The sequence below is a fragment of the Thalassophryne amazonica genome, chromosome 3 (genome assembly GCF_902500255.1).
Source record: "Thalassophryne amazonica chromosome 3, fThaAma1.1, whole genome shotgun sequence".
Classification (NCBI taxonomy): domain Eukaryota; kingdom Metazoa; phylum Chordata; class Actinopteri; order Batrachoidiformes; family Batrachoididae; genus Thalassophryne; species Thalassophryne amazonica.
In genome coordinates this window covers 31,220,741-31,364,919 of record NC_047105.1, presented here as the reverse complement: position 1 = coordinate 31,364,919, position 144,179 = coordinate 31,220,741, and the positions used below count along the sequence as shown (strand labels likewise).

The 144,179-nt window shown below is 43.2% G+C and overlaps 4 protein-coding genes across 5 annotated transcripts; 2 read left to right on the top strand and 2 right to left on the bottom strand.

Moving 5' to 3' along the window:
- Positions 1-49,287: 49,287 nt before the first annotated feature.
- ergic3 (ERGIC and golgi 3) lies at positions 49,288-91,327 on the bottom strand. Of its 2 annotated transcripts, XM_034165986.1 has the most exons (14): positions 91,112-91,325; positions 85,900-85,970; positions 82,423-82,510; positions 79,959-80,078; positions 79,777-79,873; positions 78,026-78,191; positions 77,868-77,925; positions 70,720-70,734; positions 70,143-70,174; positions 69,866-69,962; positions 52,810-52,874; positions 52,487-52,623; positions 52,356-52,411; positions 49,288-52,273 (listed from the first exon to the last, which is right to left on the bottom strand). In XM_034165986.1, exons 1-14 carry the CDS (start codon positions 91,197-91,199, stop codon positions 52,197-52,199), a joined length of 1,167 nt encoding a protein of 388 aa, XP_034021877.1. In that variant the 5' UTR covers positions 91,200-91,325; the 3' UTR covers positions 49,288-52,196. The 2 variants fall into 2 exon arrangements, with proteins under 2 accessions (XP_034021877.1, XP_034021878.1); XM_034165987.1 differs by lacking the exon at positions 70,720-70,734 and having other exon boundaries at positions 91,112-91,327.
- romo1 (reactive oxygen species modulator 1) lies at positions 57,914-63,131 on the top strand. The gene is made up of 3 exons (XM_034165988.1): positions 57,914-58,042; positions 62,361-62,491; positions 62,917-63,131. Exons 2-3 carry the CDS (start codon positions 62,361-62,363, stop codon positions 63,023-63,025), a joined length of 240 nt encoding a protein of 79 aa, XP_034021879.1. The 5' UTR covers positions 57,914-58,042; the 3' UTR covers positions 63,026-63,131.
- A 1,992-nt stretch (positions 91,328-93,319) lies between the features above and the next one.
- LOC117507891 (homeobox expressed in ES cells 1-like) lies at positions 93,320-119,613 on the bottom strand. Its single transcript, XM_034167657.1, has 4 exons — positions 119,421-119,613; positions 106,459-106,598; positions 97,807-97,908; positions 93,320-93,535 (listed from the first exon to the last, which is right to left on the bottom strand). Exons 1-4 carry the CDS (start codon positions 119,539-119,541, stop codon positions 93,344-93,346), a joined length of 555 nt encoding a protein of 184 aa, XP_034023548.1. The 5' UTR covers positions 119,542-119,613; the 3' UTR covers positions 93,320-93,343.
- An 11,728-nt stretch (positions 119,614-131,341) lies between these two features.
- On the top strand, positions 131,342-133,105 carry LOC117507889 (tripartite motif-containing protein 35-like). The gene has a single exon (XM_034167656.1). The coding sequence runs from the start codon at positions 131,550-131,552 to the stop codon at positions 133,005-133,007; it is 1,458 nt and encodes a 485-aa protein (XP_034023547.1). The 5' UTR covers positions 131,342-131,549; the 3' UTR covers positions 133,008-133,105.
- The last annotated feature ends 11,074 nt before the right edge of the window (positions 133,106-144,179 follow it).

Here is a 144,179-nt window from a genome sequence, read left to right as displayed (position 1 = left end):
TTGTCTCAGAGTGATGCTGAAAAACTAATTCATGCATTTATTTCCTCTAGGCTGGACTATTGTAATTCATTATTATCAGGTTGTCCTAAAAGTTCCCTGAAAAGCCTTCAGTTAATTCAAAATGCTGCAGCTAGAGTACTGACAGGGACTAGAAGGAGAGAGCATATCTCACATATGGCCTCTCTTCATTGGCTTCCTGTTAATTCTAGAATAGAATTTAAAATTCTTCTTCTTACTTATAAGGTTTTGAATAATCAGGTCCCATCTTATCTTAGGGACCTCATAGTACCATATCACCCCAATAGAGCGCTTCGCTCTCAGACTGCAGGCTTACTTGTAGTTCCTAGGGTTTGTAAGAGTAGAATGGGAGGCAGAGCCTTCAGCTTTCAGGCTCCTCTCCTGTGGAACCAGCTCCCAATTCAGATCAGGGAGACAGACACCCTCTCTACTTTTAAGATTAGGCTTAAAACTTTTCTTTTTGCTAAAGCTTATAGTTAGGGCTGGATCAGGTGACCCTGAACCATCCCTTAGTTATGCTGCTATAGACTTAGACTGCTGGGGGGTTCCCATGATGCACTGAGTGTTTCTTTCTCTTTTTGCTCTGTATGCACCACTCTGCATTTAATCATTAGTGATTGATCTCTGCTCCCCTCCACAGCATGTCTTTTTCTTGGTTCTCTCCCTCAGCCCCAACCAGTCCCAGCAGAAGACTGCCCCTCCTGAGCCTGGTTCTGCTGGAGGTTTTCTTCCTGTTAAAAGGGAGTTTTTCCTTCCCACTGTCGCCAAGTGCTTGCTCACAGGGGGTCGTTTTGACCGTTGGGGTTTTTCCGTAATTATTGTATGGCCTTGCCTTACAATATAAAGTGCCTTGGGGCAACTGTTTGTTGTGATTTGGCGCTATATAATAATAAATTGATTTGATTTGATTTGATTTGGTTCAATGCCCCCAACTTCTATAGGGATGTTAGAAAGCTCCACCGGAGGTGTGAGTTGAAGATCTGTCGGACAGTGGGCTCCTCCAGACGTTCCCAGTTCACCTGCACTATCTGTTTGGGTTTCCCAGGTCTGTCCAAAGTCCTCCCCCACCCTCTGATCCAACTCACCACCAGATGGTGATCAGTTGACAGCTCTGCTCCTCTCTTCACCCGAGTGTCCAGAACATGCGGCCTCAGATCAGATGATACGATCACAAAATCGATCATCAATATTCGGCTTAGGGTGCTCTGGTACCATATATACTTATGAGTATCCTTATGTTCGAACGTGGTGTTCATTATGGACAGTCCATGACTAGTACAGAAGTCCAACAACAAAGGACCGTTCGGCTTTAAATCGGAGAGGCCGTTCCTCCCAATCACGCCAGTCTAGGTGTCTCTGTCATTGCCCACATGTGTGTTGAAGTCTCCCAGCAGAACAATGGAGTCCCCCCACTCGAGCCCATACAGGACTCCATTCAGGGACTCCAAGAAGGTCGAATACTCCAAACTGCTGTTTGGTGCATACGCACAAACAACAGTCAGAGTTTCAGTGAGTGCTGGAATGTGTGATGCATTCAGGTGTTGTCTGATATCAGTGACATGAACATGTTTGTTGAAATCTTAATGAAACGTTAATTCAGTAAAAACAAACAAGCAAATAATAAATAACGTTAAAGGCTCACGATTCATTTCATATTTTTTGCTTCAACCTCATCAGTAGACATTGTTAAACTTACTAATCAGTACATACAATACGGTCAAGTAGGCCCCATCAGAACTTCTAATATTCTTAGTGCTATTTGTAATATAACCAGTCACAAGCAAGGATGCTGAAAAATGACTACTAAGTACTCGACTCATAAACTTAATAAAACTGACACAAATCTCAAAAACCTTACTGTAGAATCGGACCAGGCGTCATCAACTCGGGTCCAAATTTAATCAATATGATCAAAAGAAGAAAAACTGAAGACAACTGAACTGGTGAAAATTACACCAAATTTCAGCTTGAATAAGTTATAATGGTTCAAAAAATTGTATATAAAAATATTCTCCTGGGCTTCACTTGGACCCCATGTGAACTGATTTCTGTTAAAGGGGTCAATTTATGATCTTTCAAAAAGCTGAAATACATCAGCAGGTTTCTTAAAAAATACAACATCTAAATGGACGGCAGCGCTACAGCGTGTTCATGCGCAACACACTTTACAGTGACTCCTCACATTCACCCATTCATGCACACATGAATGTGAGCATGCTGCTGTGTGCACCGTGCGGCACTCATTTGCACACTGGGAGCAATTTGGGTATTAAGGACCTTGCCCAAGGACCCTCAAGCTACGGCCAAGTTAGCTACAACCGACAGCAAGCGGCAGAGACAAAACAGCATTTTCAATCAGAGCAGGTGTTTTGTAGTGACAAGAGATAACGGTTGCTCTGCCACCAGCTAGGCGGGGCCAAAATAGATCAGAAGTCTATTTTATGCAAATACAGAGTCACGCAACTCGGCGACGGTGAGTAGTCAGTGTGACGTCAACTGGCTTTTCGCCCAAACAAAATAATCCAAGATGACGGAATACGCTCCAAAGCAGTTTATTTCTGTATAAATCGAATATGTTTCTCATATGTTTTGTAACAATTAGCAAGAAATAACACTTGTAAACCTGAAAATGCTGTTTTTGTAACCAGATTAAACCTCTGAAGTGATTTACAGATGTCTTAGAGAAATGTTAGCGTGCACGCACTGGGACTGCCCATCAAGCAACAAATCTAACTGCTTGTCGCCGTCGTTTGTAGCGAATGTGACCGTAGCATTAGTTACACTGCTCAACTCGATTTTCTTTGCATGGAGTTGTTCAGTGGATTTTGGGTAATTTGGGGGTGCTGAATCTGAATCTGGTGTTAGTTTTTGCCAATAACATCATGTTTTTGAGATATGAAAGCATATTTCTCGTATCAAGCACTAAAGTAAAAGCTGCAGTCTCACACACCTCTTCAGCACCATACGAGGTGTATCAGAAAAGTATCCTACCTTTTTATTTTTTTTAAAAACTATATGGATTTGAATGACGTGCGATTACACCAATCATGCTTGAACCCTCGTGCGCATGCGTGAGTTTTTTCACACTTGTCGGTGACGTCATTTCCCTGTGGGCAGGCCTTGAGTGAGATGTGGTCCCGCCCTCTCGGCTGAATTCCTTTGTTTCACACGCTGCTCGAGACGGCGCGTGTTGCTTATCAAAATTTTTTCTGGACCTGTGAGGAATATCCGAGTGGACACTATTGGAGAAATTCAGCTGGTTTTCGGTGAAAAGTTTAACAGCTGATGAGAGATTATGGGATGTTTCTGTCGCTGTAAGGACTTCCCACGGAGCGGGACGTCGCGCCGCGCTTCCAGGCGCCGTCGTCGGCCTGTTTCGAGCTGAAAACATCCTAATTTAAGGCTTAATTCACCCAGGACGTCGTGAGAGAACAGAGAAGATTCAGAAGAGGCCGGCATGAGGACTTTATGTGGACATTCCACTGTTTAAGGGACATTTTGTAATGAAAGATGTGCGCGCAAATTCGCCAATTCGTTTCTGTGACAACTCAGCGATGGAATGGAAGAGCAGGGCGCACAGGCGTCTGCAGGAGGAATGATCGGTGAAGTTGCAGCGAATCCTCACCGCTTTTACGGCTCGGCTGGATCTGATGACCGAGCAGAACGTCCTCCTTAACCGCAGGTGGGACGCTCTCGCCGCGCAGGTGGAAGCGCGCCCTCAGGGCGCTGCTGCGGCTCCCCCTCCTGTCGATCCTGTGCGCAATAGTGATGTTCCACAGGTCGTCCAACGACCCCTCCCACCTTCCCCTGAAGCATAACATAGCCCTCCAGACCGTACGGGGTTGTGTGGAGACATGCGCGACTTTCTTATGCAGTGTTTCGCTCGTCTTCGCACAACGTCCCGTCATGTACGCGACTGATGCTAGTAAGATAGCTTATGTGATTAATCTGCTTCGCGGCAAGGCACGCAACTTGGGCTACAGCGCTCTGGGAGCAAAAATTCACGGATCCTTCTGACATATGATGGGTTTGTGAGGGAGTCAGAACAGTGTTCGATCACCCAAATAGAGGAGAGACCGCTTCAGCCGTGCTGCTGTCAATGAGACAGGGGCGCCGGAGCGCAGCTGCTTATGCAGTCGACTTCACATCGCGGCTGCGAGGTCCGGCTGGAATAGCACTGCCCTCCGCGCCGCCCTTCGTAAACGGACTATCGTTGGTCCTGAAGGAGCACCTGGTGGCTAAGGACGAACCGCGGGATTTTGGACGGGCTTATTGATCTCGTATACGATTAGACAATCGGTTAGAGGAATGCCGTCGGGAGCGAGGCGAAGGACGTGACCGGATACGCGCCGCCCCTCTCCCTTCCGGGTTCGAAAAGGGGCCGCCCTCCCCACGCTCCACAGCCGCAGCGCTTTGTGGGACACAGCTCCCCATGTTGACGTTGTTAGGGAAACGCACAGGGCCAAAATGGGGAGGCTGATCCGTGGAGAGTGTTTTCTCTGCAGCTCACAGAGCACACACAGAGAGACTGCCCCAAACGGCCAAAACGTCAACACTCGCCCTTAGAGACTGGGCTAAGGGGGGTCAAGACATGCAAGTGACGACACACCAAATTGCCACACGACTCCCAGTCACAATCCTGAGCGGGGATTTAACCCTTCAAAGCCCGAGCACTGGTGGACACGGGGTCAGAAGGGAATCTGCTAGACAGCAGATGGGCAAAGGAGGTAGGGCTCCCTCTGGTGCGCTTCCTTCGCATTGCAGGTGCGGGCACTAGATGGCACCCTCCTCCCTTTACTCACAACAAGACACACCAGTAACTCTGGTGGTGTCTGGAAACCACCGGAGGAGACTGAGTTTTCTGCAACTCCTTCTACCTCCCGCATGATTTTGGGCATCCCATGGATGTTAAAGCACAATCCCCGGATCGATTGGCCGTCTGGGGTGGTGGTTCAGTGGAGCGAAACCTGCCATCGGGTGTGTTTAGGATCCTCGGTTCCTCCCGGTTCCCAGGCTAAGGAGGAGGTCAAAGTCCCTCCCAATCTGACGGCAGTGCCGGTGAGTACCACGATCTTGCTGACGTCTTCAGCAAGGATCTGGCACTCACCCTTCCCCCGCACCGTCCGTACGATTGTGCCATTGATTTGTGTTCCAGGCACTGAGTTCCCGTCCAGCAGGCGCACAACCTCTCACGACCTGAGCGCTGAATCAATGGAGACCTACATCCGGGACTCATTAGCTGCCGGGCTGATCCGGAACTCCACCTCCCCGATGGGGGCAGGTTTCTTTTCTGTGGGCAAGAAAGATGGCGGACTTCGTCCATGTATTGATTACAGGGGGCTGAATGAGATTACGGTTCGCAACCGATACCCGTTGCCATTATTAGATTCCGTGTTCACCCCCCTGCATGGAGCCAAAATCTTTACTAAGCTGGATCTTAGAAATGCGTATCACCTGGTTCGGATCCGGAAGGGAGACGAATGGAAGACGGCATTCACACCCCATTAGGTCACTTGAGTACCTGGTCATGCCGTTCGGCCTCACAAACGCCCACCGCGACGTTCCAAGCATTAGTTAATGATTGTCTTGCGAGATTTCCTGCACCGATTCGTCTTCGTATATCTAGACGATATACTCATCTTTTCTCCGGATCCTGAGACTCATGTCCGGCATGTACGTCAGGTCCTGCAGCGGTTGTTGGAGAACCGGCTGTTTGTGAAGGGCGAGAAGTGTGAGTTTCACCGCACATCTTTGTCCTTCCTGGGGTTTATCATCTCCCCCAACTCCGTCACTCCTGATCCGGCCAAGGTTGCCGGCCCCAACCCACTAGCCGTAGGAAGCTGCAACAGTTCCTCGGCTTTGCAAATTTCTACAGAGGTTCATCAAGGCTACAGTCAGGTAGTTAGCCCCCTGACAGCCCTGACCTCACCAAAGTCCCCTTCACCTGGTCGGATGGATCGTTGCGATGCCGCGTTCAAGGAGTTGAAACGGCGCTTCTCGTCTGCACCCGTTCTGGTGCAGCCCGATCCTAGTCGCCAGTTAGTGGTTGAAGTGGACGCCTCGGACTCAGGGATAGGAGCTGTGCTTTCCCAGAGCGGAAGACCGATAAGGTCCTTCACCCGTGTGCCTATTTTTCCCGCAGGTTGACCCCGGCCGAACGGAACTATGACGTCGGCAATCGAGAACTCCTTGCGGTGAAAGAGGCTCTTGAAGAGTGGAGACGTCTGTTGGAGGGAACGTTCCGTGCCATTCACGGTTTTCCACTGACCACCGGAACCTGGAGTATATCAGGACCGCCAAGCGGCTGAACCCCAGGCAAGCCCGCTGGTCACTGTTCTTCGGCCGTTTTGACTTCCGGATCACCTACCGTCCCGGGACCAAAAACCAGAGATCGGATGCCTTGTCCCGGGTACATGAAGATGAAGTCAAAGCGGAGTTGTCGGATCCACCGGAACCCATCATCCCGGAGTCCACTATCGTGGCCACCCTCACCTGGGACGTAGAGAGATTCGTCCGGGAGGCCCTGGCACGAAGCCCGGACCCCGGAACTGGGCCGAAGAACAAACTATACGTCCCACCAGAAGCTAGGGCTGCAGTCCTGGACTTCTGTCACGGCTCCAAGCTCTCCTGTCATCCAGGGGTGCGAAGAACCGTGGCAGTTGTCCGGCAGTGCTTCTGGTGGGCGTCCCTAGAGGCCGACGTCCGGGATTATATCCAGGCCTGCACCACCTGCGCCAGGGGCAAGGCTGACCATCGCAGGGCATCAGGACTACTCCAGCCGCTGCCTGTGCCTCATCGCCCCTGGTCCCACATCGGCCTGGATTTTGTCACGGGCCTCCCGCCGTCCCAGGGTAACACCACCATCCTCACGATAGTGGACCGATTCTCCAAGGCGGCCCACTTCGTGGCCCTCCCAAAGCTCCCAACAGCCCAGGAGACAGCGGACCTCCTGGTCCACCATGTCGTCCGGCTGCATGGGATTCCAACAGACATCGTCTCCGATCGCGGTCCCCAGTTCTCCTCGCAAGTCTGGAGGAGCTTCTGCCGGGAACGGGGGGCCACGGTGAGTCTCTCGTCCGGGGTACCACCCTCAGACCAACGGGCAAGCAAAACGGGTAAACCAGGAGGTGGAGCAGGCCTTGCGCTGCGTGACTGCCGCACACCCGGCGGCCTGGAGTACCCATTTGGCCTGGATCGAGTATGCCCATAACAGCCAGGTGTCTTCAGCCACCGGCCTCTCCCCTTTGAGGTGTGTCTGGGGTATCAGCCCCCGTTGTTTCCGGTGGTTGAGGGAGCAGGTCGGTGTGCCCTCGGTCCAGGCCCACCTACGGAAGTGCAGTCGGGTGTTGGCGTGCCGCCCGTTCTGCTTTGCTAAAGGCCCAGACGAGGGCAAAAGCCCATGCAGACCGTCGGCGGACCCCGGCCCCTGCGTACGGCCAGGGCAGGAGTGGTGGTTATCCACAAAGGACATTCCCCTCAAAAGTGGACTCCCCCAAGCTACAGGACCGTTATATCGGCCCATTCAAATCCTTAAGGTCATCAGTCCAGCCACAGTGAGGCTTCAGCTTCCGGCCTCACTGCGGATCCATCCTGTGTTCATGTATCCCGTGTTAAACCGCATCACACCTCACCCCTCTGTACTCCGGGTCCGGCACCGCCTCCTGCCCGGATCATCGATGGCGAGCCGGCTTGGACTGTACGCCGGCTCTTGGATGTCCGTAGGATGGGCCGGGGCTTCCAGTATTTGGTGGACTGGGAGGGGTACGGTCCCGAAGAACGCTCCTGGGTGAAGAGGAGCTTCATCCTGGACCCGGCCCTCCTGGCCGATTTCTACCGCCGCCACCCGGACAAGCCTGGTCGGGCGCCAGGAGGCGCCCGTTGAGGGGGGGGTCCTGTTGTGTGGGCTGCCAGAAGAGGAGGTACTGCTGGCCCACCACCAGAGGGCGCCCTGTCTGGAGTGCGGGCTCCAGGCACCAGAGGGCGCAGCCGCCTCACAGGAGCAGCCAGGGTGACAGCTGTCACGCATCACCTGCAACAGCTGTTACCAATCACCTGATCAGCAGGGGTACATCAGCAGGACGACGTCTCCACCTCTTTGCCGAGATATCGTTCTACCTGGAAGGTAACGTTCTCAGCTGACCGTGAGATCTTTTCGACAGTAACCTTTTGTGACTTTTGTGCATTATATAGCAGACTCTTTCCAACGAGAGGTGGAGGTAGTTTCCTGCCGTGTGGATTGCTGGGTGTAAACGCGCCCACATTTAATTGTTTTTTTGTTCCTCGCCAGCAGTACCAGGTCCGACACGCGGAGGCAGTGGCCACCTGGGAGTTCGGGACTTGGCGGCTCCAGTATTCCCGGGGTCTGGTGGCGGAGGAAATCGTGTGGTTCCGGTTCTGCTTTGGACAGACGTCTTCTATCTTCGAGCCTGCCCACACGACACCTTCTGTGATTTGACTTGTTGTCTATTGTTTTAATCTGTTGTGTTTGTTGTGCCCATTCACAACAGTAAAGTGTTGTTATTTGACTTCCTCCATTGTCCGTTCATTTGCGCCCCCTGTTGTGGGTCCGTGTACCTACACTTTCCCAACACTTCCCCCACGTTCTTTCATTACAAAATGTCTGTTAACAATGGAATGTCCGAATAAACTCCTCATGCCGACTTCTTCTGAAAGTTCTCTGTTCTCTGACGACTTACTGGGTCAACAGAGCCTGAAATGTGGAAGTTTTCAACTTGAAACGGTGAGACGCTGCCGCCTCGAAGTGCAGATCGCCGTCAGGCGCCGTGGGCCGTGCTTACAGCGACACTACCAGACCAAAATCTCTCATCAGCCGTTAAAATTTTTACCGAAAACCAACTGAATTTATCGAATGGTGTCCACTCAGTTGTGCCTTACAGTTTTGAAAAAATTTTGATCAAACAAAGCAGCAGTCTCTGAGCCATTCCTAAACAATGAAAAAATCGACGAGAGGGTGGGCGACTCCTCACTCAATGACTGCCCACAGGCGAATGACGTAACCGACAGGCATGAAAAAAACTCTCGCATGCCCACGAGGGTTCAAGCATATCTGATGTGATCACACGTGATTCAAATCCATATGGTTTTTGAAAAAAATAATAAGGTCGGATACTTTTCTAATAGACCTCGTATATGATATTACTGCTCTTGTTCACATTTCATGAACCCGGTTTAAAAACTATGCTTTTGAAGCTGCTTTTGCACGATTAGTGGTGACAAACCCGTGAGTAAATGAGCAACCTTTGTGTAATCCATCAATATGCAACATGCAGATTGCAAAAATGTGATGTGATAGAAGAAATCTGAGCTCAGACTCAGCACCCCAGAATTACCCTAAATCAGCTTTCAAAGTCCATGCAAGAAATTCTTTTTTTTTTTTTTTTTTTTTGATCAGTGTTATTTCCGTCATCTGACAGGGATTTGAACTGAGGATCCTCTGGGTGTGTCTCACAGATCTCCGAGACGTGAATGTTTTTACCCGCATCTCTTTGTTGCTGCTCAGACTTTGTGTAATACAAAGTCAAAAGAACCAAGTGTAATAAAAGCTGGTGGAGCGGTGCAGCACGTACCGGTGAAGGATATGTTACATTTTGTTCTGGATCTTCCTCAAGGAGGAGATCTCAGGATATATTGTATTTATTTACTTACTTTAAAATATTGCATTTTGTTTTTCACATTTTGATTAATTTTTCCAAAATGAATACTTCAGTCTTCATGAGAAAAGCATATACCATACTTTCTAGAGCATAAATCGCACCTGTTAAAAAAATGCCTATTGGAAGAGGAAAAAACATATCCAAGTTACACTGGAGTATAAGTCACACCATTTCTCTGTATTACTGGCTCTTTATTTTGGGAATTTTGTGCACAGCTGTCGTGTATTTTATATTATCAGCATGTATTCTTTTATTACTAGAGTATATTTTGTTGTGTGTTGATTCCTGGGAAAGTTCAATATAACTAGTCATAATAATAATAATAATAGTATAATAATAATTATTATTATTAATTGTAAACATATGATTTTTTGTTTTGGTTGTAAGTCACACCGGAGAATAAGTCGCAGGGCCTCCCAAACTAGTAAAAAAAAAAAGCAAAGCAAAATGCGACTTATACTCCAGAAAATACAACATACGAGGTCTATTAGAAAAGTATCCAACCTTATTATTTTTTTTAAAAACCATATGGATTTGAATCACGTGTGATTGCGTCAGACAAGCTTGAACCCTCGTGGGCATGCATGAGTTTTTCCATGGCTGTCATTCGCCTGTGGGCAGGCTTTGATTGAGGAGTGGTCCACCCCCTCGTCGTTGTTTCATTGCCAGGAAATGGAGGAATGATTTGGGCTTTTTTTCCATCAGAATTTTTTCAGAAACTGTTAGAGACTGGCAGCTGGAAACCATTCGAAAAATTTATGTGGCTTTCGGTGAAAATTTTACGGGCTTCACAGAGAATAAGGACTGTTACTACAGCTTTAAGGACGGCTTTAAGGACGCTCGGCGCGCTGCGCTCTGTGCCGCCATCGAGAGCCACAAACCACCGGATAATTTCTAAACGGATGGCTCTGTGGAGCTGGACCGTCATGTTCACTTTCTCTGGTTATCACAAGAGCTGGACATCAACCATTTTCCCACAGATTTCACTTTTAACAAGAGATTTTGTCATGGAAAGCCGAGCGGAGGCTTCGCGCGTCACGATCAGAATCAGAATCAGAAGAAGTTATTGCCATTGCTAGTGGACAGGATTCACAGACTAGGAATTTGCTTCGGTACAATGGTGCAGCATCAAGAAGAGATAAAATACTAGGATAAAATATAACATATGTGTCAAAATAAGATAAAATATAAGATAAAAAAAAGAAATATGAAATATGAAAGGCTGTGTGCAACAGAAAAACAGAGAAACAGAAAAAAACAGTGCAGTGGGAGGAGCAATTAAAAACCAAAGTACATTGTCTAAAGTGACCCGTGATAAAATGATAAAGTGACAGAGTTAAGCTTGAGGTGACTGAGTTATGAGGAGTTCATGAGTCTAACGGCAGAGGGGAATAAACGGTTCTTATGGCGGGAGGTTCTGGTCCGGATGGACCGTAGCCTCCTGCCCGAGGGTAGTGGTTTGAACAGACCGTGAGCAGGGTGAGAAGGGTCAGCTGTGATCCGATCTGGTTGGCCCAGCGTCCTGGAGACGTGCAGGTCATGGAGAGATGGAAGGCTATAGCCGATCACCTTCTCAGCAGAGGCCACAATGCGCTGCAGTCTGTGTCTGTCCCTGGCTGTGGCCCCGGCGTACCACACCGTGATGGAGGAGCAGATGGATGGATGGATTCGCTACTGGAGCGAGACAAAACCACCTCCGTTTTGGTCTCACAGGACGGCTTTGCGATGGCATTCAGACAGCTGTCGGTGGTTTTTCCATCGAGTGATTATCCGAGAAATTGTGGATGTGCCTGGACATGCCAGAACATGTCCCGTGAGGCTTCATCATGGCGTTGCTATGTGCCATGCAGCACTGCTGCGACGCGCGGAATTCCTCCGCACGTCTGTCTCAATGTGCCGGAAAAGTGCTGATGTCCACGTCTTTTCACAATTCCTGTGCTAGTCAGACGACGTCCCGGATAAAACACAGCGTCCAGTTTGGAAATGAATGGCACATTCCACTGTTACAGGAGTTTTTGTCATGGAAAGAGGAGCGGAGGCTTCTAACACCTGCATCAAATCAGATCTGCTCGTTAGTCTGCATCTAAAAAGGAGTGATCACACCTTGGAGAGCTGTTGCACCAAGTGGACTGACATGAATCATGGCGCCAACACTAGCGATGTCAATGGAAACAAAGGAGAGGATTATCAAACTCTTAAAAGAGGGTAAATCATCACGCAATGTTGCAAAAGATGTTGGTTGTTCACAGTCAGCTGTGTCTAAACTCTGGACCAAATACAAACAACATGGGAAGGTTGTTAAAGGCAAACATACTGGTATAGACCAAGGAAGACATCAAAGCGTCAAGACAGAACACTTAAAGCAATATGTCTCAAAAATCGAAAATGCACAACAAAACAAATGAGGAACGAATGGGAGGAAACTAGAGTCAACGTCTGTGACCGAACTGTAAGAAACCGCCTAAAGGAAATGGGATTTACATACAGAAAACCTAAACGAAAGCCATCATTAACACCTAAACAGAAAAAACAAGGTTACAATGGGCTAAGGAAAAGCAATTGTGGACTGTGGATGACTGGATGAAAGTCATATTCAGTGATGAATCTCGAATCTGCATTGGGCAAGGTGATGAACGTTTGTTTGGTGCCGTTCCAATGAGATTTATAAAGATGACTGCCTGAAAAGAACATGTAAATTTCGCGCGTCGCGGTGGTGCCACATGGCACACAGCAACGCCGTGATGAAGCCTCATGGGACATGTTCTGGCATGTCCAGGCACATCCACAATTTCTCGGATAATCACTCGATGGAAAAACCACCGACAGCTGTCTGAACGCCATCTCAAAGCCATCCTGTGAGACCAAAACGGAGGTGTTCCTTTGTCTCGCTCCAGTAGCGAATCCATCGTGACGTGCGAAGCCTCTGCTCGGCTTTCCATGACAAAATCTCTTGTTAAAAGTGAAATCTGCCGGAAAATGGTTGATGTCCAGCTCTTGTGATAACCAGAGAAAGTGCACACGACGGTCTCGGATCCACAGAGCCATCCGTTTAGAAATGATCCGGAGGTTTGTGGCTCTCGATGGCGGCATAGAGCGCGGCGCGCCGAGTGTCCTTAAAGCTGTCCTTAAAGCTGTAGTAACAGTCCTTATTCTCTGTGAAGCCCGTAAAATTTTCACCGAAAGCCAGATAAATTTTCGAATGGTTTACAGCTGCCAGTCTCTAACAGCTTCTGAAAAAATTGTGATGGAAAAAAAGCCCAAATCATTCCACCATTTCCTGACAATGAAAATCCGCCGAGGGGGTGGACCACTCCTCACTCAAAGCCTGCTCACAGGCGAATGACGCAACCGACAGGCGTGGAAAAACTCACGCATGCGCACGAGGGTTCAAGCTTGGCTGACGCAATCACACGTGATTCAAATCCATATGGTTTTTGAAAAAAATAATAAGGTCGGATACTTTTCTAATAGACCTCGTATATGTTCCACGATTGTCTGTGCACAGGTGGAGCTGGGGTGGTCCACTATTGTTGGAATTTGATCTGTGGCTGGTTACATGTCTCCACGTTGCTGAGTGCTTCTTTAGCTGAGGTGTAGAGTTCTGTGACGTATGTTACAAAAGAGTAAAACAAGCCATTTTATGTCTAATTTTTTGCCTGTTTGGGGAGTATCTACATTCAAAGTTATAAAACTGTTGGACTTTAAATGTTTATTCACAGATTTAACCCTTTAATATTATTTATTTTTTTGATTCTTATTCTGATTATTGTTCAGCTGATTGTAAGTCTGATGTCCGTTTCTACCTGCAGCACTTGAATGCAGCACGTTGCTGGGCTGGCTTGTGTTTTTGTGCAGACCCTCTCTAAGTTCCCTCAGCGATCCGGCAGCTGAGTCTGAGTCACCGCACGGTCTGAAGCCGTTTCATTTCCTCCTCAACAAAATGGAAACTATCAAAATAAACCCAGCGAAATGAGTTGGCTGAGATTTGATTCACCGTGAATCACAGACGAGGTGAGTTTGGAACCCATCACTCTGTGTTCTAATAATGTAAAAACATCTCTTTACAACAACCAGAAAAGTACTTCAATAATGCACACAGAACTAAACGAAGGCTGAAGCTTTATGAGCACATGAAAATCATGTCTTATTTCCAGGGTTCATCATGAACCCTGGAAATAAAACGTGATTTTCATATTTTTAAATTTTGTTTTTTACTTATTTGTTTTTGTCACCAGGAAATAAAAGATGCAAATGAGCGATGCTCATCAATATTATATGATTCTATGATATGATGGAAAAGTATATATTATGATACAGTACTGTGATACGATACTCACACACTCACACTCATCTTCAACCGCTTAGTTCAATCAAGGGTTGTGGGGTGCTGGAGCCTATCCCAGCAGTCATAGAGCGTGAGGCGGGGTACACCCAGGACAGGACGCCAGTCTGTCGCAGGTCCACAAACAAACAGACACAGTCACACCCACTCGCACACCTATGGGCAATTTAAAGTTTCCAATCCACCTAACCCGCATGTCTTTGGACGTAGGAGAAAACCGGCACACCCGGAGGAAACCCAAGCAAACACGGGAAGAACATGCAAACTCCACACAGAAAGGCCACAGGTGGGAATTGAACCAAAAACCTCTCACTGTGAGGCAACAGTGCTATCCGCTAAGCCACCGTGCTGCCCTGATACGATACTATAATGTGATATTGTGATACAATACTGTAATATGATAATATGATGTGATATTATGATACAATTCTATGATACAATACTATGATATCATGATATGATATTATGTGATGCAATGATATATTATGCTATGATACTAAGATGTGATTTATGGTACAATATTATGATGTGATATTATGGTACAAAACTATGATCACACACACACACTCATCTTCAACCGCTTAGTCCAATTAAGGGTCGTGGTGGGCTGGAGCCTATCTCAGGAGTCATGTAGTGCAAGGCGTGGGTACAGCCTAGACAGGACACCAGTCTGACACAGTACTATGATCCGATACTATGATGTGATATTATGATACAATACTATGATATCATGACACGATATTATGATGTTGTAAGTCCCTTTGCCTGGTCCCTTGTTTTTTCACTTGGAGTTGTCACAGCAGATCCATTGAGGATCTGCATGTTGATTTGGCACAAATTTTACACTGGATGTCCTTCCTGACACAACTCTACATTACATGGAGAAATGTGGCAGGGGTGGGGTTTGAACCAGGAACCTTCCGCACTACAACCAATTGCACTAACCACTTGGCCACCACCCCTGCCCACTATATTTTAATGCGATACTATTACATGATGCAACACTGATATATTATGATACGATTGTATGATATGAAGCATACACACATCTTCAACCGCTTATCCGAGATCAGGTGGCGGAGCGATGTGAAGCCTCAGGGTGTATGGTTTCCTGAAGGGTGTAAAAAGCCATATTCATTGGTGAACAACTTGATAACGATTTTATCGTATACCTATAAATGATAAATGTTGTATGATTTTCTGAAGGGTGTAAAAAGCTATATTCATTGGTAAAACAACTTGATAACGATTTTATTGTATACCTATAAATAATAAATGTTGTATGGTTTTCTGAAGGGTGTAAAAAGCATGCAGCTCTGCCACAACGCGCGGAATTCCTCCGCCTTTGTTCCTCTTTCCATGACAAAATCTCCTGTAACAGTGAAATGTGCCGTTCATTTCTAAACTGGACGCTGTCTTGATCCGGTATGTCCTCTGACTAGCACAGGAATTGTGAAAAGACGTGGACATCAGCACTTTTTCGGCACAATAAGACAGATGTGCTGAGGAGATCGGCGCGTTGTGGTGCAGCCGCTCGGCGCAAAGAAACGCTGTGATGAAGCCTCACTTTTTGTGAAAGTCAGATGAGGTCCCGGATGAACAAAGCTTTCACGTTGGAAATGATCTGGTTGTTTGTGAGGGGTGTCAGCCTGTACATCGGCGCTGGGAGCGCGCAGTTGTGGGCCGTCCTTAAAGGGGCAGTAACACTCCTTAATCTGTTTAATCCCCATAAAATCGTCCCTGAAAGCCATATTAATTTTTCGAACGGTGTCCACCTGGAGGTCTCTTACAGTTTCTGGAAAAAAACTGATGCAGCAAAGATCCAAATCGTTCAGACATTTATTCGCAATAAAAAATAGATGAGAGGGGTGGACCACACCTCACTCAAAGCCTGCTCACAGGCGAATGAAGCAACCGACAGGCATGAAAAAACTCACGCATGCGCACGAGGGTTCAAGCTTGGCTGACGCAATCACACGTGATTCAAATCCATATGGTTTTTGAAAAAAATAATAAGGTCGGATACCTTTCTAACAGACCTCGTACATATATATATATATATATATATAGAGAGAGAGAGAGAGAGAGAGAGAGAGAGAGAGAGAGAGAGATATGGAGCAGCATGGTGGCTTAGTGTTTAGCACTGTTGCCTCACAGCGAGAAGGTCATGGGTTCAATTCCCGCCTGTGGCTTTTCTGTGTGGAGTTTGCATGTTCTCCGTGTGCTTGCGTGGGTTTCCTCTGGGTGCTCCAGTTTCCTCCCACATCCAAAGACATGCGGCTTAGGTGGATTGGAATCTTTAAATTGTCCATAGGTGTGCGAGTGGGTGCGACTATGTTTGTTTGTCTGTTTGTGGCCCTGTGACAGACTGGCGTCCTGTCGTGGGTGCACCCCTCCTCGTGCTCTGTGACTGCTGGGATAGGTTCCAGCCCCCCGCAACCCTTAATGTATATATATATATATATATATATATACAACCCCTGGCAATAATTATGGAATCACCGGCCTCGGAGGATGTTCATTCAGGTGTTTAATTTTGTAGAAAAAAAGCAGATCACAGACATGACACAAAACTAAAGTCATTTTAAATGGCAACTTCGTGGCTTTAAGAAACACTATAAGAAATCAGGAAAAAAAAAAAATTGTGGCAGTCAGTAACGGTTACTTTTTAGACCAAGCAGAGGGAAAAAAATATGGAATCACTCAATTCTGAGGAAAAAATTATGGAATCATGAAAAACAAAAGAACGCTCCAACACATCACTAGTATTTTGTTGCACCACCTCTGGCTTTTATAACAGCTTGCAGTCTCTGAGGCATGGACTTAATGAGTGACAAACAGTACTCTTCATCAATCTGGCTCCAACTTTCTCTGATTGCTGTTGCCAGATCAGCTTTGCAGGTTAGAGCCTTGTCATGGACCATTTTCTTCAACTTCCACCAAAGATTTTCAATTGGATTAAGATCCGGACTATTTGCAGGCCATGACATTGACCCTATGTGTCTTTTTGCAAGGAATGTTTTCAGTTTTTGCTCTATGGCAAGATGCATTATCATCTTGAAAAATGATTTCATCATACCCAAACATCCTTTCAATTGATGGGATAAGAAAAGTGTCCAAAATATCAACGTAAACTTGTGCATTTATTGATGATGTAATGACAGCCATCTCCCCAGTGCCTTTACCTGACATGCAGCCCCATATCATCAATGACTGTGGAAATTTACATGTTCTCTTCAGGCAGTCATCTTTATAAATCTCATTGGAATGGCACCAAACAAAGGTTCCAGCATCATCACCTTGACCAATGCAGATTCGAGATTCATCACTGAATATGACTTTCATCCAGTCATCCACAGTCCACAATTGCTTTTCCTTAGCCCATTGTAACCTTGTTTTTTTCTGTTTAGGTGTTAATGATGGCTTTTGTTTAGCTTTTCTGTATGTAAATCCCATTTCCTTTAGGCGGTTTCTTACAGTTCGGTCACAGACGTTGACTCCAGTTTCCTCCCATTCGTTCCTCATTTGTTTTGTTGTGCATTTTCGATTTTTGAGACATATTGCTTTAAGTTTTCTGTCTTGATGCTTTGATGTCTTCCTTGGTCTACCAGTATGTTTGCCTTTAACAACCTTCCCATGTTGTTTGTATTTGGTCCAGAGTTTAGACACAGCTGACTGTGAACAATCAACATCTTTTGCAACATTGCGTGATGATTTACCCTCTTTTAAGAGTTTGATAATCCTCTCCTTTGTTTCAATTGATATCTCTCGTGTTGGAGCCATGATTCATGTCAGTCCACTTGGTGCAACAGCTCTCCAAGGTGTGATCACTCCTTTTTAGACGCAGACTAATGAGCAGATCTGATTTGATGCAAGTGTTAGTTTTGGGGATGAAAATTTACAGGGTGATTCCATAATTTATTCCTCAGAATTGAGTGAGTCCATATTTTTTTTTCCCTTTGCTTGGTCTAAAAAAGTAACCATTACTGACTGCCACATTTTTTTTCCTGATTTCTTATAGTGTTTCTTCAAGCCAGAAAGTTGCCATTTGAAATGACTTTAGTTTTGTGTCACGTCTGTGATCTGCTTTTTTTTTCTACAAAATTAAACAACTGAATGAACATCCTCCGAGGCCGGTGATTCCCTAATTATTGCCAGGGGTTGTAAAATGTCAAAGTAGAAACTGCAATCTGGTAGAATTGGAGATTCCGTTGAATACAAGTTCTTACTTTCTTCCTGTTATCACTTCAGCATGGTGTGCCTCTAATGTGAAGTTGATATGTCACAGTGGTGGTTGAAATTTGACAGAGGAAAGGAAAACCTACATAAACATAGAAAAAATTGTCATTACATTAAAAAAATTGAAATAAGCATTTACTTTTACCATAAAATGACAGCCTGTCAGCACTTGTCATCATTTAATAAAAAGGGGTTTCACAATGTATGGATTAATAACTTTAATGTTTTGAACATGTCATTTATTAACTGAGGGGTGCCGGTCTAATGGCCCGGTCACATGGCATATGATGATTCCTGAACAAAGGGAAAAAGTAGAAAAGTCATAAATCATCAAGAAAAGGTAGACAAATGAGCTTTTTACTTTTCCCATCACCAAATAGCCAGTGAATCAAGAGCGTAAAAGGAACAAAAGAGGAACAAAACAAAACCGAAGCTAATGTTGATCTTGACGAGCCACTGCTGGAGCAGTGTGTGTCTGCGTCCTGCTCTGCATTCCAGGACTCGGTGCTGGGATGGAGCTCTGTAGCACGCAATCTGACCCACTGTGGAGATCTGTGCACACGCCAGTGGATCCACCTGCTCTGGTGGCCCGTCCAGAACAAAAGAGGGATCATCTCCTCATCATCAGAATGCTCACTGTCTGGTTCAAAACTCTGACGACGTGCTGCACACTCCGTCTTGCTCCAACTTAAAAAAAAACTGAAGCGCTTGCTCAACATTCATAAGACGCCTCATTTATACAAAAAACCCCACCACCACACTAATCACACACGCTAAATACGCCACCAAAATAATATACACTCCAAACACACCAAATATTTCTCAAATCTCTCAAATACCAAAACTCTAATCGCTGTCTGTACACCCGAAATGCGCACGTATTCAGTGTTGTATTCGTAGATTTGCTTGCAGCTGTGTATGTTTGCTTTTAATGTATGCGTACTGTCGCATGTAGCCCTTGCCGAACTCCTGCCTTTGTTTTTTTTTTTTTTTTTTTTTTTTTTTTGCATTGTAGAAATGTGCTCCATTCTCAAAATGGTAAAGCAAATGGCACTCAGGTTTCCAGATGTACAGCGGGATGCACTGCTTCCTTGTCAGGGCTGGGAACATCAGATCGCAAAGTTCAGTCCCCAGAAAAAGAAGAAAATATTTGCATTTAAAGTCACAAGCAAACTTAAAACTTCCCGTCTCTTGTTTCACCATTGAGAGCGAGACACTTCAGACTTCAGACAACTCTATTGAACCCAAAAAGGGCAATTACGCTTACACTCCAATTACCTCAGAGAAGATACAGCAATTAATACACAATTATTACTTGTTTATTGTAATAATGGCACACCTCAAAATTAAAGACAACACACATACATTTGACATTGCTTATGAGCTCTATACTTGAAGCAGTACGTCATCCAAATTGAGGCAAAGCCACCCACAGCTTGGGGGGGGGTCAGAGACGGGGGGGATAGCGATGTTTCTCTCTCTCTGTCTCTCTCTCTCTCTCTGCCTTTTTTGAAAACCCTGGTGTTTCTGATCACCGATCAAAGCTGTTCACACGCGAATGTCTGCTGCTGCTGAAACCTTTTTCAAACTTGATGCTCAAAGTCACGCTTCTGTAAACTGCCGCCTGGTTTGCACAAACCGAGGTGCAGTTTGCTCTGAGAGATCACAGCAATATTATTACGTTGTGTTGGCCCTCAGCTCTACGACGAGGTTGATCAAAGCCTACAAAGCGCCCCCGCGAACACATACACAGAGAACAAGGATCACCTCCTCAAAACTTGATCTGTCAGGCTGAAAGGGCCAGCAGGCTCTTCTCTCTGGAGGACAGCAAGCCCTTCAGAATTCACGGACAGAATGGTGCAGCTCCTGACAGGACTCCGGCCAGACTTTTTATGCAGCAACTCTCTCCCGGCTGGACTGAAGGGCACAGGAGGCGCAAGAGCTGAAAATATTGCAGGAGTGTGCAGGAGGCCTGAAAAAAACCTGCTGGTGTGCTATGGTGGCTGCTGTATCACTGTATTATGTTACTAAGCCATATATATTGATTTATAACAGAAACATATCAAAAGGGGGAATAAAAATAAGTGTAAAGATGATTGAATATATCAACAGAGCAGTAAATTGATCAGTCTGTGTGAACACAACGCATTGACTCCCCATGTGCACTTATTTTCCACCAGCTGCAACATGAATTCTGCCTTCCAGACAGTGTTGTAATGTAACAAAGTCGAAATCCTTTGTTACTATACTTAAGTAGAATTTTTTTAACTTATTTTTTATTGAGAGAAAGATAGACAAAGGTAATAACGAACAGAGAACAAACTGGTACACAATTACTCAGGTGGGGGGTGTCTCAAAGCGTCTGAATATCTTAGTAAACAGTCACTCATCCATGTCCTTGTTGTCGATTTATAGTGGTGGTGTCCTCTTCTTGTCTTCTATAATCAGTCCATTTCCTCCATTTGGTCTCGAATTGCGTTTCTTGCAATCTCAGTTTTTGTGTAAGTTTCTCCATTAAAAAAATTTCTTCCACAGTGCACCGCCACTGCCCCTCGGTCGGTGGCTCTGGTTTATGCCATAGTCTTGTAATTGTTTTTTTGCTTGACGATAGCAATACCTTTACAAGATACTCATCTTTTTTTTTTTATTATGTTTTGTGTTAAGTTCCCTACGTACAGCATCTTGAACGTTTTTGGTATTTTGTAACCTATTACCTTTTGTAGGCATTGCCATATTTTGTAAAAAATAATAAGATGACACGCACATCATAATCCGTATTGGCGTGCAGGATCAAAAAATAGCACAAAAAACAAAAGAGAGATCTGCACAGCCAGTTAGCTCCCAAACAAATCTTTAATGAAGCACCAAAGTGACGTTTCGGGCGAGTGTTTTTTATTGCCATATTTTGTCCCAATACCCTTTTACTTAAGTAGAATTTTGATGTATATGTACTTTACTTTGTTATTTAAATTTCTGGCGACTTTCACTTTTACTTCACTACATTTCATCAAGAAAATGTATACTTTTACATACATTACCCTGGACCATCTTCATTACTCGTTAGTACAATATAAAAGTAGAAGAAATTAGATCGGCCAATGCAGAGGTGAAAGCAGCAGTGTGCCGTACTGGGAAGAGATACAGTCCTCTTCAGCCGCAACATAGGGGTCCTTCTTTCACCCCTGCAGTAAGTGCCGTGTTTGACATAAAACAAGTTTAAAAGACAAAAAACAAAAAACAAAAAAAGTTGAATCTGTGCCCCCACTGAGGAAGAGGAGACTGGAGGGTGAAAAGGGGCCATCGGTGCTTTGGACTCCAAACACGCACACATCGAGGCACGCACACAGGGCCGGTTCTAGCCTATTATGTGTCCTAGGCAAAGAAAATTATTGCGCCCCCTTCGGGCATGGATGACAAGGCCTGAAGGGCTGCAACACTATGGCAAAGTCATGTACATGTATACTGTAGGCCTATATCATCAAAATTGAGTGATTTTTATAACTGAATACAACATACATATAAATGCAAATACATGTTACTAGATTCAATCTTTTATATGTCTTTTAAACATTGTCATATTATTATGTAATAGTGCCGTATGAGAATGGATTTCCAGTGAATTGCACTCAAAATATGCAATAAATTTCTGTAAGAATTATTTGACAAGAACATCAAGAAGGTTAATATTTCTAATGAACTGTTAGTAAAGCTTTGCACACTAGCTCAAAGAGTCACAGAAAAGTGTCTATGCTCACAGTTATCTTAGTCAGTAGTAATGGCTCATGTTATCAGCCTTAAAAATTAACTTTTCTGGCCTTGAGCTTAGCAAATTTTGCTACAAGTTCTTTGGTGTCTAGCTCAGATGCTAGAACATGCTCAGTAGATATAGTGGGTAATCCAACTATCTTTCCTGGCTCATGGTTGAGCGCAAATAGTTTTTAGTTTAAGCTTTGAAACGCTACACTCTCCTGTTGCTACTGACACTGGCAGGGTCAGTAAGATTCACAGTGCTACTGCCACATTAGGAAGTGTGTCCAGTCACGGCTGGACTGGTTATCTGGCGTACCGGGCAAATCCCGCCGGGCCCTCGTGCATTTTGGGCCCCCTCAGGTCTGTCATTAAAAAATATATGTATATAATTATATTTTTTATTGATTGCGACAGTAAAAAATGACACATAGAGGCCCATTGGATGCTTCTCCTGAGGCACATTGGGCTAGTCCAATGAAATTCCTTGGTTCCTCCCTACAGGCCCCCACCTGACTTTGAGTCATCACTCAAAGTTTTGGCTATTCGGTCCGAGCTCGAGTGGAGATCGGAGAGTTGTGCGCAAAATGGAGAAGCAAAAGAGTGGAGCTGAGAAGCGAAAGGAAAAAAGAAAACAGAAATTAAAAGACGATGCAGCAAAATGTGCCAAAATCACAGATATGTTTAAAACCACAAGCTCGACCTCGGGTTCAGGTAGTGGGGCCGCCGGTCCGTCATTTCAAACTAGCCCGGGACCAGTGTCGAGAGCACAGGTGGTGGAGAGTGAGCAGGAGGAGGAGACGGAGACGGAGACGGAGAGAGACGTGACCCAGGCAGGGAGAGATTGAGGTTAGAATTCATCTCAACACTTGCTAGTAGCTAGCCAATGCAGTGTAGCTATTCACCGCTTTGGCGTTTCGTTTCCCATTTATTGCCTGAAACTAAGACTAAGTCGTCATCCCGACTTTCTCAAATCAGTCACAAACATGTACCTATTTAATTTATTTTCATACACTTTGACTTCTCTTGTATTGTTGCGCCAGCATATAGAACTCTTCCATTTGTCTTGAACTGTCACAAGGACGACCTGTGCTGTGTGTCTAAAGTAACTGCTAGTGTGTGTTAGTTATGGCATCCCCCCCTTTCACTTTCTCAAATCCAACTAATATCTTATTTCTACTCTACTGCTTGTCATGTGTTGTGCAACTATGATTTTATACAAAATGTATTTTTGTAATCTTTTCCTGCCATGTTATTATCAAGACATCTGGTATTAAGTATTAGCTGCCTCGTGGCGTGGTAGATGGATAGGTAAGAAGCCGACTAGCTGTGCTACTGTTTAGCAATCGCTGGTAGCCGTTCCAAGGTGGAGTAGCTACTGCCAGCCTGGTGAGAAGGGGCAGAAAGACATGTGATACACTGTGGAATTGGCCTAAAATATTTTTGGTTGTTATTAACATTCCATTCAGTAAGCTCACTGACAGTATCTCTCAACTGGAGCAATTGTAAGCTGAAAGTATGATAATGTTTAACCTAGGAAATTATTACTAAGGGATTAATTTTATTCAGTAAGACTTAGAACATACAATAGCGGCCCAGATGGAGTTGTGCACAACACAGCCCTTTTCTTACTGTATATGAACAGAAATCATATTTACCTCATGGCCTATGCAGAACAATTTCCCTACTGTTTCCATGTTATTCATATGACCATCTATATTTAAGGACATAATACATTAGGGAATTAGGAGTTGGAGCACCTCTATGTGTGTGTGTGGTGCCTTAGCTTTGGTGTCAAATAATGCTCTGACTAGATTTGGTGTCCAACTAACAGTGTTGTGTGTGTTAGTGAAATACTGCTTTGCTTAACCCTCATAAGGTGTTTGGGTTTGTGGGACCCGTTTTCAGTTTTTGCTTAAGGAAAATGGTATGAATATATATATTTTTTTTTCACATTGAGATTCACTGGCCAGGGCTCATACCAGGGCTCATAATCAGGAAAAAAAAAGTTAGTGACCTTATCCTCCTCTCTCTCTATCTCTCACCCTCAAAAACATACAGAACTTCACATACATTCTTCTTTAGCATATGCTCCCAGACATCATATATAGGCCTATATATATATCGTATATATAACGGCGCTGGGCCCTCAGGTGATCAAAAAGTGCCCGGGCCCTTTTCAGATGCCAGTCCAGCCCTGTGTCCAGTAGCTTGTTTTGCATCATGAAGCTCAACACTTCCTGGGGGCTCATGTGTGACCTTGGCAGTCTTCTTGCAATTGCTTGCAATTCTCCACACAGTTCTTTTCCATCTATGTCTCTGGACTTGCTGTTATCATCACTCAGAGCCCTTTCAAGTGCCTTGCAGGACTCTAGGATCTTTTTGACTGGCATGCTTACAAGATCACCTATCTCATATAGGAACCCAAACAGAGCTGTGTGGTCTTCCATCTGCTTAAACCTCTCTTCAGTAGAGGTCATTGCTGTGTCCAGCACAGCATAGTAGAATTCAATCTTGAATTTCAATGTTGGATCTTCAATGGTTTCATCTTCAGCTTTGTAATCAAACTGGCGCTTCTTTTTCCTTCTTCTTGTGGTCTCTACCACCTCAAACTGTGCTTCTATGCCCAGCTCTCTAGCAAGTTCATCAGCCTCTTCCCTGATCATAGCAAATCCTTCATCCCTCCTCATCTCATTGAGGCAAGTCAAGGTTGCTTTTAACTGTGCTGTAGCTGTTTTTACGTCAGCATCTTTTTGTTGTAGAAATTTGCTTGTCAAGTTTACCTCAAACAGGACTTTATGCCAGGTTACTAATGCTGTCACAAAGTGAAATGATGTGATGCCTTTCAGAAGGGCCTCTGCCTCAGCCCTTGTCACATTTCCTAATGAGCCTTTTAGATTAGTATCTTCAGAGATACTTTCCAGGGCATCACAGATTTTGTCCAGGTGGTGTCGCAAAGGCTTAAGGGCATCTATCCTGCTTTCCCACCGTGTGTCACTCAGGGGTTTCAGCGTAAGATTGGGCACATATTTATTCAGCACATCCCAACGCTTAGTTGAGGCAGAAAAGAATTTGTAGATTTCTTGAACCAGAGAAAAGAATTTCACAGCTGCCAAGCAACTCTTGGCAGCATCATTGACCACAAGGTTGAGAGAATGTGCATTGCATGGCACAAAGAAAGCACGAGGGTTGATGTTGATAATTCGCTTTTGAACACCATTTTCCTTTCCCTTCATGTTGCTGCCATTATCATAACCCTGGCCTCGAAGATTATTAATATCCAACCCAAGGTTACAAAGTTGCTCAAGGATAGTATCTGCAATATACGCTGATCATCTGAAATAGACTTACTGTGCATTTAAAGCAAAGCAGTGTGTTTGTCTATTTTTAAAAAAGCACAGTTTGCTCTACGTGGGGAGGGACTATTGACGCGGTGGCCGGCTGCTGTCTCTCTCTGCCCACTGTGAGGGGCTCTCAGACCGGATGAGTCACAGCTCTGTCCCCGGCTACATTGACAAACAGCAGAAGTCCACTCTTCTTCTGTGTTTCCCTCAGACTCACACTGAGTGTTTGACTTTTTAATTTTTGCTTTTTTGGGCAACACACAACACTTCACAAACACGGTAACTTAAATAAAATAATAATTTAAAAAACTGTGAGGCTTGCATGTTCAACCTCCAGCTGAAATGCAACTGCTGAATTGCAGAGAAAGAGGGATAAAAAAAAAAAAAAATCACGCAGGGACCCAGTCCATCAACCTTTATAAAAAAAACCCCCAAACTTAAAAATGGTTACATTTTACAAGTTGGAGAAAATAAAACAGAAAGCCACATCCCATCGCCATTTCAACAAAATTTCAACACTTTGACGCAGTGACATTGTGCCATTGCTTAGGGAGAGCCCTGGACTATTGATGTTGTTTAAAAACGCAAAAGTACTTTTTATCCAATTACTCGATTAATCGCCAGAATAATCGATAGAATACTCGATTACTAAAATCATCGATACCTGCAGCCCTAATATGTATGTTATATAATGTTTACCAAGATATTTACAACTTTTCCCTTATTTTTATAGGGGCCAATTTTATGTTATTTTAAAATTAGGATTGTTTTTTTTTTCTTCACAAGTTTGCGCCCCTACCAGCTCTGCGTCCTACGCAATTGCCTACTTCACCTATAGGCAAAACCGGCCCTGCACGCACACATACACGGATCGGCTCCCGCTGGAGTTAACACACACTTAACATACATTTAAGTACAGACAAAACTGGCCAGCGTGGCTACTTAATTAAATAAATTGAATTAAATTAAATTAAATTAAATTTATATTTTAATTTATGTAGCACCAAATCACAACAAGGTTGCCTGAAGGTGCTTCACACAAGTAAGAGCTAACCTTACTAACCCCCAGAGCAACAGTGGTAAGGAAAAACTCCCTCTGAGGAAGAAACCTCAAGCAGACCAGACTCAAAGGGGTGACCCTCTGCTTGGGCCATGCTACAGACACAAATTACAGAACAATTAACAAAACAAATATACAGGAAATGTTGCCGTTACACAGGACAGTTTCTGGAACAGACACCACACCCATCTCTGGATGGAGCCGCACCTCAAACAGAGAGAAAAGAAAAAAGAATCAAACATCAGAAAGACAAATACAGTGTAATTTGTCAGCATTAAGCAACAAGAAAAACAGAAGAAATACTGAGGTGATCACCGGCCACGAGCCCTAAGCTTCACTAAAAGACCCAGAATTTAGATCAAGTTGAGGCTGCAGCCCGCTTCGTTTCCTACTAAAAAGGAATTTAAAAGAGTAAAAAGCATAGTAACATACTATGCCAGTATGCTAGCCATATGAAAGGGAAAATAAGTGAGTCTTAAGTCTGGACTTGAAAGTCTCTACAGAATCTGACTGTTTTATTGATGCAGGGAGATCATTCCACAGAACAGGGGCACGATAAGAGAAAGCTCTGTGACCCACAGACTTTTTATTCACCATAGGGACACAAAGTAGTCCTGCACCTTGAGAATGCAAAGCCCGGGCCAGTACGAAGGGTTTAATTAGGTCAGCTAGGCAGGGAGGTGCCAGTCCATGAACAGTTTTATAGGTTAGTAGCAGAACCTTAAAATCTGGTCTCACTGAGACAGGAAGCCAGTAAAGACATGCCAAAATAGGTATAATGTGGTCAAACTTTCTGCTTTGTGTCAAAACTCTGGCAGCAGCAGTGAACCAACTGGAGAATGTTGTGTGTGGGCCGCTGAAGAGGAGGTACTGCTGGCCCATCACCACCAGAGGGCGCCCTGCCTGGAGTGCGGGCTCCAGGCACCTGATGAGAGCAGCCAGGGTGACAGCTGTCACCCATTACTGGACACAGCTGACTTCACTCAGTACGGAGGTATATCAGCAGGACAGCGTCTCCACCTCAGTGCCGAGATATCACCTTGAGTTTCAGGTAATCACCTCTGCAACATATATCTGTGTTCAGATAAGTACTCACCTTTCCTGCTTCAGTGTGACAAGAGGTGGAGGCGGCTTTGCCCCTCTCATCTACCGGGTGCGGTCGCATCCCACCCTGTGTGTTTGTGTTCTTTCCCGCCAGCAGTACCGGATCCGACGAGCGGAGGCAGTGGCCACCTGGGAATTCGGGACTTGGCGGTTCCAGTACTTCTGGGTTTCGGTGGCAGAGGAGATCTGGGTGGTTCCGGTTCAACTAGGACGGACGTCTCCTACCTTCGGGCCTGCCCACAAGACACCAGCAGATTTCGGCTTACATCTCCAAATTGCTAATTGTTGTATCAGTTGTGCTATTTTCACAACAGTAAAACTTGTTCTTACTTTTCTCCATTGTCCGTTCATTGCGCCCCCTGTTGTGGGTCCGTGTACCTACACTTTCACAACAGGAGAAGTCCTTAAAGCGACAGAATCACCTCAAAATCTCTCATCAGCCGTTAAAATTTTCACTGAAAACCAGCTTAATTTTTCGAACCGTGTCCACTTCGATGTGTCTCACAGGTTTAGAAAAAATTTTGATCAAACAAAGCGCCAGTCTCTCAGCAACTTCTCAGACAAAGGAATTCCGACGAGGGGCTGGACGACTCCTCCCACAAGGAGTGCTCACAGGCGAATGACGTCACCGACAGGCGTGGAAAAACTCACGCATGCGCACGAGGGTTCAAGCATGTCTGACGTAAAAACATATGAATGAAATCCATATAGTTTTTGAAAAAAATAAGAAGGACCGTTACTTTATTGACAGCCCTCGTATACAAACAATATTGTAAAACGGCTGAGGATATTACCTCCAATGAAGTATGATATCTCGGCAACGAGGTGGAGATGACGTCTGGTCTTTATGGAGTGAGATGATGTTGAGTAGATGGGTGACAGCTGTCAAGAGGTAATGAGTGACAGCTGTCACCCCCGGCTGTGTCCATGGCGGCAGCGCCCTCTCGTGCCTGAAGCCCGCACTTCAGGCAGGGCGCCCACTGGTGGTGGGCCAGCAGTACCTCCTCTTCTGGCGGCCCACACACAACAGAGGTAGTGTTATTGTACAAAACACAGTGAGAATGACTAGTCAGGTTTGACATCAACCATGCAAGGGCACTTCCAGTAATCCCCTATCGAGCAGAATATGATGATCCATGGTATCAAATGCAGCAAGAGGTTCTGCTCCACCTTGAAAAGAATCAAAACGTTTCTCAGAAACACCATGAACCAGGACAGGTTGAATGCACTGGACATGCTGTTAACAGAAAGAAACTGGTGACAGAGATGATGGACTTTAATCAGAGGGTCACTGAGAAATTTGCAGTCCAGAAAGAAAGGAGGGCAAAATTTCTGTTCAAATAGTGTCAAATAGCGAATGGTGTTGGGCAGCAATAAAGTAGGCTGTGTTGTGATTTGTCTTGATTTTTTATTTCTCTTTAGTTTGTTCTTTTGTTGCCCCGCATGAAGTGCTTTTTTATTTTGTTTCCTCCAAATGTGCCCGTCCCCCCTCCCCCTTAAATTTTTTAGCACCAGCCGCCACTGATATGATTTTGTTTTAATAGTGGAAATTTTAGTTGAACGGCTGTTGCAGATTTTCTCTCTATCTTTGTTCATGAAAGTAAATGGTAAATGCATTTATATAGCGCTTTTCCATCTGCATCGGACGCTCAAAGCGCTTCACAAATAAAAGCAGAAATAATTATTTTATTCTTGTAGATTTTGTTTTGTTTTGGAGGAACGTGAACACACAATGCCTGCCGTGAGTCAGACTGACTCTTACAATCTGTGGAGGAAGTGTTACTCAACAATATGAAAAAAAAAAATCACTTTTCTTTAAATATCCACGATCCAGTTTGTGGTCAGACTGCTGACGAACAAATCAGCACCTGATTCCACTTGAAGGGGTTTCTCCCAAAACATTTTCCCCTGTGAAAACCAAACACTAAATCATCAGCACAACACTTTTTAAAAAATATTTAAATCAATTATTATAAAAAACTGAATAAAATGATATAATTTATATATCATTTTATATATTTATATAGCACCAAATCACATCAAAGCTGCCTCAAGGCGCTTCACACAAGGAAGGTCTAATCTTACCAACCCCAAGAGCAAGCACACAGACGACAGTGGTAAGGAAAAACTCCCTCTGATGATTTGAGGAAGAAACCTCAAGCAGACCAGACTCAAAGGGGCGACCCTCTACTTAAGCCATGCAAACAGTTACAAGAATTTTACAAAGTTTAACAGAGCTGAAGAAACAGAAAACCCAAAATAGCCTCAAAAACAAAGTGCATTATTGAGATGAGCAGACAGACAATCATTTGCAGAGGGCCGTCCAGCACTGTGGGGTGCAGGGCACCCTCCATCCATCACGTCATCATGGAGGAGTACATTCCAAAAGCAGACTGCAGTGTGCTGCGTCAGCTTCAATCAGGGAATCCCAGGGTCAGTCCAGTGTCCTGTGGTGTGCAGTCGTCAGTTTCGCACGATGTCATCCGTGCCTCAGACAGAGAGAAAAAGAGCAGAATCAGTTGGCTGGAAAAACTAAGGAGAGTTCACCAGCAGTAAATGAACAGGGAAGCGGAGCGAATACGAAGATGATCGCTGACAAATAGTCCTAAGCTTCATTAACACCCTCTTTACAGAGTCCATGACAGATGTGCAATTGAAAAATGGCCTCTGCGCACCGTCACTCGCACTGGCTCTCACCAGAGTTTACAGGCTGGTCACAGTGGGATGTCCGTGCTCAGAACAAAGAACCCTAATGGTCACCATCACTGCCCATCGGTCTTGAACAGGTGCATGAGTGTACTGAACTGTTTAAAACACTCGCAACAGTTGTGCAACCTGTTAAAACATGCATGGGTCTCCTTAACACTCACATGTCCCAAACCATTCCCATCCTGATCCTATTGGTCGTAAAAGACTCTCAGTTGACTCTTCATGGGGTTGCATCACTGATCACAGATATTAATATATACTGCACTCACACAATTCAGTCACAATGCAAGCTTGGTGTAAACGCAAATAACAGATCAAATTGGAGACCAACCAAGACTTATGACAATTGACAACATGTCATGATCTTGTAGGCCTTATATAGGTTTCAGTCCAGTGTAAAAGGGGTGTAACAGACCCAGAATGTAGATGAAGTGCGGCGAGACCCGTTCCATTGCTAATAAGATGAGTTAAAGGGACAGGAAGCATAGTAACATACGATGCCAGTATGTTAGCCATACGAAATGGAAAATAGATGCGTCTTAAGTCTGGACTTGAAAGTCTTCATCGAATCCAACTGTTTTATCTCTGAGGTCATTCCACAGAACAGGTGCATGATAAGAGAAGGTCAGTGACCCACAGACTTTTTATTCACCCTAGGGACACAAAGTAGTCCTGCACCCTGAGAACGCAGAGCCCATGCCGGTACGTAGGGTTTAATTAGGGCAGCTAAGTAGGGAGGTGCCAGTCTATGAACAATTTTATAGGTTAGTAACAGAACCTTAAAATCTGATCAGATTCCAAAAAGGGTGTAATGTGGTCAAACTTTTTGTTTCATGTCAAACATCTGGCAGCAGCATTTTGAACCAATTGGAGAACCTTAATGCTGGACTGCGGTAAACCAGAAAATAGAACATTGCAGTAGTCCACTCTAGAAGAGACAAATGCATGAATCAGGGTCTCAGCATCAGCCATAGACAGGATGGGACGAATCTTCGCTATATTTCGCAGGTGGAAGAAAGCAGTTCTAGTAATATCTCTAATGTGAAGGTCAAAGGACAATGAAGGATCAAAAATTACCCCTTGGTTCCTCACTTTGTCAGTGTGGTGTATGACACATGAGCCTAGGCTAAGCATTAGCTGGTCAGATTGATGCCGATGTCTCACTGGAACAAGAACAATCACTTCAGTCTTACCAGAGTTTAAAAGTAGGAAGTTTACATCCAGTTTCTCACTGATGCAAGGCAATCTTCTAAGGATTTTATGTGGATGAGATTACCAGCAGTTATCGGCATGTATAACTGAGTATCATCAGCATAGCAATGAAAGGTAATCCCAAAATGCCACAGTGTGTGCCCAAGGGGTGCTATATAAAGGGAGAAAAGCAGGGGGCCTAAGACGGACCCTTGTGGAACCACAAATTTCATGTCCCTAAGGTCAGAGGTAGTGTTATTGAACAAAACAGTGAGAATGACTCGTCAGCTATGATGTCAACCATGCAAGGGCACTCCCAGTAATCCCAAAATGATTATCCAGCCTATCGAGTAGAATACAGTATGATGATCCACGGTATCAAACGCAGCACTGAGATCTAACAGCACCAGAACCGTAGCGGTGTCCGAATCCATTGCAAACAGATCATTCACCACTTTAATGAAATCCGTCTCTGTGGAATATTTTCTTAAAAGCAGACTACAGTGGCTCAAAAAGATTATTCTAAGTAAGGTGGTCCATAAGCAACTGTGAAACCACTTTTCCAGAATTTTAGGCAAAATTATATATTTGATATCGGCCTATAGGTTTTCAATACACTAGGGTCAAGATTAGATTTCTTAAGTCATGGAATCACTGCAGATTTGAAGCATTTAGGAACAGATCCAGAAGTTAATGAGAGATTAATCATTTCCAGTTGGTCCTTTGTCCTCTTGTTGAGGTGTGTCCTCTGGTTGAAATGTCCTTTCATTGAGGTGTGTCCTCTGGTTGAAATGTCCTTTCATTGAGGTGTGTCCTCTGGTTGAAGTGTCCTCTCATTGAGGTGTGTCCTCTCATTGAGGTGTGTCCTCTCATTGAGGTGTGTCCTTTTGTTGATGTGTCCTCTCATTGAGTAGTGTCCTCTGTTTGAAGTGTCCTCTCCTTGAAATATCCTCTCATTGAGGTGTGTCCTCCCGTTGAGGTGTGTCCTCTCGTTGAGGTATATCCTCTCGTTGAGTGGTGTCCTCTGGTTGAAGTGTCCTCTCGTTGAGGTGTCCTCTCATTGAGGTGTGTCCTCTCCTTGAAATGTCCTCTTGTTGATGTGTCCTCTCCTTGAAATATCCTCTTATTGATGTGTGTCCTCCCATTGAGGTGTGTCCTCTCGTTGAATTGTCCTGTCATTGAGTTCTGTCCTCTCCTTGAAATCTCCTCTTGTTAATGTGTCCTCTCCTTGAAATGTCCTCTCATTGAGGTGTGGCATGTCATTCAAGTGTCCTATGTTTGAAGTGTCCTATCATTGAGGTGTTCTCTCATTAAGGTGTCCTCTCATTGAGGTGTGTCCCCTCATTGAGGTGTCCTCTCATTGAGGGGTGTCCTCTGGTTGAGGTGTGTCCTCTCATTGAGGTGTGTTCTCTCTTTGAAGTGTCCTCTCGTTGAGGTGTGTCCTGTCACTGAGGTGTCCTCCTACTGAGGTATGTCCTCTCATTGAAGTGCATCCTCTCATTGAGGTGTGTCCTCTGGTTTAAGTGTCCTCTCACTTAGGTATGTCCTCTCATTGAGGTGTCCTCTCCTTGAAATCTCCTCTTGTTGATGTGTCCTGTCCTTGAAATGTCCTCTTGTTGAGGTGTCCTCTCATTGAGGTGTCTCCTCTCATTGAGGTGTGTCCTGTTGTTGAGGTGTCCTCTCGTTGAGGTGTGTCCTCTCATTGAGGTGTGTCCTCTCATTGAAGTGTCCTCTCATTGAGTGGTGTCCTCTGGTTGAAGTGTCCTCTTGTTGAGGTGCCCTCTCATTGAGGTGTGTCCTCTCCTTGAAATGTCCTCTTGTTGATGCGTCCTCTCCTTGAAATATCCTCTCATTGAGGTGTGTCCTCCCATTGAGGTGTGTCCTCTCGTTGAAGTGCCCTGTCATTGAGTTCTGTCTTCTCCTTGAAATCTCCTCTTGTTAATGTGTCCTCTCCTTAAAATGTCCTCTCATTGAGGTGTGTCATGTCGTTCAAGTGTCGTTCTCATTGAGGTGTTTCCTCTCATTGAGGTGTGTCCCCTCTTTGAAGTGTCCTCTCATTCAGGGGTGTCCTCTGGTTGAGGTGTGTCCTCCCATTGAAGTGTCCTCTCATTGAGGTGTGTCCTCTCTTTGAAGTGTCCTCTCATTGAGGTGTGTCCTCTCTTTAAAGTGTCCTGTCATTGAAGTGTCCTCCTATTGTGGTGTGTCCTCTCATTGAAGTGCGTCCTCTCACTTAGGTGTGTCCGCTCGTTGAGGTGTCCTCTCCTTGAAATCTCCTCTCCTTGAGGTGTCCTCTCATTGAGATGTGTCCTCTTGTTGATGTGTCCTCTCCTTGAAATGTCCTCTTGTTGAGGTGTCCTCCCATTGAAGTGTCCTCTCATTGAGGTGTGTCCTCTGGTTGAAATGTTCTCTGGTTGACGTGTCCTCTCATTGAGGTGTCTCGTCTCTTTGACGTGTCCTCTCGTTGAGGTGTGTCCTCTCGTTGAGGTGTGTCCTGTCACTGAGGTGTCCTCGTATTGAGGTATGTCCTCTCATTGAAGTGCATCCTCTCATTGAGGTGTGTCCTCTGGTTTAAGTGTCCTCTCACTTAGGTGTGTCCTCTCGTTGAGGTGTCCTCTGGTTGAAATGTTCTCTGGTTGACGTGTCCTCTCATTGAGGTGTCTCCTCTCTTTGAAGTGTCCTCTCGTTGAGGTGTGTCCTCTCGTTGAGGTGTGTCCTGTCACTGAGGTGTCCTCGTATTGAGGTATGTCCTCTCATTGAAGTGCATCCTCTCATTGAGGTGTGTCCTCTGGTTTAGGTGTCCTCTCACTTAGGTGTGTCCTCTCGTTGAGGTGTCCTCTCCTTGAAATCTCCTCTTGTTGATGTGTCCTGTCCTTGAAATATCCTCTCATTGAGGTGTGTCCTCCCATTGAGGTGTGTCCTCTCGTTGAAGTGACCTGTCATTGAGTTCTGTCTTCTCCTTGAAATCTCCTCTTGTTAATGTGTCCTCTCCTTAAAATGTCCTCTCATTGAGGTGTGCCATGTCGTTCAAGTGTCGTTCTCATTGAGGTGTTTCCTCTCATTGAGGTGTGTCCCCTCTTTGAGGTGTCCTCTCATTGAGGGGTGTCCTCTGGTTGAGGTGTGTCCTCCCATTGAAGTGTCCTCTCATTGAGGTGTGTCCTCTCTTTGAAGTGTCCTCTCATTGAGGTGTGTCCTCTCTTTAAAGTGTCCTGTCATTGAAGTGTCCTCCTATTGTGGTGTGTCCTCTCATTGAAGTGCGTCCTCTCACTTAGGTGTGTCCGCTCGTTGAGGTGTCCTCTCCTTGAAATCTCCTCTCCTTGAGGTGTCCTCTCATTGAGATGTGTCCTCTTGTTGATGTGTCCTCTCCTTGAAATGTCCTCTTGTTGAGGTGTCCTCCCATTGAAGTGTCCTCTCATTGAGGTGTGTCCTCTGGTTGAAATGTTCTCTGGTTGACGTGTCCTCTCATTGAGGTGTCTCGTCTCTTTGACGTGTCCTCTCGTTGAGGTGTGTCCTCTCGTTGAGGTGTGTCCTGTCACTGAGGTGTCCTCGTATTGAGGTATGTCCTCTCATTGAAGTGCATCCTCTCATTGAGGTGTGTCCTCTGGTTTAAGTGTCCTCTCACTTAGGTGTGTCCTCTCGTTGAGGTGTCCTCTGGTTGAAATGTTCTCTGGTTGACGTGTCCTCTCATTGAGGTGTCTCCTCTCGTTGAGGTGTGTCCTCTCGTTGAGGTGTGTCCTCTCGTTGAGGTGTGTCCTGTCACTGAGGTGTCCTCGTTTTGAGGTATGTCCTCTCATTGAAGTGCATCCTCTCATTGAGGTGTGTCCTCTGGTTTAGGTGTCCTCTCACTTAGGTGTGTCCTCTCGTTGAGGTGTCCTCTCCTTGAAATCTCCTCTTGTTGATGTGTCCTGTCCTTGAAATGTCCTCTTGTTGAGGTGTCCTCTCGTTGAGGTGTCCTCTCATTGAGGTGTCTCCTGTTGTTGAGGTGTCCTCTCGTTGAGGTGTGTCCTCTCATTGAGGTGTGTCCTCTCATTGAGTGGTGTCCTCTGGTTAAAGTGTCCTCTCGTTGAGGTGTCCTCTCATTGAGGTGTGTCCTCTCCTTGAAACGTCCTCTTGTTGATGCGTCCTCTTTTTGAAATATCCTCTCATTGAGGTGTGTCCTCCCATTGAGGTGTGTCCTCTCGTTGAAGTGCCCTGTCATAGAGTTCTGTCTTCTCCTTGAAATCTCCTCTTGTTAATGTGTCCTCTCCTTAAAATGTCCTCTCATTGAGGTGTGCCATGTCGTTCAAGTGTCCTCTCATTGAGGTGTTTCCTCTCATTGAGGTGTGTCCCCTCTTTGAGGTGTCCTCTCATTGAGGGGTGATCTCTGGTTGACGTGTGTCCCCTCTTTGAGGTGTCCTCTCATTGAGGGGTGTCCTCTGGTTGAGGTGTGTCCTCCCGTTGAAGTGTCATCTCATTGAGGTGTGTCCTCTCTTTGAACTGTCCTCTCGTTGAGGTGTGTCCTCTCTTTAAAGTGTCCTGTCATTGAAGTGTCCTCTCATTGAGGGGTGTCCTCTGGTTGAAGTGACCTCTCGTTGAGGTGTCCTCTCATTGAGATGTGTCCTCTCCTTGAAATCTCCTCTTGTTGATGTGTCCTCTCCTTGAAATGTCCTCTTGGTGAGGTGTCCTCACGTTGAAGTGTCTTCTCATTGAGGTGTGTCCTCTTGTTGAAGTGTGTCCTCTGGTTGAAGTGCCCTCTCATTGAAGTATGTCCTCTGGTTGAAGTGTCCTCTCATTGAGGGGTGTCCTCTGAATGAAGTGTCCTCTCATTGTGGTGTGTCCTCTCATTGAGATGCGTCCATTTGTTGAGGTGTCCTCTTGTTGAGGTGTCCTCTCACTGAGGTGTGTCGTCTCATTGAGGTGTGTCCTCTCCTTGAAATATCCTCTTGTTGCTATGTCCTCTCCTTGAAATATCTTCTCATTGAGGTTTGTCCTGCCATTGAGGTTTGTCCTCTCGTTGAAGTGTTCTCTGGTTGACGTGTCCTCTCATTGACGTGTCTCATCTCATTAAGGTGTGTCCTTTTGTTGAGGTGTCCTCTGGTTGAGCTGTGTCTTCTCGTTGAAGTGGCCTCTCATTGAGGTGTGTCCTCTGGTTGAAGTGTTCTCTGGTTGACGTGTCCTCTCATTGACGTGTCTCCTCTCATTAAGGTGTGTCCTTTTGTTGAGGTGTCCTCTCATTGAGGGGTGTCCTCTGGTTGAGCTGTGTCCTCTGGTTGAAGTGGCCTCTCATTGAGGTAAGTGTCCTCTCATTGTTCAAACAGCAGGTCTTGAAGATCTGGTCCTGACTTTGTGCACATTTTTGCACACCTCAAATCAGGAAAAGTCAGGCTGGAAAATAAATAGCAACAACAATAATAATAATAATAATAATAATAATAATAATAATAATAATAAACCCTGGAGTGATTCTTAGATTTATTTTGACTTCTGTTTCTTTGCAGACAAAATGAACTCATGATGTTTCATGTTTTTCTGGCTGAGTTTATTTTGTTTAATATTCATCCATTAGTGCTTCAAGGCCTGAAACAGATAATATATTAAAGTTGGGTTAGGGACAGTTTATTCTAAATATAAGGATTAAATCATCACTTTTACAGCCAGCATTTTTGAGACACGTCAGGAGATGAACACATGAACATTTCCAAGTCACTGAACATGTCTCAGACTTCATTTAAAGCATTAAGATTTATGAACTCATTGAGGTGTGTCCTCTGGTTGAAGTGTTCTCTGGTTGACGTGTCCTCTCATTGACGTGTCTCCTCTCATTAAGGTGTGTCCTTTTGTTGAGGTGTCCTCTCATTGAGGTGTGTCCTCTTGTTGAAGTGTTCTCTCATTGAGGGGTGTCCTCTGGTTGAGCTGTGTCCTCTCGTTGAAGTGGCCTCATTGAGGTGTGTCCTCTGGTTGAAGTGTTCTCTGGTTGACGTGTCCTCTCATTGACGTGTCTCCTCTCATTAAGGTGTGTCCTTTTGTTGAGGTGTCCTCTCATTGAGGTGTGTCCTCTCGTTGAAGTGTCCTCTCGTTGAGGTGTGTCCTCTCATTGAAGTGTCCTCTTATTGAGGTGTGTCCTCTCCTTGAAATATCCTCTCATTGAGGTGTCCTCTCGTTGAAGTGTCCTGTCATTGAGTTCTGTCCTCTCCTTGAAATGTCCTCTTGTTGAGATGTCTTCTCGTTGAAGTGTCCTCTCATTGAGGTGTGTCCTCTGGTTGAAGTGTTCTCTGGTTGACGTGTCCTCTCATTGACGTGTCTCATCTCATTAAGGTGTGTCCTTTTGTTGAGGTGTCCTCTGGTTGAGCTGTGTCTTCTCGTTGAAGTGGCCTCTCATTGAGGTGTGTCCTCTGGTTGAAGTGTTCTCTGGTTGACGTGTCCTCTCATTGACGTGTCTCATCTCATTAAGGTGTGTCCTTTTGTTGAGGTGTCCTCTGGTTGAGCTGTGTCTTCTCGTTGAAGTGGCCTCTCATTGAGGTGTGTCCTCTGGTTGAAGTGTTCTCTGGTTGACGTGTCCTCTCATTGACGTGTCTCCTCTCATTAAGGTGTGTCCTTTTGTTGAGGTGTCCTCTCATTGAGGGGTGTCCTCTGGTTGAGCTGTGTCCTCTGGTTGAAGTGGCCTCTCATTGAGGTGTGTCCTCTTGTTAAAGTGTCCTCTCATTGTTCAAACAGCAGGTCTTGAAGATCTGGTCCTGACTTTGTGCACATTTTTGCACACCTCAAATCAGGAAAAGTCAGGCTGGAAAATAAATAGCAACAACAACAATAATAATAATAATAATAATAATAATAATAATAATAATAATAATAATAATAATAATAATAATAATAATAAACCCTGGAGTGATTCTTAGATTTATTTTGACTTCTGTTTCTTTGCAGACAAAATGAACACATGATGTTTCATGTTTTTCTGGCTGAGTTTATTTTGTTTAATATTCATCCATTAGTGCTTCAAGGCCTGAAACAGATAATATATTAAAGTTGGGTTAGGGACAGTTTATTCTAAATATAAGGATTAAATCATCACTTTTACAGCCAGCATTTTTGAGACAAATCAGGAGATGAACACATGAACATTTCAAAGTCACTGAACATGTCTCAGACTTCATTTACATCAAGCTGTAAGAATTACAAACAGTATTGGGAGCAGTGTGTGGGAAATCTGTGCCGCATAAAAACAAAAACCTGACTGACCGTGCGGGAAGCCACCAAGACGCCACTGAAAGATTTACAGGCTTCTGTGGATACGAGTGAAGAAACTGGGGATTGTGCAATATTTGCCTGCATCCTTATTCACACCTTTATGTTTCAGATTAGGAGGATTAAAACAGGAAAATGCATCAAATCTTGGCTCAGGTTTCCCCATGTGCCTTCTGTCAAACTGCAGCCGACGTTTATGTGGTTCTTCATCATGGAAATGTGGACCTGAGGTTTATAGAAGTGGCACATTTACCACATAGTTCATAAATCTTAATGCTTTAAATGAAGTCTGAGATGCGTTCAGTGACTTGGAAATGTTCATGTGTTCATCTCCTGACGTGTCTCAAGAAACCTGGCTGTAAAAGTGATGATTTACTCTTTATTTTTTTTTTAGAATAAATGCCTCTTGTTCCAACTTTATATTGTAATGTGCTGCAGGTCTGAAATACAGGAACTAAATGAAGTTGAAGAGAAAAAAAACAGGAACTCTTTTTGGGTTCCTTTTGTCTGCAGTGAACCTGAACTCAGACGTAAACCGTCACTGCAGAGATTTTTATTATAATTTTCCTGATTTGGGGGCGGCTGCACAAACCAGCGGCAGCTCTTATTCATGACCATCTGCTGTAATGCGTTTGCTTCGTTCGCATGCGTCTGCTTTTTTGTTTGCGAGGTGCCGCTAACAGATCAAAGGCAGTTTATCATGTAAATCTGGGCTTGAATCACTCGAACCCTCTGCGCTGACACCAGTATCAAACAAAACCACTTAGAGAAACAACTCTAACTCTGACTGTCCACGTTTGGAGACAAACAAACATCTTTTATTCTTCAGAGACCTTAAAGGTCAAAACAATCATTTCCAGTAGCTTTCAGTAAACCGTCTGAACTCCGCCCTCCAGCCCCAGTGGTTACTGGGGTCAAAGATCAAAGGTGTTTCTGGTCAGGAGGGAAAACATGAGTTGGGTCAAGCACCCTAAAAAAACAAAACAAAACAAACAAAAAAACCCTGCTGCTCAGCCTCAGCGGTCACTAAAATCTGCACTGCAGGTGAATTTTGTGGGTTTTGGCCGTTACATGGAACACTTTAAAGTTCAGTTGGAGTCTATAAAAAGTTGTGACGTTTAAACAATGAAACTCCAAAGATTCAGACTGTGGAACCAATGGGAAGGCAGATAACCAGACGGTACCCTGAGCTTTTATTTCCTCTATGTGGAACACAGGGATATCTCCTCTCTAAGGCTCTGTGGCACCTCCTTGTGGTTGTTGGGTGAATCACTTGTTTAAAACACAAACTGTGACCTGTGACCCGAAGCTGTGACCTATGACCCCGACTAGGACTCAAATGTATTTAAAATTTATTTGTAACTTAAATTTCGCAATTGAAGAATCGACTGCCGTATTTTCATGCCGCAGCAGAAGTTCAACAATTCAAAAGAACAAAGAAGATTCCGACATTTACAGAATGTTCATGAAGCAACAAACGACTTTAAAGAGAAACATTTATTTATAATCATTGAGGAGCAAGTTAAAAAAAATCTTCACAAAACATACCCACGTTAACACGACGTACCCAAGTAGGATCTGTCTCAGCATGTTGTCATTATTAATTAATTCACAATATTTTCATAACGTCCCATGTGTCTCCGAGAGCTCCCAGCGCAACTTTAAACAAACTTAAAAAAAAAATGCAAAAGATTTTTAATTATTTGATTCAATCTTTTTTCTTTTTTTTTTTTCTCCTTCGATTCACAGAAACTTTGACTTTTATAGAATCAAAATCAGACTAGGCAGAATAACGCTAAGTGATTAAAAAAAATAGTTCAACAGATAGAGTCCAACATAAAATCACAACTTCTGTCCAGTAAAACTTTAATATTAAACTGAAACTGGAGGTGAAATTGACATTTATTTAGTGTTTTTATTTTTAATACATTTGCAAAAATCTGAAGAAAAAAGTTCACCTCATCATTATGGGGTGCTGTGTGTAGAATTTTGAGGGGGAAAAATGAATTTCATCCATTTTGGAATAACCAAAGGTGGACAAAGTGAAATGCTGTGAATACTTCACGGATGCAGTGTGTGTGTGTGTGTGTATATATATATATATATATACACACACACAGTGAGGAAAATAAGTATTTGAACACCCTGCGATTTTGCAAGTACTCCCACTTAGAAATCATGGAGGGGTCTAAAATTTTCATTTTAGGTGCATGTCCACTGTGAGAGACATACAAGGTCTGTTAGAAAAGTATCCGACCTTTTTATTTTTTGCAAAAACCTGATGGATTTGAATCACGTGTGCTTGCATGAGCCAACCTTGAACTTTCGTGTGCATGTGTGAATTTTTTCACGCCTGTCGATTGCGTCATTTGCTGGTAAGCAGCCTTTGTGTGAGGATGGGTGGAGTCTCTCGTCGGATTTTCTTTGCAAGGAAAATGGCGGAATGACTGGAGCAGCACAACTGCATCAAATTTTGCCAGAAACTGGGCGACAGCCAGGTGGAAACCATTTGGAAGATTCAGATGGCTTTCGGTGACGATCCTATGGGCATCACACAAATTAAGGAGTGGTACAGGTTTAAAGACATCCGCACAACGGTGGAGAGCGAGCCGCTCTCTGGTCGGCCATCAACATGCTGAAATGACCAGATCATTTCCAAAGTGAACGCTGTGGTGATGTGGGACCATAGTGTGACTATCCAAGAAATTGTGGAAGAGGTGGACATCAGCACTTTTTCGGCACATTCCACTCTGACAGAAGATTTGGCCATGAAAAGAGTTGCAGCGAAATTCATGCCGATGGCTTCGGCACGAAGCTGATGGCGGAACAAAAGCACCTCCGTGTTGAAGTCTCACAGGACATGTTGTGACATGCCCACCTCTTCCACCATTTGGACGATTCAGATGGCTTTCGGTGGCTTTTCAGTCGTGTGACTATCCGAGAAATTGTGGAAGAGGTGGCATGTCCCAGCATGTTCTGTGAGACTTCAACACGGTGGCGCTTTTGCTCCATCAATAGCTTCGTGTGAAGCCATCTGCAATAATTTCCCTGCAACTCTTTTCATGGCCAAATCTTCTGTCACAGTGGAATGTGCCGAAAAAATGCTGATGTCCACCTCTTCCGCAATTTCTCAGATAGTCCCACATCACCACAGCGTTCACTTTGGAAATGATCTGGTCATTTCACCATGTTGATGGCTGACCGGAGTGCGGCTCGCTCTCCACCGCTGTGCGGACGTCTTTAAACCGGTTGTACCGCTCCTTAATCTGTGTGACGCCCATAGGATCGTCACCGAAAGCTGTCTGAATAATCCGAATGGTTTCTACCTGGCTGTCGCCCAGTTTCTGGCAAAATTTGATGCGGCGCTGCTCCAGTCGTTCCGCCATTTTCCTTGCAAAGAAAATCAGACGAGACTCCACCCATCCTCACACAAAGGCTGCTTACCAGCAAATGACGCAATCGACAGGCGTGAAAGAATTCACGCATGCGCACGAAGGTTCAAGGTTGGCTCATGCAACCACACGTGATTCAAATCCATCAGGTTTTTGAAAAAATAAAAAGGTCCGATACTTTTCTAACAGACCTCATAATCTAAAAAAAATATCTGGAAATCACAATGTATGATTTTTTAATAATTTATTTGTATGTTACTGCTGCAAATAAGTATTTGAACACCTGTGAAAATCAATGTTAATATTTGGTACAGTAGCCTTTGTTTGCAATTACAGAGGTCAAATGTTTCCTGTAGTTTTTCACCAGGTTTGCACACACTGCAGCAGGGATTTTGGTCCACTCCTCCATACAGATCTTCTCTAGATCTTTCAGGTTTGGAGTTTCAGCTCCCTCCAAAGATTTTCTATTGATTTCAGGTCTGGAGACTGGTCAGGCCACTCCAGGACCTTGAAATACTTCATATGGAGCCCCTCCTTAGTTGCCCCGGCTGTGTGTTTCGGGTCATTGTCATGCTGGAAGACCCAGCCATGAGCCATCTTCAATGCTCTTACTGAGAGAAAGAGGTTGTTTGCCAAAATCTCGCAATACATGACCCCATCCATCCTCCCTTCAATATGGTGCAGTCGTCCTGTCCCCTTTGCAGAAGAGCACCCCCAGAGTATGATGTTTCCACCCCCATGCTTCACCGTTGGGATGGTTTTCTTGGGGTTGTTCTCATCCTCTAAACATGGTAAGTGGAGTTAATTCTAAAAAGCTCTATTCTTGTCTCATCTGACCACATGACCTTCTCCCATAGCTCCTCTGGATCATCCAGATGGTCACTGGTGAACTTCAGACGGGCCTGGACATGTGCTGGCTTGAGCAGGGGGACCTTGCTGCCCTGCAGGATTTTAAACCATGACAGCATCATGTGTTACTAATGTAATATTTGTGACTGTGGTCCCAGCTCTCTTCAGGCCATTGACCAGGTCCTCCTGTGTAGTTCTGAGCTTTCTCAGAATCATCCTTACCCCACAAAGTGAGATCTTGCATGGAATCCGACAGAGGGAGATTGACAGTCATCTAGTGTTTCTTCCACTTTCTAATAAATAATCATAACAGTTGTTGTCTTCTACCAAACTGCTTGCCTGTTGTCCTGTTGTCCATCCCAGCCTTGTGCAGGTCTACAGTTTTGTCCCTGGTGTCTTTAGACAGCTCTTTGGTCTTGGCTATGGTGGACAGGTTGGAGTGTGATTGATTGAGTGTTTGAACAGGTTGTCTTTTATACAGGTAACAAGTTCAAACAGGTGCAATTAATACAGGAAAAGAGTGCAGAATAAGAGGGCTTCTTAAAGAAACATTAACAGGTCTGTGTGAGCCAGGATTCCTGCTGGTTGCTAGGTGTTTAAATACTTATTTGCAGCAGTAACATACAAATAAATTATATATATATATATATATATATATATATATATATATATATATATATATATATATATATATATATATATATATATATATAAATCATACATTGTGATTTCCGGAATTTTTTTTTTTTTTTAGATTATGTCTCTCACAGTGAACATGCACCTAAGATGAAAATTTCAGACCCCTCCATGATTTCTAAGTGGGAGAACTTGCAAAATCGCAGGGTGTTCAAATGCTTGTTTTCCTCACTATATATATATATATATATATATATATATATATGATAATACAGTTGTATGCAAAGGTTTGGGCACCCCTGATAATTTTCTTGATTTTCCTTTATAAATCATTGGTTGTCTGGATCAGAAATGTCAGTTAATTATATCATATAGCAGACGAATGCACTGATATTTGAGAATTGAAATTAAGTTTCTAGTATTTACAGAAAGTGTGCAATAATTATTTAAACAAAATTAGGTAGGTGCAAAAAATTTGGGCACCCTTGTCATTTTATTGATTTGAATACATTTAGCACTAATTATTGGAACACAAAATTGGTTTGGTAAGCTCATTGACCCTTGAGAAAGGGTATTTAAGGTGGCCATTTGCAAATGTTTCTCCTCTTTGCATCTCTTTTAATGAGTGGTAACATGGCAGCCTCTAAACAACTCTCAAATGACCTGAAAACAAAGATTGTTCAATATCATGGTTGAAGCTATCTCAGAGATTTCAGCTGTCATTTTCCACTGTGAAGAACACAGTGAGGAAATGGAAGACTGCAGGCACAGTACTAGTTAACCCATTTATGCCAGATTTTTTTTTTTTATATATAAGTGGAAAAAGTTGCATTAGTACCTTTGAGATTTTTTTATTGTGAGTAGAAAATGACAGTGACACACTTTGGCAACAATTGTTGCCAGTGTGGCAAAATGGGTTAAGGCCCGAAGTGGCAGGCCAAGAAAAATCTCAGATAAGCTGAAGCGAAGGATGGTGAGAACTGTCAGTCAACCCACAGACCTGCTCCAAAGACCTACAACATGATCTTGCTGCAGATAGTGTCTCTGTGCATCGTTCAACTATACAGTACACTTTGCACAAAGAGTTGCTGTATGATGTTCGAATGCAGAGGAAGCCTTTTCTGTGTACATGCCACAAACAGTCACTTGAGGTATGCTAAAGCACAAGGACAAGCCAGCTTCATTTTGGAATTTGTGGACTGATGAAACTAAAATTGAGTTATCTGGACATAACAAGGGGCGGTATGCATGGCTAAAAAAGAACACTGCATTCCGAGAAAAACACTTGCTACCTACAGTAAAATTTGGAGGTAGTTCCATCATGCTGTGTGGCCAGTGCAGGTACTGGGAATCTTGGTAAAGTTGAGGGTCATATGGATTCCAGTCAATATCAGCAGATTCTTGAGAACAGTATTCATGAATCAGTGACAAAGTTCAAGTTGCGCTGGGGCTGGATCTTTCAACAAGACAATGACCTTAAACACTGCTCAAAATCTACTAAGGCTTTCATGCAGAGGAACAAGTACAACATTCTGGAATAGCCATCTCTGTCCCCAGACCTGAATATTATAGAAAATCTGAGGTGTGATTTTAAGCGGGCTGTCCATGCTCGGAAACCAACAAACCTGAGATGTTTTGTAAATGTTTAAGGTTCTTCTACTAGCCTATAAAATTGTTCACCGACTGGCACCTCCCTACCTAGCTAACCTAATTAAAACCCTATGTACCGGCCTGGGCTTTGCGTTCTCAAGGTGCAGGAGTACTTAGTGTCCCTAGAGTGAATAAAAAGTCTGTGGGTCATAGAGCTTTCTCTTATCGTGCCCCTGTTCTGTGGAATGATGTCCCTGCATCAATAAAACAGTCATATTCTGCGCACTTATTTTCCCTTTTGTATGGCAAGCATACTAGCATAGTATGTTTCTATGCTTTTTACTCTAATTCATTTTATTAGTAAACTGAGCATGCTGCGGCCTCAACTTTATCTAAATTCTGGGTCTTTTAATGAAGCTTAGGGCTAGTGGCCGGCGATCACCTTACTATTTCTTCTGTTTTTCTTGTTGCTTAATGGTGACAAATTATACTGTATTTGTTGTCTTTCTGATGCTTGATTCTGCTTTTTTTATTTTCTCTCTGTTTGAGGTGCGGCTCCATCCAGATATGGGTGTGGTGTCTGTTTCTGAAACCCTCCTGTCCTGTTGACTGGCAACATTTCCTGTATGTTCATTTTGTGAATTGTTTTGTAATCTGTGTCGGTAGCATGGCCCAAGCAGAGGGTCACCCCTTTGAGTCTGCTCTGCTTGAGGTTTCTTCCTCAGAGGGAGTTTTTGCTTACCACTGTTGCTCTGGGGGTTGGTAAGGTTAGACTTACCAAAAAAAAAAAAGAAAAATCTTTTTTTTGGTATATTATTAGTTTTCCACAGTATTCTAGGATGGTATATACCTGATGCTTATACTGTAAAAGGAATGTAAACATGTTTTTTTTTCATGCTGTTTATATTTTCATTCAATCAATCATGTCTCCATTATTTTGGACTTAAGTTTATTGTTGTATATGTATATCTATTTTTAATCGTAACATATGAATTTATTAAATTATTTAATTACATCATTTTTAAATTGGTGAAGAGTGGTATAAATTTTGCTAATCGGTAGCTGGCCCATTTGGCAATGAATTTGGGGCCTTCTAATTGCAATAGACACTTTAAGAATTAAATTTGTCTTTGTGTTTTTTTGTGAATGAAATGAAATTATCTGAATTTAAACTGTATTTAAATCTGTCTTTTTTATGTAATAGATATTTTAATGGATCGTAGTGGAATATCATTACAGTATGAACCCTGCTTGATGATTGTGTGGGCAGAGCTTTATTTATTTATTTGGATTCTCACACGTTGCCAATCACTGTTAGTTTATATACAGGTGTGTCCTGACATGATCATTATGTCTGATGAAGGGCAAGGCCCCAAACGTCACTTTTGGTGTGTCATTAAAGGTTTGTTTGGGAGCTAAATGGCTGTGCGGATCTCTCCGTTTTTTTTTTTGTGCTATTCCTTTTTTGATCCTGCACGCCAATACGGACTGTGATGTGCGTGTCATTTCATTATTTTTTATTAAACTACTCACAAAAAAATTATGTTTTTGCTCAAGTTTGTTTGTTGGTTGGTTCATAGCAGGTTTAGTCAAAGATTAAACAGATTTGTTGTTGTTTAAGGAAAACGTGTTTTGGGGCCAAATCTGGAGGGAAAAACACACACACACACACACACACACACACACACACACACACACACACACACACACACACACACACACACACACACACACACACACACACACACACACACACACACACACACACACACACACACACACACACACACACACACACACACGGTCTGTTAGAAAAGTATCCGACCTTTTTATTTTTTTCAAAAACCATATGGATTTGAATCACGTGTGATTGCATCAGCCAAGCTTGAACCTTCGTACGCATGCGTGAGTTTTTTTCACGCCTGTCGGTTGCGTCATTCGCCTGTGAGCAGGCTTTGTGTGAGCAGTGGTCCACCCCTCTCGTCATTTTTTTATTGCGAATAAATGTCTTAACCATTTGGAGCTTTGCTGCATCAATTTTTTTCCAGAAACTGTGAGAGACCTCCAGGTGGACACCGTTGGGAAAATTAATATGGCTTTCAGGGACGATTTTATGGGGATTACACAGATTAAGGAGTGATCCAGACGGTTTAAAGACCGCCCACAGCGTCTGAGAGCGCGGTGCGCTCCGATCGACAGGCTCAAACCCCGCTGAAACAACCAGATAATTTCCAACGTGAAGGCTTTGTTGATCCGGGACATCGTCTGACTTTCACAAAAAGGCAGAAGGCGTGGACATCAGCATTTTTTCGGCACATTGAGACAGACGTGCGGAGGAGTTCCGCGCGTCGCGGTGGAGCCGCATGGCGCAAAGCAACGCCGTGATGAAGCCTTCCAGGACATGTTGGGGCATGTCCAGCTCATGCTCAATTTCTCGGATAATCACATGACTGAAAAGCAACCGACAGCCATCTGAAATCCACCTGAAAGCCGTCCTGTGAGACCAACACGGAGGTGGTTTTGTGCCGCATAATGAACGGCTCTGTGGCGCGTCACTCCGCTTTTCTTTCCTGTAACAGTGAGTGTGCCGAAAAAGTGCTGATGTCCACGACTTCTGCCTTTTTGTGAAAGTCAGACGACGTCCCGGATCAACAAAGCCTTCACGTTGGAAATGATCTGGTTGTTTCAGCGGGGTTTGAGCCTGTCGATCGCGCTCGGAGCGCAGCGCGCTCTCAGCAGTTGTGGGCGGTCTTTAAACCGTCTGGATCACTCCTTAATCTGTGTAATCCCCATAAAATCGTCCCTGAAAGCCATATTAATTTTCCGAACGGTGTCCACCTGGAGGTCTCTCACAGTTTCTGGAAAAAAATTGATGCAGCAAAGCTCCAAATCGTTCAGACATTTATTCGCAATAAAAAAATCAACGAGAGGGTTGGACCACTGCTCACACAAAGCCTGCTGACAGGCGAATGACACAACCGACAGGCGTGAAAAAACTCACGCATGCGCACGAAGGTTCAAGCTTGGCTGATGCAATCACACGTGATTCAAATCCATATGGTTTTTGAAAAAAATAAAAAGGTCGGATACTTTTCTAACAGACCTCGTATATATATATATGAATAAATGTTAAAAAAAAATTGGAATAAATCCAACATGTTTTAACTACACAATAACCACATTTCTGTATTAAACATCAATAAATCTAATTAATTCCAGATTGATAAAAACCAGTCTGACATTTTATATGCAGTTAAATACACACGCTGAACATTAGGCCTTAAAAAAAATAAAACTTTGTATGGCACTTTTTATTTAGTGAGATTTTAAACCAGGTTGGGTTGAAATCATCTGAAAATAACCACAGCAGTGACGATCTGACTTTAAGAAACATTTGGGTTTGAAGTAAACCTTTATTGTAAAGGACTGTTCCAGACAAACGTACAAATTATCACTCATGTTACCATACTGACGAGGAGTTTAACTAGCATACGACTAGAACAGTGGAGTATCCCCCCCGTCATAGTGCCACTGAGTTCAATTCATTTTGGCACATAATTAAAAATCTTTGTCTGCAGTTAACAATGTAAATACAAGCTGTTAAGTCTTGTGTTCAGGAAAGGACAGTGTCAACATGGAAACGTCCATCATTTTCTACACCTGCTTACTCCAGTTATGGGTCACAGGGGGCTGGAGCCAATCCCAGCAGCCATAGGGCGTGAGGCGGGGTTCATCCTAAACAGGACGCCAGTCTGTCGCAGGGACACATAAAGACAAACAAACACATTCACACCCACATGCACAGATAATTTAAAGTTCCCAGTCCACCTAACCTGCACATGCTGGTTAGGTGGACTGGGAACGTGAAGCCGGAGCACCTGGAGGGAAGCCACGCAGACATGGAGACAACATGTGCAAACCCCACACAGAAAGGACACAGGTGGGAATCCATCCCACGACCTTCTTGCTCCGAGGTAACAGTGCTAACCACTAAGTCACTGTGCCGCCCATCAACATCTTGACTGTGTTCATTATTTATCTTAAGATTTTCAATATAGAGAGCACCGATAACACCACTGTTCCACTTAGTATCCAAACACGCATGATAATTATATAAAAGACGGCAAATGTCATAACAAGCAGGACGGTGTCTTTTTTCTTCTTCCTTCAGTTTTTTTTCCACTCAGACAGTTTTTGGAGATAAAATGCTCTTCAAAGACTCAAACTGCTTCTTCAGAATATCGACAAGAATAAATGGATTCACATTCTCCTTTCTGTTCCAAACAACACGTTTAAGATGCGAAAATCCAGAAAAAATACGATAAAAATCCAGATTATGTCCGTCTCCATTTTCCCAGCAGGAAAATGAACTCCAACAGCTGCAAAAATACTCGTTTCAAAATACTGTAATACTTTAAAGCAGTTGTGCATACGGTCTAAAACATCATCTGGGCTCAGTCGGAACAGGTCACGTGACCTCGTGGCTGCTTGCTGTTCATTCTGAGACAAGTTCAATCTTAACGTTTAGTCTTTGACTAAGTCTCGTTTTGGTAACCTTCTTGTTTTCAATCGAGACGCGGCTTGAAAAGCTCACGTGCGCTTCACTTCAGACGAGATGAGGGTGATCACACCAGTGCTGGTTTGAATACAGGGTGATCAAACCAGCGGTCCAGGAGCCAAGTAAGGCCTGTGAGCCAGACATTTAGGGTCCACATGAATAAAGAAAGAAAAAGAAAAGAATGAAAGCTCCAAAAGAGGATTCAAACTTCAGCTTCATGTCTGCTTTAGAAACAGAAACCTGACCCAAAAAGGACCAAACCAGTACCAAATTATAACCCCCAAACAAAACCAAACCAGTACCAAATTATAACCCCCAAACAAAACCAAACCCTCTTCAGTTTGTCCTCAACTGTTCTGAAGTGCCACTGGGGGGGGGGGGGGGGGGGGGGGGGGGGTGCAGTTTCACCAAAACAAAAAACCAATCAAACAAATGGAAACCAACTGAAGACATAACAAACCTGTACTTATTTACATTTTCAAACATACAGCCGCTTCATTTTCGTAAAGTTTGGCTAAAACTTCTCTCCAACTGCACATTTTCCATTTTATCAAACAATGTGCTCAGTCTCACTGAATGTTTGCTTTATTTCCATATTAAGTTATTTTAAAAGCTTGCAATTTGTTAGACTTCATTCATTCCTGGGTATTAATTTAACTCTTGCCATCTGATTGGTGGATTCTATGTCATGTGGCACTCATTGTTGGTTCCACTGCATAGATGACATCACTAGCGTGCGTTTTTGTGCTTTTTTACTGTGTGCTTTTCTCCCATATGTTCTGCACTCTTTCACCTCTCCTTTAGCTTTTCATAATAATGCTTCCATGATACAAGGAAGCTAAATCCATCTGTTCGCAGGACACCGTTAGTGGCTGGCGTAGCGCTGTCAGAAGAAGACTTGTTCAAGTTCTTGTTGCAATTGTTTTTTGTTTTATTTTATTTTTTTGCTGGATTTAAGGAATCAGACATGTTTCCACCTCTAAAATTCCTTCGGCTCTCAGTCAGCGGTCTGTGGGCGGAGTGAAACACTGGGCCCCCCACCACCCCCGATTCCTGCTCGGAGAAAAACTAAAACAAATTCATTATGTGGATAATAATAAACACACTGTACAGGTGCTCATGGTACCATCAGTCTTTTTCATATGGTTCTGAAGGGGGAATCTAACAGGTGAAGATAAAAAAAAAAAGCCTTGCTTTAATTTGTTAGGTCAATTAGTTTTTCGGAAGCTTTTAAAATGAATCCCCCTGTGATAAACTGGCAGCCTGTGTGAGGAGAGTGTGCCCTGCCTCTCACTCCATAACTGCTGGGATAGGCTCCGCCCCCATTACCCTCAACAGGAATAAGTGAATTTAGAACATGAATGACTGGATCGATAGATGGAATTTCTGTGGTCTTTGGTTATATTTATTGAGGCATTCATCTCTGAGGATGTAAATGTTTCACCCACTAAAAATCTAACATTGTGAATAAAAACTGAAATTCATCTTTTTTTCCCCAAACACATTTACTTGGAAATAAAGCAGACATTCTAACTTCCACATCCTTTGATAAAATGGAAAATGTACATCAGCCTGACGGTTTTAAAGCAAGGTGTATGTAAACTTATGTCTGCAACTGTACATGATGAATTCTGTAATCTAATAATGTTTCCCCTCAAACTCAAGGCCTAATTCACTCGATTAAAACCTGCCCAAACATTCTGAGTGACAGTCACAGACCCACTGCATAAAAACCGTTAAGGCTTCGCAAGACCGTATTTAGACCCAAATCCAGTCAAACTGAAGACACAGAGCGAGAGCGAACACAGAGAGTGACAGCAGCATCAGAAAAAATAAAAATACAACCATGATGATGAATTACATGATGAGAGCTGAGCACGAGTCCACGCTGACCCACAGGAGGAAAAAAAAAAAAAAAAAGGAAAAAAAAAAACCCAACCCCCGAACACCATCATCCCGGGTCCACCCTGCTCCTGGGATGGACCTAGACCAGACCTGACCAAGATCCTGGACTGGGTGGCGGTTGCTAGGTGCAGGGTGAACCTGTTACGTCTGCCGCTAACCACTACAAACGTTCACTGTGAATAAATGTGCCACAGAAAAAATGGTCTAGTCATCAATTTCAGGTCGGAAAGTGAGACGGGATTGTTTGTCGTGACACCGTGTGACCATAAAACTTGTGGGGTGACCCTGATGGAAACAGGATGGTGGAAAACAAGTTCTCCCCACAAAAAGAAGTTTCTGGAGACTGGATTGATGGAGCGCCCCCTTCTGTCCTCAAGATGTAGCTCAGTGTGTCCCTTGTAGATTTCTGGCTGGAGCTTTGTCCCGTTAGCCTCGAGTTTTAGAGACGACGATGAATCACTGAGACTCAGAAGTTTGTGTTCCAGAAGAAGAGGAATTGTTGTGTCTCTGAATGTCTCCAGCTCAGTCTGCTGGCAGACAGAAAGAGAAAGCCAAGACGGCCCCTCTTCTTTCTGGCTCGGTCCGCTCTGCACCTGGATGGCCAGCAGGGGGCGGCGTTAGGAAGCTTTGCCCAGCTCTATCTTCTGGATGGCCCGCGCCGAGTGGTAGATGAGCGAGTCGATCAGACCGGCCACTGCAGGACAGAGTCAGACACGTTTTAAGTCGCTCAGTCTGAAATAACCCTCAGATAAAGACACGCGGGCAGAGTGACTGACCTGTGAACACGCCACCAATAATCGCGCAAACCCCTGTTAGGAAGTGTGTGAATGATCTGAAGAAAGAGAAAAGACAAATTGTGACTGTGGACGGTTTTCTGAGAGCAGCCAAAAACGCATCCTGTACCTACCTGTGTTTTTCTGTGAATTTAACCATCATGGGCGATAGCTCATACAGAACAAAGACACCCGGCAGCCCCTGGTCTCCAATCAGACCGTTGGCTATTTTCTCATGTCTGGTGACTGAGAACTGGTTTGTTTTGACCACCTGTAAGAAGAACACGATTTAATCACTAGATGAGATCATCAGGATCATCTTGGAGGGAATGAGTTTTAAAGACTTGTGTGGAAACGAAGAGTTCATCCAAACAGGAAGACACTCCTCCATAAAATGACATCAGCATCTACTATGACATCAAGACAAAAAAGAGGTCTGATTCAGGTTCAAACTCACCTCTCCGTCAGTTTTCACATAGACAGTAGGAACTATTTTTACAAAGTACTGGTACATCATTGATGCTGAGGAGACACAAAGCAAAAACCAGTCAAACTAAAAAATAAATTAACTATAAATGAACGCACAAAAAACAACAAGGCCAAAAAGTCTGCAAATCACACACGCACACACACACACACAAAAACACAAGGCCAAAATTCTGTGAAGAAAAAAAAAAGGGGCAAAAATCTGTAAGAATCCCACTTATATTAAAATGTTGAGAAAACTCATAATTGGAACCCTTTAAGAGGAGTGAAGTGTCGTATCTCAGCAGTGATTACTTGCATTGTGAAGACCCGTCAGCTTCAAATCAAAATCAAATCAAAATTTATTTATAAAGCGCTTTACAGCACCGACTGGTGTCCAAAGTGCTTAACATTAAAAACACAAATTTACAAAAATAAAACACATACAAAATAAAATTTTAAAACAATACATAAAAAAAGAACAGAAAAATAACAGAGCATGTCACCTCCCCACTAAGTGTTAAAAGCCAGTTTAAATAAATAAGTCTTTAACTTAGATTTAAAAAGTGCTAGGTCAGGAATAGTACGTAACTCAAGAGGTAGCTCATTCCACAGTGTGGGGCCAGCTACCGTGAAAGCATGATCACCCCAGCGTTTATATCTTGACCTTGGAACATCTAAGTAAAGCTGGCCAGATGCCCTTAATGTCCTACTGTAGGTGCGCAAAGTTAAAATTTCAGACAAGTAGGGAGGTGCAAGACCATAAATAGCTTTAAAAACAAACAAAATTTTAAAATCAATTCTAAAACGAACTGGAAGCCAGTGGAGTGAGTACAGGACAGGTGTAATATGCTCACGTCTAAAAGTGTTTGTCAAAAGACGAGCAGCAGCATTGTGCACCAATTGGAGACATGCAAGAGACGACTGATTAATGCCCGAATAAAGTGCATTACAATAATCAAGTCTGGAGCTGATGAAAGCATGAATGGCTGTCTCAAGATCACGTCTACTGAGAAAGTGCTTTATTTTAGCCAAAAGGAGAAGTTGGAAAAAACTAGCTTTGACAACAGAATTTATCTGTTGATCGAACCTCAAACAGCTGCCAAATATCACTCCCAAATTCTTGACAGCTGGTTTTACATAGTTAGCCAAAGCACCAAAATTTGGTGTTACCACATTTGGTATGCCAGAGCGCTCAAACACCATGATCTCAGTTTTACCATCATTCAGGTAAAGGACGTTTTGGGACAGCCACTGCTTTACATCACGAATACAATTAAATAATGATGACAAAGCATCACTCCCATTAGTCCTCACAGGCAGATAGATTTGCAGATCATCTGCGTAACAATGAAATGACAGGGTGTGGTGGGTTATAACTGACCCCAATGGCAGAATGTACAAAGAAAATAGAATCGGCCCAAGGACAGAACCCTGTGGCACTCCACAAGACAGATGAACAGTTGATGAGGAGAGGTCCCCAATCATGACAGAAAAGCTCCTTTCAGCCAAATATGATCTAAACCACTTAAGCGCAGTACCATGAATGCCAGTAAAACGTTCTAACCGGGAGACAAGTACTGTGTGATCCACAGTATCAAAGGCTGCTGTGAGGTCCAACAGAACCAGCACAGCAGGATTCCCTGCATCCACCGACAAAAGTAATGTCATTATGAACTTTTAAAAGTGCTGACTCAGTGCTGTGCCGTGATCTAAACCCAGATTGGAATTTTTCAAGGATGAGATTGTCTTCTAAAAATGATTGTAACTGTAAAAAGACAACCTTTTCTAAAACCTTAGACAGAAATGGCAGATGAGACACAGGTCTAAAATTGGATAAAACTGATGAGTCCAGGTGAGGTTTTTTTTAAGAAGAGGTCGAACCACAGCATGTTTAAAAGCAGCTGGAACAGACCCTGATCTAAGACAAGCATTGATAAAAGTTAGGAGACCCGCCCCAACAGTATTAAAAACCTCCTTCAGCACCTTAGCTGGAACAACATCTGAAGGACAACTTGTAGGTTTTATGTGTTTTACAACATCAGCGAGAGATACAAAAGAAATGGGCTCAAACTGTTCGAGCACAGCAATATTTTGGACATTTGGAATGTTAATCTGGACATTATCCAGCATGCGGATGCCTGGGTGTTACAGGTCTCAAAGGCTGGAGAAGGTAAAGGACACGTCCACATTTCACCTGGCTGCAGCAGTTAGATGATTACTGTGGAGAGGTGCAGATCAGCTGGCTGCATGCCTGGGTGGTTGCCAACCAGAATCCAAGTTGGTTGTGTGGTGGATGTCATGGCCAAGACCCAACCCGACCTATAATGTTCCAGTGAACTCTGAACAACAATAATAATACATAATAATAATAATTATGATTAATTTCTTTTGACTCCTCCCATTTTCCGTGGGGTCACCACAGCAGATTCGGTGTGGGTCTGTGTGTTGATTTAATACGAAATTTATGCTAAATGCCCCTCCTGATGCAACTTCACTTGTACAGACAGAATGAAGCTGTTATGTGTCGGACGCAGCCCGGAGAACCGACCAGCGTTTGAAGGACCCAGTATAAAATAAGCAGAGCACGGTACAAAGGATAACAGAATTTAATGAACATAACAGTGCTGTGATAAATATAAAAGTGCGCGGTCTGGCGTGGCGGATTTGCGGTGTGCTCCCAGCAGCACAAAACGGTCCGGAGCCAGAACCAGTTCGGACCCAAGGACCCCGCCGACACCCCCCAGGTGGCCGCGACAAACCGAGTCTGTGAAAGAAGAAATCATTATGTGAGTCCACACTCAACACACAGAGGGACCGCTCAAAGGTGTACAAACAGCAAACACTTCCTGGCTTAATTACTAATCAGCTTCCCACCCTGCAGGCATAGAACACCCTGTTCACAAAACTCCACAGCAGTGGAAGCTGATTAAACGACTACATACAGCTCAATATAATAAGGTGTGAGGGACACCACATTTACTGACTGTATAAATGTTAGTCACAAAATCTAACGTACCTCAGGAAGTGTGCTGACGAGCGTGAGACCTCACCCCCTCCTCTTTCACAGACCATGCATCAAACCTGGACGTTCTCTGCATCCACTGATGATGAGATGGCTCTCGAGACGACGATCTCACCCGTCTGATCACAAGGTCGAGTCTCTGGCAAATACACACTGTGTACTCCAGTCTTAAATGCCACCATGTTCCAATCCATGTAGATGCACCACAGCTGTGAGTCCTGACGAGCCGCAGATGATCAGCCTCAGGTGATCAGGGTGAGGTCCTGATAAACTCAGCTACACAGCCACTCAGTCCCAAATGCAAGCCACCTGGAAGGAAAAACAAAAGACAGAAACAAAAAGGCAGCCAGGCCCCCCCAGCCAGTTTCACCAAAACAAAAAAACAATCAAACAAATGGAAACCAACTGAAGACATAACAAACCTGTACTTATTTACATTTTCAAACATACAGCCGCTTCATTTTCGTAAAGTTTGGCTAAAACTTCTCTCCAACTGCACATTTTCCATTTTATCAAACAATGTGCTCAGTCTCACTGAATGTTTGCTTTATTTCCATATTAAGTTATTTTAAAAGCTTGCAATTTGTTAGACTTCATTCATTCCTGGGTATTAATTTAACTCTTGCCATCTGATTGGTGGATTCTATGTCATGTGGCACTCATTGTTGGTTCCACTGCATAGATGACATCACTAGCGTGCGTTTTTGTGCTTTTTTACTGTGTGCTTTTCTCCCATATGTTCTGCACTCTTTCACCTCTGCTTTAGCTTTTCATAATAATGCTTCCATGATACAAGGAAGCTAAATCCATCTGTTCGCAGGACACCATTAGTGGCTGGCGTAGCGCTGTCAGAAGAAGACTTGTTCAAGTTCTTGTTGCAATTGTTTTTTGTTTTTTATTTTATTTTATTTTTTTGCTGGATTTAAGGAATCAGACATGTTTCCTCCTCTAAAATTCCTTCGGCTCTCAGTCAGCGGTCTGTGGGCGGAGTGAAACACTGGGCCCCCCACCACCCCCGATTCCTGCTCGGAGAAAAACTAAAACAAATTCATTATGTGGATAATAATAAACACACTGTACAGGTGCTCATGGTACCATCAGTCTTTTTCATATGGTTCTGAAGGGGGAATCTAACAGGTGAAGATAAAAAAAAAAAAAAAAGCCTTGCTTTAATTTGTTAGGTCAATTAGTTTTTCGGAAGCTTTTAAAATGAATCCCCCTGTGATAAACTGGCAGCCTGTGTGAGGAGAGTGTGCCCTGCCTCTCACTCCATAACTGCTGGGATAGGCTCCGCCCCTGTTACCCTCAACAGGAATAAGTGAATTTAGAACATGAATGACTGGATCGATGGATGGAATTTCTGTGGTCTTTGGTGATGTTTATTGAGGCATTCATCTCTGAGGATGTAAATGTTTCACCCACTAAAAATCTAACATTGTGAATAAAAACTGAAATTCATCTTTTTTCCCCCCAAACACATTTACTTGGAAATAAAGCAGACATTCTAACTTCCACATCCTTTGATAAAATGGAAAATGTTGCCCAAAGTAAGTTTCTTAAAGCTGCCCTGGTCTCAAGTCCTACTGTAGGTCATCTCCTCTTCTCCAAGCATTAGGTGTCGATCGTGTCAAAAAATATGTCAACATCCAGAAACGACCATTGTTCAGGTCTATGTTCTTGTCGAGCTCACATACACATGTACTGTGTAAATATCTTATGTCAAGCACTTCAGGGTCAATTGTTTAGTCAGGCTAATCTCATTTCAGCTGTTGTTAATATCTGCCAGGAGTATGGTATATCCTTAGCTAGATATCTATGCGACACTTCTTATAAAGGAGCTAGCAAGAGAACCATCAAAAGAACCCCTGAATGTGGTGTCGCTGACAGTGTTTGCTTCATTTTAACTGCCGCTGGCGGCTTTGAGAGCTCAATTGTCAATGATTTATTGTCACCATTTTAATATTGTTGTGTCTGTCTACTGCTGATTTTGTATATTTTATTTTTTTCTCCATGAATTAGGAGGTTCAATAAATCAAATCAAATAAACAGAAGGGGGCGCTGTCGGCTCTCTCTCCAGACTGGCTACTCTTCTTCTCCGGTAATGGCGTGCTGCTGCACAGACTTTTAAACTCGGCTCCGAAATTACTTGAAGTCTCCCGTTAAAAATTGCAACCCCGCCTTATTCGAAGAACAGTTCAAGGTAAGGTGGTTTCGAGACGAATTCGAGAGACGTTGTTGGCGAGAAGTCCAATTATTCGGTTAAATCGCGCCGAATTGATTTGAAGGCCAACGCTGCCCTTAGCATGCTACATGCTAAGCTAGCACAACAAACGCCTTAACTAAAGGCATAAAGAGAATTAAAGACAAAAGCCACAGATAATACAGCGACAGGTTGTTTGGTGAACATTAGAAGTTTAAAATAATAGTGCCGTCGATACCGATGTCATTATTCAGACAACAGATTTGTAGGCGTTTGGAAAGTGTTGACCTTTGCCCTTATTCAGCCTGTGGATTTTACAGCCGCTTCTGACACGTTTTTAAAAAATACGTTTTAAAGTCGCAGTTTAATATTTTTCCTAACACGTAGTTTCTATTTTATTGTTTTACGCCAGGCACTCTTCCCAAACCAACTCCACATTACATAGAGAAATGTGGCAGGGGTGAGGTTTGAACCAGGAACCTTCTGCCCTGAAACACTTGGGACACCACCCCTTATATTTAATCCATATATATTTTTGTCTGCTGTACACTTCCTGTTTTGTCATGATATTTTATGTATGGACCACAATTCTCACTTTGTTAATTGTGTATATTATTTAATTTCATTCATGAATTGAGTTTTCCAAAATAAAGTCAGTTGGTTTGAGAAATTAAAACAAGTGTAAAGTTGAAAATAATGAAATTGAGCACAGTAAGTAAGTAATTTTCATTTTCACACTGGCTACAGGTATGGGAAACAGATTGGCTGACAATCAGAAGCAGTCATAACAACCGATTGATTAACCCTAATCTTAATGCAAACCCTGATCCAGGATTTGAAACTCTTCACGTGTGCATAAACTTCTCAGACCATACCTGTATTATTCATCTTTTGGGAAATGTCTCTCATACCTGTAGCCGTTCTTATTTATCCCAACCTTTGATTCCTGGCCACTTCTCTATGGAATGTACACTGACACAAGTCATCAGCATCAATCCAGCTGTTCTCATTGTTCGATGCCCATTTTGATGTCTTGAAACTGCAACGTGAAATGCCAGAGGACCATGCTGGTGTGGATTAGTGGAATGTGTGGGGCATATGTATAACTCAAATGGATCAAAAGATTCAAGTTATGTTTATTACAGAGTAATTAGCAAGCTGTTAACTATCAAAATTAGTTTCAATCAGTTTTCAGTGTTTGACTGGTTTAAGCTTCATTCAAGAATTTGTGGTTGTTTACTTCTGGCAGAGGCTCCTGTGCTGCAACTGGCAAAGTGAGAGCCCGAAGCCGATTTTTACTGATGTGTGCACAGTTGCAGGTGAATGCTGAAACCCAGAAGAGGCCTCCAGGAATTTTCATACCATACCAACTTTATTTATAAAGCACCTTAAGACCACCAGAACTGATACAATGTGCTGTACACTAAAAACATAAGAAATTAAAATACAATAAAATTAAGATAAGAACCACAAAAATGCAAATTAAAACATTATTAAACTATCAAACTATACTATAAATGATCAAACTAAGCCTTGTTTGTGTCAGAAGCCAAGGAAAAAAGACATGTTTTTAAACTTTAAAAATTGCCAATGAGGGTGCCTCCCTAACACCCAGAGGCAAACTGTCCCACAGTTTGGGAGCAACAACAGAGAAAGTCCTGTCCCCTCTGAGCTTTCTCTTTGACCTGGGCACTAGCAGGAACAGCTGTTAGCGTAATATATTTCTCTCTGAAATTTGGTTTCTTGAAGTGAACATCAAAGTCCACACTTGTTTCTGAAACCACAGAACTGCCTTGAGGCTCCGGATGGTAACCACCCAGTCGGGCAACTTGTCCATCATCATCTCTTGAAAGTAACAAGCTACCTGTCACAGCCAGGTGGAAATGTGGGCATGTCCTTGGCCTTCTCATGCACAGAGAAATGTCATATGGCAAAAAATGTTGAAGGTGGTTCTCCCTCACAGTTCAAGTGATACTCATCTTAATCTCTCTAAGTAACCTCCTTAGTCACAGTCATTCCAGTGATACACAAGGCTCCTCCAAAGAGACTTGGCACTCAAGACATCCAGTCCTTGTCTTAGGTCACTGGTTAGCGTCCAAGTCTGACAGCCATACATAAAGCACAGGACCTGAAAGACTTGGACTTTCATTCTTCTGCAAAGGTATCGGCATCACCAAACACCTCTGTCCAGAGACATTGTAACTCTTCCCAGTTATCTGTAGATCTTAAAGGCTGAGGACTCACAGACATGAACATCATTAAGATAAGTGAATGCCTCTACAAGTTCAACACTTTCACCACATATAGCTGCACTTCTGATGGCCGAGTCCAGGAAGTCATTAAAAAGCCTGAACCTTAGTCTTGATTCATGACAATGTCAAACCCAGACACTCAGATCACAGCATCGTCTGCAAAGTCAAGGTCAAACCTTTCCTCACTAGTGTTGGGTATCGAGAACCGGTTCTTTGCAAGTATCATTAAGAAATGATTCGATCCACCAATAAATAGCCTTTGTGCTTAACGATTCCCTTATCAGTCTTTCAGAGCGTCCATTTTTTAGGGTGTTTGTCGGGAAAATGATCATTCCACTACGATGATTACAGACCCTGCAGCGGGTCTGTAATCAACCGTTTCTGCAGTGTGACTCCACTTTGAAGCATGAACTAATGAAGAAATGCTTCGATCCACTGGCTTGTTGGTTCTTTGATTCGCTGCTCTTCAGAAGCGGCAACTCTGCTTCTTAACCCCTCTGAAAGCCATTCAAATAGTGTCACTTTTGTGTGGATTAAAGTAACTAACTGGGACTCTTGTCTTGTTGTAGTAAAGAAATGAGAATCATCCTCTGTTCTGTTGGCACAGCTCCAAACGCTGCGCGGCTTTCTGCCGAGACAGTCTGGTCGGAATTAATAACTTCAAAACGAATCGCCGCTTTAAATAAAATGACTCCTCTTTACAAACGTAATACAGACAAGAAACTACAGTTGACTAAAATGTTTTTTCTTCCCAAAATGAGACGTGTTGCATTCTTTACAAATTACATCCTGATGTGCAGCACAGCCAGCTGAGCTCAGCCCAGATGTATGGAAAGACATTCATGCCAATAGTGTCTGAAAGGAAATGCTTTTGACAAAAACTACAGATTCTGTTTATTCCTATTTATATCCAGAGCTCAAGAATCCACCATGTAGAGTTTATGTCCAGAGTTTAAGGATCCAGTAACCAATTTCACATTTATTTACTTTATGCCTCAATAAAATGTTCAGTTTCAATTCAATTTCAATCAGCTTATAAAGTGCCAAATCACAACAAAAGCCGTCTCAAGGCGCCTCACACAAAACAGTTCAACATAAAAAATTTAAATAAATAAAAATAAAAAATTTAAATAATTAAAAACAGAAGTAAAAGAATAAAACTATTCATAAAAAAATAATAAAAATAGGTTTTAAGTCTTGACTTAAAAATGTCCACGGACTCTGACTCTGTCACGGTCGCAGGAAGACCGTTCCACAGAGCAGGTGCACGATAAGAAAAAGCTCTTTGACCCGCAGACATAGAAAAGCCGTAAAGCCTACTTTTAGTACACAAAAAATTCACGAGGTATCGATAAGGAATCGGATCAATAGATAAAATCTTGCCGATACCCATCCCTATTGCTCACCAGCAAAAGATGCCCAAGTCATGAGTTTCCACAACATGACCAAACACCCAGCCCATCTAAGCACTGAGTTGTGTAGGAAGTAGGAACCAGAATACACTCCTGACAAACATCACTCACAGTGTCTACAGGTCCTCTCTACCCTGAATCCTCAGGATGTCCCAGAGAGCAGTCTGCTCTCCTGAATCAAACGCTTTGTGGAAAAAAAAACACTGGCTGCAAAGAAGCACTGCTGATATTCACGCTCGGATCTCTCAAGTACCGTTACTGTGTTGTTTCAACTTGTCAAGAACAGAGTTTGTGGGGTGCACAAACCCTTTGAGTCACTAAATGAGCTGGAATGCCACAATGCAAACCAGCCTCAAGTTGTGAAAATGAGGGTGTGGCCAGTTGTTAAGTCAATTTGTTATGAACGTTTAAAAAAAAAAAAAAAAAAAATCAAAAATACCTTTGATGCAAAACCACAAACGAAGGTTACAACAAAGCGAACCCACATCATCTCACCTCATCCAGAGTGTATCACAGTTAGATCACAGCGACTGGAGACTGAATCATCTCCGTGAAGACATTAAACCAAACTATCTGGCTGTGCTTCTTATGGACCTGCTCACTGTTTTGTTGCATCCACTCCCTAGTCTAATTGTTGGCCTGTCTGCTGTCCAGATGCCTGTGGCTGTGGGTTCATATGGTCAAAACCAGCCCAGCTGTTTCGATCGGGTTAAGATGGGCTTCATGATGGGATTCGCAGTAGGAATAGCTGCTGGTGCCATGTTTGGCACTTTCTCCTGTCTGAGGTGAGTAATACTGTGTCCAGTCAAAGAAAATGGTAAATGGACTGCATTTCCATCTGCATCAATGCTCAGATCTCATTTCTGAAGTCTGCGTGAACTGCTATCACAAAACCCAAAAGTAAATCTAAACGTAGTTTTCTCTCTGGTCATTCTTTGGACACTCAACTAATTTTCAAACCCTAAATACATGCATGTTGCAGCATCTGCCGAGTTCCAGCAGATAGCATTTCTGAGTTTACATATGTTTTTTCCCTTTATTTATCCTTTCAGTGTTTGCGCTTTGTTGTCTCTTGTCTTAGTTACATTGTCATTTTATTCAGATTGAGATCACTGCATAAGCTCTCTCACTAATCCTGTGTCCATCAGAAATATCAATGGTTTCAAAGTAAGGTGTAAACCTTCTTAGTGAAGTGGTCTGGTGTGTGCAGAGTGGGGATGCGTGGCAGGGAGCTGATGGGAGGAGTCGGCAAAACCATGCTTCAGAGTGGAGGCACGTTTGGAACCTTCATGGCCATCGGTATGGGCATCCGCTGCTGAGGAGGACCAGGAACCACCTTCACCACAACCATGGGACTTTTGTAAAAACTACAGCTGTGACCCTCACTCTGCAGTCTAGTTTTGTCAATAAAGGTTCACATCATCAGATGGTTTTTGTTTTCTGAAGCAGGAGATGCCTAGCTTCATGGAGGCAACAGTTTGGAGACATTTCAGTCTAAAACTGTTTTTTAACTTAAAGGAGACCTGCACTGAAAAAAATGCAGTAAGATTTTTTGAATAAAAAATGACTTACATTTACAAATGAGATCCTTCTGAATGTAGTAAAGTAAATCTGGAAGCCCAGATCTGTCATTCAACAGAGAAATCGTCATTTGAAAATGACAAATTTACAGCTAACATTTAGCACTCTGCAAATTGTTCCTCTCATCATGGACGCTGCCGAGACGTCACGGACAAGACCCTCTCCCAGCATGCATTGCTGGGAGAGGGTCTCAGTGTAATCTTCACTTGCCTTAACTAAAGCACTCCCTCTGCTGAATCACTTCTAAATTATTTACACATTATTCACTTTGTGTGTTTTTAGGAATCCGCTAGCTTAACGCAGCTACTAGCTCTTAGCCGGTTTAGCATGGCGGCTTCTCCTGTCTCTCACGCACTTTTCTGCTCTGGGTATGAAATGTTTAGTTATTCCTCGGCCTCCTTTAGCAGTAATGGTACTTGTAATAAGTGTAGCTTATTCGGAGCTTTGGAGACCAGGCTGGGCGAATTGGAGACTCGGCTCCGCACCGTGGAAAACTCTACAGCTAGCCAGGCCCCTGTAGTCGGTGCGGACCAAGTTAGCTTAGCCGCCGTTAGTTTCCCTCTGGCAGATCCCGAGCAGCCGGGAAAGCAGGCCGACTGGGTGACTGTGAGGAGGAAGCGTAGTTCTAAACAGAAGCCCCGTGTACACCGCCAACCCGTTCACATTTCTAACTGTTTTTCCCCCACTCGACGACACACCCGCCGAGGATCAAACTCTGGTTATTGGCGACTGTTTTGAGAAATGTGAAGTTAGCGACACCAGCAACCATAGTCAATTGTCTTCCGGGGGCCAGAGCAGGCGACATTGAAGGAAATTTGAAACTGCTGGCTAAGGCTAAACGTAAATTTGGTAAGATTGTAATTCACGTCGGCAGTAATGACACCCGGTTACGCTAATCGGAGGTCACTAAAATTAACACTGAATCGGTGTGTAACTTTGCAAAAACAATGTCGGACTCTGTAGTTTTCTCTGGGCCCCTCCCCAATCGGACCGGGAGTGACATGTTTAGCCGCATGTTCTCCTTGAATTGCTGGCTGTCTGAGTGGTGTCCAAAAAATGAGGTGGGCTTCATAGATAATTGGCAAAGCTTCTGGGGAAAACCTGGTCTTGTTAGGAGAGACGGCATCCATCCCACTTTGGATGGAGCAGCTCTCATTTCTAGAAATCTGGCCAATTTTCTTAAATCCTCCAAACCGTGACTATCCAGGGTTGGGACCAGGAAGCAGAGTTGTAGTCTTACACACCACAGCTTCTCTCCCCCTGCCATCCCCTCATTACCCTATCCCCGTAGAGACGGTGCCTGCTCCCAGACTACCAATAACCAGCAAAAATCTATTTAAGCATAAAAATTCAAAAAGAAAAAATAATATAGCACCTTCAACTGCACCACAGACTAAAACAGTTAAATGTGGTCTATTAAACATTAGGTCTCTCTCTTCTAAGTCCCTGTTAGTAAATGATATAATAATTGATCAACATATTGATTTATTCTGCCTTACAGAAACCTGGTTACAGCAGGATGAATATGTTAGTTTAAATGAGTCAACACCCCCGAGTCACACTAACTGCCAGAATGCTCGTAGCACGGGCCGAGGCGGAGGATTAGCAGCAATCTTCTTATTAAGAAGATTATCAGCTTATTAATTAATCAAAAACCCAGACAGAGCTTTAATTCATTTGAAAGCTTGACTCTTAGTCTTGTCCATCCAAATTGGAAGTCTCAAAAACCAGTTTTATTTGTTATTATCTATCGTCCATCTGGTCGTTACTGTGAGTTTCTCTGTGAATTTTCAGACCTTTTGTCTGACTTAGTGCTTAGCTCAGATAAGATAATTATAGTGGGTGATTTTAACATCCACACAGATGCTGAGAATGACAGCCTCAACACTGCATTTAATTTATTATTAGACTCAATTGGCTTTGCTCAAAATGTAATTGAGTCCACCCACCACTTTAATCATATCTTAGATCTTGTTCTGACTTATGGTATGGAAATGGAAGACTTAACAGTATTCCCTGAAAACTCCCTTCTGTCTGATCATTTCTTAATAACATTTACATTTACTCTGATGGACTACCCAGCAGTGGGGAATAAGTTTCATTACACTAGACGTCTTTCAGAAAGCGCTGTAACTACGTTTAAGGATATGATTCCTTCTTTATGTTCTCTAATGCCATATACCAACACAGTGCAGAGTAGCTACCTAAACTCTGTAAGTGAGATAGAGTATCTCGTCAATAGTTTTACATCCTCATTGAAGACAACTTTGGATGCTGTAGCTCCTCTGAAAAAGAGAGCTTTAAATCAGAAGTGCCTAACTCCGTGGTATAACTCACAAACTCGCAGCTTAAAGCAGATAACCCGTAAGTTGGAGAGGAAATGGCGTCTCACTAATTTAGAAGATCTTCACTTAGCCTGGAAAAAGAGTCTGTTGCTCTATAAAAAAGCCCTCCGTAAAGCTAGGACATCTTACTACTCATCACTAATTGAAGAAAATAAGAACCCCAGGTTTCTTTTCAGCACTGTAGCCAGGCTGACAGAGTCAGAGCTCTATTGAGCCGAGTATTCCTTTAACTAGTAATGACTTCATGACTTTCTTTGCTAATAAAATTTTAACTATTAGAGAAAAAATTACTCATAACCATCCCAAAGACGTATCGTTATCTTTGGCTGCTTTCAGTGATGCCGGTATTTGGTTAGACTCTTAGATTGTTCTGTCTGAGTTATTTTCATTAGTTACTTCATCCAAACCATCAACATGTCTATTAGACCCCATTCCTACCAGGCTGCTCAAGGAAGCCCTACCATTATTTAATGCTTCGATCTTAAATATGATCACTCTATCTTTATTACTTGGCTATGTACCACAGGCTTTTAAGGTGGCAGTAATTAAACCATTACTTAAAAAGCCATCACTTGACCCAGCTATCTTAGCTAATTATAGGCCAATCTCCAACCTTCCTTTTCTCTCAAAAATTCTTGAAAGGGTAGTTGTTAAACAGCTAACTGATCATCTGCAGAGGAATGGTCTATTTGAAGAGTTTCAGTCAGGTTTTGAATTCATCATAGTACAGAAACAGCATTAGTGAAGGTTACAAATGATCATCTTATGGCCTCAGACAGTGGACTCATCTCTGTGCTTGTTCTGTTAGACCTCAGTGCTGCTTTTGATACTGTTGACCATAAAATTTTATTACAGAGATTAGAGCATGCCATAGGTATTAAAGGCACTGCGCTGCAGTGGTTTGAATCATATTTATCTAATAGATTACAATTTGTTCATGTAAATGGGGAATCTTCTTCACAGACTAAGGTTAATTATGGAGTTCCACAAGGTTCTGTGCTAGGACCAATTTTATTCACTTTATACATGCTTCCCTTAGGCAGTATTATTAGACGGCATTGCTTAAATTTTCATTGTTACGCAGATGATACCCAGCTTTATCTATCCATGAAGCCAGAGGACACACACCAATTAGCTAAACTGCAGGATTGTCTTACAGACAAAGACATGGATGACCTCTAATTTCCTGCTTTTAAACTCAGATAAAACTGAAGTTATTGTACTTGGCCCCACAAATTTTAGAAACATGGTGTCTAACCAGATCCTTACTTTTGATGGCATTACCCTGACCTCTAGTAATACTGTGAGAAATCTTGGAGTCATTTTTGATCAGGATATGTCATTCAAAGCGCATATTAAACAAATATGTAGGACTGCTTTTTTGCATTTACGCAATCTCTCTAAAATTAGAAAGGTCTTGTCTCAGAGTGATGCTGAAAAACTAATTCATGCATTTATTTCCTCTAGGCTGGACTATTGTAATTCATATTTATCAGGTTGTCCTAAAAGTTCCCTGAAAAGCCTTCAGTTAATTCAAAATGCTGCAGCTAGAGTACTAACGGGGACTAGAATGAGAGAGCATATCTCACCCATATTGGCCTCTCTTCATTGGCTTCCTGTTAATTCTAGAATATAATTTAAAATTCTTCTTCTTACTTATAAGGTTTTGAATAATCAGGTCCTATCTTATCTTAGGGACCTCATAGTACCATATCACCCCAATAGAGCGCTTCGCTCTCAGACTGCAGGCTTACTTGTAGTTCCTAGGGTTTGTAAGAGTAGAATGGGAGGCAGAGCCTTCAGCTTTCAGGCTCCTCTCCTGTGGAACCAGCTCCCACTTCAGATCAGGGAGAGACACCCTCTCTACTTTTAAGATTAGGCTTAAAACTTTCCTTTTTGCTAAAACTTATAGTTAGGGCTGGATCAGGTGACCCTGAACCATCCCTTAGTTATGCTGCTATAGACAGACTGCTGGGGGGTTCCCATGATGCACTGAGTGTTTCTTTCTCTTTTTGCTCTGTATGCACCACTCTGCATTTAATCATTAGTGATTGATCTCTGCTCCCCTCCACAGCATGTCTTTTTCCTGGTTCTCTCCCTCAGCCCCAACCAGTCCCAGCAGAAGACTGCCCCTCCCTGAGCCTGGTTCTTCTGGAGGTTTCTTCCTGTTAAAAGGGAGTTTTTCCTTCCCACTGTCGCCAAGTGCTTGCTCACAGGGGGTTGTTTTGACAGTTGGGGTTTTTACGTAATTATTGTATGGCCTTGCCTTACAATATAAAGCGCCTTGGGGCAACTGTTTGTTGTGATTTGGCGCTATATAAATAAAATTGATTGATTGATTGCGCCAATTGTAATTTGTGGATTTACGTCAGTTTGCATCTGCACCTTTTTCTTGCCTTATACGGAAGGATCTACTTTTTTTAAAACTTCATATTGTCTTGCGGCACGTTTGGTGAGTACACATTTCCTTTATTTGTGCTTGAAAATTATCTTGGGGGACTTTTTCATACGCCCATTTGATTGAGTGGTGTCGCAATGAAAATTTACTGTCTTTCGCCTCCGGTACCATCGCGGGATATGGAGGCGAGACCCGCAAAGAATCCCAGTCATTAAAAATATATAAACCTCTCTCAGCGTCCATGGAGCTCTGGGGCTCCAATTGCCGAGACGTGCGGTGCTGTGGATTTTGCAGCAAGAAGTCTGTCCTTGCAGCAACAGGTGTACCGGCCGCCCCACATCAAACCGGCGAGCGTAGTCTCTGGACTTGTTCCAAGTTGGCTGCACCTCCATTCAGTAGACAGAGGGGTGATGCCGGTGTTGTGCGCTGAATCTAGCACAACACCGGCTGCAAAGCAGACACGGGCGGTGTGAGTGGCCCGCGTCGGCGGTTAACGAGCTCGTTAACGATCCCGCAGACTTAATAAGCGCAGCAGAGGTAGAGAGCGGGAGAGGAAGAACGGCGCCTGCTGTCGATGTCATTGCTGATCTGAGCACACAGATCTGTATCTCACATTCATTGCAGCTTACTTTTGGATGTTGAAACCAGGACGTGTATAAGTAACATTACTAAGATAAAATCAACTTCAAAGCAGGATTGGACTGAAGGCGGGAGCGCGTCGTCTTGTCCCTGACGTCATGGAAATGATACGGCTGTACAAACCGTTTTCACAGAGGGCTAAATTTTAGCTGCAAATTTGTCATTTTTAAACGAAGATTTCTCCGCTGAATTACAAATTTGGGATTACAGATTTACTTTACTGCATTCACAAGGGTCTTATAAATACATAGCTATTTCTTTCTGAAATCTGACCACATTTATTTCAATGCAGGTCTACTTTAAGCATTCAGAACTGTTTGGTTGTTGAGTTAAATTATCATTAAGACATGTGAAAGCAAGACATTTATTATACCAATATCTGCTGTTCTGTGTATACAACCCTTATGACAAAGAAATGTAACTGAGGCTTCATGTTTTACAGTTTAAACATGAACTTTGTTTGAAAATGCACAACTGCAAAGGTCACGCTGCCTTAGCAGAGATTGGCGGTTGCATCACTCAGCATTTCCACAACATAGACTTATTGTAACACTCACTCACTGAAAATGAACAGCAGTTAGTCGCTTTGCCTCGGTCTCATGTAGCTAATGTGACCAAGGGGCGATGGGGTTCTAGCCATGCTCGGCAGCATTTTGATGGACAAACTACGTAATGGCATCATTTCCTACAGCTAAAGTTTTTCTGTATTTTTATTCCGTAAAATAAAAGTTTTCATCTTGGCAAAAATAATGCAGAAATCAGTATGTTCGTTAAATGCAGTCAGGCTCAAAGTAGGACATTGGAAATTTCTGCCTTGATGTATGAAGCATCCAAATCCTTGACCGCTAACCTGAGTCACTGCCTGTACATATAAACAGATGCACTTAATGCAGTTTATTTACAGCGATGATGAGAGCCACAGTGTGTTTTCACTGAGCCACCATGGCTACTTCATGAAGGTGATAAAATGTGCAGTTTAAATTTTTTGAAAGAATGAAATCCAAGGTTTAGTTTGAATAAAAGGTTCTCAGCATTGATGGTGGTGCACACCCTGCTGGCAAAACCTTGTAATGCAGCTATTAGCACAGAGTTTCAATGAAAGTCGTGTCATCCCAGTCTTAAACGAAAAAATGTACCAAAGAGGTTCAAAACCTGCTCCGTTGTGGTTTTGGAGCGCCTCTGATGAAAACACTGACCTTGCGGCGCTGTGACTTCTGTTCCATCCAGCGGATTGATGATGCCAGGATAATCTTTACCAAATGACAGGTGCTTTATCAGGTGGGTCATGTTTATCTGCATGAAGAACACATGTTTGACATTGATTTTAAATTCAATGAAACACAAGAAAACTAACTAAAAACACACTTAAACGTTGTATCCCCCCCCTCCCCCACACACACACAGGGGGGAAAAAACCCTCATAAATCATTTTAAATAAAAAAAATTACATTCATTCAATAAGTTGTTACTTACGTTGTCTAATCCAAAACTCTGCAGATCGTGTACTGCAAACACAAGAAACACGGTCAATTAAAAAAAAAAAAAAAGTTGTGAAAGTGAAGAAAATGAAACAAGTTATTGATGTGTGAGACAGCTTCAGTGACTAACAGCAAATGACTAGAAGCCAACAGTCACACAGAAAAGGTAAAAATGTGATCAGTTCCTGCAGGCTCAGATCGTCTGAGGGCAACACCAATTTGATCTTTTTGTGCTCGTCTGCACTTTATATTTGTGCAAATGTAACTGTATAAATGAGATCATCACTGTGGAATCCTTTAGAAGGATTAGAGCAGATAATTAACAATTGTTCATTTCTGGAAACAAGCACCAAATTTGGCACACATAATCCTTATGGGATAAAAACATGAAGAATGGTGACAAAGGTCAAATTCAGATTGTACAGGTGTCAAAAGTTAAAGAGAAAGTGCTACAGAAATGACATTTAAAATAAAGTCACGTTCATTCTGGATTTACACGTGGTTACATGTTAATAAACTGTAAGGAAGCTGTTCATCAGTCAAAGTGTCTGGAAAAGTAAAGACAGACTTACTTTCCACAGCGTGCACTGCAGAAAGAAGAGAGAAGAGTCACTGTCATGATGCACACACACACACAACCAACACGTACATGTGTGTGTGTCTTGTGTGGAGGCTGCACAACACTGACACACACAAACACACATAAACAAGTCACTGCAGCGCGCGCGTGTGTGTGTGTGTGTGTGTGTGTGTGTGCATGCATGCGCAAAAGTGCAGGCTGCACAAAACTGACAAAAAATGAATGCGTTATTGTGTGTGCGCGCTGGTGTTGAGTAGCCTCCAATGACAACACACACACGTGTTTGTTATGTGTGTGTGTGTGTGAATTTCAATGAGCCACAGTTAAAAAAATACATAAAGAAAAAAAAAAAAGGAAAAATACAAATCTAATCACAGAATGTTGGCAAACAGTGCAACATTAGGTTATCGCAAACAGCACCTCCTATCACTTTTACCCTGTGGTGGGCACAGCTAACCAAAAAAAGAAATTAGCTTCGACAAGGGATATAATCAGTTAATTGAAAAGTTATCTTTTATAAAGCTAAACCAATAAGCCACCCAAAAATTTATCGGAAGCTACAGATCACTGATAACTACCAGTATTCTCTCCGGTACACTTGCAACTACTAACAAGCTGATTTTGAGTTTTAATACCACAATCGCTTCTGGTAGCATCAAAGGTGACGACAGACCCAAACAATGAGTCAGCACTTCTGTCTTTGTGGGTCCTGCCCCCTGCCCCTCCTGTTTACTACACAGCTTCCAGCAGTGAAGCAGCTGAGGGAAGCAGCAAAGCTCAACTCTCCACTTAATAACAGCACTGCCGTGAGGCGGAGGTCTTGGAAAGTAAAGCAGTGCTGACTCATGGTTTGGTTTATAAATAAAATTAATACTGAGAGAATAACTCCATTAATGTCAATTCTGTCATTTGTACAAAGTTTAAATATAACATATCTTTTAATGTTGAATAATGCACTAATTCTGAAGTTTTGTAACACACAGACAGATTGCAAAGGATTATGGGTAAACCGTGCCTCCGCTAACACTGATTGGTTGACTCATTCATTCTGTGTAAACCAACACGTTAATGTGAAATGTGTCGTGTGTTGGTATTTACAGATAAATGTGCTTTTGTAAAATATGCCATTTTTTATTTGTTTAAAAAAAAAAAGAAAAAAAAAAAAGCCAAGTTGTAATTAGATAACGGTCTGATATAACCGATGTCAAAATAAATAGAACACTGCCCACTACTGGATGCTCAGTACTAGGGCAATTACTGCCATGAACACTACTGGCCAGTAGATGGCAGTAGAGACAGTGAAAACTTGCCAAAACAAAATTCCAGATAATCCGAGTCTGCTACGTTTAAGATGTGTGGAATTTAATAAACACAAACTGAATTTCAGACATCTTATATGGTGGCCAAGTGATTAATGCGCATGGTTTCAGTGCAGAAGGTTCCAGGTTCAAATCCCACCCCTGCCACATTTCTCCATGTAATGTGGAGCTGCGTCAGGAAGGGCATCCGGCGTAAAACCTGTGCCAATTCAACATGCAGATCCACCTTGGATTTGCTGTGGCGACCCCGAGTGCAAACAAGGGAGCAGCCGAAGGGACTTACTTTACTTTTACTCGAGAACAAAGACGACAGACAGTGTTTGACATAAGCAAGACGTTAAAGAGCAAACAGGAATCGACTGCAATGTGTCCAATTGAAAATAATTCAGAAGAAACCTGAGCTTCTTCTGGCATTTTTACATAAAACAAACACAATAACAAAGTCTACAAATGCAGGGAATATATTCATTCAAGTTTTAGGCACAATATACAAAGAGTTTAATGCTGTTGTCCGTGTGGAGCCTGATCAGAGCGTCTCAAATGCATTTCTTCTGTTGTGAATGTACTGAGGTACCGATAATGCACCTGGGCATAGCATGTCTACACTAAAACCTTCAAAATTAGTGCATTACTTTAAAAACATATATCTGATATTTTCACTTTATAAAACTTCAGACATGACATTAATTTAAATAATTTAAATTAGTTTGGTTAAAATTTTAAGTATAAGTTAAAACTGTATGCCTCTGGATGACTTGGGTGATATTGCCAGCGTATCAGTATGGGGTCAAAAGAAATTAACCTTTTTCTCTTTTTTGTGACCAGTTCTCCTTTGCCTGCAGAGGCTATAGAGGTTTCTTCTAGAACCAGTTCTCCTCTGTTTATGGAGGATATAACTGCACATCTACTATAAAGCATTTAACAGGTAGGTACTAAGCCGATTTTGGATTTCATAGATGTTTGAAACTATTCAGTTTTGTTTACCACGCCTGCAAAAAGACATTGGCGGTCTAAAAATTATCTGACCAAAACCTATCGGAAGATAATTAGTCCGATGACGGTTTTCAAAGTTTCCCCACTTTTCCCCACTCTGCATTCCAGCTATGTGTGATGGGTGTATTAATAATAATAAAGCTATTACAATTTTTTTTTCAATTTTCAATTTATTTTAATTTATACAGTGCCAAATCACAACAGAGCTGCCTCAAGGCGCTTCACACAAGATCTAACCTTACAAACTGCCAGAGCAACAGTGGTAAGGAAAAACTCCCTCTGAGGAAGAAACCTCAAGCAGAGCAGACTCAAAGGGGTGACCCTCTGCTTGGGCCATGCTACAGACAAAAATTACAGAACAATTCACACAACGAATATACAGGAAATACTGTTGGTGCACAGGACAGGAGGGTCGCCAGGTGCAGCTCCATCCAGAGATGGAGCTGCACCTGGCGACAAAGAAAAAAACAGAATCAGGCATCAGAAAGACAAGAAAGACTGTATAATTTGCCAGCATTAATCAACAAGAAAAACAGAAGAAATACTAAGGTGATCGCCAGCCACTAGCCCTAAGCTTCACTAAAAGACCCAGAATTTAGGTAAAGTTGAGGCCACGGTACACTCCGTTTACTAATAAAATGAATTAAAAGAGTAAAAAGCGTAAGTCAAAACTATGCCAGTATGCTAGCCATATGAAAGGGAAAATAAGTGCGTCTTAAGTCTGGACTTGAAAATTTCCACAGAGACTGTTTTATTGACGCAGGGAGATCGTTCCACAGAACAGGGGCACAATAACAGAAAGCTCTATGACCTGCAGACGTTTTATTCACCCTTGGGACACAAAGTAGTCCTGCACCTGGAGAACACAAAGCCCGGACGTAAGGTTTAATTAAGTGAGCTAAGTAGGGAGGTGCCAGTCCATGAACAGTTATACAGACTAGTAGCAGAACCTTAAAATCTGATCTCACTGGGACAGGAAGCCAGTGAAGAGATGCCAAAATGGGTGTAATGTGGTCGAACTTTCTGCTTCGTGTCAAAAGTCTGGCTGCAGCATTTTGAACCAACTGCAGACCCCTAATGCTAGACTGCGGTAAACCAGAAAATAGAAGTAGTAAAATTGCAGTAGTCCAATCTAGAAGAGATAAATGCATGGATCAGGGTCTCAGCATCAGCCATAGACAGGATGGGACGAATCTTCGCTATATTTTGCGATGGAAGAAAGCAGTCCTCCTAATATTTCTAATGTGGAGGTCAAAGGACAATGGAGAATCAAAAATTACCCCAAGGTTCCTCACTTTGTCAGTGTGATGTATGACACACGAGCCTAGGCTGAGCGTTAACTGGTGATGCCGATGTCTCAAAGGACCAAGAACCATCATTTCAGTCTTATCAGAGTTTAAAATTAGGAAGTTTCTAGACATCCAACTTCTCACTGCTGCAAGGCAATATTCTAAGGATTTTATATGAACGAGATTACCAGCAGTTATCGGCATGTATAAACAAGTATCATGAGCATAGCAGTGAAAGGTAATCCAAAAACGCAGTAGTATGTGCACAAGGGTTGCTATATAAAGGGAGAAAAACAGGGGGCCTAAGACAGACCCCTGTGGAACCCCAAATTTCATGTCACTAATGTTAGAGGTAGTGTTACTGTACAAAACACAGAACGACTGGTCAAGTATGACATCAGCCATGCAAGGGCACTCCCAGTAATCCCGAAATGATTTTCCAGCCTATCAAGTAGAATATGATGATCCACGGTATCAAATGCAGCACTGAGATCTAACAGCACCAGAACCGTAGTGGTGTCCGAATCCATTGTAAGCAGATCATTCACCACTTTAGTGACAGCCGTCTCTGTGGAATGATAGTTTCTAAAAGCAGACTGCAGTGGCTCAAAGAGCTTATTCTCAGTAAGATAGTCTACGAGCTGCCGTGACACCACTTTTTCCAGAAGTTTAGAGCAAAATGATAGATTTCATATCAGCCGATAGTTTTTCAATACACTAGGGTCAAGATTTGGTTTCTTAAGTAATGGTTTAATCACTGCAGATTTGAAACATTTAGGAACAGATCCAGAAGTTATTGAGAGATTAATAATTTCCAGCACAGTCGGCCCAAGAGTGGGCCACAGGTCCTTAAACAGTTTTGTTGGTATAGGATCAAATAAGCAGGTTGTGCTTTTTGTTGACGTTACGAGTTTCGCCAACATGCCTAGTGAGATACTATCAAATTCTACAAATCTAGGTAATACCTCAGTAATGGCGCCCACATCAATAGCAGGGTGTAGTGGCTAGGTTAAAGCATGCTGGGTTATGTAAAACCTAATGTCTTCTATTTTCTTCTCAAAGTAATCCAGGAAATCTTGTGCTGTAAAAGGAGATTGAACTACAGGTGGTTGTCCATGAATAAGTGTTGCCACCGTGTCGAATAAGAACTTTTGAGCTATGCTTGCTTTTGTTGATCAAATCAGAGTAATAGGTCCGCTTTGTAGCTAGTAATGCATGCTTATAGTCTAAGATAGCACCACGCCACGCAAGGTGGAATACTTCTAATTCTGAACAACACCATTTCTGTTCTAGACCTCTTGCTTTATGCTTGAGGTCATGCAGGTAATCACTGAACCAAGGTGACTGATTTGGGGAGCGCGGTTTTAACACAGGTGGTGCAATCATGTCGAGTGTAGTTTTGAGCACTGAGTTTAAACTATCCACAAGACTGTCTACTGATTGGGTATTTGCCAAATGTGAAGCTAAGACATCAGGCAGTCTAGCTTTGCGTTCAGTCTTAGTTGAGTTGTTGATGCATTGCCGTAGTGATATATAAGGTTGTTGTTCCACTAAACACAGCAGTGAAACTGTAAACTTAAGTGAATGATCAGAGACCACTGATGTAACAGGCATGATGTCAATCCCACGTGTGAGAACCAGATCCAGGGTATTCCCACTAATGTGCGTCGAGTCCTGAATGCATTGCTGAAATCCTAATGCATCAGAGGGGATCAGAAGGCTTATTTATATGAACATTAAAGTCACCAATGATCAAAATGTTATCTGCACTCGTTGACAAGTTCGAGATGAACGCACCAAATTCATCTAAGAATTCAGAATATGGGCCAGGAGGCCTATATACAGTGACAACGTAATGCGGCTGATTTTTATTCTTATGACCTTGGCAATGTGTAATATCCTGAGCAGAGCAGAGAATCAGATGCTCAAACGAGTTATATTTGTGACCTCCAACAGCTAATAAGCTAAACCTAGATTTATAAATAAGAGCAACACCCCCGCCTTGCTTCACATCAAGAGGGACATGACTAAATGTATATGCTGGTGGGCAGGCCTCATTTAAGGGGAGGACAGCTGTAGGTTTAAGCCAGGTTTCACATAACCCAGTCATATCTAAATGATGATCAATAATTAGATCATTGATGAACAATGATTTTGAGGACAGTGATCTTATGTTAATGAGACCCAGACTAAGGACCTCAGTGGGGTTGACATTTGAACTGTTTGGATTTAGGGGTGGTTCCAGAGTAGCATATATAAGATGCCTAGAAGTAGGTTTAGGTTTGAGACATTCCACGCGTGTTGTAGGTAGCAAACACAAAATCTCTGATATTGCTGGAACAGCCAGCGGCAATCCTCAATTTCAATATCATCCAATGTAGTAATGGGTATTAAGTTTGCAAAGCATATCACTCTATGATTTCTATGGACACATGTACGGAAGCAGGCCACAGTCTCAACTTGTTGAATTTCCCTCCCTGGCAGATAAACTGCACTATCACCATAGTGGATTTTCTGCACTAATTTCCCCACTAAGCTAATGGATTCCACGCCCACATTTGTCATAAGCCTTGCAGGGTCTCTAATCACCTGCTCCATGGCCTGCTGTAAATTCCTAATGTGCAGAGCTCTATCTATGTTCGCAGACAAGATGGCGGTGCCTTCCCCAGTAGGGTGGAGGCCATCTGGCATCAGCAAGCCACGGTAGCCCCAGAATGAAGACCAGTTATCAATAAAGCTAAAGCCTTGCTCTCTACAAAATTGCGCCAGCCACCTATTTAACAATGCCAGCCTGCTAAATGCCTCATCAGTACCCCGGGAGGGGAGGAGACCAGAGACTACTAATCAATGCCGACACATCTTTCTGGCAAGGTCACAAGTTCTCTCTATGTCCATTTTTGTGACCTCGGAGTGCTTCATCCTGACGTCATTGGTGCCGATGTGAATAACTATGTGACTATATCTAATGTCATGTTTCTTGGTCTGTCTTCCCTTCTGCAGTGTCAGCACCCTAAGATGGGATGCAATGTCAGGAGCTCTGGCACCAGGAATACATTTAACGTCAGCTGGCATCTGTAATCTGACTTTGCGGGTGATAGAATCCCCTATCACTAAAGTCCAGTGTTCCGGCCTGGAGACAGGAGTGGAAGTCACTCATGGGCTCAAAGAATTCACATCAGGCAATTCCAAGGGGGAGAACCGATTCACAGTTTGCAGTGGCGAGTGTGATCGGGGTACCATAACCGGGCACCAGGCCCTACGGGCCTTCCTCTACCTAGCCACAGTCCGAAAGCCGTCCTCCACAGCTGGCGTTACGTATTACCATTTATTACATTTTTTTTTTAATGGCAACATTAGAAGAAAACTTGAATAAAATCTGACTTCCCGTGTCGACACTTTGTTTTATCAAAAGCAAGCATGCATGTAAACATTTATAATACAAATTTTTTTATTACTTTTCTTTTTTTAACTTTGATTTATTTGTGAGCATAACTGAAATCAACTCTGGCATTGAACAACAACTGGATACCGGGTCCTACCGTGGACATGAGACTGCTGGAAACTTTTTCCCGGAGCAAAGTGGAAGTTTCCTGCCACCTGACAAACGCAGAGAAAAGCAGAAGTCACTGAAATACAGTGTGAGAGATGTGAGGCACAGGTTCGACAGGACTGTGCTCACAGTGGTCATGTGATGTACCTTATTGACCTCCAGGAAGCCATAAACCTGGCAGCCTTCATTTTTCTGCTCCTGCATCTTCTGCGTGAAACCTTCTCTCTTACACTGCTCAATGGTGTCGGCACTTCTAAACGCCCATCCTCGTCGCCTGTACGCCTCCCGCACATCATCACAGGTATTACAGCATCTGCGAACACAAACACACACACACAGACTACAATAAGCAACGGGTTTGTCGTTTCCCACAGCAGCCTTGACTCACAGTTCTTGAAATGGGGTACTATTTCCACCTGGTGGTGCCATTAATGCAGGTAGAACAGAATTTCACCAAGAGCTCTAGGGGGTGTCAGGGCTCAACAGTAACGCTTGTCCACTCAACACTGGTGAATAAACGATGCTAGTACTCCCTGTCCCTCTCTTGCTCAACATGGCAAGTTAATTTTCAGGCGCATTTCAGGGCTGTGAAATTAAAATTGTGAAATCTGAGGAAAATTTGCAGGGGGGTGAGCCGGGGTCTCGGGCCTGCGGGGCCCCAGAAACCAAATTAATTTTGTATCTAATAATACATTTTCAGCATCATATTTTTGATTGTAAACATTTATTACACTTCTAAAACACCACTATAGCATATGTTTTCTGAAAGTACAGGTTGTCCTGAAAAAAAGAGACGTACTCATTGATTGTGGGATACAGGGTGAACTTTTAACAGCAATAATAAAACATTTATGCCAGGCGAGTGAACTGTCCAAAAAAATGCCCTCAGACCCCAGTGGGTTAAGCGCCTTTCACACTGGCGTATTCATAGAGCTGCGTATTGCGGCGTTGTGTTTCATTTAAATGCGCCCGAAATCAGACTTTTTCCATGTTCGCAGTTCTGCTTGCAGCTGCGTGTGTTCGCTTTTTAATGTGTGCACACAGTCACATATACCTTGCTGCTATTTAAAGCCAGTTCACACCTGCCGGCTGTGCGAACACATCACCGCACTTGGAAAACAGTGGACTGTATCATGAAGTTTTTACAGTTGAATTACTGCCACGTATGTAGCCATAGCTGCCATTTTCTGCCTCTGTGGAAGTGCGCTCTGTTCTCTACTGCACGGTGTGTAGCAGTCATTTAACATTATTATTATTTTTGATTATTTTTTGTCTTCGTGGATCATTTTCTTTGTGTACAGATGCTGTTGAGTCTGGCTGTGGTAAAGGCTGCTGTGAGTGAAGTGCTGTGACTCTTTAAACTTTTAAAGCTCCAGTTGCTCCGGTCAGGTCCACTGATTTGATAACACCTGATCGATAAGGTCATCTGATGATTGCACCGACATGCAGCGACGGTGCTTTTATTTTAAAGTCACAGCACTGATTAACTGATTCCATCTGCTCAAAGTGATATTAATCAGTGAAATCACCTGGTGGAGTCAGTGGCTGCAAAGAAAACCTGCACCTTCTTGGCCCTTTCTGGAACAAGCTGCCCACCCCTGGCGTAGACAAAGGGACGAGGAGTTTTCATTTATGGACATTGGTCGACTTGGCAATGACGGAGAGTGACAGTTTTTGTCACGCAGATTTTCTGCATTTTTGCGCTTGGGTGCTTGCTCTAGGGGCTGGTAAGGTTTGACCTTACTTGTGTGAAGCACCTTGAGGCAACGTTGTTGTGATTTGGTGCTATATAAATGAAATTAATTTAATTGAATCACACTGTTCACACACATGGTCATAATAAAAGAGAAATACTTTAAAATACACTTTTACAGTATTTGTGTTCAAGTTTGTCTTACTTGAGATCTTCAGTTTCCGCGCCGTAGCAGCTCTCACATCTATCTGGGTCCAGTTTACTGGGGTCAAACGCTTCACTGTCTTCAGCCTTCCCGAGTTCTACAAAACACAACAAAATAATTTCCTTCTGTGGTCTGTGGCGTGCTTGTACACCAGCTCTATTTTATTAGAGGTCAAACATTACCGTGTTTTTCAGCTTCTGAGGTGACGGGTTTGAGGTCTTTGTCCAGCCGCTGTTTAAACAGGTTATGTTCAACGTCCAGCTGCTGCTCTCCAGCCACATCCATCGCATCGATACTCAGATCTGAGAGGGACAGATTCAGGCACCATGTAGTTAAAATATCAGACACGTCAGCAGCTGTGCTGCTGTCAGCAGTCGTCTGACAGCAGAAGCAGGACGGCACTCAGAGCACATTCCTTGTCATGCTAATTCATACTTCTGTAAAACTCCGGAACAGCTCCTGGTTTAGCGTTAAAATGACCACATATGGGATCAACATTCAACTAGAACATCGCCACCAAGCTAACTTGTGACAGTACCGTGTAAATACTAGCCTAACAACTACTACTATAAAATAATGACATGAAGCTATTAGCATGGTAGCATGTATCAATCAATCAATCAATTTTATTTATATAGCGCCAAATCACAACAAACATTTGCCCCAAGGCGCTTTATATTGAAAGGCAAGGCCATACAATAATTACGTAAAAACCCCAACGGTCAAAATGACCCCCTGTGAGCAAGCACTTGGTTACAGTGGGAAGGAAAAACTCCCTTTTAACAGGAAGAAACCTCCAGCAGAACCAGGCTCAGGGAGGGGCAGTCTTCCTTCTGGGACTGGTTGGGGCTGAGGGAGAGAACCAGGAAAAAGACATGCTGTGGAGGGGAGCAGAGATCAATCACTAATGATTAAATGCAGAGTGGTGCATACAGAGCAAAAAGAGAAAGAAACAGTGCATCATGGGAACCCCCCAGCAGTCTAAGTCTATAGCAGCATAACTAAGGGATGGTTCAGGGTCACCTGATCCAGCCCCAACTATAAGCTTTAGCAAAAAGGAAAGTTTTAAGCCTAATCTTAAAAGTAGAGAGGGTATCTGTCTCCCTGATCTGAAGTGGGAGCTGGTTCCACAGGAGAGGAGCCTGAAAGCTGAAGGCTCTGCCTCCCATTCTACTCTTACAAACCCTAGGAACTACAAGTAAGCCTGCAGTCTGAGAGCGAAGCGCTCTATTGGGGTGATATGGTACTATGAGGTCCCTAAGATAAGATGGGACCTGATTATTCAAAACCTTATAAGTAAGAAGAATAATTTTAAATTATATTCTAGAATTAACAGGAAGCCAATGAAGAGAGGCCAATATGGGTGAGATATGCTCTCTCCTAGTCCCCGTTAGTACTCTAGCTGCAGCATATTGAATTAACTGAAGGCTTTTCAGGGAACTTTTAGGACAACCTGATAATAATGAATTACAATAGTCCAGCCTAGAGGAAATAAATGCATGAATTAGTTTTTCAGCATCACTCTGAGACAAGACCTTTCTAATTTTAGAGATATTGCGTAAATGCAAAAAAGCAGTCCTACATATTTGTTTAATATGCGCTTTGAATGACATATTATAGCTAATGAAACGGCATGCTAATGAATTGGCCTAATCAACTTCCCAATCATGAGTGGATTTTGTTGTAACAAGAACTAAACGCTTCAACATGAGTACAGCAATTCATATTCCAGGTTGGACTCACTATGTTTTGCTGAATATTTGTGAATTATAAACAATCCAATGAACAAAAAACACTACTGGGGAAAAATGTTTACTAAGAATAACTAACCTGCACAATCCCTGTGGATAAATCCAGTTTAGCTCAAATTCCCCCAACTAAAAATACTTAAAATTTAATTAATGAAGTACATAAAATCTCCCCACTCACAGTAACTATTTTAGCAGTTTTTCAGTCATAGCATTTATTAAATGTGTTGATAAATAAAAATATATTTTTTTATGATGACAGCCAATAAATTAGGCTATAATCTGTTGAATTATTAATCTTACCTTCCAGCAGTTATTGGGGAAAATACAGAGCAACATGTTCTGAGGTCCTTCTAAGTTACAAACATTTAATCTGGTTGCAGTTGATAATCTGTAAATGTTATTATTGTGTTGCATCACTGTCTCCTTATTTCAGTAAAGGAGGACTTATTGAGGACTTTAGGGAGGTGAGCGCCTTAAAGCAGTCATTCATCATGTATTTAATTGCTCACATGTATTGAAGGTCACTAGCATCACATAACGACATGCCAATGGGCTAATGTTAGCATGAACACTTGCTAGCATGACATAAAGTGATGCTAATGGGTGTTACATAATGTGATGCTGATGGGTGTTGCATAATGTGATGCTATCTGGCTAACGTTAGCATGAAAACATGCTAGCATGATATAAAGTGATGCTAATGGGCGATGCACAATGTGATGTTAATGGGGTAATGTTAGCATGTGCTGAGTGCCTCCACTGCGAGCAACGGGTTTTATAATGGGCTTCTAAAAAAAACATACATGGAGTCACAATTTTGCTTTGAGAAATGTTACGGCACATCTTCAGCTAATTTTACAAGTTGCTGGCAAATGTTTGAAGAAAAGCAACTTACAGGCACAGGGCATGTGAGGGAAAACAATGTCAATGTTGATTTTCAGTTTGTCTCCTCGCGATGTGTCGACATACAGCTCAGGATGAACCTGCAGACAACAAACCGCACAAACATTTTACAGCAAAACCTCAAGGACACAAACAGGCAGCTTCTGTACTTTACATTTAGGAGAATTATATTTTAATGTAATTTTTTAAATATCTCATAACATCTCAAATGTCTTTTCTTTTCTCATACTCTATACATCATCGTAGTGGCGAGAAATTTCAGTGATTATTCAAATAATGAACTATGTATATGAACATTGCGCAAACAACTCAAACACACTGTGCGTAATTGTGTCACTGATCACAGCGCAGCTCTTCTGATTGATTAAAACAAGATGTTAAATCTATCATAAACATACTTTTACAGCTGCTCCTAAGAAGGAATGAACTGTTTTACCAAGCCATTACAATATAAACATTACAAATAATCACCTTTTAGACTGTTCCAAATAAGTTCTCCAATGCATGAATGCACGAGAGAGAGAGAGAGAGAGAGAGAGAGAGAGAGAGAGAGAGAGAGAGAGAGAGACTTCAGCTGAAACGGTCCTCTGTGATTCCAGAAGCGATTAGAGGTGTTTTCAACAGCCAAACTGAGAGAAAATGTTTAATCCACTACAAAATAATAACTTTATGTACAGTGTCCAGTGCACAAAGGGTGTGGGATTGTTACAACGAAGTGCGCGAGAGTGCGAAACCAAAATAGCTTGTCCGAAATAGCCTGTTCTTGGATAATGGGCTTCTAACAGCCTCGTCCTCACCACTAACACGCCTCTAAAGCCCCTTTCACACTGGCTTATTCGTAGAGCTGCGTATTGCGGCGTTGTGTTTCATTTAAATGTGCCCGAAATGCGCGCGTACTCAGCCTTTTTCCATGTTCATGGATCTGCTTGAAGGTGCATGTGTTCGCGTTTTATTGTGTGCACAGTCGCGTGTAGCCCTTGCCGCTATTTAAACACAGTTCACTCCTTTCGGCTGTGCAGAACACATCACTGCACTTGGAAAACAATGGACTGTATCATGAGGTTTTTACAGTTTCATTACTGTCATGTATGTAGCCAAAGCTGCTATTCTCTGCCTCTGTGGAAGTGTGCTCTGTTCTCTACTGCACAGTGTGGTGCGGCTCAGAAACAGAGTCATTTAACGTTATTATTATTTTTTATTATTTTGTCTTGGTGAATCATTTTCATTGTGTACAGATGCTGCTGTGTCTGGCTGTGGCAAAGGCTGTTGTGAATGAAGTGCTGTGATTCCAAACATTTAAAGCTCCGATTGCTCCGATCAGGTCCACTGATTTGATCAGACCTGATTGATCAGGACATCTGATGAGTGCACGGACATGCAACAATGAGGCTTTTACTTTAAAGAGTCACAGCTCTTATTCAGGAGAGAGAGAGAGAGAGAGAGACCTGCTGTTTCTGTTTTGTTTCTGGATTTCTGAGTTGAGGTTCGATTCCCTGTTCTGAGCACACACGGGCACTGTGGGCTGTGTGATCCTGTTCTCATGTTCTCCAGTTGATTCCTCTGGATGCACACACTCAGTTTTTGGTTGTGTACAGGAGCGCCGTGTTGCACAGACTTGCTTGCAGTAACGCTGTGCTGCGCAGACCTGCTTAAAACTGTGTTCAGTGCTCTACGCCGAAGAAAAATAAACATGTTTAATTTCTTCCATCCTACGCGCGTAGCCCTCAACATACTGCTGCGCAGGGACGAAAAACTCGATGTAGAGCTGCTAAAAGGGGGCGGAGAGCCGCTCAACTCGGCGTAGACAATACACCACAATAAGCAGCTCTACGAATACGCCAGTGTGAAAGGGGCTTTACATCCTTGTAGTACTTCGTACACAAACTGCCCCATGCTGTTTTTGCTAAATTTTGAGCTTCTTGAAATTAGTGACACACTCAAAGATGAGCCTCATTAGCTGAATATTCTGCCTCTCAGAGCCACTATACTCCCACGTTTGTTGAATAACTGGACTCGTACCAAAAAAAAACAACCAACCAAACAAACAAACAAAAAAAAACATGCTGCATGGCTCATTTATTCACCGTTCATTATTCGGTGGGACCAGGGCTTTACTTGTAGCTATCAGGTGTCTCTATAACTACAACATCTCAGGTGCTCAGTCAGCTATACATATAACATTATGGTATTGTTACAACTAACTACAATGTGGCTAAACGCTTCAGTTATCATGTGGGAGTTATAAGATTAACAAGAGTTAATCCTCTTTTAGCCCAGGCAAAATTATAATTTTTTTTTTTTTTTAAAAACACATTTTACAAACTTCATGTCTCAACAGTAGCAAGGCTCCCATTTTGACTTAAATGGGAACTGGTCAGTAATTCATGCAGATACAGTTTGTCCACAGTAGGTTCTGTGATGAATGATATGTGCACAACTTAATCATCAGTCTTCATCAGTCAGACGGTTTCACCGTGCAGCAAAGTACAGAAGAGTTGGGAGGGAGAGGATCAAGTACTGAACTTTCCGGTGTATATAAGTTGCACTGGTTACATTATGAGCATTTAATCTTTATTATTGGAGTTTATTTTGTTTATTGCTTTGATTCCTGTGAAAGTCTGATATAAAAAGTCACTATAATTATTATTATTATGAATAACAACACATTTTTTTCTGGCATATAAGTCACAGGACCTATCAAACTAATAAAGAAAGCATGGGTTATACTCCAGAACACACAGTAACTGAAACAGTAAAGGTTTCAATTTACAGCATGATTTTTGTTTTTACGTTTCAGGTTTTTCACCCCTAAGGAGCATTAAACCTGTTGATTCAGGTTGTAAAAGTCACATCAAGAAGGTCAAAGTTAAATCCATGTGAAAAGATGATGTGGAGAAACTTGCACACTGAGGACTAAAAACAGCTGTTTTTGATCTCTACATCAACTAATTGTTGAAAACTAATAGAGGCATCATGAGAATGCACCAGTGCCATGTTTCACCACACCACTGAGCTGCCCCTGGTCCTGAATAACCAGGCAGATAACCAGTCCATCCAATCAATTTCAAACTAACCAGTCAGTTGGAACATGGCCATGAGTTTGACCTTCTCCAGTCGCTGGGGTCCTCAACTCTGAGGCACCTGTGTGCTGGTGCCGGATCATGCACAGAGAAATACGCCACATGGGCTAATTGTTCTCGCTGAGATACCCAATGAGAAGTGTCAAAACACGACAGAACAGATAAGAACCACATTTCTCCAACACAAAATTAAGCTATTTTTACATCATTCCAATCCAACCAGTTTGATGGTGAAACTCAAGGTCACATTTTATTCCTTCAGGTTTTTAAAATGTTTTTTAATACAACCCTTTGAGGAGGGGGGGGGGGGGGGGGACATCAACGAGTCACATTTTAGTTTTACTAACATATGAGTCAGAGAGGGAAGCGGCAGAACGGGTTGAACTAACCTCTTTAGTTAAGTAGTACTGCAGCTCAGAGAGGAACAAGATTAGCATAATGATGCCGCTGATGATCGTCACTGCAGAGACACAGAGAGACGAAGCGTTAAGAATGAAGAGCAAACAACGTTAAGCCTGGGTCCCACCAAATAATGAAGAATGAATAATGAGCCACACAGCATGTTTTCTTTGCTACGAAAGGGTTTCTTCAACTATCAAGAGCCACTCAGAGCCAGCTTTTTTTTGCCAGCTTGCACTCGGCCGAGACGGACGCACTTTTCTCTTCTCCCTCCCTCCTTATCTTTCCTGCTTCTGTGGCGTGTTGTCTGCGAGGCTGCAGCTTTGCTCTTCTGGAAAACGACAAAAATGGATCTGTTAAAGTGGTCCCTGAACGCAATTGACACTATTTTTTCTACAAGACATTCGGGGGCGGAGGACCCGACCTGTCCTGCCGGGACGCATGTGATGGGTTACGTGATGGACTCGTGGGGGAGATGGCAGGTCATGTGCCTTTACATGCTTTCTGTGGAGGACGTCGAAGATGTGTACATATTCGGCTTGGTGGTGACCGGCTTTCTGCTGTGTGGAGCGGGCACTATGCTGGTTTACCGGAAAATCAAGAAAGTGGAAGCAGCTTTAATTGGTCCTTCCAGGCTGCCCTACATGATTGATTCGATTGGGAAGGCAGTGGCTGCGCAGTGTTGGAAAACATCTCGAATAGAATTGCAGCCCTGGAAACTCGCTCTGACCGTCTGTGAAGACCACATTCTACATTCAGATGCATTGAGAGCCACTCTGTTCTCAGAACTGTGGAATCTTTCAGGCGTCTGATAAGCTGGCTATTCATTTGGCTTCCCCAAATACAGCTGCACTTCAAGGTCGCTGTGATAAAACCTCCTCAGAAGATCAACACTTAAGCCTCGCTCCCTGGTCTTCCCCCCTCCCCTCAGCTTCTCCAGCTCTGACGTTGACTGTGACTGCTCAGGACTGTTAGGGCTGCCCCTCCCCCTCCAGGATTGTCGGACAAGGCCATTGACGGCACCAAATAGGCTGCCTCCGGAGTGTTCTGATAAACTGGACCTTTTCAAATCTCGGTTGTCGTCCTGTGTCCTTGTTTTTGTCTGTGTGATTATTGTTTTTCTGTGCTGATGGGGATTTTTTTCCTCATTGCCACTGTGTAATGCAGCGGCTATGAGGGTTTTTTTCTCCTTTTCCCTCGTGTTTTGCTTTCATATATATGTTTATGTACCGGGCCGGTCTATGTGTTGTGTGTGTGTTGTTTGTTATGGGTCGGTGTTGGTTTGCTCAGCCCTGCTGTTGACCAAGGCAGGGATGTACATCTGGAGCTGGCCCCCGGGCGCCTAATGGAGTAGCAGTAATGCAGTAGACACATTTCATTGTGCAGGGAACATGTTCTTCTGTGCATATGACAATAAAATTCCTTTGAATCCTTGAATCCTTTGAATCCTTGAGGCATTATCTTCAGTTAACGAGGCTCCTCTCCGAGTGTGGCGCTAATTTCAAGATGTTCAAAATTTAGCAACAACAGCGTGGGGCAGTTTGTGTACGAGTTACTACGATGACTTAAGCTGGGCAGACACTGTATAATATTTTCAATCTATGTACTCGGCTCCAGCTCAAGCTATACGACAAAACCGCAGGGTGTAAAAGTTCAAAGCGCATGATTTATGTTCTCACACTATATGGCCCGATGCTCTGATGCGATCTGACTACTCACATTGTACATTCAAAAACCACACGTCAGACTCATGTTTCCAGAAGCAAAACGTAAACAGAAGCTTTTTTTCTATTTCTTTTTTTTTTCAAACTTTATTTACATTTCTTATTTTTACAAAAACTCTCAAAGTTTTTTTTTTTTTTTAATACAAGAGTTGAAGAATAAGGGGAAAAAAAGAAACAGATGCTGCTCTCCCATAGAGATGATCACTGCTCTTTCCGGTGTTTGCACACGCACAGCGGGAGAGGTTGGGGTAAATGAGCTCATAGACGTTTGTAGCGCTGCTTCATGAGGGCCGACCAGAATATCAAACAAGTTTGATTTTCATCCGACCATACAATTGCCGATCAGGAGGTGGTCGTGAGAGGTTAAATGCAACTTGTATACTACACGATGCAGGACGCATGATTAGCTGAAACTCGGCGCAATCCAAAAAATTCTCGCACAAGTGAAAAATCGGCTGAAAAGGGGCCAAAACTCACATAGTGTAAGCCCAGCTTTAGAGGCATGTGCATGGTGTTTACGAGGCTGCTAAAACCCATAATCCGTGCGCCTGGCAGCTACGCAGGACCTGAGAGGTTATTTTTGCAGCGGCTGCCTTCTTGCGCACACAATTCCACCTGCTCTGTGCGCTGTATATAAAATAATTATTTTATAGCGGATTAATCATTTTCTGCCAAACCATGGATGCTGAAAACACCTCTATTCTCTTCTGGAATCACAGAGGACTGTTATCTGGATGCTTTTTTCCTCTCTTTCCTGCTCCATGTGGAATGTATTTTGAACAGCTCAAGGTAACTATTTTTAATGTTTTTATAGCCTGATAAAACATTTCCTAGCTGTAAAAGTATGTCTATAGTTGATTTAATATCTTGTTCATGGATCACATGAGCTCCACTGTGTGTGCTCACTGCACACTGAGGCAGAAGCCAGCTCACAAAAGAGTGATTTTTCAGTAAATAATGGATGAACACAAGGTTAAAGTTTAGATGACTGTGTGAAAGTGGCTGTGTAAGCAGCGGAAGAAATAACTTCAGTGAAGCTGCTAAAAGCAGTGCAGAGCTGTGCAGCAACACAGAAGGAGAGCGCGCAAAAGACCGATTTTGAAGACATAACACAAAGTTAAAAGTTGTATCACGGTGACTTGTAAGCTGCGGAAGAAATTTTATATATATATATATATATATATATATATATATATATATATATATATATATATACACACACACACACATTTTTTTTTTTAAGTGATCCACATGAGTTGCGGCAGCAGGTGTATATAATTAAAGTGGCCACCTAATTGTGGCAGCGCGCATGCAAAAGAACGATTTTGCAGAAATAAATGGACAAACACAAAGTTAAAAGTGGGATCACGGTGTGTGTGTTTAAAGGCGTAGAAGAAATAAAGCCAGCGAACCGCGGAGCCAGCGAGGAGCACAGAGGCGGCTGTCTAGGAACCCTTGGGTCAGTTCTAGCTGGTCTGGTGCACTACAGGTGGACAGCAACCTGGCACACAGCGCACATCCGCGGGACTGTATTGCAGCATCTATTTTTGGACTGCATTTAAAAAATGTGACATCTTTAAATACTGCTGTGAACTGAAAACCCACACTTTAAAGGGACCAGGTGTGGGAGGGCTGGAAGTTTGGACCAAACTTGTGCCTAAACATGCACCAACATCACGTTATCATGGCGCTATCACAGCACTATATGTGGCTTAGCATGACTGATGCGAGCCATTCGAGGCTCTAATGACCGGTCAGTTGTGGCTCACTAGAGGCTGTTACGTGGCACATGCTGGGCACAAAGAGGCACCTTAGTAGCGGATATGTAATAGATGAAAACGTGGGTCATTCTTTGAATAATCGCTGACACACAGATGGCTCATTATTCATGGCTTATTATTCAGTGGGACCCGGGCTTTATTCTTCAGGTTTCTTCAGAGTCCACACAGGAGAAAATAAATAAACACTGACTTTGTGTAAGTCCCTTCAGCTGCTCCCTTGTTTTTACTCAGGGTCGCCACAGCAGATCCAATGAGGATTTGCATCTTGATTTGGCACAAGTTTTATGCCAGATGCCCTTCCTGATGCAACTCCACATTACATGGAGAAATGTGGCAGGGGTGGGGTTTGACCCGGGAACCTTTTGCACTGAAATCAAGCACACTAAACCACTTGGCCACCACCCCTGCAAATAAAACAATGGCTGAGTCCAAAACCCAGAGAAATTCAAGTTACAGTGATATAAAGTACAGTATAGTGGACTCATGAAAAGATCTCTGTCTAGAGTGGTTCAGAACGAGGTTCATAGATTCAAGTTAAAAACTTTTCCTCCATATGTCATCATATTGGTGCTAAAGAATTTAGAAAAGTTCCTATCCTACCCGTTGATTATCGAGTCAAACAATTGAAACCAAACCATGTGTACAACATCTATAACAACACTCCTGAATATATGAAAGCCAATTTTCAAGTCTTTAGCTCATCCTACCAGAAACAGTTTGGGATGTTTTACTATCAGCCATGTTGGTTAATTTGAGTGAAAACAGCTTTTATCATACCTGTTGCTAAATTGTGGATTGATTTATCCATTTCTGCCAGAATTTTACAGAATAAAGACTCTTTAAAGAGAGTTATTTAATCATTTTTATGTCATAAATGTTAGTCAAAGCCGGAACAATTTATGTACTATTGGAGCTATAGACTAGTTTTTAGTTAAGACTAGTTTAAGTAAGTTGTTTAAGAATTTCTATAGTGAAAATTTTATTTGATGACCATAACCATTTATGTACTTTAGAACTATTTCACTAACCCTTATTTTGTATCTTGATTCCCCCATGGAAATAAGTTTTACGTTTTACTGTGCTACCCTCAGCAATGGTTGTTTTATGCATTTTATATGTACGTTTTATTGCCAAATAAATCTAATCTATTCCATTTATAAACTAGCTTGCAAATGTTAAATCTGAACAGCAGAGCAACAAGAAATTAATCAATCCCAGAAAATTAACTCTCTACTCTTACAGCTCAGTTCTTTAAAACATTTGGTTGGGCTGTTTTCTGTTTGCTCTCACAATAAACAAAATATTTGTAGCATTACTTCACTTTGCTAAATTCCACTGAACATTTTGTACCATTTTCTTACGTTATAAATTAAACATTTATTCAAGCATGAAAATAAACCGACTGGACCACTGATTTAACTATACATTAGTGAGATCTTAAATATTAAAAAAGTCATCCGCTTAAGTTATTTCATGGTTTTTGAAAAGCTAAAACTAAAATGTAGCTAACACATTCTGCTGGATCAAAACTTTTTCGGGGGTATAAAATGCACTGTGATATTTCTGAGGTTATTAGAGTGTGAAGGTTAAAGTGTGACTCCTGTTAGTGTTTTATTTGATTTGTGATAAATGAATCAGTTAGCCTTGTTGTTAGCCGCAGCGGCTAAAAGCCCTCAGTGGGTTTTAAAGGCGCTCACCTGTCACTCCTCCCCACGTCTTCACTCGGAAATCCTCCAGAGTTTTGGGATATGCATCAAACTGCTTCAGTTTATTCCAGGTGTCCATTTTTATTCGAGTATAAACCCTGCTGATATTACCGACAGATTTCGGCACAGGAGCACTCCTCTTTCCCTTCCGGGACGCGAGTGAAGCAACCGCGCTGCAGCCAATCAGCAACGGCCGCGTCAAGCGCTTCTTCTTCTTCTTTTCCGTGTTCTTTTGATCTCCAGCCATCCAGCAAATAAAAGTTACTGATTTACAGATTTTAATTTTTGTTTTTAAATCCGTGTGTGAGTTTAGTTTTGTTTTATTGACTGAACAGATGTGGCATAAAAATCCATCAAATGTACAAGATTAAAATATCACTTTAAATTAAATAAATAAAAATATAAAAACAACATGAAGATCAGTGTTGCCATAGTTACTCTGAAAAGTTACTTTATATAGTTACTTCCATAGCAGCTTTATGCAGTTACTTTACCAGCAGCTGCTGACAACTAATAAGTAATGTAACTAATAAAGTAACGAGTCATCTAACTTCGTTTCTCTTAAGAAAGAGTAATCAGCAAAGTAACTATTAGTTACCTTGCTAAGTACTCAATCATAAAAATAACCAAGTTAGATGACTCGTTACTTTATTAGTTACATTCAGCAGCTGCTGACAAGTTGTCCACAGGTGCTAATGATGTAATTGTATAAAGTAACTATAAAGTAACTAACAAAGTTACTGTGGTGACACTGATGAAGATACCTAAATTTACAGTTTTAAAGTAATACATGAATATTTCCCTTCAAAACATATTTAATAAAAATTCTATTTAGGTGTGAAAATAATCTTTCAGTGTGTTCCATGGGGGCATTTTTTAAATAAATAAATAAAGGTACTTAATTTATAATATTATAATTTGATATTGTAATGTTCTGTTATTATATACTTGTGTGTCGTATTTGTCTTTCTACTTAATTGTGTGGACGCCAGTTTGTAATTTTTAATGTGTTTTTACATGTATGCTTTGGAAAAATTTAAATATTCAAAGTAGGTGTGTATCTGATCTGTCAGTTTATCCTCAAAAAGTGAATTACTGTTGCGCTGTTAATAATCCAAACTACAATTCAAACTTCTTTAATGATTCAGATTTTCTGAGTATTTGTATCTGAGCTCCTTCATGAGTCTTGAGGACTATTTGTAATCCTAAATTTCCAACACTTACATCAGCGAAAAGATTCAGAATGGAAAGATTTCAAATGTCACTTCTACACTTTTGGAAAATAGGAATTGACAGAGGAAATGCTAGCCAAGGAGGTAAATCATCTTATCTTGAAAACCTGCTTGCATGTGTGTTACCACTGCACCTTTCATCTTTCTTGTTGTGTCAAATGTTCCATTTAGTTTCTGTTTAATTGGGCCAGTTTTAAGTCAGCGATCCATCTTGTCAGTCGACCGCACTGATTTATTTTTGACAAAAATTTTAATCACAAAATGGTCAGTCACATAAGCATCACAAAATAAGCAATTCAAATTCAAATTTATGGATTAACATATGACTTAATAATGAAAATAATACATATATGCTCTCTATTTGACTTTGAAGTCATTCTTAAACCATTTGAGGAACACTAAGTTTGAATATAATTTATGGCAATATACACTCAGACCACTAGAGGTCCTTCACAGACCATTTTTGAGAAAGGCTGGTCAAAAGCAAGCCATCCAAAAAAACCAATTATGGTGCACAAAAGTGATGAGTGAGGGAATCTAACAAGGAGTTGCGAGTACCAGTAGCTGTGGAAACTAATTAGCTTCTTATTGAGAGTCCAGGAAAGAAAAAAAAAACCCACAAATTTATTCACAAATGTGATCCTTTATATGTTGATAATAAGGTTGCCAGGAAAAATTTTAAACCTCAACCGACAGTAGGAAAATTTTCTGTAGCTATTGCTGTTAGCTTTGCAGCCCCATAAATAGTACACAACTGACTGTAGCACTACCACCAGGTCTGGAGTTGAAAACACGTGCGGTGATTATTGCGATAACTTAATTTTTTGTTGTTGTTTTTAAACTGTGGTGGTGGTATGTGGCAATTGGTAACCTGAATACTCAGTGCGATCAGAAGTTACATTTTCCAATTTTCCACGGGAAACAGCTGAAAACAGAAAACATCTCAGAATTCAAAGAGTCCAAAATAAGTGATGTCCGAACACGGTCCTTCTCACTCCTCCTCCCCGTCCGTGTCAAACTGAAGGTGAGACGTCTGCTGACGAGCAAAATCCAGGTCACTTGGAATGTCCTTCAGTTGACCTATGACCTTGGTTTTGAGGTCCGCCACAGCGGTGTGGACCAGCTGCAGTCTGGTTTCTCTGAGGGAACGTCTCACTTTGGCGCGCCGGTTCTGAAACCAGATCTGAGAAAGAAATTCTGTTTTATTTAAGTTATGATGTAATGCTTACAGCAGTTTCTAATTTACTTTAACTGAATCTCAAACAGTGCGTGTGTGAATCTTTAAAGTGGAGATGACACTTCAAAAATTAGGGAAAAACTGATATAAATAGCAAAATATACATACAGTATAGTAAGTTGAAAGTGTTTTTATTCATTATCACTGAAAAATAAAGTTTGTACAGCTTCTCAAAAGTGTGTTTATTGGAAAGCGCGCTTGCAGCGCTCCTTCAGCGGTCACGTGATGCCGTGACATCACAGAATGGAGAGTCCCGTCTTTGTCTGTTCGATCGACAACAGGAACAGATGGATCTCAGCATGGACAGTGACGAGATCAAGATCTTTTCTGACTCCTCTTCAAGTGTGGATTATTTCTGACTCGGATCCTGAGACTGTCGCAGCAGTGATTAGTCCCTACAGATTGGAGCCGTATTTTTCGGACGAACATTCAAACCAGGAGCATTCTGGCAGCGAAAATAATGCCGACGGTGTTTATGGCGGAGCCGAAGCAGAGGCAAGAGACGTGCCAATTCCGATGGATTTTGAAAGGCTGCAGAATATGGAATGGAAAGGGAGGCTTTGATTTTTGTTGCTGCTGTTTATAACACTCTAATTACTGTATAGCATTTTCGATTCGAGCGTGTTTACTGCCTTTGTTATTGTTCCGGAGCTGTGATAGTGTAGCTATTACTTGCGGACCACCGTCATTACCTTCGGGTTTTTGCCGTTTTCGAGTGCCTGGCATTGCATTCATCCGTGTTTAGTTATGTTATTTTCATGAAAGAATAGGAAATAAACGGCGAAAGTTTCGAAAAAGATCGCCGAAAACAACAGTGAACGTGCCGGCGCCGTGTTTACTACATAAGTTCCTTGACCATTTCAAGATTATTGTGAACATATTATTTGGGGTTGACATTTTATGTGTTCCTGTGAGCAGTGAGAACATGGAGACAGTAGAGGAAAGTGTCTGCTGTCGGGAGCAAATGCGTGTGTGCGAGCGGAGCGAGCGGCAGCCGGCCATTTCGTGCATCACACAACACCGCGGCTTTCGATCAATCTGCCTGGACTTGAAAAGGCTAAAACCTTTTGCCCTTGTGTTTGTGCAATATGCTGCGACACACTGGTCAGGCATATCGACAAACAAGTCCCTGAGAGCTGTGTTTAATCAAAGTTTCTGCCGCTAAACAAAGTGTAAACAACGGCCGCCAGGCGTGCAAGCCGATACGATCTACACGTAGTGACGTATTTTAGGCTTGGTGCTCAGCGGGAAGCTGGTCACGGGGCGTGCACATTTTTCAGTGGCGGGACGTTCAAATGTTATATATAACGGGAGAACCGTGTACACTTTCCTAAAACGTTTAGGTTGTCCGAATTATATAACCTTTGTTACATGTAATAAGACTATGTTGTCTTTAAGTGTCATATCCACTTTAAAGGACGTCGCATGTGTTTTAATGTCCCAGTTAGCAACACAACATCAAAGTACTCATGACTGTAAATCTCCCTGCACACATGCGCTCAAAATTAGTGGGTTTTATTCCTCTCCTGATGCGAGGAAACAGGTGCATTTCCGGAAAACATCTCACTCGGCAATTCTCTGCATTTCTCTGCGTGTGACGTAGTTAAGAACAAAACAGAAACATCCCAGACAGAGACAGATAGAGGGAGACGAATGCAGTTCTGTCTGATAACGAAGCTTTGGACCTTTTCTTTGAAAGCAGTGGCTGATTTACAGAGATGACACACTTCACCCCGAAACACTTAACTTTTTCAGTCTGTCTAATTTTGGAACTTAAAGTGTCGTGACGCTGATGTTTGTACCACAGCTGCTGGTTTACTGCTGCTGTGATCATGGACATGCCTGGACATGCAGATGTATGTCTCCTATTTGAAAAACTTAGAAGACGCTATTTTCAGGAGCTAATGGACTATCTAATGTGCCATGATCCAACAGAAGTTGAGATGAAGGCAGAGCTGCGACTGGACATTATGTGCGCACCCGCTTAATGTCAGAACCTCAGAACCTGAGCGCGAGTGGACCTGGACATTATTCTCTGGCCAAGTGGAACTTGAAAATGATCTCTGGCTGTGGCTCTGAGTAAGGACAAGTGGCCCGTTCCATGGCTGGCGATTGCAATTGCGAGATGCTTGCTTGGGGGCTTGTTTTTGTTGTGGACTCATTTGGAAATCTTTACACTGGGGTGAGTGGAATGTTAATTTTTTTTTCATCTTTTGCTTTGTGTTCTTTTCAATGGAGCTTTCAATGAAAGTATATTTTTACTTTGAGTGTGTTTGTGTGTGTGTGTGTGTGTGTGTGTGTGTGTGTGTGTGTGTGTGTGTGTGTGTGTGTGTGTGTGTGTGTGTGTGTGAAGGTGTGTGTGTGTGTGTGTGTGTGCGTGCGTGTGTGTGTGCGCACAGCAGCTGTATATCAGTAATCACATAATCAGTCATAAAACTGTCAATCTCTATAAGGAACTTTTAAAAAGAGAATTAATGTTGAATAATCCGGCTCCACCGCGACGCGTGGAACTCCTCACGTCTGTCTTAATGTGCTGAAAAAGTGCTGATGTCCACGTCTTTTCACAATTCCTGTGCTAGTCAGACAACACACCGGATCAAGACAGCGGCCAGTTTAGAAATGAACGGCACATTCCACTGTTACAGGAGTTTTTGTCATGGAAAGTCCATGACAAATTTGTCATGCGCGGTGGAGCCGCATGGCGCAAAACAACGCCGTGATGAAGCCTTCCAGGACATGTTGGGTCATGTCCAGCTCAGGCACAATCACAATCGGATAATCACACGACTGAAAAGCAACCGGAATCCATCTGAAATCCACCTGAAAGCCGTCCTGTGAGACCAACACGGAGGTGGTGTTGTCCCGCGTAATGAACGGCTCCATGGCACGTCGCTCCGCTTTTCTTTCCATGAAAAAAACTCCTGTAACAGTGGAATGTGCCGAAAAAGTGCTGATGTCCACGACTTCTGCCTTTTTGTGAAAGTCAGACGAGGTCCCGGATCAACAAAGCCTTCACGTTGGAAATGATCTGGTTGTTTCAGCGGGGTGTGAGCCTGTCGATCAGCGCTGGGAGCGTGGCGCGCTCTCAGCAGTTGTGGGCCGTCCTTAAAGCAGCAGTAACACTCCTTAATCTGTATAATCCCCATAAAATCGTCCCTGAAAGCCAAGGTCAAGTTCCCGGCAGTTCTGCTTGAATCACACATGACTTAAATGCAGAACGCCATCCAATTATCTGCTTCAGCTGCAAGTCGTCCAGGTTGCACGTGAGCACCAAGCACAGGTGCTTTCCATGATGTTGATGAGGGTGAAGACTCTTCAGCCAGCACCTTCTTCACAGACAAATCAGCCCTCATGCCACCTGGAGAGCAAAGAAAAGAAAAGAACACCAAAACATCCAGCCACGCCCCCCCCAACACACAACAAACATATTAAAACACTGAAACTTGTTTCTGTGTTGTTATTTACACAAAACTTTGATGTTTAATGAATGATGTTTAATATTTTTGAGAAAAATAAGCCATTTTGAATAAGTATCCCATAACACTATAACCTATAACGGAATCTGTTAACGTTAGATGCAACACTCGCCTTTTTCCAACATCTATTGATTTGTTGGTGCTGATAACATATATTTGCATGTATCCCTGATATTCATGCCCTGTCATAGAGTAGGGGTCTTAAATATGTGTAGCCTTTTCTGGATGTGTTATTGTCAGCGGGACACCTCAGTACAGCTCCCCCAACCCAAATTGTCTTCCTACGGCCATGCATTTATACCAATCAATCACAAATATTTTGCTTCAGATCCTCCATCAAGGCTTCTTGGATGTTGAGATAGACAAACAAAATTTTTTGTTAGTTTGTTTACGATGAGTAGCCCATTGTCATTATAGTGCTGCTCCAAACAAGCAAGTGACTCAGTGCAGTTGCTTCAGTCAACAGGACAAGATCATAACACGAATCATTCATTCATTCATTTTCTTCTGTTTATCCGGGTCACGGATCACAGGTCAGGGTGGTTGTTCATGAAACTCTGGGGAAATATTAGTTGTCATAAAAGCAAGACCACAGTCATTTTTAGTGATAATCCAAGTGTGGCAGTGCACAGTGGGCAACTTGTAAACACCGCAAGAAGGTGAAGGTTTCAAATCAGCTCTGGACCTTCCTGTGTGGCGTTTGCATGTTCACAAGCCTGAGTCCATGTGTATTGTACAAACCTGGATTCTGTCCTCATCCAGGTCTAGTCTTTGTGCCAAATGCTCCCTCAGCTGGATCCCGGGATAACAGTTCATCTGGAACACTGTCTCCAACATGGTCACCTACAGAGGACAGACACATTGAACCAACCCTCTTTCTGGGAGTCACCATGACTTGCTTATATGAAGCCTGGCTGAAGCCAACTGTCATCCTGCCTTTGACTGAAGCCTGTGCAGTTGCGTACACATTTAGTCATGTTGCAAGGCAGAGATGTTGCTTTAATTTACACATCTGTTTTTATCTTAATGGGTGTTGAGGGTCCTAAATTTAAATAATTTGGACTTCTGGTTCTGTGCTCCTCTAATGCCGCGTTCACACCGGGCGCGACGCGAGCAACAGCGGCAACAGCGGCGACAGGTTGCCATGTAATCCCTAAGGAAGGACGCAAAGTTCAAGCCACAGAACACGACGCGATGGACGTGAATGAAGCGACGCGAATGAAGCGATTTTGAGCGATTGGCAAGTTTGTGGCACGATATCGCGTCGCGTCGCCCTCCTCCCCAAGTTGAAAAATATGAACTTTTCATCTTGTCGCTCCGCGATGACCAATCAGGGACTGGATATGTAGTGACGTGGAGATGTCTGGAGTTTATACTTGATGTGGACATGTCCTGTGTCTGGCAGCCAGCCTGTGAGCAGGATATATGTCCCTTTTGTCCTTTATTTCGCAATTATGACAGAGTTTGAGGAGAGAGTGAGCAGCAGCACCGCAGCAGCAGCAGCAATTTCTTTTTCACGTACGCGTGAACGAATCGTCCGTGAAGATAATTTTATTAACTACACAGATGTATAATAAAACAAATGGTGACTGGTGTATAACACAATGATGACAGAGTTTGAGGGGAGAGAGAGCGAGGAACCACAGGGCAGCCAGTTTTTTTCTTTGTTTACATGTGCACGCGCGAATGAATCGTCCGTGAAGATAATTTTATTAACTACACAGATGCGTAATAAAACAAATGGTGACTGGTTTATAACACAATGATGAGAGTTTGAGGAGAGAGAGAGAGCAAGGAACCACAGGGGCAGCCAGTTTTTTTTGTTTGTTTGTTTGTATGTGCACACGTGAACAGAGCAGGAGGTTCTCAAACTGGGTCCTGGAGAGGCAGAAGTACCGCTGAAAGCGGCCGTCATCCAGATGCAGTTCCTGCAGCAAATGACGAAACTCCCCGATTTGGGAACGTCTCATGAGGATATTATGAACCCAGCGACAGTTTGTCAGCTATCCACAACAAATACAGCACAGCAACTCGCTCCGTGTGATCAAGGTCCGCCATCTTGACTGGACGTTGAGCGGAATGGAAGCTCCTCCTATTTGACGATGCAGGCGAATTTTTGCAGTGAAAGTTCCCGCCCAAGCAGAGCGACACACCGGGCGATGGTGGCGTGTCCATCGCCAGGCGAAGGAAGTGAATTTGTGGCGTCGCGTTGCGTACGGTGTGAACGCGGCATAAGGCTGCCACAAGCAGTCATGATCAGATTCAAGTATTTCAGTCATGTTATTTTGACACTGTAAACAGGCCTCCCTTCCGGTACTCCAGTTTCTTAGATGAGGTCCTAATTGTTGAGGATTTCAACATCCACATTAATAAGCTTTCTGATCACCTCAGCAAAGTGCTTATGGACATTGTGGAAATCTTATCTGAGTTACCTTAATCTGCAAACCCCTTGGATTAATGAGTATTTACATGATCTCAAACACAAGTGTGGAGTGTAAATGAGAGCCTTTCATCTTACATGGCGCGATGGCATTTTGGAAGACAAGCATGTATTACTGACTGCTAAGAGAGCCTAATTGTTGGGAAAGTGTAGGTACACGGACCCACAACAGGGGGCGCAAATGAACGGACAATGGAGTAGGTCAAATAACAACACTTTACTGTTGTGAATGTGCACAACAAATACAACAGATTACAACAATAGACAAAAGTCAATTTACAAAGGTGTCGTGTGGGCAGGCTCGAAGATAGGAGACGCCTGTCCAAAGCAGAACCGGAACCACACGATTTCCTCCGCCACCAGACCCCGGGAATACTGGAGCCGCCAAGTCCCGAACTCCCAGGTGGCCACTGCCTCCGCGTGTCGGACCTGGTACTGCTGGCGAGGAACAAAAAGCAATTAAATGAGGGCGCGTTTGCACCCAGGAATCCGTATGACAGGAAAGCTACCTCCACCTCTCGTTGGAAAAGTAGTCCACGAAAAAACGCACAAAGTTATAATGAATACTGTCGAACAGTTAGCTGAGGTACGTTACCTTCCAGGTAGAACGATATCTCGGCAAAGAGGTGGAGGCGTCGTCCTGCTGATATTCCCCTGCTGATCAGATGATGGGTAACAGCTGTTGCAGGTGATGCGTGACAGCTGTCACCCTGGCTGCTCCTGTGAGGCGACTGCGCCCTCTCGTGCCTGAAGCCCGCACTTCAGGCAGGGCGCCCTCTGGTGGTGGGCCAGCAGTACCTCCTCTTCTGGCAGCCCACACAACAGGACCCCCCCCTCAACGGGCGCCTCCTGGCGCCCGACCAGGCTTGTCCGGGTGGCGGCGGTAGAAATCGGCCAGGAGGGCCGGGTCCAGGATGAAGCTCCTCTTCACCCAGGAGCGTTCTTCGGGGCCATACCCCTCCCAGTCCACCAAATACTGGAAGCCCCGGCCCATCCTACGGACATCCAAAAGCCGGCGTACAGTCCAAGCCGGCTCGCCATCGATGATCCGGGCAGGAGGCGTGCCGGACCCGGAGTACAGAGGGGTGAGGTGTGATGTGGTTTTATCCGGGACACATGAAACACAGGATGGATCCGCAGTGAGGCCGGAAGCTGAAGCCTCACCGCGGCTGGACTGATGACCTTAAGGATCTTAAATGGGCCGATGTAACGGTCCTGTAGCTTGGGGGAGTCCACCTTGAGGGGAATGTCCTTTGTGGATAACCACACCTCCTGCCGTGGCCGATACGCAGGGGCCGGGGCCCGCCGACGGTCTGCATGGGCTTTTGCCCTCGTCCGGGCCTTTAGCAAAGCAGAACGGGCGGCACGCCACACCGACGGCACTTCCGTAGGTGGGCCTGGACCGAGGGCACACCGACCTCTCCCTCAACCACCGGAAACAACGGGGGCTGATACCCCAGACATACCTCAAAAGGGGAGAGGCCGGTGGCTGAAGACACCTGGCTGTTATGAGCGTACTCGATCCAGGCCAAATGGGTACTCCAGGCCGCCGGGTGCGCGGCAGTCACGCAGCGCAAAGCCTGTTCCACCTCCTGGTTTACCCGTTCTGCTTGCCCATTGGTCTGAGGGTGGTACCCGGACGAGAGACTCACCGTGGCCCCCAGTTCCCGGCAGAAGCTCCTCCAGACTTGCGAGGAGAACTGGGGACCGCGATCGGAGACGATGTCTGTTGGAATCCCAAGCAGCCGGACGACGTGGTGGACCAGGAGGTCCGCTGTCTCCTGGGCTGTTGGGAGCTTCGGGAGGGCCACGAAGTGGGCCGCCTTGGAGAACCGGTCCACTATCGTGAGGATGGTGGTGTTGCCTTGGGACGGCGGGAGGCCCGTGACAAAATCCAGGCCGATGTGGGACCAGGGGCGATGAGGCACAGGCAGCGGCTGGAGTAGGCCTGGTGCCCTGCGATGGTCAGCCTTGCCCCTGGCGCAGGTGGTGCAGGCCTGGATATAATCCCGGATGTCGGCCTCTAGGGACGCCCACCAGAAGCGCTGCCGGACAACTGCCACGGTTCTTCGCACCCCTGGATGACAGGAGAGCTTGGAGCCGTGACAGAAGTCCAGGACTGCAGCCCTAGCTTCTGGTGGGACGTATAGTTTGTTCTTCGGCCCAGTTCCGGGGTCCGGGCTTCGTGCCAGGGCCTCCCGGACGGTTCTCTCTACGTCCCAGGTGAGGGTGGCCACAATAGTGGACTCCGGGATGATGGGTTCCGGTGGATCCGACAACTCCGCTTTGACTTCATCTTCATGTACCCGGGACAAGGCATCCGATCTCTGGTTCTTGGTCCCGGGACGGTAGGTGATCCGGAAGTCAAACCGGCCAAAGAACAGTGACCAGCGGGCTTGCCTGGGGTTCAGCCGCTTGGCGGTCCTGATATACTCCAGGTTCCGGTGGTCAGTGAAAACCGTGAATGGCACGGACGTTCCCTCCAACAGATGTCTCCACTCTTCAAGAGCCTCTTTCACCGCAAAGAGTTCTCGATTTCCAACGTCATAGTTCCGTTCGGCCGGGGTCAACCTGCGGGAAAAATAGGCACACGGGTGAAGGACCTTATCGGTCTTCCCGCTCTGGGAAAGCACAGCTCCTATCCCTGAGTCCGAGGCGTCCACTTCAACCACTAATTGGCGACTAGGATCGGGCTGCACCAGAACGGGTGCAGACGAGAAGCGCCGTTTCAACTCCTTGAACGCGGCATCGCAACGATCCGACCAGGTGAAGGGGACTTTTGGTGAGGTCAGGGCTGTCAGGGGGCTAACTACCTGACTGTAGCCCTTAATGAACCTCCTGTAGAAATTTGCAAAGCCGAGGAACTGTTGCAGCTTCCTACGGCTAGTGGGTTGGGGCCAGTCTCTCACCGCCGCAACCTTGGCCGGATCAGGAGCGACGGAGTTGGAGGAGATGATAAACCCCAGGAAGGACAAAGCTGTGCGGTGAAACTCACACTTCTCGCCCTTCACAAACAGCCGGTTCTCCAACAACCGCTGCAGGACCTGACGTACATGCCGGACATGAGTCTCAGGATCCGGAGAAAAGATGAGTATATCGTCTAGATATACGAAGACGAATCGGTGCAGGAAATCCCGCAAGACATCATTAACTAATGCTTGGAACGTCGCGGGGGCGTTTGTGAGGCCGAACGGCATGACCAGGTACTCAAAGTGACCTAACGGGGTGTTGAATGCCGTCTTCCACTCGTCTCCCTTCCGGATCTGAACCAGGTGATACGCATTTCTAAGATCTAGCTTAGTGAATATTTGGGTTCCATGCAGGGGCGTGAACACTGAATCCAACAGGGGCAACGGGTATCGATTACAAACCGTGATTTCGTTCAGTCCCCTATAATCAATGCATGGACGAAGTCCGCCTTCTTTTTTACCCACAAAAAAGAAACCTGCACCCATCGGGGAGGTGGAATTCCGGATCAACCTGGCGGCTAAACAGTCCCGGATGTAGGTCTCCATTGATTCGCGCTCAGGTCGTGAGAGGTTATACAGCCTGCTGGACGGGAACTCAACGCCTGGAACCAAATCAATGGCACAATCGTACGGACGGTGCGGGGGAAGGGTGAGCGCCAGATCCTTACTGAACACATCTACAAGGTCGTGGTACTCCACCGGCACCGTCCCTAGATTGGGCGGGACTCTGACCTCCTCCTTAGTCTGGGAACCGGGAGGAACCGAGGAACCTAAACATACCCGATGGCAGGTCTCGCTCCACTGAACCACTACCCCAGACGGCCAATCGATCCGGGGATTGTGTTTTAACATCCAGGGGAACCCTAGAATCACGCGGGAGGTAGCAGGAGTCACAAAAAACTCGATCTCCTCCCGGTGATTTCCTGACACCACCAGAGTTACTGGTGCTGTCTTATATGTGATTGGAGGGAGTAGGGAGCCATCTAGTGCCTGCACCTGCACAGGCGAGGTAAGCGCCACCAGAGGGAGCCCTATCTCCCTGGCCCATCTGCTGTCTAACAGATTCCCTTCAGAGCCCGTGTCCACCAGTGCTGGGGCCTTCAGGGTTAAATCCTCATAAAGGATTGTAACTGGGAGTCGTGTGGCAATGTGGGTGTGTCCCACGTGAATGTCTCGGCCCACCCCTAGCCCAGTTTCTAGGGGCGGGCGTTGGTGTTTAACCGCTCGGGGCAGTCTCTTACCTGATGCTCTATCGAGCCACAAACAAAACATGCTCCGCGGGCCAGCCTCCTCTGTCTATCTGGTGCCCTAAATGTGGCCCTGCTCGTGTCCATAGCTTCGTCAGCAGGGGGAGCTGTAACCACACGGAGCGTAGGGGCCGTGGAGCGTGGGGAGGGCGGAACGCGGTCGGAACCGGAAGGGAGAGGGACGGCGCGTGCCCGGCCACGCCCTTCGTCTCGTTCCCGACGGCGTTCTTCTAACCGATTGTCTAATCGTATAACGAGATCGATAAGCCCATCTAAATCCCGCGGTTCGTCCTTGGCCACCAGGTGCTCCTTTAGGACCAATGACAGTCCGTTTACAAAGGCGGCACGGAGGGCAGTGCTATTCCAGCCGGACCTCGCAGCCGTGATGCGGAAATCGACTGCATAGGCAGCTGCGCTCCGGCGCCCCTGTCTCATTGACAGCAGCACGGCTGAAGCGGTCTCTCCTCTATTTGGGTGATCGAACACTGTTCTGAACTCCCTCACAAACCCATCATATGTCTGAAGGAGCCGTGAATTCTGCTCCCAGAGCGCTGTAGCCCAAGCGCATGCCTCACCGCGAAGCAGGTTTATTACATAAGCTATCTTGCTGGCATCAGTCGCGTACATGACAGGACGTTGTGCGAAGACAAGCGAACTCTGCATAAGGAAGTCCGCGCATGTCTCCACACAACCTCCGTACGGCTCTGGAGGGCTTATGTATGCTTCCGGGGAAGGTGGGAGGGGGCGTTGAACGACCTGTGGAACGTCACTGTTACGCACAGGGTCGACAGGAGGGAGAGCCGCAGCAGCGCCCTGAGGGCGCGCTTCCACCTGCGCGGCGAGAGCCTCCACCCTGCGGTTAAGGAGGACGTTCTGCTCGGTCATTAAATCCAACCGAGCCGTGAAAGCGGTGAGGATCCGCTGCAACTCACCGATCATTCCTCCTGCGGACGCCTGTGCGCCCTGTTCTTCCATTGGCCGTTCAACAGCCGGTTGACGCCCCTCGGGATCCATGACGTTGGCCGAGATATCCTGTTGGGAAAGTGTAGGTACACGGACCCACAACAGGGGGCGCAAATGAACGGACAATGGAGTAGGTCAAATAACAACACTTTACTGTTGTGAATGTGCACAACAAATACAACAGATTACAACAATAGACAAAAGTCAATTTACAAAGGTGTCGTGTGGGCAGGCTCGAAGATAGGAGACGCCTGTCCAAAGCAGAACCGGAACCACACGATTTCCTCCACCACCAGACCCCGGGAATACTGGAGCCGCCAAGTCCCGAACTCCCATGTGGCCACTGCCTCCGCATGTCGGACCTGGTACTGCTGGCGAGGAACAAAAAGCAATTAAATGAGGGCGCGTTTGCACCCAGGAATCCGTATGACAGGAAAGCTACCTCCACCTCTCGTTGGAAAAGTAGTCCACGAAAAAACGCACAAAGTTATAATGAATACTGTCGAACAGTTAGCTGAGGTACGTTACCTTCCAGGTAGAACGATATCTCGGCAAAGAGGTGGAGGCGTCGTCCTGCTGATATTCCCCTGCTGATCAGATGATGGGTAACAGCTGTTGCAGGTGATGCGTGACAGCTGTCACCCTGGCTGCTCCTGTGAGGCGACTGCGCCCTCTCGTGCCTGAAGCCCGCACTTCAGGCAGGGCGCCCTCTGGTGGTGGGCCAGCAGTACCTCCTCTTCTGGCGGCCCACACAACACTAATAATCTGATTTAATTAGCAAAAACAAGTATAATCCATAATCAAATAGCAGCTGGTTTGTTGTGTGACTTTACAAACTGTTCTCATGTACGCATTAAAAAATTGAGTAAATATATAAAACTACATAACACACATTTAAAGCAACTCTGTCATAGTGTTAAATTATTAAGAGTCTTAAATCATGTTGACTGTTACTTTACACTACAATAGAGATAATTTAACACTAATTTGAACAGATCCATACGATGACTGTCCTTGAAGTGTGCTATTCTTACTAACTAAATAGTTAGATAACAGTTTAATATTTTCAATACAGGAAATACGACACATTTGTTAATGTAATAATAATACAATCACTGGTAAAAATTCAGTTTAAAGACTAAATTTTAAAATAACCGCAAGTGTGTAAGACATCAAGATATAGCTTTATAGTAAGCTACAGGCTAAGCAGGGTTATCTTAACAGGCATATGGTATAAGAATTCTGAATTTGATAAACCTTGTAAATGGGAAACCTGAACTTGAAATTATGTAATTTTAGATCTCACTTGAATGCCCAAAATGAAAACCAAAATATAAATAAATAAAATCCATGTTTTCTTTGTTGATTTTCTGTGTGCAACAAACATTTGTCAAGAGACATGTAGTTGAAGAAACAGTTCTTGGGATGATTTGGATTAAAGAATGGTTATTATGTCTTTCCCTAGCTGCTTCCTCCTTTTTTTCCAGGATAATATCCAGTCATTCTCGGTCAACATGGGATACATAGTCCCATCAACTGGTTCTGAGACTGCACCAAAGTCTCTTCCAGGTCAGTCGTGTGGAAAACCTCCACAGGGAGGCGTCCCAGCAGCATTCCAATCAAATCTGCAAACCTTCTCAACAGAGTCCTTTCAGCATGATGATAATCTGCTCTAATCTGAGCTCCTTCCAGATGTCAAGACACCTCTGTAAACCTCACAGGACATGCTGGACTTAATAACTGGGGGTCAGTGGTCACAGATGGATGTGTTTACCTGGTTCTTGCTGAAGGCAGTTCGCGGTCTGCGTCCAACGTACCAGTTTGACGTCAGTCTGGAGGAGGTCAGACGCTGAGGATGATGAAGATGCTGTGCAGAACAGAAAGCGTTTTTGCTGGTCTTCTCTGCTCCAGTGTCTGGATTCATTCAGAAAAATTAAACATTAATAGTGAGAATCTTTTCACAGTGATAAATACAGGGATTAAAGCAAAAATAAATAAATAAATAAATAAATAAAATAAATCTTCTGACTGAAATTTTTGTCACGGCCAAATCATATTCACAGCTTCTGCTTTTTCATAGAAGCCATTTTTGATCAAGTCCTAGAGGTTAAGGTAAAACAAGGTGGAGACAGCAAAGAAAACGATCAGAATCAACAGAAATCTATGAAAATACTAAAGACTAACGTGTTACCCCCGTGGGGATCCACGGGCTCTAGATTGGGTTATGTTTATACAATAGGTAGAGGTAGCAGGAAAAAAACTGTACTCATTTCTATTCCAACAACTTTCCATTCATGACACAGAAGTCAAGCCTCAGTGATGACACAATTATATAAACTGTGAAAATGTACACAGTAAACTGATTGAACAATATTAAATTAAATGGATTTGAACTGATGTTCAGTAGTAGAATAAGTTTGTCATTCACAGCTCTGTAGATTCAAAACAATGAAGTTCCAGATGATATGAGGTAAAATAATCCATTTTAAAACATTATGTCAGTGCTGTTTTATCATGTATCAGTGAGAATGAAACAGCTCAGATTGAATTAAGAGAATACTGAACCAATATGACACTTGAAGCACTGGGGTCGGAATTTGACTGTTTCATTGTCATTTTAAGTCATTCACAGGCATTTTCAGGTTGTTCACAGTAAAATCAGGTCACATTAAGTGAATGGGTGACTGGCTTTTTAAACGTAGTCAACACACGGAAAACACACGATCTGTCTTTCAGCAAAAGCTCAGAATCAACAGGAAAACCATCACTTCACGAACACAAGAAATTCAGGAAATAATATTCTTTCAAGAATCAATTTTTACCAAGAACTGACCCTTGATAGTTTTCTTTGTGACAAGAAACATCCCTGGAAGTTGTTGCATTGACTGCATGGACTTTTGGGCAACTTTGTGCTGGACCGTTTTTTTGCAGTTACGGAGGAACTGTTTTCCACATGAAGCAAACCTCAAGACGTCATGACACCAGAACCATTCAATTTCCTCACAGAGTCCGAGAAATAATCTCAGAGTTCGTCCTTTTCCTCCAGACGTGACCGCTTAAACTTGTGATGATCAGAATCAGAAGAAGTTTATTGCCATTGCCAGTGAACAGGATTCACAGACTAGGAATTTGCTTCGGTACAATGGTGCAACATTAAGAAGAGATAAAATGCTAAGATAAAATATAACATATGTGTCAAAATAAGATAAAATATAAGATAAAAAAAGAAATATGAAATATCAAAGGCTGTGTGCAACAGAAAAACAGTGCAGTGGGAGGAGCAATTAAAAACCAAAGTACATTGTCTAAAGTGACCCGTGATAAAATGATAAAGTGACAGAGTTAAGCTTAAGGTGACTGAGTTATGAGGTGTTCATGAGTCTAACGGCAGAGGGGAAGAAACTGTTCTTATGGCGGGAGATTCTGGTCCGGATGGACCGTAGCCTCCTGCCCGAGGGTAGTGGTTTGAATAGACCGTGTGCAGGGTGAGAAGGGTCAGCTGTGATCCGACCTGCTCGGCCCAGAGTCCTGGAGACGCGCAGGTCGTGGAGAGATGGAAGGCTACAGCCGATCACCTTCTCAGCATAGGCCACAATGCGCTGCAGTCTGTGTCTGTCCCTGGCTGTGGCCCCGGCGTACCACACCGTGATGGAGGAGCAGAGGATGGACTCGATGATGGCCATGTAGAACTGCACCATCAGCTGGACAGGCAGCTTGGCCTTCTTCAGCTGCCGCAGGAAGTACATCCTCTGCTGGGCCTTCTTGATGAGGGAGCTGATGGTTGACTCCCACTTGAGGTCCTGGGTGATGGTGGTGCCGAGGAAGCGGTGACAGACCACAGTGGTGATGGGGCTGTTGTGGCTTTCCTGAAGTCCACGATCATCTCCACTGTTTTCTGGGCGTTGAGCTCCAAGTCGTTGCTGCTGCACCAGGTCACCAGCCGGTCCACCTCCCTCCTGTAGGCAGACTCATCCCCATCCGAAATGAGTCCGATGAGGGTGGTGTCATCAGTCAACACAATGCCCACGTGAACAAGGCCAAAATCTCACTTTTGTTCAAAATGCTGGTGTCCAAATACTAAAACCTTTGAAAACACTGTAGGAAAAACCACAACTTACGTTGACTGAAGTTAAATACAATGTAAATGTCATAATTTGTTATTTTGTTATATTTCATGCCATTTGAAGTTACGCGTAGGTCACAGGCTGCTGCGCCCTGTAAACCTGCTGAAGTGGACACAGATCTGAAATCTGACAGTCATATCAGGGCTGTTGTTAAATACAGCAGCAGGACAAAATAAAGCCAATTCTTTTGAGGGAACACTTTGAGACAGCAATCCATGTCGTTATTACTGTAATTCACTGTATGTGGGGGTTCATGCGTCCTCCATCGCCCATCTTCAGATGGTACAAAATGCTGCTGCACATCTTTTAACCAGCACATGTAAATATGAGCACATTTCCCCCATTTTAGCCTCACTCCACTGGCTGCCCATACAATTTAAAAGTATTTTGTTTTTAAATCCCTGAATGCTCTTGCCCCGCCCTCCCTCTCTGAGCTCCTGCACCCTTATGAACATATGTGCTCTCTCAGGTCACCTGATCAGCTGCTCCTCAGTGTGCCTAAAACGAAGCAGAAGCTCAGACGGGATGGAACATTCGCTGCTGCGGCTCCAAAATGATGGAAGGACCTGTCTCAACAGATTAGACAGGCCTCATCTCTGTCTACTTTGAAATCTCCCATCTCCTATCCTTCAATTTTTAATATGTTTTCATTTATATCATGCCAAATCACAACAAATTTGCCTCAAGGTGCTTCACACAAGTATGGTCTAATCTTACCAACCCCCAGAGCAAGCACACAGGCAACAGTGGTAAGGAAAAACTGCCTCTGATGATTTGAGGAAGAAGCCTCAAGCAGACCAGATGCAAAGGGGTGACCCTCTGCTTGGGCCATGCTACTGACACAATTTACCAAACAATTTACAAGGGCAGTGTTGCAAAGCACAGTGTCAAAATCCTAACAATGTGTGGCCATACGGTGAAAAACAACATTAAACAATAACAATAACATTAAATTGTATCAAAAGTATAAAATATATCTAAACATTTCTAAAGAATCCCTGAGCACAGCATGAACATGTGATAGTTTTAGCATCAAGGTGAGACCAGTCATCGTAGACCTTATTCTTTCTATATGAGGTTATTATGAGGGTATTCCAACTCCCCAATGGCACCAGGGTCCAATTCTTTGGGCGAGTCTATTTCAGCATCATCTGAGTTGCTGGCTGGTGTTGGTCCGCCATCGTCCTCTCCATCAACTTCTGCTGTCTGTGTACAGATGAGCTGCTGGCTACAGGCTCAGCCTCTGTGCTCTCATCACTTTGGCTTTGATGAAGCTGTGATGACTCTGGTTTTTCATCATCATTTTCACTCTTCGCAGGGAAGACAGTGAAACCAAACTTGGTGAGATCTGCCTCCTCCAGCTGCTGAAGCTGCTCTCCCTGGTGACTTATCCACAGCTTCTCTTTTTCTTTAATGTCCTCCTGGTCAACACTCAGATTCCATGTGATTGGGGCTGTTCAGGGAGAGTCTATGCTTGACCTTTGATACCTAGTAAGACAATTATTTGATTTTATTGTTTTTATTGTATGGTTGTTATTTTTACTCATGTTTATGGCTTTTAATTGTCTTAGTTGTATTTTGTTTACAATTTTATGCGAATTATGTATTTTATGATGTTTTTGATTTTCTGTACAGTACTTTGGTCCACTGTGGTTGTTTTAAAGTGCTTACTAAATAAAAGTTGTTGGTTGGTCATAAATATGATGCCACAAGCTTGATGCACCTATCTTTGGGCAGTTTGGCCCATTCCTCTTTGCAGCTCCTCTCAAGCTCCATCAGGTTGGATGGGGAGCGTCGGTGCACAGCCATTTTCAGATCTCTCCAGAGATGTTCAATCGGATTCAGGTCTGGGTTCAAAAGTTCATTTTTCCCTCAATCCTGACAAGTCTCCCAGTTCCTGCTGCTAAAAAAACATCCCCATAGCATGATGCTACCATCACTATGCTTCACTATTGGGATGGTGCCTGGTTTTCTTCAAACATGACGTGTTGTGTGGGCCGCCAGAAGAGGAGGTACTGCTGGCCCACCACCAGAGGGCGCCCTGCCTGAAGTGCGGGCTTCAGGCACGAGAGGGCGCTGCCGCCACAGACACAGCCGGGAGTGACAGCTGTCACTCATTAATTCCTGACAGCTGTCACTCATTCTTCATCATCGCACTCCATAAAACCCAGACGTCATCTCCACCTCATCGCCGAGATATCGTACTTCATTGCGGTGAAAGAGGCTCTTGAGGAATGGAGACACCTGTTGGAGGGAGCGTCTGTGCCGTTCACGGTTTTCACTGACCATCGGAACCTGGAGTATATCAGGACCGCCAAGCGGCTGAACCCCAGGCAAGCCCGCTGGTCACTGTTCTTCGGACGTTTTGACTTCCGGATCACATATCGCCCCGGGACCAAGAACCAGAGATCGGATGCCTTGTCCCGGGTACACGAAGATGAAGTCAAAACGGTGCTGTCGGATCCACCGGTGCCCATCATTCCGGAGTCCACTATCGTGGCCACCCTCACCTGGGACGTGGAGAAGATCATCCGGGAGGCCCTGGCACGGAGCCCGGACCGCGGAACCGGTCCGAAGAACCGTCTATACGTCCCACCAGAGGCCAGAGCTGCAGTCTTGAACTTCTGTCACGGTTCCAAGCTCTCCTGTCATCCACGGGTGCGAAGGACCGTGGCAGTTGTCCAGCAGCGCTTCTGGTGGGCGTCTATGGAGGCCGACGTCCGGGAGTACATCCAGGCCTGCACCACCTGTGCCAGGGGCAAGGCAGACCACAAGAGGTCCCAAGGGCTTCTCCAGCCACTTCCTGTGCCTCATCGCCCCTGGTCCCATATCGGCCTGGATTTCGTCACGGGCCTCCCGCCGTCCCAGGGCAACACCACCATCTTCACGATAGTGGACCGATTCTCCAAGGCGGCCCACTTCATGGCCCTCCCGAAGCTCCCAACAGCCCAGGAGACAGCAGACCTCCTGGTCCACCACGTCGTCCGTCTGCATGGGATACCCACCAACATCGTCTCTGATCGTGGTCCCCAGTTCTCCTCACACGTCTAGAGGAGCTTCTGCCAGGAACTGGGGGCCACTGTGAGCCTCTCGTCCGGGTATCACCCGCAGACCAATGGACAGGCAGAATGGGCCAATCAGGAATTGGAGCAAGCCCTGCGCTGCGTAACGTCCGCACACCCAACGGCCTGGAGTGAACATCTGGCCTGGATCGAGTATGCACATAACAGCCAGGTGTCCTCTGCCACCGGCCTCTCCCCGTTTGAGGTGTGTTTGGGGTATCAGCCCCCATTGTTTCCCGTGGTGGAGGGAGAGGTCGGTGTGCCCTCGGTCCAGGCCCACCTGCGGAAGTGCCGTCGGGTGTGGCGCTCCGCCCGTTCTGCCTTGTTGAAGGCCCGGACGAGGGCGAAGACCCATGCGGACCGCCGGCGATCCCCGGGCCCTGCTTACCAGCCCGGGCAGGAGGTGTGGCTGTCCACAAAGGACATCCCCCTCCAAGTGGACTCCCCTAAGTTGAAGGACCGTTACATTGGACCATTCAAGATCCTCAAAATCCTCAGTCCTGCCGCAGTGAAGCTCCAACTCCCAGCTTCACTGCGGATCCACCCGGTTTTTCATGTGTCCAGAATCAAGCCTCACCACACCTCACCCCTCTGTGCTCCCGGTCCGGCGCCGCCTCCTGCCCGGATCATTGACGGGGAGCCGGCTTGGACAGTGCGCCGGCTCCTGGACGTCCGTCGAATGGGCCGGGGGTTCCAGTATTTGGTGGACTGGGAGGGGTATGGACCCGAAGAACGCTCCTGGGTGAAGAGGAGCTTCATCCTGGATCCGGCCTTCCTGGCTGATTTCTACCGTCGACACCCGGACAAGCCTGGTCGGGCGCCAGGAGGCGCCCGTTGAGGGGGGGGTCCTGTTGTGTGGGCCGCCAGAAGAGGAGGTACTGCTGGCCCACCACCAGAGGGCGCCCTGCCTGAAGTGCGGGCTTCAGGCACGAGAGGGCGCTGCCGCCACAGACACAGCCGGGAGTGACAGCTGTCACTCATTAACTCCTGACAGCTGTCACTCATTCTTCATCATCGCACTCCATAAAACCCAGATGTCATCTCCACCTCATCGCCGAGATATCGTACTTCATTGGAGGTAATATCCTCAGCCTTTGTGGTATTTTCTGAATCTGTCTATTGTGAGTGTTTGCAGGAGTACCGGTCCTTTGTTTGTGGAGGCTGTGCAGGACGGCGCTCTTTTTCCTCTGAGGGACCGCTGCAACACATATTGAGTGAGAGGTGGAGGTGGCATTCCCACCGTTGTTGTTACTGGGTGTGCACACACCTACACTTGACTGTCTTTGTTCTTCGCCAGCAGTACCAGATCCAACAGTTGGGGATGGTGATCACCTGAGAATTCTTTTTTTTTTTTTTCCTGATCATGTTCATTTTATTCCATTGCACAGAATATTTTACATAGGTTGTTAATTTTGCGAATGTAGTGCACTGCACAGTTATGTTTATGTACATTGCTTATTTACCTTTCACTAGCTGGGGTACCCGGCGCTGCCCAGGTTAACCTGTTTTAGACATACTTTGTTGTTGATACTTTGTTGATGCACCTTTGGCAGCAATTACAGCCTCAGGTGACAAGTGACAAAGTGACAAAGTTTTTATTCGGCACACAAAATATTCAGATAGTAAAAAATGAACAATTCCACAAACAAACACAGACAAAACTAGTGAGTCCGAAAGGGTGTGGGCTGAAGCAAAGCTTATTAGCGCCCACCCCTGCTAGTACAAGTCCAACAATTCTAATCAGTCTTATTTACATAAATATAAATTCACTACTACATGTCGACACACAGACATACACATCAATATACTATTCACTTATAATTATATTTATATAGTACCAGATCACAAGAAAGTCGAATCAAGGCACTTTACACCAGTAAGGACTAACCTTACCAACCCCCAGAGCAAGCACTAGGCAACTGTGGTAAGGAAAAACTCCCTATAAGGAAGAAACCTCAAGCAGACCAGGCTCTTGGGGGTGACCCTCTGCTTGGGCTGTGCCATATATACCTATATACATACGTATATACTTTACAAACATAAATATATACATACATATACACAGTCACTTATATACATATACATATACACCTACCCATATCTATATATCTACATACGCATATACATACCCCTCAATCGGAACAGACTCTGGACATGTCTCGGTAAGGCTTGGTTTTTCGCTCGAAATAAAGTTTGAATTGTAATGTAATTGACCAAATCAATGAATTTTAATAAATTTAAAGACACAAATAGAGAATGAGTTGGTTCACGATATTGTTTATTGCAGATGATTCGTATGGCTCGTTTTTGCAAAAGGAATATTAGATTGGTATTTGATTTGTAAGTGTTTCCCCATGACTCAACCTAAAAATTTATTCTCTGTTACTAACTCAATTTCCTTATTGTTTATAGTTAAATTTTTACATTTGGGTGCCTGTTTATTTCCAAATATAATACATTTAGTTTTCCCAAGGTTGAGTGACAACTTATTAGCGTCAAACCAAACCTTAAATTTTTCCAGTTCTTTCTCCACTATGTCCAGAAGCTGTTCAAGATTTTCACCGCTACAGAACACAGTTGTATCATCCGCAAAAAGGACACATCTCAGTGAACTCGACACCCAACTTATATCATTTATATAGATTATAAACAACAAAGGACCCAGCACTGAGCCCTGCGGCACCCCAAATTCACGGCTCCAGTATTCACCAGGTTCAGTGGCGGCGGAAATCGTGTGGTTCCGGCTCTTCTCAGGACAGACGTCTTCTATCCTTGAGCCTGCCCACACGTCACCTTTGTGGATTGACTGTAATTATATTCTGAGATTGTCTGTATTTCGTTGTGCACATTTCACAACATTAAATTGTTACTTTTTGGCTCATCTATTGGCCGTTCATTTGCGCCCCCTGTTGTGGGTCCGTGTCACTACACTTTCACAACATGACGCCTGGCATTCACACCAAAGAGTTCAATCTTTGTCTCATCAGACCAGAGAATTTTGTTTCTCATGGTCTGAGAGTCCTTCAGATGCCTTTTGACAAACTCCAGGCAGGCTGCCATGTGCCTTTTACAACCCCAATTCCAATGAAGTTGGGACGTTGTGTGAAATGTAAATAAAAACAGAATACAATGATTTGCAAATCCTCTTCAACCTATATTCAACTGAATACACCACACAGACAAGATATTTAATGTTCAAACTGATAGACTTTGTTTTTGTGCAAATATTTGCTCATTTTGAAATGATACCTGCAACACATTTCAAAAAAAGCTGGGACAGGGGCAACAAAAGACTGGGAAAGTTGATGAATGCTCAAAAAACACCTGTTTGGAACATTCCACAGGTGAACAGGTTAATTGGAAACAGGTGAGTGTCATGATTTGGTATAAAAGGAGTATCCCCAAAAGGCTCAGCCATTCACAAGCAAAGACGTTCACTTTGTGAACAACTGTGTGAAAAAAATAGTCCAACAGTTTAAGAACAATGTTTCTCAATGTTCAATTGCAGGGAATTTAGGGATTCCATCATCTGCAGCCATAATATAATAATAAGATTCAGAGAATCTGGAGAACTTTCTACACGTAAGCAGCGAGGCCAAAAACCAACACTGAATGCCAGTGAACTTCGATCCCTTGGCACTGCATTAAAAACCAACATCATTGTGTAAAGGATCATATCGGGTGGACTCAGGAACACTTCAGAAATCCATTGTCAGTTAACACAGTTCGTCGCTACATCTACAAGTGCAAGTTAAAAACTCATCCATGCAAAGCAAAAGCCATCCAGATTGTTACCAGCGCAAAGTTCAAAAGCCAGCATCTGTGATGGTATGGGGGTGTTTTAGTGTCCATGGCATGGGCAACTACACATCTGTGATGGCACCATCAATGCTGAAAGGTACATGCAGGTTTTGGAGGAACACATGGTGCCACCCAAGCAACGTCTTTTTCAGAGACGTCTCTGCTTATTTCAGCAAGACAATGCCAAGCCACATTCTGCACAGTAAACAACGTGGCTTCATAGTAAAAGAGTGCGGGTACTAGACTGACCTGCCTGCAGTCCAGACCTGTCGCCAATTGAAAATGTGTTGTGCATTATGAAGCGCAAAATATAGGTTGAAGAGGATTTGCAAATCATTGTATTCTGTTTTTATTTACATTTTACACAATGTCCCAACTTCATTGGAATTGGGGTTGTACTAAGGAGTGACGTCCGTCTGGCCACACTACCATACAGTCCTGATTGGTGGATTGCTGCAGAGATGGTTGTCCTTCTGGAAGATTCTCCTCTCTCCACAGAGGAATGCTGGAGCTCTGACAGAGTAACCAACAGGTTCTTGGTCACCTCCCTGACTAAGGTCCTTCTCCCCCAGTCGCTCAGTTTAGACGTGTGGCCAGCTCTAGGAAAGGTCCTGATGGATCTGAACTTCTTCCATTTCTGGATGATGGAGGCCAGTGCTCTGACATGCACTGTCAACTGTGGGACCTTATATGTAGACAGGTGTGTGTCTTTCCAAATCATATCCAATCAACTGAATTTACCCCAGGTGGACTTCAATTAAGCTGTAGAAACATCTCAAGGATGATCAGTGGAAATAGGATGCACCTGAGCTCAATTCTGAGCTTCATGGGAAAGGCTGTGAATACTTACGCACACGTGATTTCTTAGTTTTGTTTGTTTTATTTTTAATAAATTAGCAAAAAAAAAAAAAAAAAACTTTTTCACATTGTCATTATGGGGGATTGTGTGTAGAATTTTGACGAAAAGAAATGACTTCACTCCATTTCGGAATAAGCCTTTAACATAACAAAATGTGGAAAAAGTGAAACATTGTGAATACTTTCTGGATGCACTCTATGGCCGTTTGGCAGCCCAATTGAAGGAAATCCGTTGTAGCGATGGAGAACTTTAATCCCTGCAAATAACTCATGAGGCAGAGAAATAAGTCTTTCTGGGTGTTGGATCTAAAAATACATTAAATAATAAAATACAAATTTAAGTTCAAATTTGACAGGAAACCAGCTAAATAATTCAATTCAAAATAAAAATATGGAAATGTAAGTATAAAGAACATACTCACACATTGTGGCAATTCAAACTGTAACACAAGGAATTTAATAATTTATATTGTTGTTTGCATCTAAAAATTGTTACTATTTATTTGTATTACATTTGTAAATTTTCTCTTAAGAAAGAAAGAGTTCAGATTTCGATAAATTATTTCTGTGAGTAAGTGATGCTGCACTTGTTTCATTCTTAACAAAACTTTGAATTCTCATTTTTTTACTAAAGTGCTTTTACTGTTGAAGAAATTATAATTTTTTCTCCATTTTCAAAATACTTTTTCCTCAATCAATTTTACTTCTTTAAAGATGTAAAACTGAAATTTGACCATATGTGGAACATATTCATGTTTATGTTCCATGTGTATGATGTTGTGTAATGCAGCTAAACATATGTTATTACCTCCGCCAAGGAGGTTATGTTTTCGTGGTTGTTTGTCTGTCAGTCAGCAGGATAACTCAAAAAGTTTTGAACGGATTTTGATGAAATTTTGTGTAGTGGTTGGAAATGACAAGAGGAACAAGTGATTAAATTTTAGTGGTGATCCGGATCACGATCCGGATCCCGATGCTAACGCGTTAGCATGTCTATGGCATTTTCAATGTTAAAAGTTAGCATTAAGCAGTTGCAGCTGTCATCACGTTCAGGGGGCATTTGTTTTCAAATTGTAATATTTCTTAAATTTATTTTTGTTGAAATTTTGTGGAGTGGTTGGAAATGACAAGAGGAACAAGTGATTAAATTTTAGTGGTAATCCGGATCATGATCCGTATCCCGATGCTAACGCATTAGCATGTCTATGGTATTTTCAATGTTAAAAGTTAGCATTAAGCAGTTGCAGCTGTCATCACATTCGGGTGCATTTGTTTTCAAATTGTAATATTTCTTAAATTTATTTTTGTTGAAATTTTGTGGAGTGGTTGGAAATGACAAGAGGAACAAGTGATTAAATTTTAGTGGTAATCCGGATCATGATCCGTATCCCGATGCTAACGCGTTAGCATGTCTATGGTATTTTCAATGTTAAAAGTTAGCATTAAGCAGTTGCAGCTGTCATCACATTCGGGTGCATTTGTTTTCAAATTGTAATATTTCTTAAATGTATTTTTGTTTATATATTAATAATGTAATTATTTTTATATACAATTTTAGAGAAAGAGACAAAAAGAAATAGATCACTGTGCAAAGGAAGGAATCTCTTTAGGGTCAGTGACCCTATGGCCTTGTTTAGAGAAGTGTTTCATAAATGTTAAAAAATTCATATATTTGCAGTTTAGTTGAATAATAAATTTAATTTTGTCTCTTATTTGTTTTTGTCTATAAGCACATGCAATATCAATATCAGTGCTCAGATGACAGTAGCTTCTGGGAAAGGTGCAAGTTGCAATAAACTGTGATGCCAAGCGCTAAGAATACATGCTATTCAGTCACACCAGATGAAACTTTTTTTTACTACTGAGCAAACATCATTGTTAGACTTTTTTAGGTTCAATGATTCCACGGCGTGTAGATGTTATGGCGTCAGTGACCCCATGGCCTATGCGGAGGTTTGCACTCTCTGAGTGCTTCTAGTTTATGTAAAAAATTGTTTATTTATAATGTATTAATGATTTATACTTTGAATTTGGAGAAGTTTTGGAAACAATTATGGAATCCTGTGAGGACAATGAATGAATAAATAAATGAATTAAAAAATTAATAAACCCTACATTTACATGTCCTGGGTTCACACGGAATTTCAATTTTATTTGGGTCAAATGCTAAAAGGCAATCAATGGAAAAGCTACAAATCCTTCATTTGTTGTCCGTATGTATTATAATTTAAACTTCAGGTGTAATGAATAATATAAATAAAATTCCCTTGCTTTTATTATTTAAATAAATATATATATATTTAAAAAATGTCATACATATTAACATCACATTTAAAATGAATTGTGTAGTAATCAAACTACTTTTAACCATATCTAAAATGAAATGTTCATTCACTTTTCCACATCAACATTTCAGTTTAATTAATTCTAAATTAAAAATGCAAAATAATAAAGTGATGATTTTGCATGTTATGTTTTCCTATATTAGATAAATAAGTATCTCAGGCTTTCCACAAAAAACAAACAACAACAACAACAACAATAAAACAGAAACTCAAACAAACAAAACCTGCCTTTTGGTTCCCTACAAATATGTAGTTGTTATTTGTTTAATCAAATATAATGGATACATTTTAATATTTTTTGAAGCATTTCTCCAAATATGAAAACAAAATGAAACTCTATGACATACATGAAGGTAGAATAATCAGATTATTTTATACAATATTACAGATTTGATGGCACATCCAACCAGTTTGTTGTCACATCTTTTACATCCTCAAAAAGTCATATCGTCTGCAAACAATTTTGACATTTTGTCACATTTAGACTTTCAAAAAAATTTATTTCAGTTTACAGAAATCTAAACCATTTGTGCTTTTGTTCCTTACCTGTCCAGGGTCGGTGCAGTGTCAGGTGGTTTTGAGTTGTCGCTGGGTCCAAACCCAGAATCTGGTCTACGGAAAATGCCAGTCTCCTCTTTGCTGTGTCAGGAGCCAAAGTTGATGCCATATTAATGAAAAACAGATTGATAAAGAGCCCAGAGAGCAATGAACAAGCCAAAAAAGGGGAAGAAGACGGGAATCCAGGTTGGTTAAAAATGGACCTGAGAAGGTGACTGGATGCTTCAGTCCCAGCAGGCAGTTAAATGGGAGTGGAGGATTTAAACTGGCCACCAATTAGAATTAAGCAGTGTTTTTGTTCATGTGAATGAGATTCCCCGAGGAGCCACACAGTGGATGAGAAAATGCTAATTTAAATGTTTGCTTAGTTAATACCAGAAATCTGCAGAGAGAACAAATTGACAGAAATAATAATAATTAAACAAAAAAAGATATTTACCAATATGTGTGTGTTTGTATGTGTGAGATTACGACAAAGAGTGTTTTAGGAAATGACTCCAATACAAAGCACAGTCGCCTTCTTTTATTCAGAATTACTAAAGTAGAAAATCAGTTTAGTTTTCACACTAAAAATACGCCCATCCTTCTGTTCCGAGTCCACGGGTGAATTCAAACTAATAACAATAATAATGATGATCCAGCGAGAGCCGCTAATGCTATTAGCCTATTATGTGTGTGCTGTGATGCAGATGAAGCTGGAGGCGCGTGAATGCAGGTCGAAGCAGCAGGGAGGAAGAGCTTTTCACAACCAGATTAGCTGCTAATGAAGCCTCGCGGTTAAACACCACACTTATTTATTTATCCCCACAGGCCCGCAGATGCACGTCACTGTCACGCCAAAAACTCAGCCCATTTTCAGTCATCAACTCAAACCAATTAGGCTGCACTTTCCTGCCACATGTGGACCATCTCAGAAGGGGCAGCTTCTGACTACCGCGCATGCGCGCACATTGATTTATGGGTTCAGATGTATCCAAATGTTACAGAAGACCAAAGGTGTGTTCCATTATTTTTCTTAAAGAATATTTTATTAATTATTTTTGACATTATTTTTTCTCCCTGTTACCACATAAGTATCGCAACCACTACGGCCTGCCCCTAGTGGTTGGAATGTGTCTAACTGTAATTAGGTTGGTTAAATGCAGAGGACAAATTTCGCTGTATGTATGCATGTGTACAATGACAATAAAGACTCTATTATATTATATTATATTACGGCATTTGCTTGAGTACTTCTGTGAAAAACCATCAAACTCCAGTTAATACATTTAATAATAATATAAATAATCACAGGTTTATACCTGTGATTACAGGTGTAATGAGATCAAACCTGGTTTTAGTCACGAGTCGAGCAACAGAATTCTGGACCATCTGCAGATATCTGATGCTCTTTAGTGGTAATCCAGAAAACAGCACTTTACAGTAGTCAGTTCTGGAAGACACATGGGCATGAATCAAAGTTTCCAAACGAGCTGGTTACACAGGAACTGTGTCTGGATACGTACTAGACCACAATGCATTGCACCACACCGGTTGACAGCCAGGACTGAAATGGTCCATGAAAATGATCTCGAACCAAACCTTCTTGAACTGTGAGGACGCTCACGTCTCTGGAGTTCTTCTTCTTATGTGCAGAATTCCAGGGATAGAAGACATTTTATATTGTTGTCTTTAATTTAAAGCCACTGACATCATTTGTGATTTGAGTCTGGAATGATATGAAAAACAAAAACAAAAAAAATTAAAAATTAAATACAACCCTAATTCCAATGAAGTTGGGACGTTGTGTAAAACGTAAATAAAAAAGAATGCAAATCGTTTTCAACCTATATTCAATTGAATACACCACAAAGACAAGATATTTAATGTTCAAACAGATCAACTTTATTGTTTTTGTGCAAATATTTGCTCATTTTGAAATGGATGCCTGCAACACATTTCAAAAAAGCTGGGACAGTGGTATGTTTACCACTGTGTTTCATCACCTTTCCTTCTAACAACACTCAATAAATGTTTGGGAACTGAGGACACTAATTGTTGAAGCTTTGTAGGTGGAATTCTTTCCCATTCTTGCTTGATGTACGACTTCAGTTGTTCAACAGTCCAGAGTCTCCGTCGTCGTATTTTGCGCTTCATAATGCGCCACACATTTTCAATGACGACAGGTCTGGACTGCAGGCAGGCCAGTCTAGTACCCGCACTCTTTTACTATGAAGCTACACTGTTGTAACATGTGCAGAATGTGGCTTGGCATTGTCTTGCTGAAATAAGCAGGGACGTCCCTGAAAAAGACGTTGTTTGGATGGCAGCATGTGTTGCTCCAAAACCTGGATGTACCTTTCAGCATTGATGGTGCCATCACAGATGTGTAAATTGCCCATGCCATGGGCACTAACACACTCCCATACCATCACAGATGCTGGCTTTTGAACTTTGTGCTGGTAACAATCTGGACAGTCCCGTCGCCAGATCTCAGTCTTAAGGGGGGCTTATGAAATCCACCAGGTGGGCACCACTATTAATAGTTTATTTTTGCTTATTTTTACTATTCACGCAGCCCTAATCCCTCACAATAATCATCACATTAACCATGACCGGACCAGCGTGCTCTCTCTCTCTCTCTCTCTCTCTCTCTCTCTCTCTCTCTCACACTCTCTCTCACACACACACACACACACACAAGTACAAATAACGGATTAGATCACACGCAGCATCTCGAACTAAACAAACAAAAAAACACCACGACGGGTGCATTTCAAAGCAACCAACAGAGGGGTAGCTACCAATTGCCAACACACACACACACACACACACACACACACACACACACACACACACACACACACACACACACACACACACACACACACACACACACACACACACCGCCACCACCACCACCATCTGAGTGTGCACATGACGTATGACAACCAGCATCTCAAACTAAACAAAAAAAAAAAAAAAACACCACGGCGGGTGCATTTCAAAGCAACCAACAGAGGGGTAGCAGTAGCAATAGTACCAATTGCCATCACACACACACACACGAGTGGCGAATGCTGGTCTTTCAAGGAGGGGAAGCTCAATTTCGGCCTACATAACAAAATGTGTCGGTTTATTTATACGTAAATTCTACCCTCCGTTCCTTTTCAAGAAACAGTACATTTTATTTGTTACAGCACTTCCAGTCAGCCAGCTCACTTTGTCATACCAGGACAGCTGAAAAGACCTGTTACTTTTCCCCACCTTTTGCACCAAATTAATCTGAGGAGTTGATCTGCCCTGCTGTTTAACTCTAAGTTTTTCTTCCTTAAGGAAGACTATCAAATGGCTTCGCCAAAATCTGCTCCACAACATTCAAATTGTCTGCCATTATGTGCAGCTTTGTACCTAGCTAGCTCGCTAGCTGGGACTGGCGCGAGGCTAGTGTGAAGTTTGTCGCCTGTGAGCGCTTTGTGACAGTGGAGGAGCTCAGCAGCACCCGCTGCTCGGTAGGGACAGAAACTGCGATAGAAGTCAGAAAGGGTGATAGAAGTCAGTCTCCAAACACAAGCAACTACAAAAAAACACACCAGAAACAGAAGCTCGATTTGTCGCTAGTCGTTTTTAACAAAGAAAATCCTGCTAAGAGGATTAATTATTAATTAATTAATTAATTATTCTGGTTTAATGATTTTATGAAATGTATTTATGGCGAAACAGTATGTGATCCCTTTAATTTTTATGGTCAAATTGTTGAACATCATGTTTTAGATGACATTTTTCTCACCTGAAGATGTGAAAAAGTTGTTGCTTCAGATGAATGCTAATAAGTCAATGCGTCCGGACAAAATACATCCTCGAGTTCTTAAAGAGTCGGCTGAGGCCATTTATTTACCTTTATTTTGCATTCTTAGACAATCTTTTGACCAATGTAGACTTCCTGGCACTTGGAAGAGGGCCAATGTGACCCCAATTTTCAAGAAGGGTGAAAAGACCATAGCAGGTAATTACAGGCCTGTGAGTCTGACATCACAGGTTTGTAAATTATGTGAAAAAATAATTCGAGACAAGCTTGTAATCTTTATAGAAAAAGTGCTCTCGAACGAACAGCATGGTTTTCGAAGGGGCAGATCATGTCTCACTAATTTACTTGTTACTCTTGAGGAATGGATGCAAATGTATGACGAGGGCTTACCCTTTGATGCCCTGTATCTCGATTTTCGCAAAGCATTTGACTCGGTGCTGAGTGCCAGACTTATCTATAAATTGCGAAAGTACGGTATAGAAGGAAGACTTTGTAATTGGATAGAAGATTTTTTAAGTGATAGGGAACAGAGAGTTTGCATGAATGGTGTGAAGTCCTCTTGGATGAAGGTCACCAGTGGTGTCCCCCAGGGATCAGTTATATTGCCGATATTGTTTTTGCTTTTTATCAATGATTTGCCGTGTGCAATGAAGTCAAATTGTAAAATTTTCGCCGATGACGAAGGTGTATCACCCCATCCTTTCCTTAACTGATGGGTAAGACATAGATAGTCTCATGGCTTGGTCTGAAGAATGGTTACTTGGGTTTAATGAAGGAAAATGCAAAGTTCTCCATATTGGTAGAAACAAATCCATGTTACGATTATTTTATGAATGGAAAACAATTACAAGTGGTTTCAGAAGAAAGAGACCTAGGAGTGTTGATTTCCAAGGACTTATCCTTTTCTCGCCACATTGCTCTTTCGGCAGCTAAGGCCAATAGAATTCTTGGGATGATAAAAAGAGCCTTTTTGTTTATTGACAAGGACTCTTTTCTTCTTTTATACAAAACGTTTGTTCGTCCTCACCTTGAATATTGTGTGCAGGCATGGTCACCATATTTGCAGAAAGACAAAAATATTTTAGAGAAAGTACAGAGAAGGGCCACTAAATTGGTTCCAGAATTAAAAAATTTGCCTTATGAGGATAGGTTCTTGCAACTTGGTCTCACAAGTCTTGAAGATAGACGAACTCGAGGTGATTTGATTGAAATATACAAAATTTTGCATGGCTTTGAGAATGTTGACCCCACGGTATTTTTTGAATTGAGAAGGTATACTGGCCTTAGAGGGCATAAATGGTGCTTGGAAGTTAATAGCTCTAGATTAAATGTGAGGAAATAATTCTTTAGTAATCGAGCAGTAAAGATCTGGAATAGTTTGCCACCTGAAGTGGTCTTATCCCCAAGTACAGATATTTTAAAGCAAATTATGATTTGTATTATAGTATAATGAATGCCACCAGATTTTGATTTTGATTGTTGATAGCTGTTTTTACTGAATGTTATGATTTGTTATGATGTATTATATGTAATCATGTATTATTCTTAGTACAGATATTTTTAAAGCAAATTATGATCTGTATTTTAGTATAACGAATGTCACCTGATTTTGATTGATAGTTGTTTTTACTGAATGTTATGATGTGTCATTATATGCAATCATGTATACAAATATTTTACACAATAAAATGAATTATGAATTATGATTAGGAAAGTCTTCGGTTCAACTCAGAACAGAATGAAAATTAAAAAATGCTCCCACGGATGTTTACACCAAAAGATCGCTGATTCGCTCATTTCGCTGTCAATCAAAAAGGGATTCAGCCGGGCCGGCCGAGGCCAGCCCACTGCCCCATAGACCCCCAGACACACTGAGCGTCCGATGGGCGGGACAAAGCCCAGCATTTATCCAATGACTCGTCTCGTTTCGCTGCAGTCTTTGCTTCGCTATTGAAGTCTGTGGACGCTCCACACTGTTTAAAGCACTGTGAAGCTGCGGGTTTGAGTGAGAGGGAAACCTCGTCGTTACCACTGATAAGAAGGTGATTCTGAACAAAAGTTGAGCGCGTTGTAGCGCATATTTAGTCAGTGACATGTACACACAACAGTATATATTTGATCACTTATTTTTTTTTACATTTTAGGGGAAGCTGAGCTTCCCTTGCAGTCTTAGCAATCGCCTCTGACACACACACACACACACACAGTAAAAATTTGGACCTACTTTGAGCAGAGTGCCAGCGCTGTCCTCTGTTTCGTCCACCCTGTGACAGTACAGGATCCACGGAGGTAGAAATGGGTCCAGGGTTTTCTTTGCCAACGACATCATGTGTTGGTTTATCAGAAGTTACCGATGTTGGGGTTTTAAACCAGTTACGTATATCCATATTTAGGAAAGCACAAGAACTAGCTGCTGTCTGCTGGCAAAAACTCACACTTCGTTTCCCCCCATAAACGCGGTAACTGATTGTTGCTGGGCAACACTGACGTGATTACATACGTAGACAAACTTTCCAACAAACTCACACGGTTTTAATATATTTAATGTCTTAGTGATTATGCAACACTGGCCGTTTTAACCCAAAGCAAGTACAATAAAATGCAATTAGGATTTTATTTATCTATTTATTTATTTGAGAACTGTGACTGTGATCTGGCTTGGGTGGGCCCAAGCACATCAGTGGGCGGGCACTGCCCCCTAGGGCCCGCCCGTAGCGACGGGTGTGAATCTGGATGGTCTTTTTCCTCTTTTGTCCGGAGGACACAACATCCATGATTTCCAAAAACAATTTGAAATGTGTACTCATCTGACCACAGCACACTTTTCCATTTTGCATCTGTCCATTTCAAATGAGCTCGGGCCCAGAGAAGGCGGCGGCGTTTCTGGATGTTGTTGATCTATGGCTTTCACTTTGCATGGTAGAGTTTTAACTTGCACTTGTAGATGTAGCGACAATCTGTGTTGACTGAAAATGGTTTTCTGAAGTGTTCCTGAGCCCAGGTGGTTAGAACCTTTACACAATGTCGGTTTTTAATGCAGTGAGGGAACAAGCCTGAGGGAACAAAAGTCACGGGCATTCAATGTTGGTTTTCGGCCTTGCCACTTACATGTAGAAAGTTCTCCAGATTCTCTGAATCTTATGATTATATTATGGGCTGTAGATGATGGAATCCCTAAATTCCTTGCAATTGAATGTTGAGAAACATTGTTCTTAATCTGTTGGACTATTTTGGACTATTTTTTTCACGCAGTTGTTCACAAAGTGGTGATCCTTGCCCCATATTTGCTTGTGAACGGCTGAGCCTTTTGGGGATGCTCCTTTTATACGCAATCACGACACTCACCTGTTTCCAAACAGGTGTTCTTTGAGCATTCATCAACTTTCCCAGTCTTTTGTTTCCCAGTCCCAACTTTTTTGAAAAGTGTTGCAGGCATCCATTTCAAAATGAGCAAATATCTGCACAAAAACAATAAAGTTTATCAATTTGAATATTAAATATCTTGTCTTTGTGGTGTATTCAATTGATTATAGGCTGAAGAGGATTTGCAAATCATTGTATTCTGTTTTTATTTATATTTTACATAACGTCCTGACTTCATTGGAATTGGGGTTGTAAAAACAAAACAAAAGTAAGTAAGTAAGTAAGCTTTATTTATATAGCACTTTTCACAGACCAAGGTCGCAAAGTGCTTCACACGATATAAATAGACAATAAAAACAACACATACAAATATAGAACAATAAAATAAATTGACACTAAAATGCCAGTTTAAAAAAATGTGTCTTTAGTTGCTGTCTAAAAACATCCACAGAATCCAGTGAGCGAAGAGAACAGGGAAGCTCATTCCAAAGGCGAGGTGCCACAGCTTTAAAAGATCTGTCCCCTCGAGTTTAAAACAAGTTCGGGGAACCATCAGCAGGTTCTGATTGGAAGACCTCAAACCCCTGCTGGAAACATAAGGCTGGATCAGGTCCTTAATGTATTCCGGTGCCTGCCCATGTAGAGCTCTAAAGGTCAGCACAAGGATTTTGTAATTTATCCTGTAAAAAACAGGGAGCCAATGTAAAGACTTGAGGACAGGAGTAATATGCATTCTCCTGTGGGCACGGGTAAGAAGTCGTGCAGCAGAATTTTGCACTACCTGCAGGCGGGCCAGCTCTTTCTTACTGAGGCATGTAAAGAGACTGTTACAATAATCAAGTCGTGAAGAAACAAATGCATGCACAATCATCTCTAGCTCATTAAAAGCCACCATTTTGCGTAATTTGGAAATGTTTCGAATTTGAAAAAAACAGTTCTTAATGAGCTGCCTGGTGTGATGTTCCAAAGACATCCCTCCATCCAAAATGACACCCAGGTTACGCAGGCTGCCTTTAACAGAGCTGCTCAGATTACCAAGGTGATTCTTAATGACAGACATAGCACTATCTGGAGCTACAATCAATGTGTCAGTCTTATTAGAATTCAACTGCAGGCTGTTTTCAGTAAGCCATTCTGTAATTTTAGTGAGACAACTAATGAGAGAACAAATTTTCTGTGCTTCAGTTGTCTTAAAAGAACAGTACAGCTGCAAGTCATCGGCATACAAATGGTAGGACACATCGCAGAACTGCTGGATCAGCTTACCAAGAGGAAGGATATACAGCAGGAACAAAATCGGACCCAGGACTGAGCCCTGCGGGACACCCCACAAGAGATCAGCAGATTCAGACATCACATTGTTCACAGAAACACTAAAAGTTCTACCAACCAAGTAAGAGCTAAACCACTCTAATACAGGACCTGACATGCCAACCGTATCCCGCAATCTATTAATCAAAATGCCATGGTCAACGATATCGAATGCAGATGACAGATCCAATAAAACCACCACAGAACATTTACCACTATCAGCGGCCATCATAATGTCACTAGCCACCTTCAACAGGGCAGTTTCAGTGGAATGAAAGTCACGGTACCTGGACTGAAATGTGTCATAGATGTTGTTAGTCTGCAAAAATGATTTAAGTTGGACACAGACCACCTTTTCCAAGACTTTAGCCAAAAAGGGGGTCTTTGATATTGGCCTAAAGTTCTTCAGTTCCATAGAGTCCAATCCTGCTTTCTTTAGCCGTGGTTCCACAACAGCATGTTTAAAAGAACAAGGAAACACACCAGTCGACAAAGACACAATAGAGTCAAAAACATTCATAAACAATCTAAAAGGAACTACATCCAAAATACCAGAGGTTGGTTTCATTATGTTGATGACAGATAGAATGTCCTCAATTGTAACGAGCTTAAAAGAGGTCCAGCATTGAGTGGGAGGTCCCAAATACCGGGAATCACAACAAGAGGGCAATGAGAGCGGCAAACTATCTTTTATGACTCTGACTTTGTCAATGTTTTAGGAAGAACAGGAGTTACAGCAGCAGCAGGTGACACAATAGAGGTGATTGTGTCAAAGAGCACTTTGGGATTTCTCTTATTTGAGGCAATCAGCCGATAAAAATAGCTTTCCCTGGCCTCCTCTAACATCTTATTTAAGGAGGATATTAGATCTCTTAAATGTAGCCTGTGGACCTCCAATTTTGTTGATTTCCATAAACGTTCAATCTGGCGACATAATCTCCTTTGATTCATAATCACATCATTGATCCAAGGACAGAATCGGCCATGGGAAACCTTATTAGCTTTAAGTGGTGCTATCTGATCCAAAATAATAGCACAATGGCTGTTAAAACAGTGCATAAAGCCATCAATTTCAGTAAATTCACTAAAAAGTAAAGGGTCAAATTTATCACAGAACTGCATAGCGACTGCGTCTGTGATAATCCTCCTCTCAACAACAACAAAACAAAAAAACAAACAAACAAACAAAAAACTAATTTTTGATACCTGATTACCTGCATTTTGGGGGTATTGAATACCCATTTGGGGCTTGAAATCAGGTGTAACTGGGGGTAACAGTAGCAGGAACATAATGAGCAATTGGGAAAAATTTCACATTTCAAATTTTTGTGACATGATAAATTCATGAGTCAAAAAAATTGAATAATCAGATGTAATTGGTGCAAATCTGCCACAATCTTGTGTGAAATTGAGAGTGGATAATCAGGTACAATATGCAGCAATTGTAACTTCATGTTCTCTGAGCAGGAGCCTCCTTCTGATCCTCCTCCAGAACATGAAACCCATGAAAAGTGTGTCGCGCTCTTCAACACCAGACAGTTTGGAGAGTTTAGAAGAGAAATTTGAGCTTTTGTGGAAGTGTGTGTGTGTGTGTGTGTGTGTGTGTGTGTGTGTGTGTGTGTGTGTGTGTGTGTGTGTGTGTGTGTGTGTGTGTGTGTGTGTGTGTGTAGCAGTACAAGGAGGTAGCACAGCCATCATATAATGGGAATTGTATGTAATTGTGTATAATTAGCAATAATCGTTACAACCGTATGTACAATGTAAAACCAAAGATGCCTGCCTTAAAATTATAAGTGAAGTGAAAAAATATAATTTCTTCTTCGAACATGATTTTATGTTATCTTGATTAAAAATTCCATGTTGACAAGGATAACAAGGAATTTTTTGACATATTCTATTTTATAGTGTAATCTGATATAAAATATTAGGCAACCGTAACAACTGTGATTAGATACACATTTTGTACTGTCAATTGTGTTGTTAGCATGGCCCAAGCACAGGGTCACCCCTTTGACTCTCGTCTGCTTAAGGTTTCTTCCTTAGTATCATCAGAGGGAGTGTTTCCTAACCACTGTCACCTGTGTTCTTGCTCTAGGGCAGTGGTGAGTAGGCACAGCTAACCAAAATGTTAGCTTCGATAACCGCTAATCAGCTAACTGAAAAGTTATCTTTTATAAAGTTAAAGCGATAAACCACCAAAAAATTTATCGGAAGCTACAGCTAACCGCTAACCTTCAGTATTGTCTCCGGTACACTCTCAGGTACTAACAAGCCAACTGTGAGTTTAAACACCGCCAACGCTTCTGACAGATCAAAGGCGATCACAAACCCAAACACAGCCAATGAGTCAGTGCTGCGGTCTTTGTGCACCCTGCCCACTGCTGTAGGGAAGCATCATTTACCTTGATAGCATACAGCGGTCCAGCGATGAGGCAGATATCTTGAAAAGAAAAGCTGGTTTGGCTTATGGTTTTGATTTATAAATCAAATGAATCCAGATAGAATAACTACATTAATGTCAACTCTTAAAATGTACAAGGTGAAATATAACACTTATATGTTAATTTTAAAATAATGCACTAATTATGAAGATTTGCACATTAACACACAGATGCCCAAAGGGATTATGGGTAAACTGAGCATCCGCTCATACTGATTGGTTAACTAATTCAATCTATGTAAAAACCAACACAAGTGAATGTAACGTGTTGGTGTTTACAAATAAATGTGCTTTTGTAAAATATGTCATTTTTTCATTTGTTAAAAAAAAGGCATTTGCAAAACCGAAAAGTCTGTTAAGTTGTCATTCAGGTCGACAACCATGTGATATAACCATGCGCCAGTAGATGTCAGTGTTCTATGCATTTTGACTCCAGTTATATCACATTCTGGCAGCCAGGCCCCTTCTGCTGGGGTAGAGTTGAGCTCAGATCTTCTCATTTGCCTCACTGCTGCAAAATACATAGCAGACAGGAACCAACAGGGTTTATAAATGTTTTTCACCGCTACTAACAACGCAAAAAAAACCAAAAACGTTAGTGGTCTAAAAGTTATCAGAGCTAAATTTATCAGAAGAAAATTGGTTCGCTGATGGTTTTTGAAGTTAGCTGAAAAGCTAATCCGCTTACAAAAAAGTTATCTTCGCTAATTAGCGATTAGCAGAACTGTGCCCACCACTGCTCTAGGGTTTGGTAAGGATAGACCTTACTTGTGTGAAGTGCCTTGAGGCAGCTTTGTTGTGATTTGAAATAAATTGAATTGAAATTGAAATTACAGCTACAATTAAAAAAAATGAATCAAGTCACTGTGAGTGTTAAGCTTAAGGGGAAAAAACAAATTGCAGAACAGGATTAATAACAACGAGGAGATGGACAGAACAGCGTTATCACTGAGGAATGTACCTGTGGTTTGATTTAAAGCTCCGCCCCGTCACCCAACTCACCTGAAGGAAATGAGGAAGTGTTTTTTTCACTGCATTAGGAGAGGTAAGGGATGAGGAATGCACACCTGCTCCAGAAAACAGCTGCAGCAAAGCCTGACTTCAGGCTGACGTGAGTTTTTCAAACACCAAGACTCAAAGGAAGTTTCACGGAGTTTCTGGGTAAGTGAGTAGAACGACGACTGCCTGCTTGTGTCTGTAGGTCGGTTCTGATGAGATGGCATCGCGAACAGAATATGACCTCTGCTGTCCGGCGTGCCACGACATCTTTAAGGACCCAGTTGTCCTGCCGTGTGGACACAGCTTCTGCAAAGGCTGCTGGAAGAGCTGCTGGAGAGAAAAACAAACATTCAGGTGCCTCGTTTGCAAGAAAAGATCTCTGAAGTTAAAACCACCTCATAACTTGGCGTTGAAGAACCTGTGTGAGGTCTTCTTACAGGAGAAAACCCAAAAGGCTTCACTGGGACCTGACCTTCTCAGTCTGCAGTCTGAGAAACTCAAACTCTTCTGTTTGGACCATCAGCAGCCGGTTTGTGTCATTTGTCAAGATGCAATAACCCACAACAACCACAGGCTCAGGTCCATCGCTGAAGTTGCTCAGGAACACAAGGAAGACCTTCACAAATCCCTAAAGATCTTACAGGAGAACCTGAAGCTCTTTGAAGAAGTTAAAGGAAGGTTTGACCAAACAGCAGAACACATTAAGGTCCAGGCCCGACTCACAGAGAGGCAGATTAAGGAGCAGTTTGAGAAGCTTCATCAGTTCCTGAAAGAGGAAGAGGAGGTCAGGATGGTTGCTCTGATGGAGGAAGAGGAGCAGAAGAGTCAAAAGATGAAGGAGAAGATTGAAGCTCTGAGCAGAGAGATAGCAGCACTTTCAGACATCATCAGAACCACAGAAGAAGAGCTGAGAGCTGAAGATGCCTCATTCCTGCTCAACTACAGCGCTATAGTAGAAAGATTCCAGCAGCACCTCCTGCTGGATGATCCAAAGCTACACTCGGGAGCTCTGATAGATGTGGCCAAACATCTGGGCAACCTGACCTTCAGCATCTGGAACAACATGAAGGAGATGGTCTCCTACACTCCTGTGGTTCTGGATCCAAACTCTGCTCACCCAGAATTGATTCTGTCTGAAGATCTGACCAGGGTGAGGTTTGGATCATTACAGAAGCTTCCTGAAAACCCAGAGCGGTTTGACTGCTACCCCTTTGTCCTCGGCTCTGAGGGCTTTACTTCAGGGACTCACAGCTGGACCGTGGAGGTTGGAGACTGTCCAAACTGGTTTCTGGGAGTGATAGCCGAGTCTGACCAAAGGAAGGGAGACAAACTGTCAGAATTTTGGCGAATAGGCTTCTATGATGGTAAATACACGGTACGCTCCACATCGGATCCCTACGCTACTCTTCCAGTGAAGAACCAGCTCTGGCAGGTCAGAGTTGATCTGGACTGGAACAGACGAAAACTGTCCTTCTCTGATCCGGAGTCCAACACACACATACACACATTCACACACACTTTCATGGTCAGACTGTTTCCATACATCAGCACGAACACAGATCTCACATTGAAGATATTACCAGTGAAACTCTCAGATAGACCGGCACCGCAGGGCTTTACTTTGAGCAAAGACAGAAGATCAAATGTCCACCCACATTCAGCTCAGTCCATCTAAACAAGGATTTCCCCTAACTTGCAATATAAACGGAGATGGGGCATAAGGAAGAACCACGCGAGGAACTGTAGAATCACTGAAACACACCTGGTGGTATGTCGGATCTTTAACTTGGTAGGAGAAATGTTTCTTTTATTCTTTCATTCATTTTCTGTTGCTTATTCTCTTTTTGCCTTCCTGTTCTGGTGTGTTGAAAACAGGATTTACCCGTTTTATGTTCCATTCCAGCAACTCTCAGGAAGCCTAAACATTTATTTTCATTTGGAAAGACGGTTTATTGTTTTTTTTTGTTGTTTTTTTTTCTGAACCTCTGTAGATAAATGTGACATTTATGTGCTCAAGAATAAAATTATTTTTGGTGGTCTATGCTGTGTTGCATTTTTTAAAGCCACTTCTTCATTTTGTGCATCAGCCTATTTTAACACTAACCACACAGGGGAATTCCAGGTCACCAGTGCAGCACAGGAATGTGAGCGGTGTCTTTGTTGTAAGATCTTGTTTCATTTAATGTATGGAGATTTGGGTGTGCCGTTTTTGTTGTTGTTACTATGTTCAGTTTTCGTGACACAGTACAGACTGGTGACGTCTTGGAGGATCCGTGATGACGCTTGTCACTGCACCCACCACACCACAGAACCGCCCCGGGTCTAGGATGGCACTACCCAGGCAGGCAACCAGTCCATTGTCACTTCTCAAAGGTAACCTCTCTGCAGCAGTCAGGTGAAATGTGGGCATCAAATTGGCTGTTTCCAGTTGCTGGGGTCCTCTGAAAAACGAGCCACACTGCCAAAATGCAGTGGGTGATGTTGGCTCACAATGCATGTGATACTCCCCATCTGGGTATCCTTAATGCAGCTGTCACATCATGACGATTTAGCCAGTGTATGCCAATGTATCAAAATGCTACCAATACACCTTCAGTAAGTTCTGAGGTTCAAAGCACGTTTCTCTTCAGTTAGAAACACATTTTGGGTACGCAGACATTATCTCGATGTATTTCAACTTATGAGTAACATACAAGTAACGTGTGTCAACAATCAACAATTTTTCGACAACCTTGCCGTACTACAGTGTATACCATAGTGCTTCATCGTGCTCTTAACTTATACAAAACTTACCCAAAACTTATTTAATGTATGCCAGTGTATTCTCCAAATTTTTCATATGTCGGCATACGCAGGCTAAATTGTCAAAGTGTTGACAGGGTCTTAAGTAACTGTTGATTTGACACAAAGTCATTCAAGCTGTACATAAGGATTCTCCAAAGATATCTAGTGCAAAAGGTGCCCAGTAGCCACTTCAGGTCATTGGTTAACCTCCAAGTCTCACCACCATGCTGTACGACAGGAGGAACGAGAACCCAACAAACTTGGACTTTCATTTTCCTGAAAATGCCTCCATATCTCGAATCAAACCTGGTAGAAGACTGATTTGTAGCAACGCTAGTGGTAGCAGTAATAGTAGGTGTAGTAGTTGTACGAGGTCTGTCCGTAAAGTATAGGTCCTTTTAATTTTTTTCAAAAACTATATGGATTTCATTCATATGTTTTTACGTCAGACATGCTTGAACCCTCGTGCGCATGCATGAGTTTTTCCACGCCTGTCGGTGACGTCATTCGCCTGTGAGCACTCCTTGTGGGAGGAGTCGTCCATCCCCTCGTCGGAATTCCTTTGTCTGAGAAGTTGCTGAGAGACTGGCGCTTTGTTTGATCAAAATTTTTTCTAAACCTGTGAGACACATCGAAGTGGACATGGTTCGAAAAATTAAGCTGGTCTTCAGTGAAAATTTTAACAGCTGATGAGAGATTTTGAGGTGATACTGTCGCTTTAAGGACTTTTCACGGTGCGAGACGTCGCGCAGCGCTCTCAGGCGGCGTCATCAGCCTGTTTCAAGCTTAAAACCTCCACATTTCAGGCTCTATTGATCCAGGACGTCGTGAGTGAACAGAGAAGTTTCAGAAGAAGTCGGTTTCAGCATTTTATCCGGATATTCCACTGTTAAAGGAGATTTTTTTAATGAAAGACGTGCGGGCGGATTGCAGCGTCGGCTCGCAGCCGCCGCGACGCTCCGCCACAGGAAAAACACCTCTGTTGGAAGCCTTGAGGACACGTTGGAACATCTCCAGCTGATAAACAATTTCTCATATACTCACTCCACTGAAAGCCATCAAAAGCCAACTGGATTTTACAAATGGTTATCAACACGGAGGTGTTTTTTCCTGTGCCGCCGCGCCGCGTCGGCTGCGTCCCGACGCGCGGACCCGTCCGCACGTCTTTCATTAAAAAAATCTCCTTTAACAGTGGAATATCCGGATAAAATGCTGAAACCGACTTCTTCTGAAACTTCTCTGTTCTCTCACGACGTCCTGGATCAATAGAGCCTGAAATGTGGAGGTTTTAAGCTTGAAACAGGCTGATGACGCTGCCTGAGAGCGCAGCGCGACGTCTCGCACCATGAAAAGTCCTTAAAGCGACAGAATCACCTCAAAATCTCTCATCAGCTGTTAAAATTTTCACTGAAGACCAGCTTAATTTTTCGAACCATGTCCACTTCGGTGTGTCTCACAGGTTTAGAAAAAACTTTGATCAAACAAAGCGCCAGTCTCTCAGCAACTTCTCAGACAAAGGAATTCCGACGAGGGGCTGGACGACTCCTCCCACAAGGAGTGCTCACAGGCGAATGACGTCACCGACAGGCATGGAAAAACTCACGCATGCGCACGAGGGTGCAAGCATGTCTGACGTAAAAACATATGAATGAAATCCATATAGTTTTTGAAAAAAATAAAAAGGACCTATACTTTACGGACAGCCCTCGTAGTTAGGGATGCACCGATCCCGATACCAGTATTGGGTATTGGCCCGATCCCGTATTCATTTACTCGTACTTGTAATCAGAAAATGTCTCCAATACTCCGTGACCGGATAGCCCTCTACAGCAGCGTGGTGTCAGTCTCTCAATGTAGGATTTTCATGCACACACGCCAACATTTCCAGACTATAAGATGCTACTTTTTCATATGTTTTGAACACTACGGCTTAAACAATGATGTGGCTAATTTATGGACCTTTACAAGATTTCATGTAATTTACTCATAAGTCGAAATACGTTGGTCAATGCTGTTCATTAATTGGCTGAAAGTCACAGTCCTCGTGCGGAGAAAATTCACACAGAGTAAATAAAGTCTTACCTGTTCATGGAATTCATTATCATACAATCCTGAAGAAAAATAATCCACACAAAGCCAGTTTGGAAAACAACATCTCAAAATACTTTAATTCTTGGTGTGGCTGAAAAAACGTTCCTCTGTGAGTTTGGCTTTTTGCGCCAGTTCTTCCGTCAGAACTCAGATCATAGTTTCAGTGGCAGAGACTGTCCATCAGGTTGGTGAGTTTCAACCATTGGTGTGGGTGTTCAGGCCGATGGGAGACCGGCTCGGTCTGCTGCAGGTGTAATTCATTTGCAGAATCTCTGTGGCTCTGCATTCGGATCCTCCGCTCGCTTCAACGAGCTGCACTTTGCGGCATAAGTTGGTTCACTGTGCGCCTCAGTCATTAACGGCTCATAAATAAAATAATGTTAAAATTACTCCGTTTTGTGTGCGCACGATGCCATGTGTGCATACGCCGTGCTCCTCCAATATCATCATCATCATCAATTTTATTTATATAGCGCCAAATCACAACAAACAGTTGCCCCAAGGCGCTATATATTGTTAAGGCAAGGCCATACAATAATTACGTAAAAACCCCAACGGTCAAAACGGCAAGCACTTGGCGACAAAAGGGAGTTTTTTCCTTCCCACTAACAGGAAGAAACCTCCAGCAGAACCAGGCTCAGGCAGGGGCAGTCTTCTGCTGGGACTGGTTGGGGCTGAGGGAGAGAAGCAAGAAAAAGACATGCTGTGGAGGGGAGCAGAGATCAATCACTAATGATTAAATGCAGAGTGGTGCATACAGAGCAAAAAGAGAAACTGTTGTGAAAGTGTCGTGACACGGACCCACAACAGGGGGCGGTAATGAACGGCCAATGGATAAGCCAAAAAGTAACAATTTAATGTTGTGAATCGCACAACGACATACAGACAATAACAATATGGTGGACTGTCAATTATACACAAAGTGACGTGTGGGCAGGCTCGACGATAGAAGACGCCTGGCGAGAGAAGAGCCGGATCCCACACAGCTTCCACCACCAACGGAGCTGAAGAACACCGGAGCCGCCAAGCCCTGCGCCCCAGGTGGCCGCTGTCTTCAGCAGTCAGACCCGGTACTGCTGGCAGAGAACAGAGACAGTCCTGATGAGTGTGAGTTCGCACACTCAGTAATCCCACAGTCTGTATACAGTTAGGAGGGAGAACCTCCACCTCCAATCACACACTCGTGCAGCTCCTGTCTAACCACTTATCTGGTTGGGGTGTGAAGCGAAGCCGTCGCTGGTCAGACCAAACGCCAATCCCATAGATAAGGCAACACCCACAGGAAAACGGCTGCAAAGAAGTTCAGACTATTAGTCAGTGTTAAGTACAGCAGAGAATATTACCTGAATGGTAGCTGATTTCTCGGCAAAGAGGTGGAGTTGCAGTCCGGCCTTTATGGTGATGGTGATGAGATGAATGAGTGACAGCTGGTGCTGATGATGAGTGACAGCTGTCACTCCCAGTGGCTCCGGCGCCCTCTCGTGCTTGAAGCCCGCACTCCAAGCAGGGCGCCATCTGGTGGTGGTGGGCCAGCAGTACCTCCTCTTCAGTGGTCCACACAACAGAAACAGTGCATCATGGGAACCCCCCAGCAGTCTAAGTCTATAGCAGCATAACTAAGGGATGGTTCAGGGTCACCTGATCCAGCCCTAACTATAAGCTTTAGCAAAAAGGAAAGTTTTAAGCCTAATCTTAAAAGTAGAGAGGGTGTCTGTCTCCCTGATCTGAATTGGGAGCTGGTTCCACAGGAGAGGAGCCTGAAAGCTGAAGGCTCTGCCTCCCATTCTACTTTTACAAACCCTAGGAACTACAAGTAAGCCTGCAGTCTGAGAGCGAAGCGCTCTATTGGGGTGATATGGTACTATGAGGTCCCTAAGATAAGATGGGACCTGATTATTCAAAACCTTATAACTAAGAAGAAGAATTTAAATTCTATTCTAGAATTAACAGGAAGCCAATGAAGAGAGGCCAATATGGGTGAGATATGCTCTCTCCTTCTAGTCCCCGTTAGTACTCTAGCTGCAGCATTTTGAATTAACTGAAGGCTTTTCAGGGAACTTTTAGGACAACCTGATAATAATGAATTACAATAGTCCAGCCTAGAGGAAATAAATGCATGAATTAGTTTTTCAGCATCACTCTGAGACAAGACCTTTCTAATTTTAGAGATATTGCGTAAATGCAAAAAAGCAGTCCTACATATTTGTTTAATATGCGCTTTGAATGACATATCCTGATCAAAAATGACTCCAAGATTTCTCACAGTATTACTAGAGGTCAAGGTAATGCCATCCAGAGTAAGGATCTGGTTAGACACCATGTTTCTAAGATTTGTGGGGGCCAAGTACAATAACTTCAGTTTATCTGAGTTTAAAAGCAGGAAATTAGAGGTCATCCATGTCTTTATGTCTGTAAGACAATCCTGCAGTTTAGCTAATTGGTGTGTGTCCTCTGGCTTCATGGATAGATAAAGCTGGGTATCATCTGCGTAACAATGAAAATTTAAGCAATGCCGTCTAATAATACTGCCTAAGGGAAGCATGTATAAAGTGAATAAAATTGGTCCTAGCACAGAACCTTGTGGAACTCCATAATTAACCTTAGTCTGTGAAGAAGATTCCCCATTTACATGAACAAATTGTAATCTATTAGATAAATACACTCAACAAAAATATAAACGCAACACTTTTGGTTTTGCTCCCATTTTGTATGAGATGAACTCAAAGATCTAAAACTTTTTCCACATACACAATATCACCATTTCCCTCAATATTGTTCACAAACCAGTCTAAATCTGTGATAGTGAGCACTTCTCCTTTGCTGAGATAATCCATCCCACCTCACAGGTGTGCCATATCAAGATGCTGATTAGACACCATGATTAGTGCACAGGTGTGCCTTAGACTGCCCACAATAAAAGGCCACTCTGAAAGGTGCAGTTTTATCACACAGCACAATGCCACAGATGTCACAAGATTTAAGGGAGCGTGCAATTGGCATGCTGACAGCAGGAATGTCAACCAGAGCTGTTGCTCGTGTATTGAATGTTCATTTCTCTACCATAAGCCATCTCCAAAGGCGTTTTAGAGAATTTGGCAGTACATCCAACCAGCCTCACAACCGCAGACCACGTGTAACCACACCAGCCCAGGACCTCCACATCCAGCATGTTCACCTCCAAGATCGTCTGAGACCAGCCACTCGGACAGCTGCTGAAACAATCAGTTTGCATAACCAAAGAATTTCTGCACAAACTGTCAGAAACCGTCTCAGGGAAGCTCATCTGCATGCTTGTCGTCCTCATCGTGGTCTCGACCTGACTCCAGTTCGTCGTCGTAACCGACTTGAGTGGGCAAATGCTCACATTCGCTGGCGTTTGGCACATTGGAGAGGTGTTCTCTTCACGGATGAATCCCAGTTCACACTGTCCAGGGCAGATGGCAGACAGTGTGTGTGGCGTTGTATGGGTGAGCGGTTTTCTGATGTCAGTGTTGTGGATCGAGTGGCCCATGGTGGCGGTGGGGTTATGGTATGGGCAGGCGTCTGTTATGGATGAAGAACACAGGTGCATTTTATTGATGGCATTTTGAATGCACAGAGATACCGTGACGAGATTCTGAGGCCCATTGTTGTGCCATACATCCAAGAACATCACCTCATGTTGCAGCAGGATAATGCACGGCCCCATGTTGAAAGGATCTGTACACAATTCTTGGAAGCTGAAAATGTGGTACATAGCCAACTAATAAAGATAGATTGATCATATTTAAGATCGAAGCATTAAATAATGGTAGGGCTTCCTTGAGCAGCCTGGTAGGAATGGGGTCTAATAGACATGTTGTTGGTTTGGATGAAGTAACTAATGAAAATAACTCAGACAGAACAATCTGAGAGAGTCTAACCAAATACCGGCATCACTGAAAGCAGCCAAAGATAACGATACATCTTTGGGATGGTTATGAGTAATTTTTTTCTCTAATAGTTAAAATTTTATTAGCAAAGAAAGTCATGAAGTCATTACTAGTTAAACTTAAAGGAATACTCGGCTCAATAGAGCTCTGACTCTTTGTCAGCCTGGCTACAGTGCTGAAAGAAACCTGGGGTTGTTGTTATTTTCCTCAATTAGTGATGAGTAGTAAGATGTCCTAGCTTTACGGAGGGCTTTTTTATAGAGCAACAGACTCTTTTTCCAGGCTAAGTGAAGATCTTCTAAATTAGTGAGACGCCATTTCCTCTCCAACTTATGGGTTATCTGCTTTAAGCTGCGAGTTTGTGAGTTATACCACGGAGTCAGGCACTTCTGATTTAAAGCTCTCTTTTTCAGAGGAGCTACAGCATCCAAAGTTGTCTTCAATGAGGATGTAAAACTACTGACGAGATACTCTATCTCACTTACAGAGTTTAGGTAGCTACTCTGCACTGTGTTGGTATATGGCATTAGAGAACATAAAGAAGGAATCATATCCTTAAACCTAGTTACAGCGCTTTCTGAAAGACTTCTAGTGTAATGAAACTTATTCCCCACTGCTGGGTAGTCCATCAGAGTAAATGTAAATGTTATTAAGAAATGATCAGACAGAAGGGAGTTTTCAGGGAATACTGTTAAGTCTTCAATTTCCATACCATAAGTGAGAACAAGATCTAAGATATGATTAAAGTGGTGGGTGGACTCATTTACATTTTGAGCAAAGCCAATTGAGTCTAATAATAGATTAAATGCAGTGTTGAGGCTGTCATTCTCAGCATCTGTGTGGATGTTAAAATCGCCCACTATAATTATCTTATCTGAGCTAAGCACTAAGTCAGACAAAAGGTCTGAAAATTCACAGAGAAACTCACAGTAACGACCAGGAGGACGATAGATAACAACAAATAAAACTGGTTTTTGGGACTTCCAATTTGGATGGACAAGACTAAGAGTCAAGCTTTCAAATGAATTAAAGCTCTGTCTGGGTTTTTGATTAATTAATAAGCTGGAATGGAAGATTGTGTTGTGTGGGCCGCCGAAGAGGAGGTACTGCTGGCCCACCACCACCAGAGGGCGCCCTGTCTGGAGTGCGGGCTCCAGGCACCAGAGGGCGCTGTCACCTCACAGGAGCAGCCAGGGTGACAGCTGTCACCCATCACCTGAGACGAGACAGCTGATATCAATCAACAGGGAGGTATATCAGCAGGACGGCATCTCCACCTGATTGCCGAGATATCGCTTTACCAAGGAGGTAACATATCCAGCCGATTATATCAACCTTAATTACCTTTTGCCTTTATACAGAGAGAGAGAAGAGCAGCAGGAAACAGTATTTGGATAAGTACTCACACTCCTGCACTTTAGTGTTTTCCTGACAAGAGGTGGAGGTGGTGTTCCACCCTGTGTGTTGCTGGGTGCAGCCGCACCCACACCTGACTGTTTCTGTTCCTTGCCAGCAGTACCGGATCCGACGAGCGGAGGCAGTGGCCACCTGGGGTTCGGGACTTGGCGGCTCCAGTATCCCCGGGGTTCGGTGGCAGAGGAAATCGGGTGGTTCCGGTTCGACTCGGACAGACGTCTCCTATCGTCGAGCCTGCCCACACGACACCTTTGGAATTCGGTTACTGCTGTATTTGTAATCTGTTGTGTTTGTTGTGTGAATTCACAACAGTAAAACTTTGTGATTTGACTTTCTCCAATGTCCGTTCATTTGCGCCCCCTGTTGTGGGTCCGTGTTCCTACACTTTCCCAACAGATTGTTGCTAATCCTCCGCCTCGGCCCGTGCTACAAGCATTCTGGCAGTTAGTGTGACTCGGGGGTGTTGACTCATTTAAACTAACATATTCATCCTGCTGTAACCAGGTTTCTGTAAGGCAGAATAAATCAATATGTTGATCAATTATTATATCATTTACTAACAGGGACTTAGAAGAGAGAGACCTAATGTTTAATAGACCACATTTAACTGTTTTAGTCTGTGGTGCAGTTGAAGGTGCTATATTATTTTTTCTTTTTGAGTTTTTATGCTTAAATAGATTTTTGCTGGTTATTGGTGGTCTGGGAGCAGGCACCGTCTCTACAGGGATGGGATAATGAGGGGATGGCAGGGGGAGAGAAGCTGCAGAGAGGTGTGTAAGACTACAACTCTGCTTCCTGGTCCCAACCCTGGATAGTCACGGTTTGGAGGATTTAAGAAAATTGGCCAGATTTCTAGAAATGAGAGCTGCTCCATCCAAAGTGGGATGGATGCCGTCTCTCCTAACAAGACCAGGTTTTCCCCAGAAGCTTTGCCAATTATCTGTGAAGCCCACCTCATTTTTTGGACACCACTCCGACAGCCAGCAATTTAAGGACAACATGCGGCTAAACATGTCACTCCCGGTCCGATTGGGGAGGGGCCCAGAGAAAATGTTCCACCTTTGGGGAAAAAAAAACCAAACATTTATGGGATGTGTTTGTGTATGTTACCAGTACATATTAAATTATAAGTTGAAAAAAATAGTGTGGAGAGTAAAAGACTGTTTACAACGTAGCTCAGTGTCACACATTGTAGATGAAAACAGAAACAGGCTCACAGCTAATGACGCAGAGAAGCTTCTTTTCATCAAAAAGAATCTGCTCCTCACATTTTCAAAAAAGGCTTTTAGTCCTCACAGACATAAACAAAGTTAGTGATGGACAGTTCCAGTTCTGTTCCTGGTGTTGTATGTTTTGTAGTGCTGAAGTCCACAGATTACATTTAAGTGCGATGTCTGGCAGTGTCATGTTTGTTAAGAAACACACGGTTAATGTTAAAGGACAATTTGTTGTAGTCAAAAAGTGAAGTTACATGATTTAAGTGAAATGTTTGCAAATCAATCAATCTATCAATCAATTTTTTTATATAGCGCCAAATCACAACAAACAGTTGCCCCAAGGCGCTTTATATTGTAAGGCAAGGCCATATAATAATTATGTAAAACCCCAACGGTCAAAATGACCCCCTGTGAGCAAGCACTTGGCTACAGTGGGAAGGAAAAACTCCCTTTTAACAGGAAGAAACCTCCAGCAGAACCAGGCTCAGGGAGGGGCAGTCCTCTGCTGGGACTGGTTGGGGCTGAGGGAGAGAACCAGGAAAAAGACATGCTGTGGAGGGGAGCAGAGATCGATCACTAATGATTAAATGCAGAGTGGTGCATACAGAGCAAAAAGAGAAAGAAACAGTGCATCATGGGAACCCCCCAGCAGTCTACGTCTATAGCAGCATAACTAAGGGATGGTTCAGGGTCACCTGATCCAGCCCTAACTATAAGATTTAGCAAAAAGGAAAGTTTTAAGCCTAATCTTAAAAGTAGAGAGGGTGTCTGTCTCCCTGATCTGAATTGGGAGCTGGTTCCACAGGAGAGGAGCCTGAAAGCTGAAGGCTCTGCCTCCCATTCTACTCTTACAAACCCTAGGAACTACAAGTAAGCCTGCAGTCTGAGAGCGAAGCGCTCTATTGGGGTGATATGGTACTACAAGGTCCCTAAGATAAGATGGGACCTGATTATTCAAAACCTTATAAGTAAGAAGAAGAATTTTAAATTCTATTCTAGAATTAACAGGAAGCCAATGAAGAGAGGCCAATATGGGTGAGATATGCTCTCTCCTTCTAGTCCCCGTCAGTACTCTAGCTGCAGCATTTTGAATTAACTGAAGGCTTTTTAGGGAACTTTTAGGACAACCTGATAATGAATTACAATAGTCCAGCCTAGAGGAAATAAATGCATGAATTAGTTTTTCAGCATCACTCTGAGACAAGACCTTTCTGATTTTAGAGATATTGCGTAAATGCAAAAAAGCAGTCCTACATATTTGTTTAATATGCGCTTTGAATGACATATCCTGATCAAAAATGACTCCAAGATTTCTCACAGTATTACTAGAGGTCAGGGTAATGCCATCCAGAGTAAGGATCTGGTTAGACACCATGTTTCTAAGATTTGTGGGGCCAAGTACAATAACTTCAGTTTTATCTGAGTTTA

Excerpts from the sequence above, each read along its gene's own strand:
- romo1 (XM_034165988.1), top strand. The coding sequence starts at position 62,361 with ATGCCTGTGGCTGTGGGTTCATATGGTCAAAACCAGCCCAGCTGTTTC. Across the intron at positions 62,492-62,916 it reads GGCACTTTCTCCTGTCTGAG|AGTGGGGATGCGTGGCAGGG; the intron begins GTGAGTAATACT and ends TGGTGTGTGCAG.
- ergic3 (XM_034165986.1), bottom strand. The coding sequence starts at position 91,199 with ATGGACACCTGGAATAAACTGAAGCAGTTTGATGCATATCCCAAAACT. Across the intron at positions 52,624-52,809 it reads ATGTGAAAACTGACGGAGAG|GTGGTCAAAACAAACCAGTT; the intron begins GTGAGTTTGAAC and ends TTCTTCTTACAG. Across the intron at positions 52,412-52,486 it reads AAATTCACAGAAAAACACAG|ATCATTCACACACTTCCTAA; the intron begins GTAGGTACAGGA and ends CTCTTTCTTCAG.
- LOC117507891 (XM_034167657.1), bottom strand. The coding sequence starts at position 119,541 with ATGGCATCAACTTTGGCTCCTGACACAGCAAAGAGGAGACTGGCATTT. Across the intron at positions 106,599-119,420 it reads ACTGCACCGACCCTGGACAG|ACACTGGAGCAGAGAAGACC; the intron begins GTAAGGAACAAA and ends GAATGAATCCAG. Across the intron at positions 93,536-97,806 it reads TGGATGAGGACAGAATCCAG|ATCTGGTTTCAGAACCGGCG; the intron begins GTTTGTACAATA and ends TTTCTTTCTCAG.
- LOC117507889 (XM_034167656.1), top strand. The coding sequence starts at position 131,550 with ATGGCATCGCGAACAGAATATGACCTCTGCTGTCCGGCGTGCCACGAC.